Source organism: Rutilus rutilus (assembly GCF_951802725.1).
Source record: "Rutilus rutilus genome assembly, chromosome: 17".
NCBI classification, from domain to species: Eukaryota; Metazoa; Chordata; class Actinopteri; order Cypriniformes; family Leuciscidae; genus Rutilus; species Rutilus rutilus.
Genome location: NC_140230.1, coordinates 8,218,960 through 8,363,138, shown reverse-complemented (window position 1 = coordinate 8,363,138; position 144,179 = coordinate 8,218,960). Strand labels below are relative to the sequence as shown.

The window sequence follows — 144,179 nt, the reverse complement described above, 5'->3', positions numbered from 1 at the left end:
CATTGTCCTTGTCAGACCAAAAATAGAATAGCTTTTTTGTTTTTTATCTCCAGCAATTTGTCTGAAATGATCGCTCTTTTGACATTATAGACCCAGACAAGGATACAGTGACCTCACTCACACTGGTCCACCCTTTACTGGTCCAGTTCAAGCACATGAGAAAGGGCAGCCAGTTAGCATCAGTCAAACCCATGCTGCCGGACATGCGGTCATGGAGGAGCTTCATTTGTTTAGCACAGGTCACTCGCAGCAGGTGCTTTTTGCCTTGACCTGCTCTAAAAGACACATCTGAGTGTCTAAGAAAGACAAAGCATGAGAGTGACTTCTATTTTTATTTCTTTACCCTGAAGTATTTTTCATTGCTCAGAGGTTGCTCTTTTATAGCTCAGGAGACTTAATGGGTTAGTAGTTCACCCAAAAATGAGCATTCAGTCATCATTTACTCACGTCGCTCCAAACCCGGTTGACTTTGTCCTGTGGAACACAACAGAAGATGTTTAGCAGAATGTTCACACTGCTCTTTTCCACACAATGAAAGTGTAGGGGGACAGATGATGTTGAACTTCAAAAATGACAAAAAAAAGCATCATAGAGTCATAAAAAGCATGACCACATACAGAGAAGTTATGCAATAAAATTAAGCTGATAGCATAACTCAGATCATCTTACACTGTCTATTAACCAGATGTGAAGCAAAGCTTCAAAGATACGACACACAATAAAAAACAAAAAAATGTTAATCAGAGTGCAACAGTTATTCGCGACTATATGAAATTCTATTTTAGAAATTTCTGCGCAGTTGGAACAACATACTGTACAAAGTATGAAATTGATAATCTCAATTATTGTTTGATCTCAAACTTATTTTTGAGGCCACTCTGAAACTAAATAAATAATAATTACGTTTTTGTTGTGCCATAAAAATGGGAATCGAGAATTGCGAAATTTCACTGCTATATAAAATGTTGATGATAACATTATTTATTAAAATACAAGGTTACACAGGCTAAAATAATGAAAACAATAAAAAAGGGCCAGATTTAGTGACAGCTTGCGCCAGCGCAAACCCTCTTTTGGTGTTAAAACTACCATCAGGATTTACTAAAGACAGTGAAAAAATTGCACTGAAAAGGCGTAGACCGGGTTATTATTATTATTTTTGTTGCTGCTGACCTTATTGCATATGCATTTGTAGGAGTTTCCCTTTCATAAGCAACATTTATGGGAGAAGAGTATTTAAATGAATCATGCAAGGTGATTTACTAAGGTTTGTGCTAGTCAGTTTACTGGTATTTGCACCATTATTTTCCGCCCCCAAAAATTTCGTTGCTCTTGGTAGATGGCATTGGTCATTATGGAAATGATCTGGCTGTGTTTGTGTTCTTTCATTGACTTGTCGTCAGTCACGCCTAGAACTTTCCACTCTCATTGGCGCTTTTTCGGAATTGCCCTCTCACGCTAATTTTCCCTGTTTAGTAAATCTGATCATAGGATTGTGTGAATTAATTAAATTAATTAAAGGGATAGTTCGGCCAAAAATGATATTTAACCCATGATTTACTCACCCTCAAGCCGTTCGAGATGAATATGTCAATCTTTTGAAAATGTCTTAGATCTTTCAGTGGTTATAGTGTGAAGCTATGGGGTCCACCTCCTCCAAGTCCCAAAATGTGCATGCATCCTTCACAAAAGTAATCCATCCGGCTCCAGGGGGATAAACGAAGGCCTTCTGAGGGTAATCCGTGCGGTTTTGTCGTAAAAATATACATATTTAAAACTTTATAAATGAAAATAACTGGCTTCCGGTAGCGGTCGACGCGCGTTCACGGAGATGGATGCTGGCGTATGACGTAGGACGTAGCATAGGAAGCGTCGTGACGTAGAACGTAGAACGCGCGTTGCGCGTCGACCGCTACCGGATGGATTACTTTTGTGAAGGATGCATGCACATTTTGGGACTTGGAGGAGGTGGACCCCATAGCTTCACACTATAACCACTGAAAGATCTAAGACATTTTCTAAAATAACTGAAAATGTGTTCGTCTGAAAAAAGATTGACATATGTATCTCGAACGGCTTGAGGGTGAGTAAATCATGGGTTAAATATAATTTTTGGCCGAACTATCCCTTTAAAGTTATTATATTTGTAAAGCCTATTAAATGTTCAAAATTATGGCTTTCAATATAGTGCTGAATGGGTATAATCAGAATTTAAGAAACAAATTTGATTAATTGGTTTTATTTTAATCAATTGACAGCACTTCAGTAAAGTTCAAATTTACAAAGATATGGCATTAATATGGCACTCTGTGCTTGTTGTTGTTATAAGTAGGCTAAGACTTAAAATGCAACACTCCAATTTATAGGCTATGATATCTAACAGCGCTCCACAGTATCTGTTCCATCTCTATCTGCCAACGATCCTTGGCCTGAAAAATGTTGAAGACTTCAAGTCTACAGCACTCAGCAATGGCTGTATATAACTCTTAATTTAGCACACTGTGTTTGTCTGGACTGTGCGATCATAAATCTGTGTTTGGTTTGAGTCTCAATAAGGGCTTTATGGCTTAATCAGCATCTGATCTAGACGGAAATAATGTATGTAAATACAAACTCTTCCCCGGGTGAAATGTTACAGCAAATCAGCTCAAAGAGATTTGTTTAATCTCACTAATTTCTTTCTCTGGGCAATCAGATAAGCTGCAGGGCTCTCACCACAGCTTTATTTCTGTTCATGTGAATCTGAGCTCGTCTCCTCGCTGCTCAAAGAAAAACATCTCAGCATGGGGGAAAGGAGAGATGGAGGGTAATTTACAGAACTGGACAGGACCTAAAGATGCAGAGCTACAGTAAAACACCTCCCACGTATGTGAGATGGCATGTTTCTTAAAGGAGAATTCAACCTGGATTATATAGATTGACTCTTCTTCATAGATCTTATTGTGCCGACTTTATTGTACTATGAAACTTGCAGAGTTTAAAACTTCCTCTCTAGTCCAGATTTATTGCAACTACTCTGCAAAAACTTTTTACTACATTTACTAATCAATACTTCTTGTTCAGTGTTCAGAAACTGGGCCCGTCCAGTCACAGTGAGGTGATAGATGCTATTAATAATATTATGTGCAAACAGCGGAAGAACAAAACCATAAATGTAAAATGTGATATATGTGCACAAGTCTGTCTCCTTACATTGCACTTCAGCACTCTACAATTTTTCCTGATCTACCTCCATTTTCAAGTGCTACTCAAGTTAAGATGCTTTTGGGAAACATAGGAAAAAATAATTCATGTTTAAAAAAAAATAAAAAAATAAAAAAAATCTACTTAGGTGTTTTGGGGAAACGCAGCAGTGTATATTTAAACAAATTCAACATTATATTGCAATGTTTTTTTGTTTTTCTGTCTTGATCCTGCCTTTGATCACTCTAAATTCCTCCCACCATGAATAGATGCAAACAAATGGGCACGAGGACAGTTGCCAAAGTGCTGTCCCTCAAGAAAACACACATATACTGGTTAATTAAGCAAAGCAGGACAGTCCTCATTTTGTGCTTATATAATGCTGATCTAAGCTGTTCATCAAATCCACTTTAATTTCAGCTCGGCAGTGGCGTAACAACAGCACCATCCATCTGTGCAATATGAGAATTTTCTTGGTTCTCTCGATACTCAGGATGAGTCTGTTACAGAGGAACTGAACCACAGAGCCACATAATGAACTGAGTTTGTTACTACTAACCTTCCCACAAACAGATAAGGCACATTGCATTCTTACTACTAAAATTGTGAAGAAAATCTTGATTTGTCTGAAACAAAAATAATTTTGATAGGGATAATGGTCAGAAGATGTCTATTGTATAGAGTAAAAGTAAGTCAAACACAAAGGCTGAAACTCATCGTCCTTTCATGTTTTAAAGGTGCAGTCACATTTAGCATTCTTCTGTGAATCGTTGTGTTTTAAATTTTAATACGAATCTGCTCAATCAGGAATTTCATGTTAAAGCAAAAAATTCCCTACAAATATTTAGCAATACGTTTAATTTGTCAATGCAGATTTGCAGCGTTGACCAACAAAAAGCAGCTTAGATGAGAAGAGCTGTGCTTCACACATTGCTACACTGTTGACAATAGACTTTTGTCTAAATTTCTCTGTGACTGCGCATCAAGCCTGCGACAAGAAATCCCAGATCTCACAGTGGATGTCAATCAGCATGCGACTATAGTCACAGGCACTATTTCAAATGTGTGCAGGACAACGACCTTCTGTCTTGCAGTGTGCATTTGGCACATTAGTGATACATGCAAAACATAGAGCTTTATCTGTCCATGTGCTTTATGTAGATTAGAAACACCACTACTTCATTCAACAGTTTAATTTCCTCAACAGTTCCTAACAACAGCAGCTTTCCAACCACTCCATAACACTTATTCCCCAGACAATGGTCCAATTGTCGCATATGGACTCGTTGGACACGGCAACAGTTTCAAGTTGCAGATCACATTGCTACATGTCTCATTATTTTTGCAGGTGGATGAATGCTAGAGAAAATTTAAACGCTGCTTGGCATTAACAAGTTCCTCTCCAAAAGCATTACGCCGACAGAGGCCAGTGGCTTCAGATGGCGTCTGTGTTGTCGATAACACAGGAAGGACCGATTGTTTATCTGAATGAGCAATTGGAAGCTGCTTTTGAAATACTTCAGTCTGACGGCTCCACGTTTTCATTACGGCTCTCAGATCCTGGCAGCGGTCCGACAGCTCCAAAGGACAATGACCTTCTTCATTAACTTGCACATCCAATACTTTACCCTATCCTCTCACTGTCTCTCTGCTCAGCCTGGAGAGGATTGTATTTTCTCGTTCCTCTTCTGTATAATAGATGATTGGAAACTTTATGTCGAATTCTGTCTCACTTCATCATGGTGGAATCCTGCCCAATTTGCTCTCAGTGTGGGTCTGTGGTGTTGCCCACACATGCGACTGCAGCGCTCACTTCATCTGGCAGCTGAGAGGATGGCCTGCAACAACAACCAGAGAACCACGAGGAGCCCAAAAAAAAAGACAGAGGAAGAGTGGAAACCAAAGCAAAAGAGGTGAACCCATCATGCTTGATTAAGCCTGTCACCATTAGACAGCGACTGCAATTACCTCTAGCTAGTTTTATCCCATAGAGGGATGGAGTAATGGAGAGAGGAGGGAAAAGATGGACGGGAGGAGGTATCATGTGGCTGGAGCCCCGGGACTTGAACAAATGCATCATCTGCTGTGTGCGGCAGGGAGACGAAAGCCTGGAAGAGAACGGAGGATGAATGGATGAATGAATTAAGAGAGAAAGAGTGGGAAAAGTGGGAAATTTTAAATTTCCACTTGACTATGCCATTCTCCATTTAAGACTCTTTCAATATTTTTTTAGGAAGCATTCCTCTCCCTCGGTTTAAAAAGATGAAAAACTTCAGTAAGAAATTTACTCTTGCTATTGTTAAATGTTTAGTGGTATCTCTAAGATTTTAGAATTTTGGCACTTTTTTCTTTTTATAGTTTTGATACGACAACTAGTCAATTCACCTTTATTTATATAGCACTTTATGCAATACAGATTGTTTCACAGCAGCTTCACAGTAATAAACAGGAAAATAACAGAATCAATGATGCAAACTTAATTAAATATGAGACTAATTTAAATTATGCTGTAAACCAGCTCTAAAAAATTATATAGTTATATAGTTATACTTATTATATAGTTTCAGCTCAGTTCATTGCAATGTTGATTCAGTTCAGTTCAATAGCTGTGTAAAGTTCCTGAATTATGAAATAAGTTCAATTCAGCAATAAGCAGTTCTACAGAAGACAATAGTGACATTATTTAATATATACAAGTTTTGTTCTTTAATAGTGTCAGTGCAGAACTGAATATTACTGAATATTAAATGTTTTTTTTAACCCCAACTAAGCAAGCCATATATATATAGGGTACAACAGGGCTAAAGCTGCACCAGGGTAAAAGGCACCTTTAAATTTGATTTTCCTCTAACCATTAAAAGGCACAAAAACTTTTCAAGATGCACGTGGAAATTTGCCGATCGCGGGCAGCAGCACAAATTTTATTCTGTGCAAATTTGATGTGTTTTTTTTTTTTTTTTTATGTTGTAGATATAAGTAAAATGAGAATCACTAAAATTGCTGAATATATTTTGAGACAAATATCTTTCAAGGTAATTAAAGCAACAGGTTTTCAATAATGGAAGAATATGTAAAAGTATGGTATTTTGGGTAAAAGGCGTCCCTGCTGTTGAGGATTAAGGCACAATAATTAACATGATAATAAATAGCTGGCTGACTTTTCCATTTGTTGACATGACATGGTTAGATTCAGATGGTAAATATAATATATTAAACATCTTTGTTTTTGATCGTATAAAACTGATTACACAGCTTACATCATCCACTTTATGTTACTCTTAAATTAATGAAATTAAAGGGATACTTCACCGATTAGCATTAAGCTTTGTATCAGTAGAAACCCGGTAGTATTTTCGAATGACCAAATCTGCTTCCCTCCCTCATGTCCCCCAGAGACGAAAGATTTCTGTATTTTCTGATGACACAAAAATCGTCATTTTGCGTCATCTGAGACTTTTTTTGGCCAGAGGCTAGAGACTACAGCCAGTTGTAGGAGCTAGTTCCGCATGTTTTCAACCCACCCACAGAGGGTAGGAACTGACGATAAAACGGCGTCTTTTCAGTTTCGAGTCAACTAGTAGCCTAGTTATATCATTTCTTCCAATACTGCCCTCTGTAACCGGTAGGCGTGGCTTGGGAGTGGCCTCGTAGGGCAGCGAAGCAAGTGCATTCTGGGAGTTGTTGTCTTTTATCCACATGAGAAAAATACATTTTCTGGCTTTTCTCAGTCTAGAAGGCACCAACTTCTAAAATAATTTCACATTTCTTCTACATAAATGACCCAATTTAAATACACATTCATCTTTCCAGCGGTGAAATATCCCTTTAATGGAAATAACATCTGGTATTTTTAGTAAATTTTTGTAGTAAACCATGAATTAATTGCTTTATAAAACACAGTTCGTACCCAATATTTCTTAACACAGAAAATACAACTAATTTAACAGAGTCAATTCTTAAACAGTGTTATTGACATAAAAATGTCTTAAAGACATTTCTTGTGATCGTATATGTTACAGAAGTATATGTGAAGGGCCCATTGCTGGGACGAGGCGGATTCGGCTCTGTGTATGCTGGGATCCGCAGGTCTGACAGACTGCCATTAAAGGTCCTGTTCTTCGTGATCCCATTTTTCAAACTTTAGTTAGTGTGTAATGTTGCTGTTAGAGCATAAATAATACCTGTAAAATTATAAAGCTCAAAGTTCAATGCCAAGCGAGATATTTTATTTGACAGAAGTCCCCTTTCAAACCCCACAGCGAATGGCTGGTTTGGACTACATCCCTCTACTTCCTGCTTTAATGACGTCACTAGAACAGTTTTTTGACTAACCTCCGCCCACAGGAATACACAAAAAAAGGGGGCGTGGTCTTGTTGCGCTCCCACGGAGAAGAGGAAGAGTTGCGTTATGGTAAGAGGCGTGACCTTTCCGGGCAATGTGTGCTAAGCTGCTGTCGAAATCACAACACAGGAACCGCTGGCACAATCAGAACTCGTTACGTATTTCTGAAGGAGGGACTTCATAGAACAAGGAAGTCATCAGCCCGTTTTTAGGACAGTGAAAACAGCGGTATACAGATAAGTAAATTGTGTGAAAAATACTGTGTTTTTTTACACGCAAAACATGAACACATGTTATATTGCACACTGTAAACACAATCAAAGCTTCAAAAACACAGGAAAAACGGGACCTTTAAGACATTTTCTTACCTCCTCTGTTCAGACAGCCTTTAGAAATGTTGATATCAGTAAATGTCATCTGTCACAATTAGGCAGGTGTGATTTACTGTGGTTTATCCGTCTACCCATCTACAGGTTGCCATCAAGGACGTCTCTAAAGACAGGACCCAAGAGAGGCTGAAAGTTGTAGGTTCCAGTGTGAATCTGTTGTTCTGTTTCATCTGTTTCGTTCAGCCCTGGATATAATGGAGCATTTGTCCCTGCAGGAAGGTCAGGGTCTGCTGCCCCTGGAGGTGGCATTGATGACCCGGGTCAATTCAGCTCCTGCCTGCCCCAACGTCCTGCAGCTTGTGAAGTGGATTGAACGTCGCAGTCGCTACAGCATGATCCTGGAACGGCCAGTTCCCTGCCAAGATCTGCAGAGTTTCTGCGAGGAGAATGGCTGTGTGGATGAAAGTTTGGCCAAGAAAGTGCTGGTGCAGCTGATCACTGCGCTGAAACACTGCGAGAGCCGCGGAGTCCTGCACCGGGACGTCAAGCCAGAGAACCTGCTGATTTCCACAGCGTCCCATGACATCAAGCTGCTGGACTTTGGTTGTGGAGACCTGCTAAAGGACCCGGCCTACATATACTATGCAGGTTAGTTTTGCGTTACAGCAGGAAACGCTCTGTGGATGTTTGTGAACTTTTGATGATCAAACAAAGAGAATTTGTTTGGACTGGAACCTTTTCAGTGGATGTTTCGTTCTTCTTGGGTCTCTCAGGTACTCTTGAATACGCTCCTCCTGAGTGGTTTGATCACCACTGCTATCATGCAGGACCGGCTACTGTTTGGTCAGTGGGGGTGACGCTCTACAACATCTTGTGCTTTCCCTTCAGAGCCGCACGGAGGGTCTCCTTCAAAAGCCGACTGCTCTTCCCTAGAGAACTGTCCATAGGCAAAAGATAGCAAACATTCAGAAGTAGAAACCCATGATAATTTTGTTATTTTGTGTTCCTGAAGACTGTGTTGTGTCTAACAGAGTGCCATCAGTTGATTAGCTGGTGTCTCAGTGACGCGGCAGGAGATCGTCCCAGTTTAGACGACATTGAGCACCATCCTTGGTTACACTGAACAGGTGGCCAGTGACATTACACTGAGCAGGAAAGACACAGGAACTGCAGAGATCTTCCTGATCACCTACAGAAAGAGAAGTGGACCATGAACTACAGTTTACATCCTCTGCTCCGTTCTGTGTGGATGCTGGAGGAGCTGAACACACAGCGGCAGCTGAAACCGGAGCCCGGATGGGCCTGTGATCAGCAAGTCGAAAGTAATAAACATGTAGTTTTTACCCCAATTAGAAAAGAGCTAAGGGTGAAAAAAATTGGGACAGAGTGTAAAAAAGCATAACAGTCTGAGGCAAGGTGTAAACTAGCATAATGCATTTTTCTGTATTTTTTTTATTTATTAGGACCATTAAAATAAAAGTAAAAAAAAGTCCAGTAGATGGAGAGATATGCTCAGACCAATAACTTTATTATTTTATTTATCTTTATTTATTTATTTAACATATTTTACGGTGAGATAGAGATCGACGCGTGAAAGTCATTGCGCTGCAGAGTGTAAACTAGCATAATGAGGTTTATTTATTACAACAGGGAAAAGAAACAAGTAACAGAAACAGAATAAAGAAATAGAAAATCAAATGAAATTAAACCCAGAGCTTAATTTAAATTAAACCCATCTTGCAAACCAAGAGACCCAGGATCAGTGAGTCGTAACTAGGGCTAATGATTATTTTGATAATCGATTAATCTGTTGATTATGTCTTATTAAAGGGTAACTCTCGCCAAAATTGAACCTAGGCTATTTTTTGTTAATCTACCCGAGTCAAACTTTCGTGTAAAAGCATAATTAGAATGGAAACCCCACTTTTAAGATTGACCGTATTTTCGTTTTAGGTCAAAATGCCTTTTGAATGGGAGTGCACGGGCACTTCTATTATAGCATCAAAATCGCTATTTTTAAAACACTAAGAAGGCTCGACACAATATAAAACTGTGCTCGAAGTATCACCAGGGGCTCTACACATGAACTTGAGCATTGACTACATTATTTGTGTACTCAAAGTTTACTAAAAAGAAAGGTTTTGTGCGACTCACTTTATCAGTTAGTGTTTCAGGTGGCTGGAATTTTGTCAGTCAAAAGTAGTCGATCTCCGAATGCAACGTAACATTATATTTATGATTTATAACATAAATATAACATTTATATTTTCCATATAAATTCACGGATAATTTTTTATCTAAGTTATCATGCTTTTCATTGAAATTACAAGTTCATGACATTTCCTCATATGGAGCCAGTTCATTACGTTGCATTCGGAGATCGACTACTTTTGACTGACAAAATTTCAGCCACCGGAAACACTAACTGATGAAGTGAGTTTATCAGTTACCAAATGTCATGAAAATCATTTGGCTCCACTATTTAAAAACAGAAAATGGACCCCAGAGTGGAAGTTGATGAAGTGTGGCATTTGTAAACAGTTGTGGCACTTTTGCATGATATTTTACATGATAGTTCAGTTTTATCCAAAACAGTGAATCTGGCAATCTTTTCAATCTTATTTCGTTAGTTGTTGTACAGATCGTGACACTTCAGAAATGAAATGTCCGGTGAGTGGTACTAAAAAGTTAATGCTTATGTTGAAGCAACCATGCCTTTTTAGTTTTATAGTATTCAAGTCTTTATCATGGGACTTGTACCCGAGCGCTCGAGCATCACGAGGTACCGAGCAAGTTTTCTGCATCAAAAAATGACATACATATTGCAGCTGGTTATGAGATGCAAACATCAAAATGTATTAGGTTTACAAATCATGCACTATGGTAAAAGTGTTATGAGTTCATAACATAGTATTGTGCAAAGAACTGCATAACCATAAGTCTGTGTAAAGCAATAGGGGTGTGGGGCTTAAGCACAGCCGGTTTCTGTAGCATATATTTTCTGTATTCATTTCAACAACAATTCATTGAATTATTCATTGAATTAAATTACACATGTTAGAGAAGACCATCTGTAGGCGTTTTGTACATTCAAACGCACTTTCCGCAACCAATTCAGGTGTCTGTATCGCACAGACCTTGTAAAGCCATCAGAATGTGTGCTGCGCCTCCTGTAAGAAAAAGAATCATGCCAAGTAAATTGCATTCAGCTCGAAATTTTTCACAATTATTTTTGTTAATCGGGGGCTAAAACCACATGAACAAAATGTGCAAATAAACAGCTCTTAGTGAATTCCCCACAGTCAAGGTGGTCTTGCAGTTCAGACAAAACTGCCTCTGTGACCCACATGGCTGAATGAGTGTGTTTATGTTTCACACCTATCCACCGCTCTCTAATATACAGGCCTACACATACACACACACACACACATTCATGCCATACTTTCCCACTTCTCCTACTTTGGCAACATTCCCAGATGGAGGATATAAATGGATTGTGCAGAAAGACCCATAATTTACAAAGCAGCTGCTTCCCTTTAGAATAAAACCCTTCCCATACTTTATAGGCAAGACACACCAATGAGGGTCTTTGTGAGGAGAATATTTATGTGTTCCATAAGATGATATCCAGAAACTATTCATCACAAGATAGATAAGAGGGGCAGTTAAGGACATGGCTGAAATGAAATAGAGTTATTTGTTTTGTACCTCCATGTTCTTCTAAAATGTGGACTGATCCTGAATGGATTAGTGGAAAGTTAGTAACTTGCCATGTACGGTTTATTAGGGCTCAACATTCAACTGTAGTGAGCGCCAAGTGAATTTAAAGCACTAGTGTAATAGATTTTCATTTCTGGAATTAGCCTCTTAATTCATATGTGAGGTGATAAAATATGACACATTACACTAATATCAAGTTTCATTTCTCAGAGAGTCACACAGTAACCTTTACAGAAAGCCTGTTCAGCAAAACTTCAGTCCAGACCATTTCAGATGAGTGAGCACAGCAGGTCATATTTCACAGGGCAAGAGATCCATGTGTGTTATGTAGCAGTGCCCGACATTACCGTGAAAGCACACTTAAGTATAATTAGTATAATAGTGGTTAGTGAAAATTAACTTTTATTTTCTAAGGTTGTTTTTGTCCCACATCCTTAATACAAAAAAAAATTGGATTTACACAATATTTCAAAAGCAATATGACATAGTTTGAATTTTTCCTTGTTATGCACCTTTCTTTGCATCACCAAGAAACATGCATCTTCAAAAATAGTCTAAGGCTGTGTCCTGTAAGCCTGCGCTCAATCGGCCCAATGTAGGCATCCGACCAGCGCGAAAGGTCTCTGCGTGTTACTGTCTTTTCTCATAGCAAAGTATTTTTTATTAAATGAAATACATTTTCTCATATGTATTTTCTCGTTATTTCATCTGACTCCATAAATGAAAAGGTTTTAAAGGGATAGTTCACCCAAAAATGAAAATGCTGTCCTCATTTACTCACCCTCATGTTGTTCCAAACCTGTATGACTTTCTTTCTTCTGCTGAACACAAAAGAAGATATTTTGAAGAAAGTCGGTAACCAAACGACTGATGGACCCCATTGACTTCCATGGTAGGGGAAAAAAAATACTACGGAAGTCAATGGGGACCAGCAACTGTTTAATTACCAACCTTCTTTAAAATATCTTCTTTTGTGTTCAGCAGAAGAAAGGAAATCATACAGGTTTGGAACAACATGAGGGTGAGTAAATGATGACAGCATTTTCATTTTTGGGTGACCTATCCCTTTAATTATATCTGTGCATCATTCACAATGTGAATGATTGTTTGACTATTCCTTTTAACTCTTTACTGCAAATAATGAGTCAGTCAGAATAAAATAAAATAAAATGTTTACAATTTATTATGTCAGGTAAATATATCATGGCAATTACATAATCAATTCAAAGATAATCAATACAAAACATCAAATGCTCTGGAATGAAGAGAAGAGATGCGAACCCGACATTCGGAAATACATAATGCTGAAGTCTTTGACGTCCATCAACATCATGGGTTGATCTGAGGTACAGAATCGCCCTGATCCTCTGCATTTCATTATATAGCCAGAAACTTCTTTCACATGGAAACATCTGCTAACAATGGGAATTTACATTCAGAGTTGACACCTTTTGGGAGTAGGAGACCATTTGTCTAGAGACACAGCCTCCTCTGTGTGCCAGTAATCTATAAACTCTTAAAAACCTTATTACCTTTTGTTTTACTTATTTGGGAATGAGACCTTTGTACCAGTCGCACTGAGACATTTCAAATGATATCAAACATGTGTAATACTGTATGATATTATTCACATTAAACCATATATATTTTTGGGTGAATTCAAGTAGGGATGGGTGAAGGGAAGAAATGTAGATTAGGATTGCTTAGGTGAGAGGTGCTAGTTTCACAAGAGAGAGTTCAAATATTAATTTCCAGAAAGGTCCTTTGTCTTCTTGAGGAGTGGTCGTTCCTCAACCAGTTCTTCCAGTTTCTCCAGCTTACAGTCCCAAATGATGCACTATATACTATACACTTTTACTATGTACTCAGTATGCAGTTTATAAGGATATCTTGACATTTAGCATCAGAGTCTAGCCATGCCCATTCAGCTATGTCAATTACCAAAATTACCACATTTTCCAACATTCCCCCATTGTTTTTTAAGTGCATCATCTGGACTTTCAATTTTTTTAATTGGAATATTCAGTGCAAAAACTCTACTTAAAAATGGCATAGAGTAGTGTGTAAGTACGTGAATTGGAACAAATCTTAAGTTGTTGACTAATAAGAATTAAGAACTCTTACAGAGAGTGATGAGATCACATACTGAATGACATCCCATTGTCGTGTTTTTATGTGCCTTATCTTAAAATATCATCTGCTGTCCTGAATTCGCTGTATTCCAACTGCATTCTAACTTAACTCTATATGTAACCTTCACCTTAATGACATCATCACTCCTATACATTTTTATATTGTATTCTTTTATGTAATTTGTCATAAAGTAAAAGTGTTTGAACTCCAAATACCTGAAACCGGTCCTCCAACAAGTCACTAAGTGAGCAATATATACGTTTTTGTTAAATCACTCTGGCATAATTGGCTCTGTTTACTTTTCCTAGGAGGGCAAATATGGGATCCTCTGAGGCCCAATAAATGTAGCCAAGCATTTTTCTGATTAGGGAATACTCATTTTTCACCAGCAATATTTTCATTTTTTCTGGGCCGTAGACAGTTGGCATTAGATTAAACGCTAACCAGGGGTAAGCCTGCAGCAAATAGCAGAGACTTGAAGGGCAAATGCCCTCCTGAATCAATCAAATTTCCCTGGAGTTGTACCCGTGGACGCTAACGATTTCAAGCTAACGTTCTAAAGACGGCCCTGCACAGCCCATCGCTGTACACCTTGTGTTTCGCTTCTGTCTGCGGTAAATCTCAAGAGCTCTATTTAAGAGCCACATTTCATTAAACGATAGTCTGCAAATGTTAACGTGATAAATGCCGATCTGTTGGAAGCTCCAAGGGAGACTTTTCTCAGTTTAAGACAAACCTTTGTGTGAGAAGGTGTTGTTTATTTAAAACACTGGCCAAAAACGGCTCATGCTGTGGTCGTTCGAAGTGATTTTGCTTGGGAATATCTTTGGAAAAATCTCTCTCAGCAACTCAGTTCCTCAAATCTGTGTTGATATTAGTGCAAAAAACTCAGGGCTTCATCTCAGTAGAGAAAAACAATGCAATAAAAGCAATGAAATAATTCAATCTCTGTTTATTTGAGTTCGATTGGCTCTGGGCTCTCTGGAGACCCTAACAGGCCTGATTCTGATTCGTCATCCTGCAAGGAGAGCGAAATGAGCGTCACATGGGATTCTGTCAGAGAGCTGACACATACAGTACAGCGCTCCATTTCATTTCTGGCAGCAACTTTCCAGGCTGCTTGAATCTCATCGTCTTTCTGTCATCTCTTGCACTGAATTGTAACAACGTTAAAACAGTGAACTGGAATTGAATTATGTGTGAGGAAATCAGTAACGATTAAGACAAATGAACATGAAATGTGATATTGCAGAACATGCTGATCAAATTGCATTGGTCGTCCTGTGCGTGACTAATCACTATTAAATGTAATTATACTGTATATTACAGTTGGTATGATCAATTTGCAAACGGCCGTCAAAAAACGAAGCACGTGTGGTTCTGATAAAGCACACCTCGCTCTCCAGAAGAAACTGCCCACAAACCACACATTGATCTTATCAAATGACATCCACAAAAGCTGCCCTTATTTCCCTCCCATTTAAAATATGCAAGCACCAAACCCAGGAGGGATAATTAAAATAATGTATGCATTAACTCACAAATATCGTAATGGTTTGATTTATTGAGCGTTCCCACGTCTATTTTTCTTCCCTGTTCTCTTAATGATGCCCAGAGTCACAATAACCACACACCCTTTGGAGAGGCTCCAGTGAAGGTCACCCCATTCCATGCAACCATATGAGCAATGAGTCCTGTGGTGGGAGACACTGCCATTGGCATCAGCCATCCACAACCTGAGCGCGCAGGCCTGTATCGCCACTGCAGGTGGGACCGGCAGATGCCGAGTCTGCCGATAATGGCTTCAGGGCTGACTATGAGAGAAAGACACCCAGCATGGAAGAGAGGCAGATGGCCTTGAGACTTGCAGCTAATGTTTGGGAGAGGGTTTGGACTGTGCCGTCTAGTGATATTCCCTTGGATTCAACGGTTGCTTATTTGTAATGATTTTTATTCAGTAAGCATGCATTTAATTCATTTTAAATTTACATTTAACTAAGATGAAATGATTTTCATCATTGTAAAGTGTTACTGATAAAATAAATACAACCGCAGTTCTGCTGGCCTGGGATAACATGAGAAATTATTACCTATAGATATGTAGACAGCAATGCACTGACATTCAGCACGTTTCAGCATCTTCACATAATTGAAGTTACCATCACCGAATAATCTGCGATTGAATAAATTAAATCTGCGATTGCAACAATTAATCGCGATTAGTCACATCCCAAATAAAAGTTTGTGTTTACATAATATATGTGTGTGTACTGTGTATAATTATTTTGTATATATAAATACACATATATGCATATATATAAGAAAAATGAAAAATATTTATATTTATATATAATATAAATTATATATAAATATATATACAGTATATACAAGCAAATATTTATTAAATATATACATGTATGTGTGTGTATTTATATAGACAATGTAATTATACAGTACACACACATTATATGTAAACACAAACTTTGGAACAGTACTGTATAAGCTTATGAGGTTCAGGTCACCTTTATTTCTATAACGCTATACAGACTGTTTCAATGCAGCTTCACAGTAATGAAGGAAACATCCAGTGATATAATGTTAGTGGCTGGAACAGTAACATATTGGCATCTGTATTGTGAAGTACTGCCATCTAATGCTTGTATGGCGCTTTGTAAAATGTTTCATCCTAAAGTTGAGTCTGTAATGTTGACAAACAAAATTGTAAAGAAGAACAATTGCTCACTTACACAAAGGTAATAGGAACAAAAATGAATGAAAAATGAATGTTCTCTCTTACAGATTTTGCAAACCCCGTGGAACAAAAAGGGGTTATTCTGTAGAATATCCAAGCAGCTCATTTCCATATAAATAAGACAGTGATCAGTAGCTATCAAGCTCCAAAACAGACAATAATTACTATAAAACTATTTTTAATGATACTTTGATAGTGATTTTTTGAGCTTGACAGCTCCTGATCACTGTATGCTTTTATTGTTTTGAAAAAACCAGCATCAACATTCAGCTAAACATCTCTTTGTGTTCCACAGAACAATCACTTTATGTCTGACATTCTCACTTGTGCACATGGATTATTCCATCACTTAACACAAAGACTAAACTAACGTCCTGGATGATGACCAGCTCCATGTCCACCATTGTAAAAAAAAAAAACACTGTAGACGAGTGTTGCCGTTAATATTCCAATAAACAGAAGACTGTAAAATCGATGATTTTCAAATTTCAGCTCAACAAATGTGTCATGTAAATAAAGCTTATTGCAGTACTGCAGTACCGAGGACACATAGAGACTGTGAAAACAATTACAACACATTTATTTTTAAACTGGGCGATTATGTAGAAATGCAAATATTTGGACGATTGCTGAGAGTGGAACGCGATCCTGCCAGGTTTGGTGACAGTCGGGATTTGATCTATGGGCCAGCATGTTGGCTTTGGCAGGCTTTATTGTTTTACGCGATGATAGATGGAAGTATTTCCTGATGCTGTAAGTGCAAATGGAATCACGCACGTCATCCACACAGCATAACTCGCACAGACCGATCCAATTTCCCTCTCTGAGAACTCAGCTGTATCGATGCACCAGATTTGATCAAATTGCCATTAAAGTAAGAAATATTCCACATACTCTCATATGCTTGTGTCTGAAATGAGTGCTTACATTTAGGTTTTATTTGACAATGATTGAAGCACTAAACACAAGAAAAAAAGCTTATTCAAGCCCTCGTAACGAGTGGACAGCAATGCTTGTCCCACAGCACACTATACCATTCTTCGCTCCAGCGAATGTTTTTTTGTGTATTGCAACAAGATTTATAACCTCTTAGATGTTAATCTTAGATGCAAGAGTCAGAATGAGAACTGAATTATGAATAATTCTTGAATTATTGTCCAGTTGTCTGGACATTCTGTCTGATATTTCCTAAAAATTTCCATAGGGACCAATGCAGGCCTTGTAGGAAATATTGCCACTGAAAATGGTTCAATAAGAATCCATTAACACATCTGTTGAGATGTATATTTGAGATGTTCACAATAGTTTGCGTTAATTCCTGTCTGAAACTGAACATGCTTTCTGTCATTTACTCACCTTCATCTTGCTTCCTAATCTAGTATAGTACATTATGAATATTGTTGGCTCTGTGACCAACTGCTTTTGTTCGTCTTGTGTAAGTCACTTTGGATAAAAGTATCTGCTAAATGCATAAATGTAAATGTTAATCTTTATGACTTTCTTTCTTCCATGTGAATATAAAAGGACACGTTTATAGTAGAATGACCCAGCTGGCTTTTTTTCCTCTCTGGAAGTTAATGGGGACTATGGGTTTCATACAACATTTTCAAGGTAGTATTTGAATTACAATTAAAATTGTGATCTGTTCCTCACACAATGATATTAACTTGAGCAAATGAGTTGTAAATCATTTTTATCATGCTTTTTTAATTTTTGTCCTTTATGTCTCGATTCACTTTCATTATATGGAAGAGAGCAGCTCATACATTCTCCTGCCAGACAACATGAGCATGTGTGAATGATGACAACATTTTAGTATGTATAGTACCGTCCCCTAAAGCTGTTGAATCAGTGAAATGCATTCAAAGAAAGTGTTTGGTTTATTTCAAATGAGGGGCAGGACACAGGTCGAGGTGACAGAATCTTCTTGGAATTAGAGGGAATGTGCTCAGAAAAGGGAACAAAAAGACAATCTGTTTAAAATTCTGACACCTGCTCACTGTAAAGTTGGATTTCTGAGCCACTGGGGCACTGCAAAGACTTCAGCAGATGCTCTTCATAATGGAAGTCCTGACAAGCCTGCCGAATGGTAATCTCATCAGTGTACTCCAAATGTTTTGAGAAGGTTTGGACTGTACGTTAAGGTCATTCTTTGATATTAAAGACAATACTTCATTATGAAAGTATGCATGGTTGTACATTGCCACATGCAGTTATATATTAAAAAGCAAACCTACAAATATTAAAGCTCTGTCATATTCATGAAGTTTTATTAACTAAGTTCGGGAGGAGCACGTTCAGATAATTAACACGAGTGGATAGCACTCAGCAATCAATGATAAGAGGGTATATATAGACTCAGCAGTCTTACCTCGATCCATTGACAGTTTGCAGCATCCACCCCTTCTCCAGCACCACCCCTTCTCCACACTTCTAGTTCTAAACACTTACATGCGGGGGGAGTACTCTGGGTTCGGGCTGAATTCCGAGCTCGGAGCCCTCCCTCCGGACAGCACGCCAAATACGCATTAAATCTTGCTCCCTCAAAATTATATGTAAGTGTGAACTCGTGAAATAAAAGTACAATGCAGTTGATAAGGGGAACCAGTAGAGTGTTCAGGGCAAAGAGGCAAAAAAAAAAAAAAAAAAAAAGGGAAGAAAGGATCATTACTTGCATCCTTGAGGAAAAGCATTGGATATCATGCTAGCTCTCACTCATAAGGTCTATAAATTCGATATGAACCAACCAAGGCTAGCATATTGTCAAATCAAGTCACCTTCATTTCTATAGCGCTTTAAACAATATAGATTGTTTATATAATATTGATCATATTACTTCCCTTAGTCTCATAAAAAACAAAGTGTATTTGGTTTACAGATCAACCAACTATTACAGATCAACCAACAACTGTCTGCTGACGCAGACACAGAACTTTGCCAGCCTTGATCCATGATGCACATTTTATCAATGCAGTGATTCAGGTTGTATGGTAAAACAGCCTGATCTCATGAAATGTGTCTCTGCATGAATGTGTATTTATCGTGCAATTTATACGCGGAAATTCGTTTTTACATGCATATGATTCGCAGTTTTCGCGTGCATATGATATACGCACTTCATGGCGTGTAATACGCACGTACCCCACACCACTAATCCTACCCAAGAGGTATATGTGTTTCATATGCACGTTAAAACTCATTTTCGCGTATAAATTGCTATATAAATACAATGCGTGCTATAGAGACGCATTTCATGAGAAACAGAAATGAGGCTAAACTCGTTTAAACAAGCACATAACAAGCATTTATCAAGTTATTCAAACTTCAGCCATAAGAACATCCAGCATGGACACTGTGCTGCTATTTTCAGTTGATGTCCCAGTGGAAGTAAATGGAGACTGGAGGGCTATTTGCTGGCTGTCAGTTAAATGGATGTGGTGTCAGTCTCTCGTAAATGGTTGAAAACCTGCTTCAGAAATGAAATAGACTGACACTGTAAGCTGCAGCAGTGCACTGGACCGTTTTATCAGTACAGAGTCACCACGTGGCTACGCGGACGCGATAAATAATTCTGTATTATAAATTTTTAAGGCCAGACAAGTAGTTTGTTGAGGGTTGATTTGTAAAGAAGGACTACACGCCTGCGCACATATATATTCAAACGCGCATTCCTATGGACTGAACACGTGATGCGACGTCGGTATTTGCACAGAGGTTGCGTAGGTTTGCGCAGAGATAACTGATAATCGTTTGCACCTTGGAATCTATTTCAAGGTTTGCGTTCTCGAGCCACAGACACTGTTTTGTGCGGATGGGCAGCCGGAGTGCGTTGAGGGTTTTCTGTTAGAACGGTGTCCTGTTAGCGGCCCCTAAGTTAATAACTAATGATCTTTGCAACGGAAGTGAATCAATCAATCAAAACTATAACTTTAGCTGGACAACAACTTTATCCTAGAGCTGCTGTAAAGCCAAAACAATCTCTGTTACTGTATTTCCTATTATCACTGTAAAGCTGCTTTGAAACAATTCATATTGTTAAAAGCGCTATATAAATGAAGGTGACTTGACTTGACTTGACTTGACTTGACTTGACTTGACCGAACTGCAAAACAAGTCAAGAGAGTGAGAATTTAAAGTGTTAAGGTTTATTGAGTACAGGAGAAGTGTGACTCCTGAAACGTCTTACATTATTCAAACATAACGGCAACGGTAACACTTGTCAATAAGGTTTCATTAGTTAACACTAGTTAATGTATTACCTAAAATTAACAATGACCAATTCATTTGTTAGATTATTTATTCATCTTTATTTACATTTGTTAAAAAATGCAACTGTTCATTGCTAGTTCGTGTTATTAAAACAGATGCAACATTTCATTTTATTAATGTGAAATTTAAATTTTACTAAGATTAAATGATTTTCATTATTGTAAAAATGTTACTGATAAAACAAATACAACCGCAGTTCTGCTGGCCTGGGATAACAGGAGAAATTATTACCTATAGATATGTTGACAGCAATACACGTATTGGCATTCAGCAATAATCTTCACATAATGCATCGTTTACCATCACAGAATAATGTGCGATTGAAGGAAACATAATAGACACATGCTGTATGATATCAGTTCCTAAATGCTGTATACCAGAGGTTAAAGCGGAGTTAAAGTGAAGTAGTGGACTTCAGAAAAGCCATCTTCAAGGACGAAGAGTGCAGGACCGCAGGCGATGTGCGTCGCTCTAAAATCACTGCATCTCACACACATTTGTCATATAGCCATGGGGCTCGATTTCCCCAGGGACGCCCCGAATGCCTCATCAAATGATGCGATGTTCCCTTTCATTGGATTTCTGTTGTGTACCTAAAAGCTCTGATGCCCATTCGTCTTGAAAATAACACCATCTCTCAGCCCTTGTGGGCATCGTGACAGTCTGGCTCATTCATCCTGTCCTCCAAAACACACAGGCCACGAATAACTTCATAGCAGGGCCTGAAAAACCGTTTACACACACACACACAGGCTCTACTGTGATTTACATTCAGCTGTTTCTTTTTCCACCAATGATGAGGAATGTGACCATGTTCATTTGTTTAAAACCCATTATGGCTGTCATCATCATGATTTGTTATTTTGGAATATGATGGGTTGGTTAATGAGAATTACCTTTGTTTTATATTTTACTTATTTGATTTGCCAATGTTCTGCCAAATTTGTCATTTTTTGCCTGTCAAACCTGTGTCGTAAAATAAAAGATATTGTCAATTTAAATTCAAGCTGTAAATTCTACATTGTTTAATATGCACACATGTAAGATCCTTCATTGTTTTACAGACCCTTTGTGAAACTTTTACACTATGGGCTCCGTTCCAAAACTACATCGGCAGCATTTTAAAGCACTGACTTAAAGCTTCTTAAATGGCTGTTCCATAAGGTGCCTTCTAATAATTGTTGCATATAATGCAACAACCTTCAGTTGCAACAAAAACCAACTGATTCAAGATCCAGAGTGAGAGAAATGTTGATAATATTTCAGTTATAAGTTTATTTTTTGTTTAGTCATTTTGCTTCCACATTGCTTGAAAGATAGTATATATATATATATACTGTATATATATATATATAAGATAAATCGTATATCATATCATAACATGTCTTTTATTATAGAAATACATTATAGCCTTGAAAAAAACGTCTGAATGCAGATCAACGATGTGTGAGATGAGAATTATTTAGTTACATCTTATAATAATCAATATAACTCTATACATATTGTGTGCAATCTGTCATGCACGCCCACTGGAGCCTCATCAATAGCATGCGCTGAAAACGTCTGAAGTAAACTAACCCTGTAACAGAACCAGCTGTTTGAGGTTACGTTTACCTAGCAGGTTATGTTCAGAGAGTAAGTTGCTATGGCTAATTACATACCCTGAAAGTAACCTGCTTTCTGGAATACATGCACCATGCACAGTGTGTACACCAATAAGCCAAGCTATAGCTGTTGATGATGTTACTTCTATTCATGTGAAGTTGCATAAAGCATGAGACCTTGCTAAATCCCATCTGTCTGAAATCCATTCTAAAATGAAAAGTCGGTACGAGGCAAAAACTGTGAAACGAGACTTTTACCCATGTGATCAGGTGTTGGTTTTGTTTCCGACTGCATGCCAAATTTGCTGGTCCATACCTGACTGAAAGAAGGTTGAATGAAACGCACTATGTTGTTGCTACACCAGACAGGGAGAGTAAAAGCTGTGTGTGCCATGTGAATTGGCTTAAGGCTTATGTTAATAGAACTTCTGAAGTAAATGCTAAACAGACTAGTTCTCCCTTTGCAAGTACTGCTGCTACGGTGAATGTAGTATCGAAGTACTCTTTAGAGGAGGATGATTTGCAAGACAGAGACTTCTCTCTCTCTCTCTCTCTCTCTCTCTCTCTCTCTCTCTCTCTCTCTCTCTCTCTCTCTCTCTCTCTCTCTCGTCTCTCTCTCCTACCTGCCTTCATTGCTGAATACCTTTTCCACCCTGTCCCGTGATGTGCCAGGTAAAACTTCGGTATGTGTCTATGACATTGATGTGGGTAATGCCAGTCCAATAAAACAGCATTCGTACTGATTAAATCCCCGAAAGCGTGTAGATCTGCACAGTTTGTGTGTGTTCCAGTGCCTGTCGACTTGCCTTCGAAGCAGTGACAGATATGTGCGGAAAGCATGTGTGTAGTGGCCCCACAGAAGAGTGTGTGTAGTGTGGGGTAAAATAATGCCAAAGCAGGGCTGTTTGCTAGCAGTTGTTTTACTTCGGTCAAACTTTGTTCAGCCTCTTTTGACCAGCTGAATCCATTTGGATCTTGTCGGCATGCACGCTCTGGAGCTACAATGGTGGAAAAATGAGGAATAAACCTGTGTACCGCGAGTGTACCATAGTAAACTGTACCACGACACAAGTCCAAAGTAAGGAGTGCAAAGTAGATGCTTTATAATTTCTAATGCTTTATAAATGATGAATTAACTGTTTACTAATGCTTAACTAATGATGAATAGTGTGCAGTTATTATAAGTGTTACCGTAATTTCTGTTAATTCACGTATTTGATTGCGTGCATTCTTTATAATTTGTTCAGAGTTGCACTTGTTGCATATTTGTTTAGCAATTTTCAACCACTGAATATTTTCTTTTAACTTCCATGTTCTCTAATCAGCTGTTTTATATGGAGTCCTTTTATTTGAGATTGTGGATGATTGTCCTAACATAACAAAGTTTCTCTGAAAAAAAAGAAAGAAAAGTAAATCCTCTTTTATTTAAGATTTAGTATTATTGTTTTAATTAGATGTTTCAATACATTTTATAATTATAATAAAATATATATAATTAAATAATTAAAACGATGAAGTGAACTAAATTACATTTAAAACAGGGTTCTCATGTAATTTCATGAAAATTCTGGTTAAAGCCTTGTCCACTTCCGGATTTATCTGAATACAGATACAGATTCAAATAGCTTTGAGATTGTAACAGGCTCTGCTGCATACCTGTACTGAGAACGTTCAGAAATAACATTTTCATAACTTAATGGGAATGTTAGCAAAACATATTTATAGAACATATTTTTGTTAGCTCTGCATTTCCTGTGCAGGTTTACTCCAGCATGTATCTTCTGATCATGAGTCCAAACAAACTTCAACACAGGCCTAAAGACAGCTTACTTTTAGCGCACATTTAACACGTTGACTTTTTCTACTTTCTCATTCTGTTAGGTTGTAATATTGATCTATGAGCGTGGTGATTGGACAGCAGGATAAATGATGTCGGAGGCAGGGGCTGTTTTCTCCGGGGGGCCATTTTCCGCTACATCTGTAGATTACGTCCGTCTGCAGCTCCATCATCGGACCCAAGCTTTTTGGCCTGAAAGCCATGAGAGCCCAGAAAGAGAGGATGTAATTTTGAGAGAAACCTGATGGAAAACTCCTCAATTATTTTAGACTGCCAAGCAATAGGGGACGTTTGGGACCATTTGGACTTAGCACATTAAAGAATTCATGAAATGAAACCATACCAGCCAGACATCACAATATGACTTTCCACGCCTGAAGCTCTGCTCGTTGAGAGGGTCGGATTGCCATTCCTGGTTTGCTGACATTGATCTATCCTTGAGTCTTTCGCTGCAGGACTTTAAGGCTAAACTTTGCTCTCTGAGCATTAAAGGAACAGCTATCAATATGAATCTTGTGTAATGATTTTCTTGTCCATGTTCATGTTACTCTGTAAATTGGCTGTGTAGCCCCCCCATGCTGGAAGTAGATGGGACGTCTCCAAATGTGGGAAAAATGTGCCTCTGAAAAGTATTTGGCCCCCAGAAATCTGCTCTACCCCATTAGGAAAAGTTTTTTTTTTTATATATATTTTTTTTTATATTGCATCACTGTAGTACACAAACACTAACACTAAAAGGTTGAGGTTAGTAAGATTTTTTTTTTTTTTTTTTTAGCAGCAAGGACACTTTAAAGTGTCATCAAAAGTGACAGAAAATAAATGTTTTATGTTAAAAAAGATTTATAGATTTATACCAAATAAATGCTGCTCTTTTGAACTTTCTATTCATCAAATAATCCTGGAAAAATGTATCATGGTTTCTGGCAATGGTTTCTGTTTTTTATTTTTTATTTTTTTTTATTATTATTATTTTTTATTTATAAGTAGATACAGAATTCCAACTTAATGGATTTCATTTATATGTAGCCTACTTGTGCCCTGTCCTCTCACAAATAGACAGCAGCTAGCAGTATATTTTTTCTTTCTTATGAGAAGCTGATAGTAAAAGCCAGGAAATAAAATTATTTTTCTAATAATTTACATTCTATTATGGTGGATTACATCATTGCAGTCTGTGCTGGCTCTCTGGATCAATACTGCCATCTAGTGTCACATGTTGCAAGTGTTCTTCCATATCAACTTCTCTTTCTGCTGATGCTGATATTATATCATTAGACGTACCTGAGTCTAATATTTCTATCTGACAAGCCACCTTGCCTACCTGGTGTGTCCACTGACACCACTGTGGATGGCTTGACACGTCTTCCCCTGTGTTGCAGCATTCTTTAAAGAAAACTCTCTCTCTCTCTCTCTCTCTCTCTCTTTTTCTGAGCGCTCCTCTGAGGAATGCTGCTTCGACAGGTGATTTGTTACATGGGAGGGGGCCGGTTCACAATTAAAGGAGACCCTTCCGCTGGTTAAGGTCTGTATTGTGACTAGCGTATGATAAATTTAGAGGAGATGAAGCCCACAAGCCCACAAGCTCCTTATTATCTGGAAGAGCACAAGAATCTATCAGCGGGCTAAATGAGCGGTCAGTGGAGCCGTGCTGCAGGGTTTGTGTCAGGCTCAGCTCTCACCGCTGTATTTAATGTGGACCACCTAGTGTGATCACGCGCACCACCCCATTACTACAGTCCACTCATCAGTGCATTCACTGCAGTGAGCATCAACCTTCACCAGTCTGACGCTCTGTCTGTGTGTGTGTGGTATGCCGTCATGGGGACCAAATGTCCCCATAAGGATGGCCATACCAAACATTTTTTACTTTGCGGGGACATTTTTTGGTCCCCACGAGGAAAGCAGCTTATAAAACATACTAAATGATTATTTTATTTTTTTGAAAATATAAAAAACGTAGAATGTTTTCTGTGATTGGTAGGTTAAGGGGATAGAACGTACAGTATAAAAATAATTATGTCTATGGAATAATATGCCCATAAAACATGGAAACCCAATATGTGAGTGTGTGTGATTCAGGTATATCTGTAATGGGTACACAATATCTGAAATCCTTGTCCTTCTGGGAAAATGTTTTGGTCCCCATGAGGAAAACAGCTTATAAATCATACTAAGTGATGTTTTTTTGAAAATGTAAATATGCAGAAAGTTTTCTGTGATGGTTTAAAGTTAGGGGCTAGAATATACAGTATACAAATTTTACAGTTTAAAAATCATTATTTATTTGGAATGTCCCCGTGTGTGTGTGTGTGTGTGTGTGTGCGTGCGTGAGTGTGTGTGTGTTCATGAATGCATGCTGACTCATAGGGACTCCTCACCGTGAGGAAATACATCATGCAGAATGAGTTTTTTTGAAAATGTAAAATGCAGAAAGTTTTGTGTAATGGGTAGGTTTAGGGGGAAGGGTTAGTGTAAGGGGAGAGAATATACAGTTTGTGCAGTATAAAAACCATTACGCCTATGGAGAGTCCCGACAAATATAACGAACCGCACACGTGTGTGTGTGTGTGGTTGCTTGCTTTTTCATTGTGTCCCTGTGATATCTCTTTATGCACTGTGTGCCATATCACATAGAAACTCAGATAACTCAGAAAGAAAAGAATAACACTATTCCTGCATTCTGTCACTGAGGAATACACTCAGCCTGGAACTGGAAAAGCATTTTAAGGCATTTTAAACTCACAAAATTGACAAAACTCTCACATATGGAGCTGTAAAACGCCCCCATCCCTCTGTTGTGTCCGTCAGGTGCTCACAGGTCTAACTGTTTCTGTCAGGAGAGATTGACAGCTCTAATCTCATCATTATGTGGAGAAATTGACCCAGAACCTGCTGAAGCGTTATTGCTCTGCTACAGTAATTTTACGTTTAGCACACAAGAAAAAAAGAGAAGATTTTTCTTTGGTTACACTTTATTTTAAGGTGACTCTGCTGCAGTGTAATTACTATGAATAAACTACATTACCATAGGGTTAAGGTTAGGGTTTTGTTTAGGGTTAGTTGCATAATTATGCATAATTTACAGGGTCACACTTTATTAGGTGTGTTCATGTATTGCACTTGTGCTGCTATTGAGGTGGGATATGGGTAAGGTTAGGAACAGTTTTAGTGGTATTTAGGTTTAAAAGTGGGTTAAAGGGTAAGGGAAGGGTCAACAATGTAATTACAGATGTAATTACATGCAGGTATTTTTTTTTTAATATAAGTACAATGTAAAACATTATATTGTACAGAATTAGTGCATTGTATCAAATGATTAAATGTTAGTACATAGTTGTCGGTGGCGTGGAGTTGTGTTCTGAAATAACGAAGCTTTTCCAGTTTTTGGGTTTGTTTGTTTATTTTATAAATCAAATGTAAATTCATGTCCTAGTTACACTTAAAGTTGTCGCATTTCCTGGTAAGATAAACATTGCATTACATAAAAAAGGAACTAAATACAATTCTAATTTGTATTTTTACATGAACATGTAATTAATGTTCTATTTTTTTTAAACCAAGTATAATGGTTAATGTTAATGTTAATGTTTTTACGCATTTTTACATTTATTCCAAAATAATAACTACAGGAAGTAAAAATTAAAACAATATATTTCATTTGTTAACTGATGTTCAGCTGTTCTTTTTAATAGTCAATTTGTTAATGGATCACTGGTAACAGACACAAACACTGATCACAGACACGATCCCTTTAATGTCACCAAGCTGGTTGCTCACTAAACCCCCAGTATTGTATAGTATAAAAATCATTATTTCTATGGAATGTCCCTGTGTGTGTGTGTGTGTGCGTGCGTGCGTATGTGTGTGCGTGTGTGTGTGTGTGTGTGTGTGTGCATAATTGCAAAAAATAGCGGTGCCCTGTATGGCAGCGGCTACTCCGGCTCTTGATAGCAACGTGCAAATCTTGGGATTGTCTAAAGCCTGGTTCACACGGCAGGATAATTAGGCCGATTTTAGCCCCGATTCACCCCTTCCGACAATCTTAAGGATGCTCCGATTATCGTAAAATAATCTGATCAGATATTCCTGCCGTGTGTGGTGTGTTAAGACTGCTCTCGTCTGCTCGGAAGGACGTCGGGACCGCTCCGATCTCAAATCGGGGATATCCAACATGTTGGATTTATTTGGCCCGATTTCTCCTCGTGTGTGGTGTCCCCCGGAGACAAACGAGCACGCAGCCTGTGGACTGTGGCGTGTAGCCAACCAGAAAGCGAGGTGACGAGGCGGCGAGGAAGCACTGGGAAACAAAATCAAAATAGCCGGCGGCATGGCGCACCAGAAAGTCCAGTGGACGTCGGAGATCATCGCCTTTTCTTTTGATAACATTTTTTTTCGGTTAAAAACAAACTACAAACTATCGCCACTGCATCCTCTTCGTCCGCCATGATTACTCTGAAGTCACGTTTGATCTCGAGGGATTTTGCGAGATTTCCCGTCTGACCTGGGAATGCTCGGGAGTCAAATCGGTTCGTGTGTGATGTGTTGATTTTGCCGTGTGGCTGCGCACCACACACTGTACGACCAAAACCGTTAGACCCGTGATTTTTTATCGCCATCTCTCAGGTTTGGAAAATCGGCCGACAATTTTAAAATCGTCCCGTGTGAACCAGGCTTTATATGTGGATTTATTATTTTGTCTATTTTTGGTGTACGTTACGTCCACCTGCTGTTGTCCAGCTCGTACTACCCTCATGTTGTTGTCTTATTTATGCTTGTACTTGTGCAATTTCGTTCTGATGTACACTGTTGAATGGTTGGAATGAAAATAAAGCACGTTGAACTTTGACCTTAAACTTGAACTTGACCTGGACTGTGAGTGTGAGAGTGTGGCCTGGTAAATCCTACATTATGGACTCCATAGCTGTGTCTTATTTCGAAGGCTGCGTCCTCAAGAGGTCGGATTTGTCAGCTGCATACGTCATAAAGGATGTCTTATTTCAGAACAGTAACCATTATAAAATTGACCGTTATTCCAAGTGAAGCATAAATTGTTGTAATTTCTTAATGCCAATGGAATGTAGTGGTCAGTTTATTGAAATGAAAAAGCCTCAATGACGTATGTAGCCTACAAATACGACATCCGGAGGGCGCAGCCTTTGAAATGAGACGCAGCTTGGCCAAGGACCGTCTTTAAGCTAGCCTACATGACTGAAACGTAAAGCAACCAATCACAGATCGTTTTGTTCATCATCATGTTTAGATGTGCAAAAATGTAAAGTCGATGTCCCAGACTGCCATGTAAAAATCGAAGACGTATTTTAAAGCTTCCCCGTTCCAATTTTTTTTGTTTTCACTGTTTTACGGTGAGGGGCGCTATTACGCATCTTCTGAAAGAGTCCTGAATCACATGATCAAAACAAAGGCGAAAAAGAAGCAGAAACAAGCGATAGCATATGTAAGTATATGCATGTAAAATAACGTGATGATCAACATTAAACAGCATAAATTAAAATTGCCTAATGTTACTGAATGAAATAATAATAATAATTTGTTACATTTATATAGCGCTTTTCAGGGTCCTCAAAGCGCTCCACATATGGAAGGGGCGAATCTCCTCAACCACCACAAATGTGCAGCATCCACCTGGATGATGCGACGGCAGAACGCCCACCACACACCAGCTTACTGGTGGAGAGGAGACAGTGATGAAGCCAATCAGTATATGGGGATGATTAGGAGGCCATGATGGACAGGGGCCAATGGGCAAATTTGGGATTTTTAATGACCACAGAGAGTCAGGACCTCGGTTTAACGTCTCATCCAAAGGACGGTGCTCTTTGACAGTATAGTGTCCCCATCACTACACTGGGGCGTTAGGACCCACACAGACCACAGGGTGAGCACCCCCTACTGGCCTCACTAACAGCTCTTCCAGCAGCAACCTGTTTTTTCTCAGGAGGTCTCCCATCCAGGTACTAACCAGACTCAGCCCTGCTTAGCTTCAGTGGGCAACCAGTCTTGGGCTACAGGGTGATATGGTTGCTGGTGAAATGTTGACCCAGGAAGGGGTAATGACTGTGAAGCTTTGGGGGTGTTGATGGACTCGATCTAGCCTACTCCAATCTATGTTTTGATCATCATTCTGAATTTTACAATCTTTTACAAAAACACTATTTTCTCAGCTTTTTGTTCAAAATGATATAAAACGTACCCACATTCAAGTAGATGTGGGATGCATTCAAAAATAATGCATTATGCTAGAATCAAACTTAAAGCGGAGGCTATATTCTTTCTTTTGATATATTGCATGCTAAGGTATTCATACAACAAAATATTCTAGGGACCATGAACTTTTTGTAAAAAGGACCAAAAATGCAGGCGGGGAAAGAGTTAAAGAGCTTCACATATCCTCCTCATACTTTTGAAAATCCAGCGTTTTGTTGATCCTGATAAGTGTTCATCGTTACAGCTGTAAACACAACAGCTTTTTTCTTCCATGGGGATTTGGCGCCACAACGGTGTTTCCAGTTGGACGGTTGAAGAACATGACACTCACGTTTCCCAGAAATCCTGTAGAATTCAACCAATCATTTGACAACTTTGAAACTTGCTAAGTGTTCCCAGTTTTGTATGCCTTATGCATCAGACATTCAGCCATCGGTCTGTGGGTGTGAAGTCTGAGACTGAGACTATACTAAACCAGCATCTATAGCCTGGATGGAAACTCATGCTCATCTAGCCCAGCTCCGATCGCCTTGATGATCTACATCAGTAATCTTCCCATGTAACATATCACAGCGTATCTAATTAGATGAATAATTGTGTGGTTAAACTAGCAGTAACCTGCTGCTTCCAAGCCTCGTACTATCAACCCAATCACTCTGACACACAGGATCATTTGTTATCAGTGATCTCAGTTCACATGCTTTAAACACGAGCGGCACCCTTTGAAGTTCAGCAGCAGCGCTAAAGTTTTCTTTACACTTAGAAGGCTTCAAAATTGGCCTTTAAAAGGCTATTTCAAGCTTTGCTGCTCTGGATTAATAAAGATCTATTAGCAGTCTCCAGCCTAAAGCTGTGTGGCTCGATAGCGCTCTGCACTCGGATACACACACTCTACAGTTTCCTCCACTTACAATCTGACAGAAGGCCTGCAGCTCAAACACATCTTCAAAAGATTAGAGCAATGCTCTTCAATTCAGTTACACCAATACCTCATTCCAGTCGCTGGTCGAGAGGCAGTTAAAGGAGAGAGAAAGAGGAAATAAAGAGCGAGATCAAATGAGAATTGCACCAAAAAGATCATAATTTAAACGATTCATCAACCAACTGATAAAACTTAGGTGGGAAGCCAATCAGAAAGTAAGCTCTGTTGGGACTTCCTCAGCAGATTTGCATTTGGACTCGCGACCCACCATGACGTGATGCTCATTCTTTTTTTCCAGAACTATTATTTTAATAAAAATGCAATACAATACTATTTTATTTATACATACAGAGGTTGGCCAATGAAACTGAGACTCTGGCCAATATAGTGTTGGAGGTTTCGCGTCTATATGCGCGGCCTGGTGGCCAATCTTCACTGATTTTACATTCCATCAGTAAGGGCAGAGTGTGAAGATTGAATTAGCAGAGCAATTAGCACAGCAGTAAGTAAACTGTGTGTTGGAACCTTAATCTTCTGTATCTTTGTCTGTGTCACGTTTTGGGTGTTTGTTTCTTGTTCCTTGTTCTGGTCTGTCATGTGATCCCCTGTTTTAGTCATGTGATCCTGCCTTGCGTTCCCTTGTCTGTTGTGTCATGTTGTCATTGGTTGATTGTTTAAATGTTCACTGGTGTCCCTTGTCTCGTCGTTAGTCCTGGACCTGTATGTATTTAAGCCCTCATGTTTGCCCTGTGTCTTTGCTGAGTATTGTTTGTTGTATGCCCTGGCTCTAGTATCTTGTTTTCTAGTATTGGTTTGTGTTCCTGTTTTAGTTTAGAGTTCTCCATGCATTGTCATGCTTTTGTTTTGTGTTTATCTTGTTTTGTAAATAAATTGCGTTTGGGTTCTCACCTCAACTTGCCTCCAGTGGACTTAATCATCATAGTCTGTCTGCATACACTTGTAACGCACAGGAAGTTAAATTTATTCAGTTTTAGTTATTTTAGTACTTGGATTTAGTACTTTAGAAAATTAGAAATGGTGTATTGGCAACTAGCTGAAATGTTATAAAATATAAACATAAAATAACAACAAAACATTATTCAAATAGACAAAAAAAAAATATTTTATGTAATTATCTTAGAGATAGAAATATTTTATAATAATAATTTGAAATATCTTGTGAAACACTGAGATATCATGCAATATCATCCAAACTATATATCATGAAAACATATTCAGGCCCTGAAATCAAAAGGAGCAAAAAAAAGCATTGTGCATAAAGAAAATATGATATATGAATGTGTCTGTTACATTGCATTATACATGTAATTGCTATTAATTAAATGCATGTTACTATAGGGTAAGGTTTGGTTTATGGTTAGTTGCATGCAATTATGCATACTATACTGTTATTACTATAATAAATACATGTAACGTGTAACAAAGGCACTGTAATATAAAGTGTCATCAAAGAGATATACTGTATGCATACTGAAATTATTGTAATGCACATTTTCCCCCAATTATTGTAATGTTACTGCTACTGTATTGTAATAATTTACTGTATTTTTGTATACAGGAAAAATAAGAAAAATGTGAAATGTGTTAAAATGATATGAAAATAAAAATTCAAATTACAGTCCTAAAGTAATACTGCATTCACCTCTTACAGCTGTAGTACCTATAGTACAGCAGCAAAAAATAATAATATCAATTGTACCCATTCTAATGAAACATCTGAGGTTTAGGCATTAGGCAGGCAGTTGGAGCGGAAATATAAAAAAATCAGGTCTAACAGTTCATAGATTAATGTTCAATTGATTAAGTATCAAAATGCTCTCAAAGCTGCAAAAGTTATAAACAATATTATTCTACTATTATTAGTAGCAACATCTCTAATCCCCGTGTTCTGTTTAGAACAGTCAATAATCTAATTAAACCTCCTAGTGACTTTAACTGTTCCACCATTGAGCAGTGTAATGCATTTCTCAATTATTTTTCAGCTAAAATTGAGAATATCTATAACGCTATTACCTGTGAGGTTGCTCCTGAGCTTGTTGAGCTGCATCCTCCTAATCTCTCTGGTCTTGTTTTTTCAACTTTCAGTGCTGTTGACTTTGATTTTATTTCTAAACTTGTCTTGTCAATGAACTCTACTACTTGCATACTTGATCCACTCCCTACGATTGTTTAAAAAAATTGTCTGCCTGTCATTTTACCCCACATCACTACTATTGTAAATGCCTCACTCATTACAGGGAATGTCTCTTCTGTTCTAAAAATGGCTGCAGTTACGCCAGTTCTTAAAAAAGCTGTTAGCGATATCACTGACATGTCAAATTATCGACCCATTTCTAATTTACCTTTCCTAGCAAAAGTGCTTGAGCGTGTGGTTGTTGGGGAACTCCATACTCATCTCCGTACGAATATTGGAAAGATTTCAATCCGGGTTTAGATCTGGACACAGTACAGAGATTGCTCTGGTCAGGGTTCTGAATGACCTCCTCGTTATAGCTGACTCTGGGGCTTGTGGCATTTTGGTCATGTTAGACCTTACTGCTGCATTCGATACCATATGTCACAGTATATTATTGGACAGATTGCATAAGTGGACCGGTCTGTCTGGACCGGTGTTAAACTGGTTTGAATCTTACCTCTCAGGTCGTTCACAATTTGTCTACCTGGGTTCAAACAGATCTCAGACTGTTTCTCTGTGTCAGGGTGTCCCTCAGGGCTCAGTCTTGGGTCCTACTTTATTTAGTGTTTATATGTTGCCTCTCGGGCAGATCATTCAGAAATATGGCCTGAGCTATCACTGCTATGCAGACGACACCCAGATTTATATCAGCGCTCAGCCTGATCTTAATTTTTCCTCTTCAAACCTGTCTGACTGTTTGCTGGAAATTAAAGGGTGGATGAAACTCAACTTTCTTAAACTAAACTGCTCCAAAACTGAAGTCTTATTAATTGGCACTCCTTTGAATGTCAATAAATGTAAGGATTTTAGAATCTCAGTAGACAACACCCAATTGTCCCCTTCTAGCCAGGTTCGTAACTTGGCCGTTATTTTTGATGCCCAGCTAACTTTTAATTCTCATTTTAAAAACATAAGGAAGGTTGCTTTTTTCCATCTGAGGAACATTGCGCGCATTAGACCGTTTCTTTCTAGGTCTGATGCAGAGAAGCTTATCCATGCCTTCATCACGTCAAGGCTTGATTATTGTAACTCTCTCTTTGCGGGTTTACCAGCAAACTCTATTAAGAGGTTGCAATATATACAGAACTCTGCCGCACGTGTTTTGACTCACACATCATCACGCCATCACATTACACCTGTGCTTCAGCAACTGCATTGGCTTTCAGTTCAGTCACGTATTGATTTTAAAGTTCTGATTTTAACTTATAAAGCAGTACATGGGCTGGTTCCAGATTACATTTGTGATTTGGATACTCCATCCATTCCTGCTCGCTCTCTCTTATAGATTGCTATAAAAAATCATATACTAAGACATTTATATTTTGACTGGCTTTGTCCATGAACACAAACCCTTTCCCCTGTCACCTTCCTGGAGAAGCTCCTGGTCTTCTTCAGACCCGCAGAGATTACACGTGTAAGAAAAGAGCCTCAGATCGCTGAGAGAGGCAGGTGCACAAGCACTCGTTCATGGACGCAGACTTTGGCTTTGTGAAAACAGTGGCACGCAGCAGCAAATAGCTGCTTCTATTCATTGGGCTGCAGCATCAGCTGCAGGCATAATTAGAGCTCAGCCAAAGCCACGAGTGTCTGTTGCCGAGCACCCGCTGTCTAGGTAACGCTGTGGTGACTCGTGCCAGGGTCCTTTTGTTAGGTGAATGAGCCGTGTGCCGCTGCCTGTCCCTTTCTCTTATCACGATGCTGTCTGGCCTCCGTAATCCCCAAACTGAGGCCTTTTCAAACAAATGAGCAATTATAAAAGGTCTAATAAAAAAAGATGGAGAGAGGGGGTGAGGGGAAGATACAGGAGGTACAATGAAAGGGGGACAAAGAAATAAAGAAAGAGAGAACACAAAAATAAGATTTATCCAGAACACAAATAAAGAGACTTAACAAGAAAAAACCCAACCGCCCAGCCATGCAACGGGCCCAACGCATTATTAGCCATCTTTTGATGGAGCAGCGTGAACTGTTTTGCATGATAAATGATGTGTGGCTATACATGCAGAAGCCCAATCAGAAGCAGGTGCATGGCCTCTGGATCTGCATCACTCACAATGTATTTCCCACCAAAACACCGCTGCTTCCCACATCAATACATTTATTTTTAATATTAACAATGCCAGGGGAAATGAACATAGCATGATCGTACAGAGTCACCGGGTAAATTATGTACCGTCTGAAACTCTGAGCAGGTTATTGCAGCTCTGGAATAAGGTTAGCATAGAAAGAAATGAATACAGACATAGACTGACTGACTGAGCTGATTTTTCCCTGAAAAGGCAATATTATGTTTTAATGGAAATATTGCACTGACTAAACTCCGTATAGACAGAATTATGATATGGGTCCAATCAAATTCCCTGTATAAGTGGAGTGAAGAGATGTATTCAAACTAGATAACATAAGTTCTCAAAGTCAGTCTGCATTGATTTTTTTTTTCTATATCTTTCATCTGGAAACAGAAAACAGCACTAAAGAATACTGTAGCCTGCTGAGAACAGAGTGATGTATCCATGACTACTGTGACTCTAAATTACCATAAACAACATGTAAGATTCCATTGTGGGGTCAAAGACGTAACACTATTATTTATTTATTTAGTCTTGAACTATTAGGTTATTAAAAAACACATTACAAATGTAGTTCATATAGAAAATGACACCTCTTTTTGATTAAATCTTTTTGGGACTACAGTTAAAAATGTCTATGTGAGTGTCCAGAGATTGCACTAAAGAGAAAGTCTCATTAAAAGGCTATTGGTAACTTAAGCATATTATTTTATTATTACTTCTTACAAACATGTAAGCTATTACGGAGCCACTAAAGGGACATGGTGGTGCAAAATAAAAATAAAAATGGGATGGGAGTAAAAAATATTTTTCAAAGCGTTCTCTCGCAAAACTTTTGCGTTCTCTTGCAAAACTTGTTGTGAGTTCGGACAAACACTTCCTGTTTAATGTCACGTTGTCCTTGTTTTTAGACAGCTCCATATGTTAACAATGTCACGGTTCATGGAGTTTTATTTTAAACTTGGATTTAAGTACAAAGAAATACGGTCAGTGCTTCATGTTCAAGGAGTTCAGTTAAGTTGCCAATATAATCACAAATTCGAAATCCACGGATCAATAACTTGTGAGCTAAATGTTGTCAAAACACAAATGAAACCTCTTTCCAATCATAGTAACGTAGACGACCTAATTTTCCTCAACACAAGCTTTATATTGGACATCATCTATTAATCTAACGTAAACGAGCGCAGAAAGCATCTTGGGCCCTATCTTGCACCCAGCGCAATTGACTTTGTACACTGACGCATGTATCATTCCTATTTTGCACCCGTGCAAAGCGGACTTGTCCCTCCACAGACGCACGTCGGTTAACTAGCAAATACACTTGCGCTCCCCGGGGCGGTTCAGCGCAAAGAGGAGGCGTGTTCCGGCGCAAACGTTCCCTCATGCTATTTTGCAGGTTTAGAAAACAATTCCGCCAGTGACCAGGAAAAACCTAGTCTAAAGTCAGTGGCGCGTTGCGCATGTTATTCATGCTATTTTAAGGGCGCATGCTTGGCCATAATCAATGTAGCGTGTGCACAACGCGCATTACAATTTGATGCTCTCATCTACACAGAAGCAGCCGTTTTCATTTTTGCAAATCATACATTATTACTAGGAAAAATATTAGGTCTTGTAGGTCTTGATAAGCCTAGGGCTTCTACGTATCCCTTTTCGAACAGTGTGATTATTATGCAAAAAAAAGAGAAGGTTTTGTTTTTCTTGATTTTGTTTTATTTTTCTTGATGGATATTAATGTGTTGCTGTCTTTGGTTTAATTTATTTTTTAATTGTTCGAAATAAAGATTTCATTCATTTATTCATATTAATACACGAGGGAAATCATTGTTGTGTCCATGAAGATGTGAAAATAAAATAGGCATAAATCTAGCTTACACATTTAATCATATGCCCAAATTATCATACGCCTGTTTAACCGAAGCTAATTTGGGTGTGTTTGTTTCTCCATCCCCAATGTCACTTCTCTGTGTTTTACGGCCGTGACGAGGACGTCGGTCTCCTCGGCTGTGAACCGCTCCTGGTGCGCGCCTGGCAAATCCGCCGTTATAATAGGAATCCGCTTAGAAAAAGCGCGCCTGCTCTTAAAGGGAATGTGAGATGTCGCTCTGATTGGTTTATTTCACGTTACGCCCAAACCACACCTATGAATAATGAAGCTACTTCAGACCAACCCCTTTTAGATTTGCGTCGGGCGCAAGAGTCATTTATCCCGCCGGGAAAATAGCAACAGCGCCGAGACCCGCCCACAAAGTTACTTGCGCTTTGCGCTTTGACACTTGCGTTTCAGATCGTTAAAATAGGGCCCCTTATGTTTGCTGCATCCTTCGCAAATATGTGTTTGGATGGGCGCTGGGCACTCTGATTGCACAACGGAACATTTAAATTGAGCGGTGTAACTTTTATGTTTGGTTGACTGCATTTTAGTTTAATGATAAATGTCTGAAATGTCAAGTTATCAACGCTAGAATATATGATACATTGTGTGTGCACGCGTAAGGCGCCTGTGTGATCAGCTGGATTTGATAATTTTAGAAAACCAATGCATTAGTGTCACAAAAACAAGCATAGCCTATAGGCTAATTGTGGCACAGTTTTTTTTTATTATTTTGTTAATCTGCTAATTATTTAAGTGACACATTACCCTGGTAATCCAGAGTTCTCGCGAGAGCACAGGTTGAATTTGCTCAGCGAGTTACTCTGGTGTCGAACAATGATGCTCATTAAATATGCCCCTCGATCTGAGCTGCACCAATCACATCGGGTTATCTGATATAGGCGGGCCAGAGGCGAGCTAAACAGATGACTACAGCGCTGTGATATCGAACGAAGTTATTTGTAAACATTGCAAGATGGCTATGGATGAATACCAGTTGTTTGAAACGGCTTTGGCCGCTAGTATGAACGAGTTAGACTTGGCTTTTTATCTAAATGAAATTGAATGAGTCACAGACACTCATCTATTCTAATTTAATTTTAATTTGGCATTCTAATCTTAATGGTTAATAATCGATTGAGCTTCGGTTGTCGGTCAGGAAAATAATCTAAATGAACAAAATGCTCTCATTACAATCGTAGCAAATTAGCTCTAAAGAAATATTAATAATCAATCATAACTTGTTATAACTGATTATGAATATTTGGATCAGTTAATAGAATTAACTAAATTAAGTGAAATTAATATTAAAATCAATCCACCTGTTCGTCCCATGAACACTCAGTGTTAATTGTTTATTAATTCTAAGAAATGTTCATTTGCGGGGGAGGGAAATGTCTTTCTTACTGTACAGTACTACTAAGAGTCAAAATCTAAATCGTGAAATAAACTTTGTTGCAAGCAGAGAATCAGAACCAAATACGGATTGTACACCAGTTTTATTAACTGAACCACAAACATAACTAAACTACTAAACACATATACATACATGCACAGGTAAAATGGTGAGCGACAGAATGAAACCGGAAACAGGAAATGGAACTATGGAAAAGATCCATTTAACTATGAAAAGAGCCATCAGCTTATCATTTTCAGAGCACCTCATTAAATGTATACTTGCATGGCCTTTGCAGTGAAACATTTTGTGAAGTTCCTGAAGAAGTATTTTTATGGTCCCATGAGTCTCAATCGATTTCTTTGGTGTTGACTGAAGAATTGGTGATGAACTTGTGTGGTTGGTTTGACTCTGTTCCCATGGCTGGAATGCCGATTGTCGCCTGTCGGCCCTGGGCCGGAGAGGATTCGCAGAGCAAACAGGAGAAGGGAGGAAGAGTTGATGGTTGGAGTTGCGATGGACTTCTTCTGCATTGAATGAAGACATTGTGCCACACTCCTGATGTTGTCCTTTGATTCTGTTTTGAATCAATACTCAGATAGATACACCAAACACACACTGCATTCTGTGAGAAGGTGATGTAGTCATTAAATGAGGATTAAATAGGAGACACGATACAGGTGGGGTTACATTGACCGTTCATAAAATACATAGTATCAAAGACATAATAGTATCAAAAGACACTACACAAGACAGTAAATCATTCACACAGTGTCCTGGGGTGCATGTTCATTTACAGATCAGTTCGTCCATAAATTAATGCAGGAAAGTCTGTTTTAAGGACTGTGGGTCTTTCCTATGGCCTCTGCTTTTTCCACGTGACCACATTTTTAACAGCAATAAAACCAACTTATCTAATCGTAGTCATGGTAACCAAGACCCTTCTTGCCCTTGTTGGGAGGATGGGACTATAGATCCCAGAGGGAGTTAAAAAAATTATTTGTTAAATATAACAAATAATTGTGTCTGATTTGTATCAGTAGTTACACAATCAGTTGCATCGATTGCTCTGGTCTGCCTCACTGTCTTGCTGCCGTGTGGTTTGCGTCTGTAAGCTCCGTATAGCTTTCCGTTTTGAATCTCTATTTAGGCCTACTGTCATTCCTTGTTGTTTATATTGCTAAATGTATCATACATATCAACCAGATATCTGATATTATCTCATTTTGTCTGTCACATTGATCTAAATCACTATCGCTCGCAAAACGCAATAGCCTTCCACTAGCCTGTTAATCTGCCATTCACACCTTTTCGAGTCCATTAAACAACTGTGGTGAGTAGGATCAGTCAACAAACACGGTGAGTCATGTCTTCTCCTATTATTGTCACTTGCACTTCATGTCACATATATAGTATAGCCTTCTCTGTCAGCACAGAGGGCTTTTCATGTGATAAATGCAGGGAGATAGTCAGGCTGACGGAGAAGATTTCAGAACTAGAGACACGCATCCAAACGTCTCGGTTACGTATGTAACCTTTGTTCCCTGAAGGAGGGAACGGAGACGTTGTCGACGTGTCGACTGATTGGGATCACGCTTAGGGAGCCTGTCATCTTCGAGTATTGTTAAAAGGAACCAATGCACATTAGCATCCGTGAATTGCATCTCGCACTCCGCCCCGCAGTGCAGGTATAAACACAGAAGTGGTTGCACGCACCACTTGTTTTTTGCTGAGGAGCCGAGCGGAGCCCGGAGTCAGCGGTGGTCCAACAATAGTGGTGAAGGACTACGTCTCCATTCCCTCCTTCAGGGAACAAGGGTTACATACGTAACCGAGACGTTCCCTTTCAGTCGCTCACGTTCGACGTAGTCAACGTGTCGACTGATTGGGATCCCTATTAAAACGCCACTAGTGCTGCCACCTTCCAGTGCCTAGACAAAAGCCTCCTGATCCTCCCGCATATTGAGGCGGAGATAGGACAGGGGTATAGGACTGGGCAATAGGACTGGCTGCAGATAAAGTCCTAATTGTTGGTGATTTTAATATACATGTAGATAACGAAAAAGATGCATTGGGATTGGCATTTAAAGACATTTTGGACTCTATTGGAGTTAGACAACATGTGTCAGGACATACTCATTGTCGTAATCATACTCTAGATCTAATATTATCACACGGAATCAATGTTGATGCTGTTGAACAGGTGGGTAGAGTAGCCAAAAATTGTACTCAAGTAAAAGTACTGTTACTTCAGAATAATATGACTCAAGTAAAAGTAAAAAGTAGTCATCCAAATAATTACTTGAGTAAGAGTAAAAAAGTGCTTGGTGAAAAAACTTCTCAAGTACTGAGTAACTGTTGAGTAACGTCTGATTTATTTTTTAACACAAGCATTCAATCAGACAGACAAAAATACAAAATAATCATCTTTAGGCAAATTATAGTTCATCCAATCAATAAAATTAATTAAAATTAATTAATTACAAAATAGCTAAAATTAAAATAATCCAGGTAAATTCAAGTACTTAAAAAGTAAAATAAATAAAATAATAAAAAATAAAAAATAAAAAATAAATAAGCACAAGTAACACAAATTTCCAAACCTTTATACTTTTTTACCAGGCTCTGCAGACAGAACTAGAACAAGGCAGCCCATAAACTCAGAAACTGTGTGCGTGTGTGTGTGTGTGTGTGTGTGTGTGTGTGTGTGTGTGTGTGTGTGTGTGTGTGTGTGACAAAACATGCAGAAACAACTTCACCATAGAATCACTCAGTGATGTCACTATTAAGCTTCAACAGTAATTGTCTCTCAAGGTTCTTGCTGTGAAGCTGTGATCGTTTAGCAGTGAACAGGAGTCCTGCATGACTGAAAAGTCTCTCACAGGCTGCAGATGCAGGAAGACCTGTGTTGACTTTGAGTGACAGCTTCTTGATGTGAGGAAAGGTGTGGAGTAGATCCATACCTGCAGGGGACAGACATGAAAGGTACCTCTCCAGCTCTCCTACTTGTGATTTTCCCAACTCCATGGATGCAAAGAAGTCGTCTTCATCAGAGAGGCTGCTGTTTGTGCTGGTGACATCATCCAAGTCGGTGTCGAGGTGATTTCTGATGTAGTCAAGGCCTGTGGCAAGATAAATCGTTTTTCAAAATAATTAGGTCTGCACATTATTCTTACCCTTCTACTGTATAGGCTGTCAAGCTGCTGATGTTTGACATTAAAAGCTACCTGAGCTTCTAACTATATTGCCACCCTGTGGTTTGTCACTGACACACTATAATCCTAAATGACAGTAACATTATACAGATTTATATAGGTCAATGTCTACTGGTTCACATTTGAATTGATAAACAAGTATATTTACCAGCATTTAAGATGTTCTCCTCTGTGGTCCAGGATGTTCTGAATCTTGGTAGGAGTATTGCTGCTGCAATCAGCTCAGGCTCTTTCATGACGTCTCCAAAACGTTTCTGGATCCCTTGTTGCAGGGCTTGAACAAGAGATGTACACATTTTGCAAGATGACTCCAACCTCTTCAGCTTGTCCCGCAACTGGTAAAGTGTTGGCAGCAGGAGGCCCATATGCACAGATGATTCCCCTTGGAGGATATTAAGGGCCATGGCAACAGGCTTCATCACAGCAGCATACTCGACCAAAAACCCCATTTCAGCTGGATTGAACCTATAAAAGATGTAACGATAAAAACATGACTTATAGCTATTTCTGGTACAATGTCCTTATTATGCACTGTACATGTTAAATACACAAATAAATACAAATAAAATAAATTAGTTAAATTATTTCATTCAAGTCATCCACAATATTGTCACACCACCATGCAAAGAAAACTTAGTTACTTGAGACAAGTGGATTCACCCATTAATCAGCAAGGCTTATTTATTTTTATTATTCTTTAAAAACAAAATATAAATTTTGTCAACTTACATCTTTATCTTTAATGCTGTGCAGACATTGCGAATTGCTTGTTCTCCTTGCTCTCGGTGAATGCGCACAATCCTTTCTACAGCGAGGAACAGGGAGCTCCAGCGTGTCTGATTGGGTCGGAGAAACTGCAGCTTGCATTCACGTTCCACTGTTTCATGAGCCATGGTTGACCTGCTGGTTTTATTCCAAAGAGCATGACATTTTGCAAAAGCAGACCGAGACAGCCTCTTGTAGGTTTCGTTTGCAGCTCCTCCTGCAGCATCAACTGTGGATATAAGATTGAGGAGATGGCATGCACACTTTTGGTGCCTTGGAAGTTGGTACTCAAGGCCTGTGTTGTCATCCAGACTAGCAGACACATCTTGATACTCCACCTCTGACTCACTCTGATCTTCTGTTGCATCATCAAGGTTGGAGTCACTTTCCTCTTGTACATTGGTGGCTTCCTCCTCTATCTTCTCACCATATAATCGAAAGGCCTTCAGGAAGTTTGAACCACTGTCTGTTGTCGTCCTGGTCACTTTTTCCCTGATGTGGTACTCAGAATGTACTTCCTCTAATGCAGCAGCAAGCATGTGCGAGCCTTTGACAGGTCTACAAGCCAATTCAGCAGAGTGCCTCTCCAGTGAGGTGTTGTCTATCCAGTGACAGGTGACACCTAAGTTGCTACGTTGTCTGGCAGACCAGCAGTCTGTTGTGGTAGCAACATAGTTCACAGCACTCAGCTTTTTGATGATTATGCTCTTCTTGTGTTTTTCAGCTTCTTGTATTCTTGTGCATAACGTTTTCCTTGTCATTACTGTATGAGGTTGCAAGGTTTCTATCAAAGTCTTGAAGGATGGCGTCTCAACCACAGAAAATGGTTGGTTGGCCTCACATTACATCACATAAACAAATTTAGCACCAGCTTGTCAAGCGTTGCTTGTGTTACCCGCCCTGGGGCAGTGAAGGCTGTGATTTTTGCATTTTTCACAGGAGTATCACTGGAAGAGGAGGACTTGCGCTTTCTGTGGTTCTCTATAAAGTCTGTGTACTTAGACAGTTTGTTGGGGTGAACCCTCTGTGGATAAAAAAAAAAAGAAATCTGTGAGGCTACAGGGAGATCAAGACATTAAAAGAGACTTATCGCATCAAATTTGGATGGATATATATATATATATATATATATATATATATATATAGGAAATGTTTAAAACATATGTAACCTAAAAGACAAATATTCACCTATCCACAGCAAAAAAACAAAAAACAAAAAAAACAATTTAGAAAACTTACCGCTACATGTTTCCTCAAGTTAGATGTTGAGTTTTTGAATGCTGAAATGTCAGTTTGTTTTGGTAGACACAGAAGACACCGCATAATGTAGCTGCTGTTTCGCACTTTTACTAAGGTAAACATGCTTTCAATATGAGGCCAGGGGTGTTCCTCCTCATCTGTGTCTGCATTGCCGATGGTTGATTGTGACATTTTTGTTTTGCTACGACTGTAAAGCTAACCCGTCCCGCCGGCTGCCGCTGAGATTGAGTATGGTCACGTGACGAGACTGCACAACTACGTTTGATTGATGAAACACAGTCACATGGTAGAGCCTTTAGCGGAAGTCTCACTCTCTGTCAAAATAAAACATTCAAATGAGGCGTACGCGGGGGGGATAAAAACAATGAAGCGTAGAATACCAAAGAGGTAAAAAGAAAAGTAACGAGCTCACTGTAGCCTAATGTAGCGGAGTAAGAGTACAGTGTCTTCTTCACAAATCTACTCTAGTAAAAGTAAAAAGTATAGTGATTTAAAACTAGTCCTAGAAGTATAATTTTTTCAAAAACTTACTCAAGTAAATGTAACGGAGTAAATGTAACTCGTTACTACCCACCTCTGCTGTTGAAATTCTGCAGCAGAGCGAAGACATCTAAGATAATTATCTAGTCTCGTGTAAACTTAATTTAGCCAAGGCTGCAAAGCCGACTCCGTGTTACAAATATGTTAGACCTATCACTTCTGCCACTAAAGATTGCTTTATTAATAATCTTCCTGATCAGTTTCATCATCTCAGCATCCCAGATAGCTTAGAAGAACTCGATATTGCGACAGAAACTATTAACTCTCTCTTTTCAAGCACTTTAGACACAGTTGCTCCGACGTGCTTAAAGAAGATTAAAGAAAATAGTCCAACGCCGTGGTACAACGAGCACAGTCAGGCCCTTAAGAGAGCAGCCAGAAAAATGGAGCGCAACTGTAAGAAAACAAAACTAGAAGTATTTCGCATTTCATGGAAAGAGAGCTCGATTGCATACAGAGAGGCCTTAAAAGCTGCTAGATCTGCTTATTTTTCAACCCTATTAGAAGAAAATAAACAAAACCCTAGGTATTTATTTGAAACAGTGGCTAAACTAATGAAAAATAAAGCTTCAAGCCCAGAAGTTTCCAAGCAGCACAGCAGTAATGACTTTATGAACTTCTTCACTTATAAGACTGATAATATCAGGGAGAAAATGATAACCATGCAACTGTGTACTACAGTATCGCATCAGGCAGTGCATTGTAGTCTCCTTAAGGAAAAATTTGATTCATTCATTGCTATAGAAGAGGAATTCGTTAAACTCAGTAAATCATCTAAATCGACAACATGTATGTTAGACCCTATACCGACTAAGCTACTGAAAGAGATGCTTCCAGAGGTTATAGATCCTCTTCTTAATATCATTAATTCATCTTTGTCATTAGGATATGTACCAAAAACTTTTAAGCTTGCTATGATTAAACCGCTTGTTAAAAAAATGCAACTTGATCGTACAGAATTAGTCAATTACAGGCCTATCTCGAATCTACCTTTTCTGTCAAAGATACTAGAAAAGGCGGTATCTTCACAACTATGTTCCTTTTTAGAAAGAAATGATATCTGCGAGGATTTCCAGTCAGGATTTAGACCGTACCATAGTACTGAGACAGCTCTCATCAGAGTCACAAATGATTTGCTCTTATCTTCCGATCGTGGTTGTATCTCTCTATTAGTGCTACTCAATCTTAGTGCTGCATTTGATACTATTGACCACAACATTCTTTTAAATAGACTCGAAAATAATGTTTGGAATTGCATTAGCATGGTTTAAATCATACTTATCTGACCGTTATCAGTTTGTAGCAGTAAATTAAGAGATGTCTCATCGGTCACAAGTTCAGTATGGCGTACCACAAGGCCCAGTACTAGGACCATTGCTTTTCACTCTGTACATGCTACCCTTGGGAGATACCATTAGGAAGCATGGTATTAGTTTTCACTGTTATGCTGTTATGCTGTTATATTTCTTCACGCCCTGACGAAACTTACCAATTCACAAAATTAACGGAATGCATAACTGATATAAAAAACTGGATGACAAGTAATTTCCTACAACTTAATTCTGAAAAAAACAGAGATTCTAATTACTGGACAAAAAACGTCCTCACATAATAACCTAAAATACTGTCTAACACTTGATGGCTGCTCTGTCAAGTCTTCGTCGTCGGTTAGGAACCTGGGTGTGCTGTTGTGCAGAACCCAGTTCTGTCAACACTGCATTGGCTCCCTATTAAACATTGTATACATTTTAAAATATTGCTGATTACTTACAAAGCACTAAATGGTTTAGCACCGCAGTGCGTGAGCGAGCTCTTAACGCATTATAGTCCTTCACGTCTATTGCGATCTCAAAATTCCGGCCAGTTGATAATACCTAGAATATCAAAATCGACTGCTGGCGGTAGATCCTTTTCCTATTTAGCACCACAACTTTGGAACAGTCTTCCTAACATTGTCCGGGAAGCAGACACACCCTGTCAGTTCAAAGCTAGACTAAAAACACATCTCTTTGACCTAGCATACACATAACACATTATAGACTTCTATAATTCAATATTAGGCTGCATAGTTTAGGTCAGCCAGAACCGGGAACACGTCCCATAAATCCTGATGTACTCGTTACATCATAAGAAGAATGGCGTCTATGCTAATATTAGTCTCTCTGTTTATCCAAGGTTTACCGCAGTCCGCCGAATACAGGCCGTATCCAGATCTGATGAAGGACCTGTGCCTGGACATGATGACACCGCAGTCCTGAAGTGTCAACCAGTCTCTCCCTGTTTACTGAAGTCAGATGGACCCCGGCCGTATCCAGATCAGATGGTGGACCTGCACCTGGACCCATCCATGACGCATCCCTGAAGTGCCAGCCTCATCAGCCCTGTGGAGGCCTCATTGACAAGACCAATCTGACTTCTGACCTGTAATGCTGCCTGAATCATAATCATACACTGTTCAGTGTTCGTTGGCCAGAGGAGAACTGGCCCCCCAACTGAGCCTGGTTTCTCCCAAGGTTTTTTTCTCCATTCTGTCACTAATGGAGTTTTGGTTCCTTGCCACTGTTTGCCTTGGCTTTTGGCTTGCTTAGTTGGGGACATGTAATATTCAACAATATTATTGATCTGCCTTACTTAAGGTGGATGATTACGCAATTTTCTTTAGAAACAAACTTTGTTGTATTATTTTCATGTTATCACTGTGAAGCTGCTTTGATACAATCTGTATTGTAAAAAGCGCTATATAAAAAAAGGTGACTTGACTTGACAATCCTCCACCAGATTTAGGCCTATGCTGCCAAACGATTTTGCCTAATTTTTTAGTTAACGGTCGATAACTCAAAAACTTGCGTACATGAGCTGAGACCTGACGTGAGATTTGATTGTTGCCACCGTTCACGTCCATATTGATAAATGCCAAGTTTTACTTGGAAATGGCCGTACGCCCAGTTCTCTGTCATACGTTCGTTTCATAAATGAGGCGCATTATCACCAAAACTTCCCAGCATTCTTCAAAATATCTTCTTTTTCAGAGAGAACGTACATACAGTAATTATGTCAGGGTCCTGCCCTGACAGTCTTGTCTGTTTTGTCTTTGTTTAATGTTTCCTTGTTTGTTTTTGTTTGAGCACATGGCTCTGTCTTTGTTTGTTTTGGCCATGTGCTCCTCTCATCGCGCCTCCTTGTTCCAGTTACCTTGTTTGTTTGTTTAGTCCTTTGCTGAATCCGAATTTGCCCTCTAAACCCTCAATCATAACCCTATTCCCTACGTTAGTCCAATAATACTGTTCACTTGAAGGAGTGAATGAAAACGAGAGTGCTAATTCGGACAACCGTTGAGTGTACATCGGCTGTACACTCGTTATTGCGGTGCACTCAATTATGTCCACTGTGGTTTCGGACACCACTGGCTGTCCCCTCAAATAATGACCTATTTGAGGGTATAGGGAGCGATTTCGGATTCAGCCCTTGTCTGGTCCTCATTGCCCTAATTGTGTTCACCTGTTCCTCGTGAGCTCTGCTCCCTTTATATTGTGCTCCTTTCCCTCATGTGTTTGCTGGTTTATTGTGTGTGAGCTTTTCTTGCTTGTGCATGTGGTCTTGTCAGTCTTTAGTTTGTTTTCTGGTGTTAGTTTGGCCAGTTTTTATTTTACTCTCTTGTTTATTTTTTGTTAATAAACAATCTCTCTGCATATCTCTCTGTTATTTTATAATTTGTTGTCTTGTGTGTTGTCTCATGTTGGTTTCTGCCTGCTCCCTGAGATTCCCTGCCTGCTGGTTCCTTTTGCCTGGCAGCTAGACTGGTTTAGAGTCTGTGAGCAGCAAGTACCAGATCTCTGCTTCATTGTGCCTTGCCCTGTCTTCACCACAACCATCTGCCTGGCCACAGACAACACTGACTCAACCTGTTGTCCTCTGGAGTTGGTTCCAGCAGTCACCCTCAGCTGTCCTGTCACTGTTTGCCGTCGGCCCTTCTGTTTGGACTGTTCATCACCCATTCTTGTGCTGTGCTCTATTAATAAACAATTATTTATTTGTTCCCACTCATTCTGCGCCTGGGTCCATGCTTTCAGAAACCTTGACAAATTATGAAATTACATATAAAAATGTGCTTAAGTCCTATTTAAGTGGTTAAAAAAAGTAAGGAAAATGTATTTATAAAGCACATTTAAATACAACAAAGTTTTATTTAACTTGTTAAATTGCTGAAGTGCTGACCAAAGTGCTGAACACAAGTAAGATTGCAACAATAAACAGATGTCCAGTGGCAGCTGATTTCATAAAGCAGGGGGCAGCAACTGAGAAAGCTCTTTCACCCTTTAATTACAGATGAGATTGAGGGATGTGCAAGAGTGCCCTATCAGATCTTAAACGGTCGAGATGTATAAAAGGCATAATAAGGTATTTAACATACTGGGCATAAAAAACCTTAAAACAATTTTTTTTTTTTTTTTTTTTTTATGAATCATAAAACAGACTGGAAGCCAATGAATAGAGGCTTATATTGGGGTAACATGATTGTATTTTATTTTATTTTTTTTGCCAAAGTCAACAGCCTTGCAGCTGCATTCTGGATCATCTAGAGGCGTGAAATAGAAGTCTGAGGAGGATCTGAGAATTGCAATAGTTTAATCACGAAGAAATTAAGGTGTGAATCACTTTCTCCAAATCATGAAAAGACAAAAATTATTTGAATTAGAGAGAATTTATAACTGATATTATTAGTTATTCCTAACAACAGATTTTATTTGCTTAGTTAAGCAAAGTTCAGAGTAAAGAATGACACCCATATTTCTTACCTGGGGCGAAAGCGAAGGAAAATGCTTACCAAGCTCATTGATAAGACCACCTCCAAATCAAGGAGATGTCATCAAGACAGTCCAGCACCAGTTTTCAAAGGTAGGTAGAGCTGAGTGTCGTCTGCATAAATATGAAAATAAACATTATGCTTCTTAATAATACTCCCTAAGGGAAGCACATAAATTAAAAAAGAAACGGGCCCAGTACGGAACCCTGAGGTACCCCACTAATAATAGAAGTTGAGGAAGAAGAAAACTTGCCCAGTGTTACAGAGAAAGTTCTGTCTTTAAGATAAGAACTAAAACACTGTAAGGCCCTTTATGCCGACCTAGTGTTCTAAATGACGAAGAAGGATCCATTGTATCAAAGGCCACGGTAAGATCCAGTAATATCCAAAACAGCACTGTAAAGTCCAAGTAATTGCATTTAATATAAATTTAAACTATATATATATATTTTATTTATTATAATTGCAATTAACATACACTTAAGAGTTCAAAACCATTACATTCAGTTTGCAGTATAAAGTATATTAAGTATGCTAAAAGTATACTAAAATGTAATTTTGTTTCACAAGGGATTAGTTTAGATTCATCAAATACCATTTGTTTATAATAATTTAAACTCTTTTTAAATGCATACAAATTTCTCATTGACATAGTGTAAGATGTAATGTAAGACCTTGGTATATAGTAACTCGATTTCTCCTTTGCCTATCAACACATATTGTCTATACTTGCACATGACAAACACTGTCCTCTATCTCTTTCTACTCAAAAACTATTTCCATTTGCACGCTCAGCTTGGTAAGAGACGTGTTTGGTGATGAATTGAACAGTCGGGACATCAGTAACACTCTCTCTGTGAGGCAAAGGCTAATGAAGGCAAACTCCATACATCAGCATGGAGAGCTGACAGATGACCAATCAAAACTATCATTAGATATTTTGAAATTAAGATGAGGTTGTCTAGGGTTGTAACCTGATTACTGAGCATCCAGGGATTGGTTATTAAATGATTACCCAACCATTACAGCGACTCAGGTGAAGGAGCAACATCATTTGTTGAATGAAGTGTGGGAGGAAAAGCCTTTGGCTACAAAGAGATCTGTTTGTTTTTTGGTTACATTTACATAAGAGATCATTTTGAGTCCTTGACTGATGAAATGGTCAGGAATCTTGAAGTATCACTTTATATGGATTTATTAATGCGTATAAATAAAAATATGCTGATCTATAGATGTGTGGGAGCTCCACTTTTGTTGTTGCTCCTTCGCTCATGAAGTGTGATGAAATCTGAAATGTCAAAATAAACCACTAGGAGGCAGATAGTGTCTCCAGTAATGCAATGACAAACTATTAGAGCATTTTGCAAAAATCTGTTTATCCAGCAGGTTAATATGGAGGACACAATTACATTATGATCCTCAGAGATGTTCTCTGTTCTTTTCTTCCTGAGCTGTATTGCATTCATAACATGATCAACAGATTACTATGTATTTTTAAATCATTATGTAGTGCTGATATATAACTGCTGTGAGAGTAAAAGTGCTTTTATAATGAAGTGCAGTGGCTCTTGTAACACATCTGAGTGATTCACACATACTCACACTAATGAAGTCTGGTTTTATCAGCTGTTATTGCAAGTGTGATTATGGAACTGTCATCATGCGGCGCATGCGGCTTGCGAGCAACTTCCAGAAGGTGACCTTTGTGTGATTGTAACCATAGAAACAGTATGAGAGAGGCACAGCTTGTCCACACACAGATAGAGCAGGAGAGAGAGATGGCTTCTGTGCAGACAAAAAAAAAAAAACACACCAGTGAATATAATTTATTTCAGACCTGTTTTATACGCATGTATGTTTAAACATTTCATTATTTACAGATGCAGGAAAGATACACTTTGACTAATCGTGCATGCTGGGAAGGGTGTGCATTCACTGTAATCAGACTCTTTGCCAGGTGCTCATTCACTGTTAAACACTATAATCTATTGAGATTGAAAGCAGAACATGTTAACAAGCATGTTAGAATAGAAAGAAAATAAAATTTGCCATGAAATACAAATCAGGTACTATAGTTCACAGCAAAACCTTTTATTACAAGCAGAAGAATTAGCATGTTCATAAAATAATAATAACAATAATAAAAAAAAAAAAATTCTGCTCAAATGAAGCTCATGAGCATTTTGTACCCAACTAAAAATATAAGCTGCTGTATAAAAGTCAGAACGGCTGTAAAATGCTGTGAAAAGGTGATGCAGGACTCTTATTCCAGGAATCCATTGTGTAGTTTACGATGGAGCAGCTTCACTGGAGCAACAGATTGTTAAGTGGTTGCTATAGAAGCTCCCATGATAAAAACATTACAGGCAGTCTCCAAGTCTCTGTATGAGTCAATGGCTTGTGCACGATGCGAGGACCCCGTGGGGGACGAGGAAACATGCTATGACCGTACAGATGCCATGGAATTGGAAATATTTGATGCATAAACACATTTCAGACCGCAAAATCAACTGGATGTCAAAATTAAAAAAAAAAAATATATATATATATATTATTATGTATATATTTTTGATGATGAATTGCTCATCTGTAAATCACTTCAAATAAAATCATCTGCTAAACACTCAGAAAAATAAAATAAAAATGCTAACGATAAATATTAAAAAAATCGTTCTAAATATAAAAGAATAGCAGAGTCCACACCACAACTATAACAATAACCGCACTGAGAAACTATATTGTCGGAATCACTTTCAAAATGATTTATTTTTTCCAGCTGATGAACGATAAAAACATTGACAGCCAATCAGAATCCATCCAGGCATTTAAAGCGGTGGATGAGAAACTGCAGCACATATTTATAATAAACAGAACAATATCGTACATTGGTGTGGACACTGCACAAATATAGTAATCCCTAGTTATCGCTCTTGTTATGAACAGGCCTTTATCCTAAAACACCAACATAAAGCATGATAACTCCCTATGGTAATCAGTGTTTACTAGAGAGTTATCATGCTTTTCACTTTAGAATACTCCTCCAAATAATTAGTCATTCTTTTAGAAGGATGTAGAAAACACTTGAGTCATTACTGTAGTTACCACGATCTTCACTTTAGAATTATATATGCATTGTGCATTGCTCTCATTAATTATGAACCTACATAGTCCTCTGGGAGGTATGAAAAAACAATAGTTACTGATTAAATAGTGAACTACCCCATTCAACTGAGCACAATTACTTACTAATTCGTTAATCAGAGTTTCTTGTTAGGTCATAGCAATTACTATAATGTTAATATTGCATTGCTCATTTGTTCCTGTGCAGTTATTTATTAATGACGAGACAGTATTCTAAAGTGTTACCCATTCTGGGCACTATTGAACTAAGAAAACTGCCCAGAAAAGAAGATTGAAAAGAGGTAAGTGCACAGACAAGCAACTTGACACATTAATTACAGCCAGGATCAATCTGAGACTGAGAACAGTGTGAAACATGGAATTGTACAATGTGATTGAAAGGAGGACTATTGATTAGTCATTAGATGGTGTTTGGCCAAAAGCCCACAATAAACAATCAGTGTTCAGAATGCAAATAATTCACTAGTGTTACAGAAAAGAAACCAGTCTGTGGGAATACTGCAGTTGTTAAGTAGCCTAAAAGAAAATGAATCAGCCAGTTCTCGTTTACATTGTTAATAACAGAATATTGATTAACAGCCTGTGCCATTATCAGTGTAGATTCCAAAGTTCTGAAATAAAACATCATTCATCTAGTCTAATTTTCTATGTCAAATGAAATGACACAAAAGGAGATTTTTTTTTAATACTTTGACCTGATGAGTTACACAGATCTCTTTCTCGACATGTACAGAGCAAAGCTGTATATTTCTCAAAGGTTTCTCTTTATAGCTCAGCAGACTAAATGGAGTCCTCAGTCATATATTACTTCAGTATCAACTTGGTCTCAGCTGTTTCTCCCCGAAAATGCCTTCAATAAAAATACACACACAATGAGAAAACAAATGAGTTCCGTGCTACTTTCATCACCACTTTCAATTTGTTCATAAAAATTTCATAAAACCATTTCATTAATCTAATTCTGTCAGGTCCTTTAAGTCAAGAACATACATGACAATAAAAATGATTTAGGAATTTTTTATTGAATAAATTGCAATTCAAGTTGATAATTCTGAATAAAATTTGGCGGTATGGCTCTGTTCAGGGAGTCCTCTGACCTTTCATGAGCACCATGAAATAGCAGAGAGTCAGAGGACAGCAGCAGCATTAGGGAACGCTCACACAGTTTAGGACTGGGAGAGCTGACTATTCCCCCATATGAACAGAGCAGCAACGATGACAGAAAAGCAAATGCCACGTTATACACAACAAGGAGGAGCTGGGGAGGTGGCGGGCTGCAGAGAAGCTAGCATCAAGCAGTTAGGAGCGAACTGAATCTGCTTAAAAAGGGCGCCCTGTTTTTAGCGTAGCCATTAGCAGCGAGGGGAGTTGAACAGCTGATGCGCTGATGCATCTCAGACTGTGTTATTGGCCAATAGCGTTAGCAGCGTCTTGACTACCTGGCCTGCCAGAACTGACGCTTACGCTCAATTTGGTGTTGTCACGATTATTCTTAATTTCACCCTCATGGCCTCTTAGTTTGTTTACCTTCAGACACATCTCCTTTGTTCTCAGTTTCTCGCCACTTGTTTGTCTCCAAGGTTACTCATTGCGTTCTAGTTTGCTTCTATGGTTACTCATCAGTTCCCTCGTTTGTATCACCTGTTAGTCTAACCATCTTTGTTTTCACTTAGTATAGTATATATGCCTGTGTTTTAGTTCTCATTTGTTGGTTCTCATTAAGGCTTCAGTTCAGTGTGGTGTAGTTATCTTTCTGTCAATAAACCTGTTCACTTTTACCTTCGTTTTCGCGCCCTGCCTACACCACGCTCTGCCAAAATCTGACAGAAGAACTGACCATACCAGAAAGGATTATGGATATTTCAGCATCGTTTATTCGTCTTGCCCAGCAAAACCTACCTCGTTTCAGTTTTGTCAGCTTGCCCAGCGGACTGTTTTTGATGATGAGACTTTAAAATCTCTCTATTGGATCGGGGAAAATTACCATCCCCAAGTAGACCTCCCAGACATCAAAGGGGACACATGGAAGGAGGCTCTCTGGAGAGCGTCTACCCCCAGAGAGCTTCACCCATCAAGCAAGCCCAGCCAACAACCACCCCACACCACGGAGCCCCCCTCAGATGGAGAGCTTTCGCCCGCCGCGACGAAGGAGCCTTTTGACTACTGTGCCAATAAACATCCTGACTGTGAGTCTGACAAGGGGTGTGAGCCGGCAACTGGAGTTACTGCTTCCCACCCTATCCCACTTTAAAATCATTTGTCTGTTCTTCATAATCGCTGTTCTAAGATAGCATTGAGACTGTTTCGTTAACCTGTTGGGAATTGGAATTACCGCTATTGATCTCGTCGAGCTTACCTCTGTCACCACCACCGCAAAGCTCAACCAGTCCTCCAGTCCCACCTCTGCTGGATGCCTGCAAATGCCTCAAAGTCAGCAAAAACAAAGAGATAGGGCTGGCAAAAAGTAGCAGACAAATTAAATGCTGTAGTGGTGATCATGTTAAATGTTTCTATCACTTATTACAGTATATATATATTTTTTATTTTAATTTCATAATTACTTTGCTCATTTTAATGTCAGAGCCACCACCCACTAGTACATTGGAACAAGTAAAAGTGAAGTCCAATAATATTCTACAAAATGGTAATCTTTACTAGGCTACTTATATGTTCTTCTTAGTCTCTTTTAAAAAGGCACTGGTAAATGATGTGCATGTTTGTTTATAACAGCAAGCAACCAAGAAAAAGTCTATAATAAAATAAAATACAAAACAGGTGGTGGTCCTGCACCCCCACGTTACACCCTGGCAGAAGAGCTGGCCCTTGGGTTGAATGTAAACCGACCCATTGTGGAAGGCATCCCTGGGGTCAGCTCTTCCTTAGACCCAAAGCCAGGGACCAGTAGCAGCAACACCTTCATTACTGGTAAATGAGCTTTAAATTCTCTTAGTACACTGGAAAATAATTTGATGCAGCAGCATTAAATTAAGTAGGCCTACAGTATAATCCAAATGGCTGGTCCAGTCATATCAAATCTTAAATCTTGAGTAGTTGCTTTGACTTGTAGGCTAGTTAAAGGGATAGTTCACCCAATTATTAATAGTTAATATTAATAGTTCAGCCAGTAATTACTCACCCTCATGTTGTTCCAACTCCGTAAGACCTTCATTCATCTTCGGAACACAAATTAAGATATTTTTGATTAAATCTGAGAGCTGGATCACTCCTCCATAGGCTTCTAAGGGACTGAAACTTGCTGGCCCAGAAAAGTTATTAAAGACATCGTTAATATAGTCCAAGTGACTACTGTGGCTCAATCTTAAGTTTATCAAGCGACGAGAATACTTTTTGTGCGCAAAAAAAACAAAAACAAAACGACTTTATTCCACTATTCATTTCCTTCTCTCTGGGCCTCGAGTGAGTTCACGTAGTGTAACAGCGCAGCGCTTCTGTGTTGTAAGTCACACGTAGGCTCACTATTGGCCGACGCTGGTCATGTTTGTGATGAAGATACATATTTAATCAGTTATGATTTTATAAGCTGATGATGATAAGCTGTTAATGTGCTTACTAATAACCCTCACTGGGTTCTCAGCTAACACAGTTACATTGTGAAGACGTAACCGGACCGGGCCATACTCGTCGTAGCGACGTACCACATAACGTTCCAGCGACGTAACTTTGTATTGTTTTCAGTTACATTTAGGGATCAATTGTAATGGAAACCAGTACAAACCCCTATTGAATTCTAAATAGAAAATGGCCCAAAACCACACTGCTTTCATTTATTAATCAGCATTTATTCAGTGTTACTTTGCACAATTACTAAGCCAGTACATTTTGAACATTAACGATTTTTTTAACCATGTAAAGTGTTAACAAGTTATGAGTACAGCAATTTAACACGTCAATTAATAAAAAAAAAAAAAAAAAACATAATCAATGAATAATGTAACCAACTATTATTATTTTTTTCTTATTTTTTTTTCTTATCATTAGGGATAGGTGTAGTTAAATAATGATTTTATCACTGATACTTATCAATACTCTTATTGACACTCTTCTCTATAATTTGGAGCAAAAATAAATAAATAAAGACAAAAAAAAAAGATTCAGCAGTTTCTTTATTATTCATTTTATTTGCAGAAAATGCCATGTTTAATAAAAGTAAAGAAGCTACAGAAGAAGGTGAAATGCAGAAAAGAGAAAGAAGAATATACAGAAAATAATTTCATAGAATAACAGAATTTATGTTTTAGGTTTACATAATTCATTGAATATTGCTCATATAGCGTCACTTACATTTGAATGTCAAAGCCTTCTTAAAATAAATTAGCCTAAATGAATACATTTTTTAAATTTGAAAAATTTAAATAAGGAAAAAACAGATGCATGGTGATATAGGTAAAACATATTGTGGGGAAAAATGGATATGAAGTTTATTAATATTTAGTCATACGTTCAGTCATACGTTTATTTAATAAGCTTCCTCACTTCACCTGTGTTTCTTCTGGCAGCAGCTTTCTTCAGAAATGTTGAAATCGTGGAGCTTTCCCTCTGTTGTTAAGGGGTTATTGTGTCGCTGCTAAAATAACAGAACATTTATCAATATTTGTTTACCATGAAAGATTAAAACGCATTTGAACTAGTTTCAGACATTTTTTTTGAGCTCCGTGTAAGTGACGTCATTGATTAACAGCACATACATTTATGTTAAATATCAGTTTGTTAAAGGTACAATATGCAACATTTTCTACCGCTAGAGGGCGCTACATTCCAAACAACAACAACGGCGTAGCTTGATGACGATGTGAAGGAGGGTGGAATGATGGGAACTGTTGTTTTCAACTCCACCGTGGATGTAAATCAGTCAGACGGGAATCGAAAAATCATGTTCATGGATGAGGTTAAATTCTATTTTTATAAATGTTGCGTTTAATGACATGCTTTTTGTGGCAAGGGGGCGTGGTTCAGCGCGGTCTGTAACGGGAGAGAGAGAAACGAGACGAGTTTCTGTTTCAACCTACAACGTAAGTAGGTCAAGTGCAAATGACGAACACCTGTGTCTTATTGCAGTATTATTGGCGTGGAGAGACCGTGCTGGAACGAGAGGAGAGAGAGAGAATGAGGACTCGTACGAGAGACTGGAGAGAAAATTGGACGCAGAGAAAGAAAACCGGTGGATCCGAGCTCTCATTTTTTAACTGTTTTGTGCCGTCGCGGTTGCCACGGTGAATGCGCGTTGTGCGCGACTTTTATTTGTTTTGTTTTATTTTAATAAAGTACAAGTCCCAGTCACGCCGACCCCTGTCTACTTCCTTCCTGACTCGTGAACCTTATCACACTTTTATTTCATTAAAATGAATTAACAGCAAGAAAAGTAAGGTTTAATACTAAATTGGTTATCATAGATGTTACTGTAGGCTATTTGTCGAATTTATTGTTGTGATAACGCTGCGCAGTTTTACGTGTTCTAAACAATTGTTGTAAAAGTACATTCGAACATACTCACATCATTTGCCAAAATACTGATTAATCTTTATGTATAACACATAGGCTATTTATTTGCATGGCCATAAACACCAGACGTGATAAACAATGTCAATAAACTAAACACAAACCTAAAGCAATAATACTTTCCTTGCATAAACATAACTATAACTAATAAAATTAAGCATGCTTTGTCGACAGAACCAGCTGCAATCGGTAAAGAATAATTGTGTTCCATAACGACAGCACGAAACAAGCTAACGTTTGTTGCTTGATAGACGCTACAACTACAACTTCCGCATTTGTCCAGGACTCCACGCAGTACCAGCGGAAACTGAGGGTAACGCGGATATGACGCAATTGACTGGCGACTCCCAGCTCACCCCTGCTCTAACGCCCCGTTTCCTTGGTTAAAATCGCAATTTTCTCACGATTTAAAAATAGTTGGAAACATTTGGGATAGTGTAAGTAATCAACTTAACAAAATATATAACACTGACCTTGAGATTTTAATGCAAAAATCTTACATATTGTACCTTTAAATAAATTAGCCAACTTCCAATCACCCATTCAACTGACAGCAAAACCTTTACAAAACTACCAAAAAATCTCGTCTACACATAAAGACTTGATTAAATAAAAGCCCAAACTTGTATAAACAAGAGTTTAGGTTAACTTAGCCAAAAAGTTAACAGTTGCCTCTTCTGAAAACGGGTGAGATGCTAAGGGACTTTTTCGAAGACACTAAACTATTTCTATTAAGTAAATATTCAACAGATGTCAATAACACGTAAGAAAAGTGTCAGGAACAGTTGTGTGAATTATTTGTGTGATTTTAGAGAGTAAACTCACCTGAAAGCAATGAAAACAACAGGGAGAGAGGGAGTTTGTTGCTTGTCAGTTGTGTTTGCTGCGCCGTTTCCATGGCAACTCTGCGCCGCTCCAAGGTTTGAAAGCTAACTCGAATGTTCAACGTGCACGCCCATATAGTCAGTCAAGCTCATTTACATAAATAAACATCTAGAACAGGGGTGTCCAAACTCGGTCCTGGAGGGCCACTGTCCTGCAGAGTTTAGCTCCAACCCCAATTAAAAACACCTGAACCAGATAATCAAGATCTTACTAGGACTTGATTATCTGGTTCAGGTGTGTTTAATTGGGGTTGGAGCTAAACTCTGCAGGACAGTGGCCCTCCAGGACCGAGTTTGGACACCCCTGATCTAGAATGAACACATAGAGTGCCGAAGTTATGACGTCACTTTGTAGGCCAAGTTAGCGGTGCATGGGTTCCCTCGATCGAAAAGCCATGCATTTTCCCCATAGACTTTTGGAAAATCGCAAAAAATAAGATCTGTGTTCAACAAAGAGTTGTGAGCCTTACACGTTTTGTCTATCAAGATAATCTTTACAAGTTAATCCAAAATCTATACATTTTGAAGCCTAAATAAAGCCGTCAGATATAAAATGCTAACGGTAGGCTATATACGGACTACAGCACACCATGGTCGCGGATCAACGTCATCATCAAGCTTCAGCTTTAACTAATGCTGTTTACAAATACAATCATATTATTATAAGTGGGTAAAAGCCAAGTTCACAAATATCAGGGTGCAGGACCCACCCTTTCTATAATTATATCCAAACAAGTTACAATAAAAGTCAATAAACCAGGTATTATTTTGAATATTTTAATTAAACACATTTCTCGACGTAACGTTAGCCTTTAATAAAACTGCAGCGGATCTAATCTATTAAACAGTGGCAAAGTAAACAAGCTTTTAGATATTTTAAGAGAAAGACAAAAGGCATTTTAGCTGTTGATTTGGTTATGAAAAAACGTTTATTCTTGCTAGCCTTTATAACTCCATCTGACCGTCAAAGTAACATTAGCGTGTTAAGCATTAGGGGAGAGTGGGGTGATTTGTGCCAGGGGGGAAGTAGTTCCACCCCTTGTTTCTGGAAAACCATAGAAGAAATTGGTCATGTGACCACATCATTTTGAAAAGCAATCACTTTTACTCGTCCTCCAAAGAAGAGAGACACATGGCATGAGAGTTAAGCACATTTTAGTGCAAAAAAAACTGTTTTTTTCCCTTTCAAAGTAAAATTTCTATGATTAAGGTTTTTTGATTGTAGTGTCTGAACAATTCTAGACAAATTTGAAAACATTTCACACAAGTTTTAGTGCTTTAGTAGGCTACACAATGAGTCTATACAGTTAGCATGATGTTAGCTCTTAACTGCTGGATCATGCTAGTTTTTCCAGCTTGTGGGTCTGGGGTGATTTGTGCCAAAGGGCCTGGGTTAAGTTGTGCCAGATCCAGACCACCTAGACCTACATACTCACAGGGGATAATCTTGAGAAGTGATGAGATGGGCATGCCTCATCATTGTTTGACTTAGGCCTGCCTGCTATTTGTTTAATTTAGCTAACACTGATTTCAGTTTTGAGTTTGCACTATGTTATTAAAGAGAAGTTTTATTCCGTTTTTAAGTGGCCTATGTCACAATAGGATGTTTAGAAATTAGCCTAGTCACTTAATTCTTATATGTTACATAATTGACAGACAGCGCTATGTCAACAGTAGTGATGGGGACGAGACCGCCAATGCCGAGTCCGAGTCAAGACCGAGTCTTTGAAGGGTCGAGTCCGAGTCGAGACCGAGTCCGTTGGTTTTCAAATTCAGTCGAGTCCGAGTCAAGACCGAGTCTTTGAAGGGTCGAGTCCGAGTCGAGACCGAGTCCGTTGGTTAACATGGGAGGATTTGAACTTGAAACACGGAGTGTACTGACGCCTTTCCGTGGTTAAAACAACATTGCTTCTTATGTTTGTTCATGTTTATTTGAGGCTATAAATTAACTAGAAGGAAGAGATGATCGGTTCACGAGCAGCTTTAACTGATGCTCTACAGCGATCTGTCACTACACATTTAAGAGCCACAAAACGGTATTTATTGTTTAAATTTCTTTTAAAAAATGACCAAGTTTGAAAGGCGAGACTTTGTTTAATATGTTTAATATCAAAAGTAACCGAAAAGTAACCTGGTCTGTCCTGTCTGTCAGCGTGTTGTCAGTCTCCTCTCTGCTCCGCGATGTATTTTTCACTGCGTGAGAACATGGTGTGGCGTGAGAACGGTGTAGCTTGTCGGACATAGCGACAGTAACTAAGGGGGGCGGGTCTTTGCGAACAGTCAATTAAAATTTTCTAGTGGTATGTATTCTAGTGGACTAGTGATGGGACGAGACCGCCTATGCCGAGTCCGAGTCAAGACCGAGTCTTTGAAGGGTCGAGTCCGAGTCAAGACCGAGTCTTTGTAAGAACAAGTCCGAGTCGAGTCCGAGAAAGCAGAAATCGGTCTCGAGACCGGACTCGAGTACTACATCACTAGTCAACAGGCATCTATTGCCAAAGCCTTTTTGCCTGAAATTATTCACAAATATCATATATTGTGTTGCTATGGTGCTCTAAATGGTTGCTAGGGCGTAGCTTGATAGCTTCACAATGATCCTGAGAGACTGATTGGTCGTCTGAGTAAAATGAGCCCGCCCCCTTGTCTCTATGACACTGTGATCCAGAGTTATGTTCAATACAAAATCCCTATGCAGTTGACCATAGTAGGAAAAACGCATGCTATGGTATTCCAGGGTGACAATATCTAGATAAACCTTAAAAGAGTAATTTTGTATTGAATTTATCTTGCTTTCATATAGCATTACGGTTCATAACATTAAAATGTTCTGTTTTACTTCAGAAATCACTGGCACAATTTACCCCCAATGTATACCCCCAAAGGCACAACTTCCCCCGCACCAGGGGCAAGTTGTGCCATGAGACCACTTTTTTCCCAAGAGCTATATTTCTGAAACAATTTATTTCAGATCCAAAGTTATTGTTCTCAGGGATGCAACACATCCTGAAATATATGTACATCCTTAAGTTGAAGGCATTACTGCCATGGCCTCACTTTAAAGTCACTTTGAGTAAAAACTGGCACAACTCAACCCACTTTCCCCTATGCACCATTAAAGTTTCGTCGTGGCCACATTAAGGCAGTAACGTTAAATACGGTGTTCACATGGAAATCTCTGCTGCTGGGTAACATCGGACGGAAAACGGTAAAACGAGCATCTTTCATTCGACGACTTGTGGTTGCATCTCGGGACAAAACACCATTGTCAAACTACAGTCTCTCCAGAGAAATAAAGAACTGGTAATCGGTTACCTAATATCACATAATTCTGTGTACAACAATATTTGGAAAAACTACAATTTGAAAAGACTAAATATATAACGTTATGTATAACTGAAAGGTAAACTTCTAAGAACGTGAGGCTGAAACGAACTTTATTATGAAAGTTTATGTTCTCGAGAACACTACAAATACTGTGCAACCTGCACAACAAAAAATGACATGTACAGACCAGAGGATAATAACATATGAATTAATATATAGAAGGGGGAAATTAAAAATTACACAGTTCCTTCAGGGGATGAAATGTTCTTGTAGCCTTCATATTTTTGGAAACGCGGGCTAGTGAGAGATTTCCTGTTTGTCATGATGACGTCTAAAGTCTCCGCCAAAGGATGTAGTCCCTTTTAGCAACTTGTTAGCAACCACCGTTTTTAAGACACAATAAAGTTAAAAAAAATCACAAGCATAACTGGTGTGTTTTATGTCATAGATCAAAACGTGAAAATATTTAGAGGCTTTGTTAACCACAGACCTTATTTCAGCCGATTTAGCAAAAACCCATTCAAAAAACCCATAGACTTTAGGGCGAGGGAACCGGAAGTGCTAAAATGCTAACTCACTTCCGCGTTTTAGCCTACAAAGTGACGTCATAACTTCGGCACTCTATTAGGCTAAATGAATAAAAATCTCATGAATTTAAAACTCATTTTGAAGTTCTTCGACCCGCTCATATATGTGCAAAATTCCACATGAAGTGATTTTTTACGAACACTCAACCTCTGTGTGTGTTTTTATATATATATATATATATATATATATATATATATATATATATATATATATATATATATACATATATATATATATATTTAAACGTTATATGTCTATATAATGTTTATATTTATGACAACGTTGTGAGGACGTGGTAAAGTTCCATTTTTTATGTCATTTGTAATGTCACGCTGACCAAATGACGACTAATGACGTCGTCACAACGTACTGTTAGCTGGGTTTTACACTTATCTTTGTCTTCGCATTCTGCTAATTCGCATTCTGTTCTATGATTTAATAATATTATTAGTTATGTGTGAGATATTGCAAGCATGTACTATTACATGCTTTTGTTGGATGATAAACTTAATGTTCACTATACACTGATTAAGAGAAGGAACTGCAGGTTAGACATTTTGAAAATGTTTGACTTTTTGCAATATTTCAGCAACCAAGAAAATGTAGTTTTATGATTTGTGACTTTGCTAATATAGCAAATGTATTATCTCATTATTCATATAGGTAGAGCTTTTTAAATATAATGCTGGAAAATAAAAGCATAACATGCAAATGTTTTATTAAACTATTTAATTTTTTTATTGCATGACAAAAATAAAATGTGGCATTTTTCTAGCCTACCTATATGGGCTACCTTTTGATATAGGCCTACATATGAAAAAATCTGATATTTATTATGCAATTATGGTGCAATTACAAATTTGTACAAGCTTAAATGGGTTTAATCACAATGCAAAAAATAGTCAACCTAGTTCTTCTGGATATTTAATAGGATTGAAGGGAATCACCTCCCCTTTAGTATTAAATAGTGATATGATTTAGTATTCCGAGGAGTAACATATGAGTAAGGACAGAGCAGCTTCTTTCACTTGATAAGGGATTTAAACCTCATTAAAAATGCATCACATACTTTTCCAGGTGACTCAGAGAAGCATCTGATCAGAATAGACTCCCACCTCTGTGGATTTAACGCATGCGCATTGCGTCACAGAGTCGTCGGCTGTGGAGAGTGAAGAGCAGCGATCGCGCTCCAGCCCGGTAATGACAGGTATATTTACTTTTATATTTTATGCGCAAAACACTGATCTATCAAAGCCTCTCGAGGTCACTTATACAGCTCTTATAGCAGATATCATCGTTGTTATGTCTGTCACGAAGGACACATTTGATGGGTAAGAGTCGTAAGACTGTGACTGCTGGATGAATCTACAAATATAGTGATCATCAAATGTGTAAAATGATGCTGTTTTGTGCTGTATTGTTTGATAAGGACGACACGTTTTTAAAAACATTCGTTGGTGCATCGGACATGCCAGCAGCTATTAATATATTTTCAGATTTCTAATGAGGGGATTGTCGCCTGTCGGGTACAGAGTGTCTCAGTTGTTCAGGAACATCAGATGACATGAAGAGCTTGGGATGACGTCGTCTTTGACGTTTTACTGCTCTTTCATCACAGGAAAACCTACAGCTTGCTTGACACAGATGCTCTCAAAACAAATTCAAAGACATTGACAAATTCGGGTCAATTATTATTTGTTACTGATAATAATATAATTTATAATGAATCAGATGTATGATATTTAGAAAGAATCCAGAATGTATGCATTTTCATTTGAAGTATAGGCTATCATCCAGAGACGGTGGTTACAGTTGTTGTATCAAGAAGACTTGATCATGACATTTATGGAGCCCAAATAGATAGCAAATGTCTGTTTCTGGAAATACATATCCCATTTATTTTCTCCATTGGGGAATAGATTTTTTAAAAACAATATTATAAACTGTCAAAGGCAGAACTACTGTGAGCTACGAGGTTGTTCAGTGGTATTTGCTTTTGTTGAAGGCATCCGCCCACATTATTTCCTTTTTGTTATATATATATATATATATATTCATGCTCAACAGCAGAATTCCTTGTGAGAAACTACATTACTCATGATTCTGCAAAGAAATCTCCACCAATCAGATAATCAGGACAAGGAAATCAAAATAACACTTCACCTCCCTGACTTCAATTGAAGCCCTGCGAATGACATAATTGAGTTGGTCTCCCTACGCTCTCGAAGTTCTTAAATATTTGTATGAATTTTTACAATAAATGTCAAATATATTGTTTCTATATACATAATCAACATCTTTAAATCAATAGTTCTATATTTCCTCATCGTTTTAACCTCAATTGTCGGTCACAATGCTTCATGGGATTGTAGGTCTTTCTTGTATTTGTCTTTTTGTCTGATTTTCAAATATTTTTGTCTTTGCTACAAGTCAAAGTTTGTAATGTTGTGATTTATCTCGTAGCTAGTTAGTTTGGTTCATGGATTATAATGTTTAAACCAATATTTATTTATTTTTCTATGGAACAAAAATGTATATAAAAAAATTCAGAACCAACACCACTGAAAAAAGTGGACAGGCACTGATGCTCTCTATAACCAAACGTTTTAGCTTATGTTGTTATAAAGTAATGGTATTGAAATTTTACTGACGATGGGTAAATTTGGCTTCATTTTCTGTATCTTTGCATGACACGACTTTAATTACAAAATGGGCTGAAATATTAAAATGAAACAACTGATATTGTCAAAAGAGAGCTATGCTGAAGGGCAGCTGAGTCATTTCCTCATGGGTTTCAGCAGGTACACACTGAGTCGTGATTTAATTACAGCGCTCTGCTGGAAGCTAACAGCCTTATTTACCCCTGTGCTCCCATCACGCAAACCATCCTTTAAAAATGCTAATATCTGAACCTCAACAGAAATAACTCACCCTGAAAACCATATGGTGTTTGAACACATCTAGCATATGACAGAAGATCAGAGCTGTTTTTCCTGCACACCAGTGTGACTGTTGGCATGAAACAGAAGTTGTGATAGTCTTTTATTCCCTACTGTAACATATATCCAAGTGAAACAACAACAACAACAAAAAGTAGGACAGGACTTGATTTTGTCCAAGAGGAATTGATTGGACGTTTGTGGTTTGCTATTGGTCGATCTCATGTGAGTGACAGGTTGCCCCACCCATTATTAGTCAGTTATTTATGTATTCATTAATTTACTTAAACTACATGGTCTTGTAATTAGAGATGCACCAATCTACTGGCCAGGGTCCGGAATTTGACTATTTTCCGCATGATCGGCCCGGACTGGTAACTGGCCGGTCAGTCTCACATCTTTCCGATTCCAAGCCGGTCCGTTTTGTTGCCAGCGGCACAGGCAATAACGCCAGCTGTGCGTTCTTTATTGATAGAAAAATATCCATATTTAAATCTTTATAAACTAAAACAAAATGACTAGTTTCCGGCAGACGGCCTACGCAAATCCACTTATGGCAAAAGAGGAACTTCTGAACATGAACGCGGAAGTGTAGAGGAAAGAGCAAAACAAACACCGGTCACGAATTCGAAGTCTAAAACAAGAATTTTTTAAAGAAAAATATCGGAGGATTTCGTTATAAGATAAGAGGAGCTTGAGTTTGTTGCTCAGCCCTATTTGTTTGACCCACTAGATGCATCTAAGATGTTGTTGTAGGCTTACGCTACTACATCCTATACGTCATACATCGCGTCAGGGGTTACTCTTTTGTCTCAGGTTGACTTGCGTCTACCGGAAGCTAGTTATTTAGTTTATAAAGTTTTAAATATTGAATTTTTTTATTACAAAAACCCATCGCTGCTCTTCAGAAGGCCTTTTATTAACCCCCCTGGAGCCGTATGGATATATTTTATGATGGATGGATGCACGGTTTTGGACTTCAAAATGAGGAGCGCCATTCACTACCATTATAAAGCTTGGAAGAGCCAGGATATTTTTTAATATAACTCCGATTGTGTGTTTGAAAGAAGAAAGTCACATACACCTAGGATGGCTTTAGGGGGAATAAATCATGAAATAATTTTCATTTTTGGGTGAACTATCCCTTTAAAGTGACAGCAGTCTAATATTCCTGCTGCTGTCTGTCATGTTAATAAAAGAACAAAAGACAAAGAAAATCAAAGAAAACTTTTGTAACTAATTGTAAGCATTACTCTGTATTTAGTTTTACAATGAATACTATACAGTATTATTTTACATTTGATTACTTTAAATTCTGTAGTATTTCTTACCTGAATGTACTGTACACCCACCTGAAAAACTTAAAGCCAGGTTTATTTCATATCTCTTTATTCTATTGCATTTATTTATGCTGTTGTTCGATTAGTTTTTTTGTTAATTAGTACTGTCTTTTTTTTTTATTTTATTTTATGAAAATAACATTTAGCATGAAGAAAAGTAGATGTTTGTATATGCTATCAATAGGGAATGTGAAGGTGACGTCACGCCGTGTTGCATTATGCGTCCGCCGCCATATTTAGAGGATCGCGCCCTATCCCGCTCTACCCGCTGTATTTGAATTCGTGTGTAGGAGGCTGTTTTTGGATTTTCTGTCGAGTTTTTAATAACAGCGTTATTGTTGGTCAGTGTTGCTCGATCAAGAACTGCCATAGCAGGTCACACGATCGTTCAGGGAGGAAAAAACGTTACACATAATCTGGGATGGGCAAAGATACATCAGTCTATTTTGAAGGGATGTATAGCTTAAACTCCTGCAAAGTGTACGCACTCAATTCAAAAACAAGGTTAACGATGTCCAGATTTGTGAGCGGAGGTTAGTGCGTCTGGATCTGTAACGTTAATCCAGTCTTGGGCTGCTAAATAATATGGATCAACTTTGTTTATCGCGGACAGTTTGTCCAAATAACGTTTTTGGCAGTGGCATTTAGTTTCTCCCGATAGGGTCCCTTCTCTTTTTCTTTAAATTGCTTCTGTTCTTCAATTTTACCTCGTTTTAGCCAAACACAGCCACTATTACATGTCATAGCAATGGGCGGCGAAAAGGTAAACATCGTGCCTGCAAACATGGCGCCCACGTCCCATAATGCAACACTGCGTGAAGTACCTTCACATTCCCTAATAGTTCTTTGAAAGAAAATCGGAATCGGCAAAAATTGGTATTGGTACTGTAGAGCCCCTTTCACACAGCGCGATGATCCCGGCAAATTGCCGGGAAATCGCCAGAACGCCTTCTGTGTGAACGCAAACACGACCCGGGAATGATGCCGGCATCGATGCCGGGTTGAGGACCTAGTAACATTACCGTGTTCAGTCCCGGAACGCGCGCTGTGTGAACAAATGCCGTAATAATGCCGTGTCGTAGTGATGACGCTGAAGCCGGGATCGTTCGCCAGCTGTGAAACGGTGCGTAAATGCGCAAGTTTATGATCGAATCAGAGCAAAAAATGCACAATTGTGGTTTCTCATGAGAGAAATCGCAGCTCATAAGCAAACTTAAGACACTGCTGAGACATTACATGTCACGTATGTCACGTGTCTTTACGGGATTTGTACGTGTGTGTGAAAGCACTCTCTGATTCCGGAAAATCACTGGCAGTGTGAATGAACCAAAATCAAACGAACCCGGGTCAAATCTCGTGTCACTTTATCCGTGTATTTTCCGGAATCTCTGTGTGAAAGGGGCTTAGGTCACACTTAAAAAACTAAAAAAAAACTAAAATCAGAATCGGCCAAGAAAATCGCATTCGGTGCATCTGTACTTGTAATCTGACCACTGTTTGTTGAGATTGGTTATTTCCCGACTGTTAATTTGAGCACAAAATGCATTTTATAAATGTCCATGTTGCATAACTAAATGACTGTGTTTCGTTTGTGTGTGTGTGTGCAGATGTGAAGGATGACTTCTTGCTCAGAGATCTGTGGGTCGGATTACGCTGAGCAGAGCCACGGTGCACTCAGCAGCGGTCACCAGGGTTACGGGGTGCGTTCCTACTTGCACCAGTTTTACGAGGAGTGCACCGCTTCCATCTGGGAGCGCGATGAAGATTTTCAGACACAGAGATCGCCTAATCGCTGGAGCTCTGTGCTCTGGAAGGTGAGTTTTTGTGAAGGCTGGCCATGTGCTATTTCTATGCAAAAAAGTTGCAGCTGTAAGCCCGTTTTTATGTTTGCATGAATGCAGCCAGACTGTCAGTGTAAAATATTATTTACTTATACACTTATTGTGACCATGAACTGACACTTCGAGTCTATCTGACTGAAATGTAAAGCAACCAAACAGTTTGTTACAGGGAAAAAAAAAACATTCAAACATTTAGACAGAAATGTCAGTTAATGCAACACAGAAGACATTAGCAGAATGTTTTGCCAATCACAAACCTGGTTCTTCCTCCAAAGCTCTCGCTGTATTAACCCAGTCAGACAGATGTCATGTGAAGACAGGCGATCAGATAAGGCTGGGCGAAATCAGTTTTAGCTTTCAACATTTATGAAAACAAGATCATTGAGATTAAACGATTATTGTGCCGCATTGAGTTTTGCAATGATGCTCTCATTTTGTGTTGTGTTCTAAATCCAGCACAGTGAGCAGTGAGTACACCCACTCCCTCTACAGCAATGCGCTTTCACCCCTTAATAAAAGCCTAAACACACTCTCTGCCAAGCTTTGGCATGTTCAGTTTAGCTCAAACCAAGATTATTTACTTTTATTTATTCTTATATTATTCAAGTTATTCAAGTTGAATAAATCCATGATGATGTTTTCAGTGTCAGTGAGTAGTTGTGTTTAATAATGGCGATCTCAATATTGACCAAAATAATCATGATTATCATACCTGCATACCTGAAATTTACCTTTCTTACATTAAAATGGGCCATTGATGTGTGCAAATCTGAGCTTTTATTTGGGGGGAACATTAATGTTTATTTCGACTTTATTTAGAAATGTTAAGATGTCTTTTTCTTTTCTTCTTACCTCCATATGATGACTAATAAAGTCATCATATGGAGTAACCAGGGGTAACCAGGGTAGCTGCTGAATTTCAGTGAATTTGCAAATCTGCTGTTTTTATTCAAACCAATTATATATAACAGACTTATAACATGTTCTTTTATTAGGCTAAAATGTGAGGATTATAATTTTTGTAAAGTTGTTTAAATTGTACTGTAGTTCTTACAGTCATTTTGCAGTTAAGGATGTCATGTTACCACAAACTACTGTACATGTAGGTCTATTCCAATATAAGAATTTCCAGAAACAATTTCAACTGCTGATTACTAGATTTGGTAACACTTAATTTTGAACATTCTGTTGACTATAAGTAACTTTGCAACTACATGTCTACTAACTCTCATTAGAGTATTAGTACAGTAGACTGTCTGCTTAATATCTGCTAACTCTTTATTGTGATGCTCCCCCAACAGAGATTCTACAGACTAGGGGTGTGAATCTTCACTGGTCTCACGATTCAATTAGATTATTACGATTATCACGTCAACGATTCGATTTGATTCGATATCACGATAATGTTGCATCCTCAATTTTACTGCACGTGGCTACATTTTCGTCAATGAATACAAGCAGTCAGATATATGAACTCCCTTTTTATTTGATCTGCTCTAAGAAAGTACACTTCTTGAATGTAGCAATCATCAAACAAAACTTAAGTCTGAACATAGCAGACAACAGGAGCATTTAGAACTAATAAACACTAGTAAATACTAAAAGCGCTTGAAACTGTCCAGTAGTGTACTTAAGTTACAGTCGCATACACACGCTCGTACACATGCTCATGCTGTAAATGTTAAAATAGTGGGCGCATTTTTTATTACTTGCTTTTGTGTTTTGCCTCCCTCTGCCATTTTACGCTAGTAGCGCAAGAAGTGCGTATGTGACGAATGACGTCAGAGAAATGTCTGTAGACTATTATCGACTATGGTCTATTACTGCATCAATGCAAAATCGTCCACGTACGCATTGCGATGCTTCGTAGAAACAATTAATTTCAACACCCCTACTACAGACAATAAGTAACTTTGAAAGTACGTCAACTTATTCTAACCCTAACCCTACCAGTCTACTAATACTCTACTAACACTCTAATGAGAGTTAGTAGACATGTAGGTGCAACACTACTTATAGTCAACAGAATGTGTTAAAGGGACCTTTAAAATAAAGTGAAACCCAATATTTTTGTTTGAAAACAAATCCCCCTCCATCACCTTTTCAGCCGGTCCAAAGCAGCCTCATGATCAGATTAGAACTGCATTTATTGGTCACACTTTATATTAGGTGGCCTTAACTACTATGTACTAACATTAAATACCCACAATAATATGTATTTACTGTGAAACTACAATTACATTATTTATTGCTAATGAGTTTGAGTTATGGTTAAGTTTTGGTTAGGATTAATGGGGTTAGAGTTAGGTTTTGAGGTAATGGTTGGGTCATTGTTAGGGGTAAAGTTAACAGTGTAACTACAAATGTTAATTAAATGCAATTACTTTTTACGCACATGTTGGTGCATTGCAGTGGTGGCTGGTGAATTTTCTAGGTGGGGCTGTGGCATATCAAACAGTTTCAGCAAGCGTTGCAGGTTGCAGTATGATTTATTGCAAAACAGGCAAAGTTCAAGAGAATCTCCTTGACACCTGGTTATTCATAAAATCAGCTATGATGAGTTAATTTACCAGTTTCAATTACATTTTGGATACCTCTATGACCGATTTAAACAAATGAAACAGAGGACAACTATGTACAAGAAAAATCAGTAACACTTTACAATGTTTCATTAGTTAACATTAGTAAACTACTTTAGTTAACATGAACTAAGAATGAACAATACTCCTACAGCATGTATTAATGTTAATGTTAATTTCAACATTAACGCACTATGAAGTAACATGAACAAACAATGAACAACTGCATTTGTATTAACTAACATTAAATACAAATGTATTGCTCATTGTTAGTTCATGTTAGTTAATACATTATCAGATGTTAACAAATGAGGCCTTGTTCTATAAAGTGTTACCAAAAAAAATCAATGTGGTGAAAAAACCTGCATGTTGGTCTGGGCCCAGCTCTTTTACCTTTAGTTTTTCTGCCAAAGTTCTCTTCTCAAACGGACATTGGATTATAGATTTTACAGAGTTAGGTTTGATGACTGTGTCCGCCTTTGTCATGTAGTTAAAATTGCGCCAACAGAGCAGTCCTGATTTTAGCAGTTAAGGGCGATTGAATAAGTGCCCTTGTCGAATTAGATTTGAGGAAGCTGATTGGCAAAATTTTATGTCTTGAATACGTTTATATCTTGAATCAGCAATTGGCTAAACTTCTACAAAGTCCCACCTCCTGGGGGCTCGCTCCACAGCTGCAATTGAGATGTGCAGACGGGGCTTATGGAGAAAGTTTATATTTTGATGATTAGATGATTTTCTACCATATCACATCATATAAATATCAATTTAAATAATTTATAATAATAAAAATAATTTTGTGTGTGTGGTTCAGGGAAGGCGCCCTATATAGGCAAGCCACCACTGGTGCATTTGTAATTACATTTAAAGTAAATTGTATCAAATTTTAAGTACATAGTAGTTAAAGGGATAGTTCACCCAAAAATGAAAATTAGCCCACGATTTACTCATGCTGAAGCCATCTTAAGTGTATATGACGTTCTTCTTTCAGACAAATTCAATCGGAGTTATATTAAAAAATGTCCTGGCTCTTCCAAGCTTTATAATGGGAGTCAATGGGTATATTTTTTTGGAAGTCACTTGATGATGTATGTGTATGACGTAGGATGTAGGAGTAGCACAAGCTTTGACGCCTCTCGTGGTTCAAACAAACAGGGCTGGGCAACCGCATTCGTCATTACGTTGTGCGTCAAGTTCAAGGGTTACTCTTTAGTCGACTTGCGTACAGCCGTCTGCCGGAAGCTAGTTATTTTAGTCGATAAAGTTTTAAATATGGATATTTTTCTTACACGAACGCATCGCTTCACTTCAGAAGACCTTTATTAATCCGCCAGAGCTGTTTCAAGCACTTTTATCATGGATGGATGCGCTTTGATGGGCTTCCCAAAAAATATACCCATTGACTCCCATTATAAAGCTTGGAAGAGCCAGGAAATTTTTTAATAAAACTCTTGATTGTATTCGTCTGAAAGAAGAATGTCATATACACCTAGGATGGCTTCAGGGTGATTAAATCATGGGCTAATTTTCATTTTTGGGTGAACTATCCCTGTGAGGCCACCTAATATGAAGTGTGACCCCAGTTTTCTGCTAGTTCTGTGCAGTCATCAGACGGTCAGTTTGAAGTTGATTCATAAATGAACTTATCCAGCAGATGCCAGTACTGTCATCCTGTTAAAGCCACTGCTGTTGAATAGAGTAATTTGGTTGTTCTTTTACTCTTTGTCAGGTCTCTCTCGCGCTAGGAGCTCTGATTCTGGTAGCGGGGTTATCTGTGCTGCTGGTGGGCTACGCCACGCCGCCTCGACTCGAGGCATTCGGAGAAGATGAGCTGCTCTTCGTGGACGGACGCGCCGTGCGCTTTAACCGGGCACTGGATGCCTGTAAGCTGGCCGGAGCCGTGCTGTTCTGCGTGGGTGGTAGCGGGATGGCGGTGGGGCTACTTCTGGCTGCCTGCTCTCAGGGCAGTTCGAAGGAAGAGCTCCATCTGCAGCAGCGCTTCAAAGAGCGGCTTGCCGAGATCCAGGCCTCCGTTCAGCCCGTCACCCGCGCACCCACCCCGGGGGAGGGCAAGGTGCCCGTGACGCTCTCCAAGGTTCAGAGCGTCCAACCCGGGGCAGAAACCTGACCTCAGCTCTCACCACAGTTAAACGTCAGCAAAACGAGATTACAATGGTTTCGTTCAAAACAACAGTTCCAGGAACAGTAGAGATAGATAACACTGCACTTTCTCCGGCGCAAATCATTCGTCTATATCGACCAAGAGTACAGAGAGTATTTGGTGTTTAACGTAAGCGTACCCCTGTAAATCATCATGCCACAAACGTGGTGCTCCTGAATAGACAAACAGCACAAATATACTTGCGTGCTATGCTGATAACAACGGCTAGGAATCAGAACACCTTTAGGCAGCTGTTCCAAAGAGCAACATATTCTTCAGAGGCGTCTAAGCATGTGCATATTAATACCGAATACGTAAGAATGGTTTCTCTATTACACTCAAATCTTGCAGTGATCCTCGCAGTTTTCGCTACTTCACAGCCTCTCGCTTTAATCACAATTTCCATTGTGATATATGAGATGGAGCTAGTCAGAGTCACTCATAAACAAGCAGAAAGAAGGCTGTGCGTGTTACTGGCTAATTTATCATCGCTGCCTTACTAACACTGTCAACGGAAACTACAATGATTTGTTATTGCTCATTCAAAAACCTTCACGTTGGTTCATTGCCAACACCCAAGGTGCAATTTTTCTCCAAATCTCTCCAAGCGAACGCTTCATGCTCTATTGCTACAGTCAATCAATAGTTAGTTGACATAACACAATGCGTTCCAGACAGCTGAAGCCACAATTTCACATCATGCGATAGCATCTCAATACCACGCATCCCTTCTACTCAAATACATCATTGCTTGCGATATCAAGGGGCGAAAATAGATTAACGTCAAGATACGCCTGTGGGATTATGTAATATCCTCTCATTGTGTAGCACATCATTCTTGCTTCAGCCTCTGTTTTCTCAAGAGGACATTAAGCGCCGTCTTTGTCTGTTGGTAATTACACTCATTGGAGCGGAGCCCATTAGGACTTTCCATGCGCTTCTGCTAATGTTCTGGAGAAAACGCCACTTTTTCTTTCTGTCTGTTTTTTTTTTGTGTGTGTGTGTTTGGATTCTTGGTAGCGTCACTGCTGTTGCACAGTTTCATTTAATTGTTTGTGACACTCATTCCTAAAAACACGATTACTTTGTGCAGGTATTTCTTTTTTTTTATTGTCATATTATTCACTTTGATTAAACATTGTAAACTACTTTCAAGAAGGTTGAGAAGAATGAAAAACAGTAGCCGCTTCTGTGAGTGTAATCTTTTATTTACTGATTATTATGAATTATCGTTGAGCATATTGCATATGCATTCAGATATTTGAAAATGACAAGGCTTGCTAATGAACACATTAATCACAGGATATTTAACAATCTAATCTCTCAGACAGGCCTAAATCAAGTTGAAATATAACATTTATAATATAAGCTGCTTCAAGAATTGATACTTCTTGTTTAAAATTACACTGTATGTGAAATTGTGACTTTGCAGAGGTGTGTAGATTACAATGCTGGTTATTATCTCAAACTATCAAAGCTTATTGTTTGGTTTGTGCCGTCTTCTATTTGGAAGGAGAAGGTATTGGAGCTGTTCTTACTCTTGGAACATGTCTTTTGCAGCAAACAGAATAAAAATAACTGTTTGTTACCGTCAAAGTCTGTTTTTCTTGTTTGCTCTGAATTTGCACATTGCAATGATCATTGAAGAGATACCAATTAATCACAGTACATAAAAAGTCCCTATCATTCATGTAATGCATTCATTAATTGCATAATACTGACTATCACTTATTGTCATAATGGTATAACAAGTGTGGTCATGTTAGGTAAGTTTCAACGTAGTTCTGCGGGCAAAAATGTCCATCAATTACAGATTACATGGTTTCCTATTAAAATTACTATTCTAACATTTTCCTGTACGAAATATATATATATATATATATTTTTTTTTTTTTTTTTTTTTTTGTGGGTTTCAAACCTCAGATACAACTTATTAAACTTGTGTGCAAGCTGGTTGTCACATCTATAACCTTCAAGTGTCACCTTAGAGTTCCTATCATTCTTTATGCCAGCAATAGTTTCCATACCTTTCCAAGTGATATATTGCTTTCCACCAGCTCTCTCTCAATCTTCCCCTTACAATGCTGCTTTGCTTTCATTATTTAAATTTTCCCTTCCTTTTTTTTTATCCTGTAGAAATCTGGGAGGTTACCCTCCTTGGAATGCATACCTTTTCTTTGTTAACAACACCTTAAAGGGTTAGTTCACCCAAATATTAAAATTCTGTCATCATTTACTCACCCTCAAGTCGTTTGAAACCTGTAAGACTTCCGTTCATCTTCAGAACACAAATGAGGATTTTTTTTATAAAATCTGAGCCAGTTTTGTACTCTTCACTATACGCAACTACCAGCCTGACGCTTCAAAAAGTTCATAAAGAGATCGTAAAACTAATATCAATTGAGCTTTTTAGTCCATATTTTCTGAAGAGACTCGATTGCTTTATGAACAGTTAAATTCAGTCAAATTAAATTGAGGCTTTTATCCACATATAAACATTGATCAGCGAACATAAACAGAAGCTCAACCAAACCTGCTTGACACACGAAAACAAATCTCATTGGTTATGAGAAAAACCTGTCATCATTTACTCACCCTCAGGATGTTCCAAACCTGTATGAATTTCTCCTGCTGAACACAAAAGAAGATATTTTCAAGAATGTCGGTAACCAAACCAGTCTATGAAAAAACAGTATGGAAGTCAATAGGGTCCATCAACTGTTTGGTTACCCATATTGTTCAAAATATCTTATTTTCTGTTCAGCAGAAGAAATAAATTCATGCATGTTTGGAACAGCTTAAGGGTGAGTAAACTATGACAGAATTTTCATTTTTGGGTGAACTATCCCTTTAATAAATGACTTGTGTTGCTAAACGGTATGCAATTCATTTTTAAAGTATATTGTATGATGGAGAAAATGTTGTATTACTGTAACTTTAAAGCTCTTTCTGGTTATGCTATGTTAGCCATTTGACAGAATAGTGTTGTCTCCTATGCATGGTACAAAAATGTTACTCGCATTAAATCAAGAAAACAAGAGATTCAAACAGTAAGACAAACCTTGTTGAGCTATATAATATAACAATGATTATTTTTCTGTTGATGAGGTATCCAAACAGTTGCTCACCTTTCTAATAAAACAACATATTAAAGTGTCTGTGGTGTTTTCATGGTTTCTACAAAAGTAAAACCAGAAATCGAGGGAAACACGGATATGATGTCACTGACAGGCGGTGCAATGAGGAGGGACGTTACAGTGGTTAAAACAGCTTATTTCTCTGGATTTAAACATTGTTAGAAACATTTGGGATAACGCAAGTACACAAGTCAACAAACTATATAACACTGTGCTAGTGGGTTTTGGATATTTTAACGAAACCTTACATATTGTGCCTTTAAACTGTGTTCTCAGCCAATTTGTTTCCTGTTGTGCTTTTGATCAGTTCAGTCGAGGGAGAGCAACTGCGCAATCCGACACGGCTGCCTCGCTGGCGGGAGTTATTTGATATATGTCAGCATGACATTAGAGCAAGTCAGAAAACTGCTGCATCCGAAAACCTGACTTGTTGCCTCGCTGCCCTGTCAGGCAATGACTTAGCAAGCAGTATTTGTGCATGAAGATACCTCACAAAACTGATTTCAGACAGACTTCTGAGGCAGCGTAACAATGCAAAACAGAGAGAGCTTTGGTGACAACAAATTGAATATTTAATTACTACAATTCTAACTTCTCGCTAGAAATGTCATCAAAAGTGGGAAAAGTTGATACAAATGTACATTTTACACAAAGTGACCACAAACTTCAAATTTCAGACGCCATCTTTATTTTTTAGCTCAACAGTCAGGGAAAGGAAAGCACAAGATTGTGGGATATCAAAGGCAGCAAAGGATTTATCTATGCTGCCTTCAAATCAATCAGATGAAGGTATCTCAGGAGACAGGATGTGGCATGATCATTGGATTCGGACTTGTCTCGTCTTGTCTTTTTCAGTGTCCGAACGTAGCCCACTTTTAGAACCTGTATGCGTCTTTCGGTGATCACATGTGATTGGTTCTGTGCAGATTTTGCTCATCACAAACAAACCTATTGAATCATTGGCTGCATCCGAAAACTGATAAATGCTGCCTTCGGAGGATGCATTCCAAGGTGGGAATGCATCAAGGCACGTCCGAATGCAATGTTAGTTTCACTTCCTGTCTCCTGAAATTCCTTCATCTGATCGATTTTTTAAGGCAGCATAGATGTATCCATCGCTGCCTCTGATATCCCACAATCCTCGGCTTTCCATTCTGTGAAAGCTGAGCTAGAAAAACTGAGCCAGGTGTGGGCCGGATCTGGACCGACACGTTGTTGCTGTCTGGGGCCTGATAAGGCAGCGAGGCAACACGTCAGCTGCCTAAGTTTTCGGACGCAGCCATTGACTCTATTCAATCAAAAATGGCGAGTCATTGAAAAAGGAAACATCACTTTGTGTTGCTGAGAGATGCAACTTTTTTGCTTTGTTTGAAACTATTTTTGTTTGTCAGTTTAATAATGAAGGCAGTTCCGGGAGGCTTGAATGCTGCTGGCCTGCTCTTCAGAGCGCTGTGATGGCTGTGACAAGGGAAGTAAAAGAGTTGAAGGTGCTGTCTCGCAGAATTATTATGAACAAGTTGTCGGACACACGCTGATAATTGATTGAGAAATGAGAAATTATGCCAGGGGCCAATTTTAAACAACTAAAATATTGCAAAAGGGCACTTATCAGACTCAGAGGCCAAAAGGGCAGGTGCTTGAGCACCACTCCCTCGAGATTTCAACGATTTAAGTAAACAAAACAAACAGGTATCGTATCAATTTCAGTATCAGCAGCGAGTAATCCTCACAATATGGCGCAACTATCCCAGCAAGTGGCATGACATATCTTTACATCTCTTGTTCTGAGGAACAAAGTCATGGATTGTGAGATATAAAGTCACAGTTATGAGTTTATACTCTGCAATTGTGAGATAAAAAGTCACAATTATTATTAATATGTTTATTACGTGGTGGAAACCATAGCTTCCATAGTATGAAATATGTTATAGTGAGTGATGTCTCGCTGTTTTCCAGTGTGTGAGTGAGTCAGTGGGCTAGAAATAGATGTTCATTTCAGTGAGTCATGCTAAATATCTCCTGCTGCTGTCTCTCAGATGAAGAGATGACTCACTCACACTGTTCACCTAAGCAGCATAAATGCAGCACCATCTACAAGAATTCTTGTCAGCTGTATGTGTGTGTCTGTGGAAGGTATCGCATATGTTGAGATGGTTGTTATGATTTAGCCTTGGTCAACAAACAAGTCAATATAATCCACCAAAGCAGTTAGTTTAACACTGATGGAAATGTCTATTATAGGGTGACCTGTTATTCATCTTTTTTTAGACTGCAGAAACCTCTCTAATTACTCTGGTTTATATTCCCAATTAAAAATAATAATAATAAAAATAAAATAAAATACATAGCATATATAACATCATTTGAATATTCATAAGGGGTCTATTTAGGTAAAATTAGAGGAAAAGTAAAAAAAAAAAAAAAAAAAAATTTTTTTCTATTGTGAAACAAATTTTGGAGATTGTTCTTGCTGTTAGTCGATATGACTGCTGAAATCATACGAGGCTTTGTGTGAGGAACAGACTCAAATTAAAATAAATTTCAGTCAGTTCATTATAAACCATTAATTGACTTCAGTTCAGAAGACTTGGAATATGTGCAAGATGAATGAACGACTTTCACTTTCCGTTCTTGTATGTAGCAGCCTGGATATTACCCCCAAAATAATAATAATGTGGGTTTGGAATTTTTCTCATAATTTTAAATCAAAATACTTCAAAAACTTCCCCTCCCTCTTGCAGCAACATCTCTTCTCTTCTCTGATGATGTGTTTACTGGTGTGAGGGCGGGGCAACCTGTCAATCACATGAGATCGACCAATAGCAAACCACAACCATCCAATCAATTCCCCATGACTGACAAAATCAAGTGACCTGTATGGCGTTATTTTTTAGTCAAAAGTTATGAGCGTGTAAGACATGCTCACGAGCACATTATGTTATTTCACACGCGCAAAAATGAACCTTCAGCTGGCATGATAAAAGTACTCGCGCACAAATTCAACAACCGAGAGGTGTACAGGTAGCTGCGAGCGAGCGCCTGGCATACGCTCATAGGTTAACTCTGCTTGTACAGAGGGCTTCTGCTGCCGGAATGCTGTTTTGCTCGCGCAGTGGATTTCTGCTCGCTCAGCTGATTTCTGCTCCCTCGAGTCTACATGACTTTTGACAATTTGGGGGCGGAAACCAAGGAGGGCACTGACCCTCTTATGATTGGTAATGAGAGCTGTCAATCAAGGTACCGCTGAACCATAGGTCATAGCAGTGTGAGGACGACAGCGCCAGCCTGACAGTCTGATGCCGGAAGTGGGCGGGGTCAAAGTCTGATGCCGGAAGTGGACGGAGTTCATGTTTAACACGGTAGAACAAGGAAAAGAAGAAGAGAAGAAGCTAAAAATAAGTTATATCTTTGTTGGATACAACATACTTAACGTTACGCTTATACAAAACGGCTCTAAGTATTTTGTAAGTTAATATTCAACAATACTATTGATCTGTCATTGACACCATTATATGAGAACTGAACTGAGCTGGATGATAACATCACAGTTTTCTCCAGAATGGCTAACGTAACGTTATATAGATTAATTAACTGAATGAATAACTTTTTTACAACAGAAATGAATCAACACTGAACCTACTTAAGCTGGATTATGACACTATTTTGTTCTAGATCTGCCGAGACAAACTTTGTTGCATTATTTCCCTATCTGTGTAAAGCTGCTTTGAAACAATCTGTATTGTAAAAAGTGCTATATAAATAAAGGTGACTTGACTTAATAAATGTGACTAAGTGAGAATTGTGACGATGGCACTTGATTATGTATTGTTATTTTACAGCTGGATTGTATCACTTTGTTAGGTTACATATTTATGGTTTGTGGTTTAATTTGTTGTTAAGCGTTGTATTTTATAGAATTTGTTAAATTTTCTGTCCATGAGAATTGCATTAATTGTATTTTATTTCACCTACAGAACCACATAATTCAGAGAGGTTCAGCGCTAAAAGCTTTGGAGCAACGCACAACATGCTGCAGAAATGTTCACTGCCCTTTTTGTGATAGCAGTATTTTTAAACAGACAAAAAGGGACAAATTGAATAATCACATTAAAATCCACTTTAAAAAGGCTGTTGTTCATGGAGGTATGAACATCTGGAGTTATTTTTTAATATACAGTGGCAATAGATATTATTTTACATTTATCCATTTGGCAGACGCTTTTATCCAAAACGACTTGCTTTGCATTTCAAGGTACACATATTTAATAGTAGTCCCTTTGGAATTAGATGGTTTTCTGCATGATTTAGACAAAATATTAAATTATCTTCATTAACGTCTAAAGGTTACACAAACAATCCACACTGAAACTTAAGCAAACAAAACACAAACAATGATATATTTCTGTGTTTATATTTTGTTATAATATTTTATATCTGTGAATGCATCCCATTAAACATGCAAACACATAGGATAAGTTTGAGTAGGGTTGGAATTAAAAGAGATGAAAGGCGCCTCAGGATTAACTCCATTTGTATGGAGTTTTGATTTATTTGATTTATTTTTCACTTGAGAATTATTGTTAAATGTGTGCCTGCATAACTTTTATAAGATTTATTTTCTTTGGTTTGATTTGATTTTTTATAACTTATTTATTATTTAGTTTGATTTTGTATTTTTATTTAATTACTATTATTTATTTGGAGCAATTAAATCAAATGTTCAAACGCTCAACCTTTGTTTTCATATCATTATTTTGTTTTAAACTTTGTTCAATTTATATTGTTAATCATTTGACTCAACAAATGGATAAAGTATAATTTTAACTTTTAAAAAACTATTAACATTTGTTAATAGTAGTATATTGTATTTTGTTAATAGGACAAAACATAATTCTTATATTTTATCATTTTTGAGATATTACATTTTCAATTAAATCGTTTAAATGCCTTGCTGCGCCCACTTCTGGCATCGGACTTTGACCCCGCCCACTTCCGGCATCAGACTGTCAGGCTGGCGCTGTCGTCCTCACACTGCAATGACATATGGTTCAGCGGTACCTTGATTGACAGCTCTCATTACCAATCATAAGAGGGTCAGTGCCTTCCTTGGTTTCCGCCCCCAAATTGTCAAAAGTCATGTAGACTCGAGGGAGCAGAAATCAGCTGAGTGAGCAGAAATCCACTGCGTGAGCAAAACAGCACTCCGCGAGCAGAAGCCCGCTGCACGCGAGCAGGATTCCTCTGTACAAGCAGAGTTAACCTATGAGCGTATGCCAGGCGCTCGCTCGCAGCTACCTGTACACCTCTCAGTTGTTGAATTTGTGCGCAAGTACTTTTATCATGCCAGCTGAAGGTTCATTTTTGCGCGTGTGAAATAACATAATGTGCTCGTGAGCATGTCTTACACGCTCATAACTTTTGACTAAAAAATAACGCCATAGACCTGTTTCAGCCATTAATCATCAGTGTAATAAACTGACCGTACACAAACACACCCACACACCAACACTGTACAAACTCTCTAATGACAGAAGCCACACTGAATGAATGGGATATCCAGACAGATTTGTAAAAGTAGTCAACTGTATTTAGATGTGTATTTTAGTTTGCATATAGCTTATTGTTCAGGACTGATGTTAATCAACTCAGTTAAACTCAGTTAGAATGATAGTATAATAATCATAATGACGACAATTAACTTGACATCATACGTCATAAACAATGGAAGAGATGCTGAAACATGAGACATGAAACATAAATCTAGCAAACATTTATGCAAACATTACACCTAGCTTAGCAGATACTGTATTAGCAGAGGAATGATGTTATATGGAGAATATATTAAATCAGTTCACAATATTGTAATCTCAATACAATATTAATAATATAATATTAATAAATTAGTAGTAATCAAAGCATTAATCATTACTCGAAAAGGAATAGGTCACAATTATCATTCTGTCATCATTTACTCACGAGCCAATTCAAACCTGTATGACTTTCTGGTTTTTTTTTTTAGAACACAAAAATTAAGATATTTTGAAGAATGTGCTGATCTCACTTTTCCAACAATGTGAATGAGGAGATATTTAAGCAATTATTATCTGATTATCTTCATTTTGATAATCTTACTCTCATTATATATATAATTAATATATATATATATATATATATATATAATAAAAATATTATGTTTTTTTATTTATTTATTTTGTACAAAAAAATCTCCTTTTATATTCTGCATAAAAGTCAGGTTTGGAACGGCATGAGGGTGAGTAGATGATAACAGAATGATAATTTCTCTGTGAACTACTACTTTAAGTTTCCTCGCCTTCTTGTTCAGTGTTTGCCAACCCTTCTTCACTGGGATCTGGATTCTCTTCAGTCTTTTCTTCTGGATCTCCCTCATTCTCTGTTTTCTCCTGGTTTTCTTCTTCTGCTCCTTCCACTTGTTTCTCTTCTTCATCCTCTCTATCAGCCTCTCCGTCCTTCTCTTCACTGGTTTCATTTGCCTCTGGTTCTGATGTCAGTCCCTTATCCTTTATCTCTCCATCCTCTTCTTCCTCTTCATTTTCTTTTTTTTCATCCTCTTCTTCCTCTTCATTTTCTTTTTTTTCATCCTCTTCTTTCTCTTCCTCTTCCTTTTCTTTTATTTCATCCTCTTCTTTCTCTTCCTCTTCCTTTTCATCCCATTCTTTCATCTCTTCTTCCTCTTCCTTTTCTTTTTTTTCATCCTCTTCTTTCATCTCTTCTTCTCCGTCACATGGTGATTCTTCTGTGTTTTGGGCTGGTTCACTCTCTGTTTTGGATGAGTCGTCTATTTCTGGACTGGCCTCTGCTGCCTCCTTAATTAAACAACATTGTAAATGAGTGTGTGTGTGTGTGTGTGTGTGTGTGTGTGTGTGGCCTGGTAATCCCCTACATTATGGGGACAAAATGTCCTCACAAAAATGGCAATATCCAAAATCCTTTTCCTTGTGGGGACATTTTTTGGTCCTTATGAGGAAAACAGCTTATAAATCATACTAAGTGATGTTTTTTGAAAATGTAAAATACAGAAAGTTTTGTGTGATGGCTAGGTTTAGGGGTAGGGTTAGTGTAAGGGGAAAGAATACAGTATACATTTTGTACAGTATTGAAGTCATTATGTCTGGAATGTCCCCATAAAACATGAAAACACAACGTGTGTGTGTGTGTGTGTGTGTGTGTGTGTGTGTGTGTGTGTGTGTGTGTGTGTGTGTGTGTGTGTGTGTGTGTGTGTGTGTTCGTATTCGCTACAGTATGGGGACATTTGTCCCCCCAAGGATTGCAATATAAGTACATTTTGACCTTATGGGAAAACATTTTTGGTCCCCGTGAGGAAAACAGCTTATAAATCATACTAAATACTAAATGTACCAAAGTGTTTTAAAAATCTAAAAAGGAAGAACATTTTTCTGTAATGGGTAGGTTTAGGGGTGGGTTATCTCTCTCTCTCTCTCTCTCTCTCTCTATATAAATAAATAATGAACCTGTTATGAAATGGGTTTATGCCAGTCTAGTAAGAGTGTTAGAGATCATGATGAGGTTAGAGCATCTCACCTGCTTGACTGGTGAAGACTTATCATTCTCTGCACTTCTGTCCTCTCCATCATCTGCACAAACATAACAGATAAAACAGCAGCGCCATCCATTGGTCAGGATTAAAACTACATTTAGTACAACAAAGTAATTGCTGCAAGTCAATAGTTACTACTTCTTAGCATTAACACACATCTGATCATGTATAAATCCTAACTGGTAACACTTAATTAACCAATAAGGTTTCATTTATTAACATTACTTAACTGCATTAGTTAACTTGAATTAACTAAGAAAGAACAATTCTTCTACAGCATTTATTAAACTAATGTTAAAAATTGTAAAGTGTTACCTCCTAATTTGATGCTTCTATAAAAACTTTAAAAAAAAGGATGGAAAATGGCTTTCATGCCTTAAAGTTGTAATATTTTTAACTGTATCAATAAAGTTAGCAAATGGCCAAAAATGAAATAAAGAAATTCATATATAGGCCTAGTTATATAACATACTGTAATATTCAATAATGAACATTTGTGATTTTATTGGTGAAATCAACGGTGACCAATATGATCAACATTACAGATGGTTAAAATGGTATACTCAGATATGGTAGATTTAGCCTCAGAACTCCAACAAGCATGTACAGAAATAGGCCTATGTCCCACTCTTATTAAAATTTCTCATTAATTAATTATAGAGTCAATTTTAAAATGACCATTAGCTTTCAATGGTTCGATGTAATTATTTTTGCAAGATGTGCAGTCATACCATTGTACTCTCTAGTAAACAAGAAAATTACATGCATGTTTTAAATACTTAATGAGCAATAAATCCAAACGTGTGTGAAATCAATATACTCTAAATAATTAAACAGCAGAATTAATGCACCTCATATAAGTTCACGCTTTCCCCAATAGCGGCTATAAAAATATTGCTGTGCAGATGATAGCATTTCACCCAGGCATTTAATGCGTTTCAAATGCAAAACTGATTGAAGTTTAGCAGCAGAGATGAGCCGCTGTAGCAATAATGGGCTTCTTTGAATATTTTATGGAAATCGCTCACATTTATTAACTGTAGTCCAAAACCCAGACTGTAAGCAGGACCGCTAATGTAACAATAAACAGTTAAATGTGATTGAGAGAAGGGCTCGTCTCATAAAAATGCTAAATCAAATTAAATAACATTTTAAAACCTGCCTTCATTAAAGGCTGTTGGATGGGGGATAGGGGGAGGGGGTATAAAGCCTGACTCAAATGACTCAAGTTTTGCCGCCTGTTTTTAAGCCTTCATTTCCAACACAGCTAGTGTTAGTTAGTAGGTTTTATTTCTCTGCATTTAAAATTAGTCTTCAGTCTTGCTTTCTGCCGTCTGTGCATGGGAATCACTGTATGTCACTGTGTAGTGTAAAGACAGCTATAAACTGTCCAAGAAATGCAAAGACTAATCACAATTATGGAAACATAAATACTATAAATACTCCAGTAGGGTAACAACATACATTCGCCGTTGATTGGTTACATTAAAGGGTTAGTTCACCCAAAAATAAAAATCACTTACTCTCAAGTTGTCTTCTGCTGAACACAAAATAATCAAACAATTAAAGAATGTTGGTAATCAAACAATTGACGGTAGCCATTGACTTCCATAGTAGAAAAAAAAGTAATTGGCTACCATCAACTGTCTGGTTACCAACATCTTCTTTTGTGTTTGGTCAAGCTGTCTTTTATTCAGGTTTGGAACAAAATGAGGGTGAGTAAATGATGACAACATTTTTATTTTGGGGTGAACTATCCATTTTTTGGAAATGTATCTGCAAAATGTTGTTGTATTACAAGTTTTCTGGAATGTTATGTTTAAATATGCAAATGAGGCATTATTTAATTAATTTCCAAAAGAGAAATCTCAACACTGGAGGAAGCTATAGGTTCAGAATTCTTGTTTTATTTTCTTGACATGTTAGGGTTAGGCCAAAATCTCAAAATTGACCAGTGAAAAAAAAAGAAAGAAAGGTTTTTGCCTGAGGTGTTAAATTTACTAAAAGGAATAAGGTTTACAAAAAGCAGTAATCTAAAGCATACATAACCATAACTGAAACATAACCATAACAAAACAAAGTCTCAGCGGTTCAGGCAGAATCAACCACAGAATTTGAACACTTAGTGTTAGAGGTTTAGAACAAACTCTGAGAAATTGAAAATGATTGAAGAACATTATGTTCTCCATTCATAGTTAGAACTGAAGACTTTCACTAGAGACGGTGACAAGTAAACAAAGCAGCACTACAAGTGAGATGTGTGTTTGAAAGACCCGTGTCAGATGTTCAGCACTTCTCGGACGATTTTACACAAAGGACCGGCTCCGGCGGTGATGTGAAGAACTCACACATGTGAAGCTGTTAAAGCAGTCATTGGTTGCTAGGCACTGGGCCAATCTTTTTAACTCCCGTGGGCCGGAGAAGAACAAGTCCTGCTGTTTACACGCTATAGAGGAGGTATTTATGGATTGTTTTAATAAAGACCTCCTAAAGCTCGCTATATAGCTTTCTCTCACATACATGTTACCAAGCAAACTACACGACCCACGAGACGGAGCATCAGAGTCGCGCCGCTGTCATGAATTCTGCTTTACATCACTGTTTGTGACAAGCTTTACTTTCGTTCTTAGACCACGTGATGCATATTGAATCTGATGCAAATCAATTACAGCAGAAGCAATTGAGCCAAGCATAAGAATATGGTAATAAAATGTGCAAATGCGATTGGTATGCATGCACCTGGCATCAAAAGCGTTGAATGATTTTGCTCTTATGCAAACGAGGACAAAAACATGTGCTGCTCCAGAGGCAACCAATCGCATTCTTAACCTCATCAAAACTGATAGTGTGTGAAATATGTATGACAGAAACAGATGCTAAAATTTCACTTTTACAATTTGAGGTTGCTATGCACTTGAGATTCTTTGGGTGTGTATAAAATATTAAACATGGATTTCAACTATTTATTGTATTAAGAATTTACAGGTCATATATGTACATCCACCATGCAGTACCTGCAAAATGATAATAATTTTAGCAAAATAAATGGGATGGTAAAAATTGCATGTTGTTTTTTGATTTAGCCTTGCCCTGAAATACTCCTATGAGGACAACAGATAACGCAAACTCTGAATCAACATGCGCCAGTGCAAAATTTTCTGTAAAGCTGCTTTGAAACGATTTGTATTGTGAAAAGCGCTATACAAATTAATGTGTATTTAACTGAATTGAAAAGGCTGTTTCACATAACAAATGTTTACAGACAAAACAGTGGGCTGAATTTATTAAAGAAAACCCATTCAAAAGTTTTCATACCCTTAATTCTTAATACCGATGAAACTTCACCTGATGATGGTATGTGTGATCCATTTCGCTGTTTTGTGACAGTGTTCAAGAGTCTCTCTTTGTAGTGAAGCTGCCCACTGTTCTCCATTCTTTGGTTTTCTAAGCTACACTGAGTTACAGTGCTTATAGAACAAATATTAGCCTATTAGCAACAAGAGCATTGGTCACATTATGCTTTTCTGTGATATTGATTTTAATAGTCGTTTCATTCTACTGCAGATAATGTAAAGTGTGTGTTCTTTAATTCAAGAAGAGATCTAAGCCATATCTAAAAACAAAACGATCACAGAGACTCTTTTTACACCAGACTGGAAGAAAACACCTAGTATCACCCTAGAAACCACCCAGAGCACCTTAGCAACGGCACAGCATTACCTTGGAAACCATCCACAACACACCAGTATTGTCTTCAGAAAAACAGTAATCTAGTTTGATTTACTTTTATTCTGATGGCATTAATGGAGTTATAATGCAGGAACAGTGGTAGAAATAAAACCAGAATAATAATGATATTGCACAGCACACATCAACCCCTCAAAGCTGTTAATCTCTCAGGTCAAGCGCAACTCTATAAATGTGCAGAAATGTTTTTTCTCAACATGCTCTACATTTAGTCTACCGACTAAAACGACAAAATATTATTTCTTTCTCCTAATCCAATAAGCCTCCTTCAAAGGATCATAAAACAGGATGGTTGGCAAGCAGGATAAGGATGTAATGTTTTTATGGCAATTCATGAAGAAGTGACACGAAAACAGCACAGGGCTCAGACACGCTCGCTTACAGACCTGTCTGCTCAGACGTGCAGTTCCAGCATTTGTTTTTCCCTCATAAGTGAAGACTGCTGTGAAGCATTAAGAAGACGTCCTGATTGGCTAATTCGCTTTGGCAGCGTCACCTTTTTCTATTAGAGCCGGGGGGAAATATTAAATCTTGTTGTTTGCTTATAAAAGCAGCTTTTAACACGCTGATTGCCAGATTAATGAGTGCGCTTTTAATCACATGCTACCACAGCGTCATAAACACATGGCTGTAACGCTGTCCTCTACAACAAATGAAGATGAGAGATCAACCAAACGGCCAACTTCAGTTGCGACTGACCTTGCGTAGATTAAATTTACCAGCTAAAGGAGCTTTTCATTTCACTGCGTGATGTTGACGGCACCAAATTGCTCTCACAAGGTTAAACTATGAAAAAAATTGTGCAAACAGAAGGAATAGAAGGCACAACTGAGAAAACCAACAGAGACACGATTTCTTGGTGGGCGGAAGCCTTGAAATGCAACAATGACCAAAATGACAGTTTTATCATTCCCAAAAATGGATCATGTCTAATCTTTAAAAGGAATTTTAAGCAAAAACCTGACAGTGTGGCAATGCATTTATACTTGATTATGTCTGGCAAACGATATACCAACACTAAAGCTTCTAAAAAGACATGTGTAACCTTCAGTCTACTGGCAGGCTTATTGAAGGAATGTGCACAATGAAAAAGACTTATTCAACGTGAGGTGTTTTGTTATGCCTCTATAAAGCACAAGGGCAAAGAAACACAATGATGATCTGTGGCTCTTACTTGTGCAAACATTTCAAGATTTGTACTATACTGTGATTAACTGCATTGTTCCAAAGAAAATGTGAGTGATAGTTGCTTAGTGCCAAAGTAAAAGTGTCAATATCTCTATTATATTGTGGTCTCAACATATATAGAGAACAAATACACAATCTTTAAAACAGACCCCTAACCTCATACATCAGCACATGTTTTCTTAACATACATCTGGATGACAGCAGAGCTCTCAAGAAGCATTTTTTTCACCTATAATAGTGATGTAAAGCTTATATAACTCACAATAGAAGTCACTACAGGGATTTTGATTATTTAATGGCATCGACACTGCATAATCAGTACGAATTACTCTGCAATGAGGCTTAATTGGGAATATTTTAAGGCACCGTTTTGGTGGAAAGCAATTTGCCACTTCTGACAAAAATAAATCACCATGCTTTTGGTGGGAGGACTGTATAAAATCGCACCGATTACCACCTCCTCCTTGTCTAAGTGCGTACAAAAACCGGGGAGGGATAATCAGTGCTGACTTTCATTCGCTGGCGTGTTTTCTTGCATTTCTGTTGATTTGTCAGAGGCAGACAGGAGAATCCTATAAGAGCGCTGTTACCAGTTAGCAGCAAACCCATGGAGGCAACTGTCCAAGCTCCGCCCAGCAACTGTTACACGGGCCATCATCTCAGCCAATCATGTACAGCAGCCTCTTTCAGAAGAATTTCAACAGACAGTTGAAAAAAAAGTTCCTCCAAAACATCATATTTCAAGGGGCCTGATTCAAAACCACACTCTAACTCAGCCTTGGCTTGATTGTAAACATGTATATTTCATGCAGGACATGAAAAAATATGTTATGATTTAGTCAGCTGACAGAGAAGAGTGAGCATTTATAGTGACCATTTCTGCAGGTGCATAGTTATACAAGTGGGTGGCAACAAATGACTTTATGAGCAGGTCATTGAATCATTGATTTAACTGATTCATTCAAGGCTGCATCCAAAATATGCATACTTCTTAACTATATTGTAGGTGAAAAACAGTATGTGAAAAGAGTAGTATGTCCGAATTCACAGTAGTCATATACGCTGGTAAAAATTATTTTTCAAAGTTGTGAATAAATTAAGAGTATTAAAGTATGTTTTACAAGAAAACACACTTTCAGTCTTCCTGCTTCAAAAATGTTTAGTGTAAAACAGTACAGATAGGCTCTAAAATGAACACTCACCAAACACCAAATGCGTGTAAAAATTAGCTTTGGCGAGTATATGAAATAGTGCCAATCTCCAGTTGGCCAGTAACATTTTTATGAATTCTAACAATGCAATGTTGTGAGAACATGAACGTGAGCAAACGTGAGCGACTCTCTGGACAGTTGACAGGCCAGTGTTTAAGCGAATGTAAATATTCAAGTGCAATTTGTGTGTGAAGAAGTGCGCACCCAGAAAGCCACCTGGCTCAGACAGTGCATGAACAGTAAATTGAACTCTCTTTCACGTCTTCTTGACCTTGATTGGACAAATTCACACAAAATGATGTAAAAAATTACCGTCTCTGCGAGTATCCTAGTAAACATAGTCGGTTGTCTTAAGTGAACATAAACAGTTGAGAAAGAACAAAGTTAGTTTTGGGCCCGAAATATAGGCGAAACGTACGAAGCCCCTAAAAAAGAACACGCACTCTAAAAAATCTTGGGTTATTTTTTCTACGCAAATCCTGGGTTGAGCCTTTTTTTGGGGTTATTTTTTCCAGTGATTTGGGTAGTTTTTGTGTTACCCAGCTCCTGGGTCAGCCATAACAACCCAGGGGTTGAGTTATTTATCATGGGCTTTTTGATCAACAAAATATACAGAATATACATACTTAGGATGTTAAAATATGTTCTCAGAAATGTACACTGATTGTTTATGGACAGGTTCTGGAGTGAGTCAGCATATTTCGGCTACGAGTGAAACGCAGGGTGGCGGTCCTTTAGGGGACATGATGATCAACTACTTCTGCAGAGATTCTGAAGTGCGCATACGATGAACACTTTACTATCCGATGAAGTCTAGGGAGAGGAGTTGTGAATGCAGTGATGCAACAACTGATTATGGTACAATAGGTCACATGACAATGACAAGAAGATGAATGCAGTACATCCGGATTACATTCATACCACACAAATTCATCCCATATACTGTAAAACATACTTTTTAATGGTCTGAATTACATAATCAAAAGTACCTACTCTGAGATGGATGGAGTCACTGATTCATACAGGAACAAAAACAAGTGCCTGTCTTTATAAGAGGGTCATTGAATGATTCACTCAACTGATTCATTCAAAAATTCTGATTCATTCAAGAATGAAACAAGTGCTTTGATTGTTTAAACATTTTTGCTTCAAGTAATAACATGAACTATTTGTATGACAGAATTTAAATTATTTTTACAGCTGAAATGTGTAATGTATGTAATTTCTAAAAACAGGTTTTCCTGAACACTTTCCTTGTCATCAACATGGTCAAACAATTTGCCATGTCGGGTTGGTTGGGATGCTCAATCAAACAGAGTTTTAATTTCTTGCTAATAGATTTCTCTGAATATTAAGGTAGGATAGGATCAAGTTTTTTACAATTAAAAAACACCACAGACTTCACCCTCAGTTGTGCATCTCAGTAGCTGCACATTCATACTGTTATGTTTTAGAAGCGGTGATGTGATATTCTTATTGATTAATAGTATATTTTTTGCATTAAAAATAGGTACTACACTACTACAGTTTACGTTCTGGTACATCTAATACTAATGAGATCACACTGGCAAGGACACGGGAGGAAAAGACAATGTGACAAGAAAAATACATTTCTGACTCCCTCTTCCAAATCCTCTTTTATTCTCTTGTCTCTCACCTCTGGTCCAGATATTGCATTACTGCCATCACTGCAGGCCACGATCTAATTAGAAGCGAGCAAGACTTTAGCACTTGTCACATCTCAGTCGGTTTGGAGGTGCTGAAAGACCTCAGACACACACACACACACACACACACGTTCTGATCAGTGAAGTGAGGCACAGAGAGGCACCTTAATGGCCTATTTCAGCATTATTACAGTATTGTGGATGGATTGTCACCAGGAGCTCTGAGATACTGAACTGTGAAAGCCATCAGCGGCTCTTGTACGTCTCTACACTCCTCTGATCCCTCCCTGTCATTACTGGAGTGGGACGAAGCCACAGCAATTTCCCCCGATTCCACCTTCCCTCTCTCAAACACAGCCACACATCCTCACTCTCCTCTCTGACTTCATTACACCATGTGATTAGAGAATTTGCCCTACATTCACTTAACACTTATGCCATCTGTTAGACTCCCTCGTTAATGGTGTCAGATCCTCACAAATCATTGATATTCAAATGTATGCATGTAGTGTTATATTCCAGCACATAGTTTCCTGCCTTTTAATGCACGGTTTATATATCAAAGAGGGATATTCATCAGTGCAAGACTTATTTTACAAAAATATTTTGCATGCATTGAGAGCTGCGCTTTAAGACTGAGCTTTATTCTGAGCAAAACAGTCTTTATGATTCATTGACTTTTTAAAATGGATGTGTCATTTAATTAAGGCACATTTGTAATGTGTTCCTCATTTAAAAGTTTTATACCTAAATATAAATATATATATATATATAATTTTTTTTTAAGTCCCACTTTATATAAGTGTCTTTAACTATTATGGACTTACAAAAATACATAAAAAATTGGTATGTACTTATTGTGTTCATGTTGTTTGCAAAACGTGCTGCTATAGGTGGGATACAGGTAAGGTTAGGGACAGGTTTGGTGGCATGGGTGGGTTAAAGGGTAAGAGAAGGGATAACAATGTAGATGTAATTAGAGAAATGAATTACATGCTGGTATTTGATTTTTAAATACAAGTACATAAAAAAAACATGTATGCATACAATCATTGCATTGTATCAACTGAATAATTTTCTGAATAATGTTTCAAAATGCAAAATGGCAGACGTTTTTATTTTTATAAAATTGCTATTCCCATTACTTTTTGAGCTACAGTACAAGTCTGCCATATTGACATATTTTAAATTATAAAACAATTTTTTTTGTGTGTGTGGAACATGTATTAAGAAAGTAAATACTAAAAGGGTTCATTTTGATTTCATGTCCAAATGCAGTATGTGATGTTTCTGATCTCTTGCCTTTTATTTCAAATGATCTTATACAGATTTGTAACAATGCTGACGCTATGTGTAAATTATTTTGCTATTCTAAAATAACCCATGTCAAGACAATTCTTACAGCAATGGATTTTTGCTGGTCGCTTCAACCACACTTTTACCTTATTAGTAGATTCAACATTAAATTGAAGCACAGATCTGTTTTTTCACTGCCTGATGACAAATAACAGACTATAATAAAATCCTGATTCCTGAACCTCAATTATTAGCAGCCAAAATGAGCAGAATGCTGCCCTACACGACTGAATACAACCAGCTCTATTGAAATACAAGACTAGTCAGTGCAGAAAATTACATCAGGCAACTAAACTCCCTGGTTCTATAATCATATATGCTGCATGAAGGAATCAAATGGAGACATTTATCCTGTGACAATGGAAACTTCATTAATTTACAATTTGATACGGTCAAACTGACTCACTACTACCACTTGTTTAATGGCTTGATTCTGTCATCACACTCAAATCACCAACCAAAATGACCTTGGTGAATATGTTCCTGGAAATAATTAAAGTCGTGGCTAAAGTCTTCATTCATGAAATAAACCGAACAAATGTCCAACAAACAGATTACAAAAGAACAGTTTTCACATAGAAATACATTCTGCTCGGCCCAAGAAAAGAAGAGAAGAGATGAGCTTTTGTTGATGTCATCGCCATGGAGATGTACTGTAATAGGCTTGTTTCAGACACCTGGGTACCAGCAAGACCTCGAGTGCTAATGAGGGAGAGACGCTTCTACACTAACACTAACTACAAACACTACTCAATATGTGACCTCCTCACTACCAAACCTCTTATTCCTGAGCTTTATTTTCACCACATCAATTTAAGTATGAATCAATTTCGTTCATAATCTGGAGCGTGACTAATAGCATTTGCAGGCGATCTCTGCAAGGGCTCTTTTTGCACTGAAATGTCATCATTCGGTGAGATGTTCTGAAAAGAGACATGTGCAGTCAAGCATGGCGCTGATCGCACACCGCCGGCTGCAATCTGAAGACACACGATGATGATGATGATGTAATCCCTCTCATGCCACAGCAAGAGCATGAGCAACACACTCACAGAGCACCAGTGCCATCTCTCGAACACACAGGGAAGCGCATTACATAAGCATCACTGAATTACATCATCATTGTCCAGACAATAGTGGCTGCAGAGAAACTTGGGTTTCTCTGCACAAAAGACAACAAAAACTAGATAGTGATAGTGATAGTTCCGATCCAGTCTGACTTCTGACCTGTAATGCTGCCTGAATCATAATCATACACTGTTCGCTCGTTGGCCAGAGGAGAACCGGCCCCCGACTGAGCCTGGGTTCTCCCAAGGTTTTTTTCTCCATTCTGTCACCTTGATGGAGTTTTGGTTCCTTGCCACTGTTGCCTTTGTTGCCTTTGGCTTTTGGCTTGCTTAGTTGGGGACATTTAATATTCAACAATTGATCATTGATCTGCCTGCATTGACACCATTTTATGAAAACTGAACTGAGCTGGACTATGACACTGTTTTCTTCAAGATCTGCTGTACAGCCGAAACAAACTTTGTTGCATTATTTTCCTGTTATCTCTGTAAAGCTGCTTTGAAACAATCTGTGTTGTAAAAAGCACTATATAAATAAAGGTGACTTGACTTGATAGTGATAGATTATGCATATTACAATTAAATCAATCAAATATTCTGCAGTTAAACCTATTCATTTCATCACACTTGTCATGAGACAGTGACAAGCTAAATGTACATTTGTACTTACAGTGTACATAAACTACTGTTCAAAAGTTTAGAGTCAGTAAGATTTTTATTTTTATTTGTTTTATTACTTTTATTCAGCAAAGATGCATTAAATTGTTCACAAATTACGCAAAAAAACTTTAAAATACTACAAAAGATTTCTGTTTCTAATAAATGCTGTTCTTTTGAACAGAAGAATCTTGGAGAAAAAAATTAGCAGAACAACTGTTTTCAACATTGATAATAATAAGAAATGTTTATTAAGCAGAAAATCTGCATATTAGAATGAATTCTAAAGGACCATGTGACTGAAGACTGGAGTAATGATGCTGAGCATTCAGCTTTAATCACAGGAATAAATCATATATATATATATTTACAGAGAAAATAGCTATTTTAAATTGTAATAATATTCCACAGTATTACTGTTTTTACAGTTTTTTTTTTGTTTTTTTTATGCAGCATTAGTGAGCATAAGTGACTTCTTTCAAAAACATTTAAAAATGTCTTACCGACCCCAAACTTTAGAACGCTAGTGTATGTAGTTGTAGTCCTGTTTTGGACAGACAAATGTATGTGTATGAATTTCTTGATTGTTTGTGCTTTCATTGATTTCAGATTTTCTGCTGATGGTTAAACGTGTGTCTCTTACCATCGTCCTGAGCCTCGGTAGATGCTGCGAGTTCGCTCCTCTTCTTGCGTATACTCATGAGTCTGGCCTGAGAGATCTCTCTGACCATAGACGACAGCTGTTCTTTGGAGGTCTGGTCCGAAGGACTGCTCTTCTCTTGTCCACAATCAGACTTACTGATATGATGGTTCCCCACCTGACAACAGAAATATTCAACGATTTAACAAATGAATGCCCAAAATCTTTTATTTTTTTGTTTTTGTACTCACATCTCCATTTTGTCGTCTGTAGTTGTATATAGGTGGTAATGACGCTGCTTTTGACCTAAAATCACATTCAATTACATTCTGTTTGAAACCATGGTAACACTATACAAAAAGGTTTCATTAGATAACATTGGTTTACTACTTTAGTTAACATGACCTAAGAATTAACAATAATTCTAATAGCTGCAATTCTTAACATTAGTTAATGCACTTTGAACTAATATGAACAAACAATGAACAACTGTATAACTTTTATTAACTAACATTAACAAAGACTAATAAATATTGGGTTCCACTTTATATTAGGTGTCTTTATGTACTAACATTTAATCATTTGATACAATGCACTTATTGTGTACATACTTATATAAAAAATAATTTAAAAAATTGCTGCATGTAATTACAGCTGTAATTCATTTCTAATTAATTACACATATAATTACACTGTTGAGCCTTCCCTTACACCTTAACCCACCCTTAAACCTATCCACCAAACCTGTCCCTAATCTGTCCCTACCCGTTTCTCACCTCAACAGCAGCAAAAGTGTTTTGCAATACAATATGAACACAATAAGTACATTTTACCTCTTTTTTGATGTAAGTACACAGAAGTTAAGGACAACTAAAGTGTGACCAAATATTGTAACAAATGTACTGTATTGCTCATTGTTAGTTCATGTTGGTTAATGCATTAATTAATATCAACAAATTAAACCTTATTGTAAAGTGTTACCAAAAACATACTTCATCTGCTGGGAAAATGCAACATCTTTCTCTTACCCGTTCACTCGCTTTATGCCTATGGGTTTATTGAACAGGAGGTCACTGTATGGAAGCTTTTTAAATTTGTCTCTGCCAACAGCAACATAAAACTGTCCATTTTCTAATTTCTTTCCATCCATAACGAGAGTCCCTTCAAAGGTGTACAGGCTGCAAAAGAAGATGTTAAAGGCTAAAATAAGTAAATATTGCTAAGATGATATAGAAATGCTTTCTTTTCCCAGTGAGGAAAGGGCACTTATCATCTAAAGTACTTTTGATTAAATGTTGTACAGCTTATCTAACAAAAATATGTAACAATAACATTCCCATTAAGTTATGAAAATATAATTTCTGAGTGTCCTGGATAATTTGGACAATTATGAAAGTAAATTATGGTGTGAATTCCCAAATATCTGAAATTATATATATATATATATATATATATATATATATATATATATATATTCTTTTATTTTTTATATATATATATTTTTAATTGCTGTTCTATTTGCATCTCTTAAAAATAATTCATATACTGATAATAACTCTTACAAGTGCAAAAATTTGCCTGAAAGAGTTAACCTCTGATTTTAGTAAAAAAAGAAAGAAGCATGGTATGTTTTTTAATCTGGATTTAAAAAAAAAATTATAATAATCCTTTAGAAGCCAATTCAATTCATGATATGAATTCTGACTAATATAAACTAAATTCACTTTAATGTACCTCCGCACTCCACCCACAATTCGCAGGCCCATTTTCTCTGTGATCATCTCCAGAATCCGCTCAAACTGGTCAATCACACGGCTGGGAATCAGAAGCCTCGCTGCTGGATTCTGGACATCTCCATTTGCCACAACACTGAAGACACGGAAAAAATTTACATTTATATTACAAATGTATATTTGTAATACTGCATTATACAAACAAACAGAATGTATGAATTCAGAATCCGTTCATCCATAAATACATACTTGCTGGTTCATTAGTTGCTTAAAGTAATAGTTAATCAAAATGAAAGTTCTTCCCAAACATCCAACCTCCTTACAGTTTGACTACTAGTGCTTTTGGTGTTTTTTCCCTTTCTGAGCTTGACCGCTGTGGTTACTATGAGCTATCACTGTGAGCAAAGAGCTGCAAAAATTCCTCCAAAACATTTACTGAAAAAAAAAAAAAAATGGTGTGGAACAACAGGAGGGAGTGTAATGGAAGAATTTTCATTTTTGAGTGAACTGGTCAGGCTTTTAAGTACCCCACAGAGATATTTGATTAAATGTGGTAAAAAAAAAGACACTAAGGTTTCACTTTTAGACACTAAGGTTTCAAGGGTTTGCAGTGATGCTGACTAAAACATATTGATTGAAGTGTGCCTAAAGTTAAGGACTATGAAATAAAGAAATAAACTGTACTTACAATATTGCACAGGGTTCTTTGATAGGTTTGAGGAATCTGGCAGACACTATCACACGACTCTGAGGAACAGGTTTCATCTATACATAGGGAAAAGACTTAAATGTGTGGCACACAATAACAGTTTTAATCTTCTCATGCTCATGAATCTCATCTTTGGTTACCCTTTATGAAAAAGAAGTGTGCTTATTTGTATTGAATGTTCAATTGTATTTTACTTCACATCTTAAAAGTATATTTAAAACACTATATTTAAATATATGACATACAAGTTTCAATTAAAATTACCTTAAAGCATATTTTAGTTTACCATAAATGCTTGTTAGTATATTCGGCAGTACATTTCAAAGACAATAGAAGAAGTATGAAATAACATATAAAGATGTACTTAAGTTCTATAAGTGAGTCAAGAAGTATTCTAAAGTTCAACTAACTGCATTTCAGATTAATTTAAACTTGACTACATTTCCATTTAATTGTAAATAACGTGCAATTATGTGTTTCTGAAATCCTTACATTCGGTTCACACTTTTTTTTACCAGTTACTCTTTATAACCCCTTCCTCATCACCCCCAATTTTGGAAAGTGCTGCATACATGACATACACAAATTAAAATGGTTGCTGCTCATAAGTCATTCTGAATAGACACATAACCAACATATATTTAGAAAGCCAACCCTTGAGAGTTTACAGTTCAAGACTCAAAATTAACCAGACTGTTATTAACATTGAGATATACAAGCTCAAACATAAAAACAAAAACAAAAAAATATTAAGAATCCGGGATCACCAGTGATCCCAGACGGGTAAGGGGTGGGGAACTATGCCCTTTTTCAAAGTCTTGATTTTGTTTTAAGGGTTCTGCAAGAATAGGTTTTCATGCTTGAATGTTCAAACACATTATTCTTTAAATATTTGAAATTATTGAAGCACCTCTCTTCTCGGTCTTTCTGTAACGCTCTGTTTAGTTCCTGTCTTTAGTTCCCTGCTTCTGAACGGCGCAATGTGCTCTGATTGGTCGGCTGGACCAATGTGCAGTGATTGGTCAACCGCTTCAACTATTTTGGAAACATGACACCCCTTACCATAACCGCGAGTTTCAACACACTACTAACGCAACTCAAAAGTTGAAGCATTTCAAGGAGCTCAGAAACAGTGCTCATTGATATAGAGAATAACTCTTTGGAGTGACTGTCAGATGGTGGACCTGCGTGTAGACACGACCACAACGCATATGTAGTCAGCCTGATCCAGGCCGTATCCAGCTCAGATGGAGGACCTGCGCCTAGACACGACCACAACGCATCCCTGAAGTGTCAGCAGAGATTGTGTAAACCAGACTCTCCCCTGTGAAGGCCTCATTGACACAACAGTAATTGGCACTAATCCTCAACAAACCATACCGGTCTCCATACCGGCATGATGAATCCGATCTTCAACCACATGGAACTGGATAATATTCTGAATGTTCCAATCCAATCTGATTTCTTATCATACACTGTTCGTTCATTGGCCAGAGGAGAACTGGCCCCCGACTGAGCCTGGTTTCCCCCATGGTTTCCTCCCTGTTTTTTTTTCTCCATTCTGTCACCTGATGGAGTTTTAGTTCCTTGCCACTGTCACCTGTTTCGCCTTTGTCGCCTTTTTTCACCTTTGGCTTTTGGCTTGCTTAGTTGGGGACATTTAATTTAATATTCAACAATATTATTGATCTGCCTGCACTGACAACATCATGAGAACTGAACTGAGCTGGACGATGACATCACGGTTTTCTCCAGAGCGGCTATATATCTAAAATAACATATAGTTTGTTTTGTTTTTTTTCACAAAAATGAACTATCACTGAACTTACTTCAGCTGGACTGTGACACTATTTTCTTCTAGAAACAAACTTCATTGCATTATTTTCCTGTTATCTCTGTAAAGCTGCTTTGAAACAATCTGTATTGTAAAAAGCGCTATATAAATAAAGGTGACTTGACTTTACTTGACTGTGCTTTGTAACTTTGCAGACCTTTTTCACACTCAAACAGCAACATTACACAGTTGAGAAAAGTTGAGTCTTGGTTACTATTGTGATGGAGGGAATAAGACGTAGTGTCAATGTACTGACATTAGGGATCACACTTGGGAGCCCCAAACACCTCTGATACTTCAGAAAAGGCCAATGAGAATTGGTGACATGCAGGTATATAGAGGCTGGTGTGCTCCACTCATTCAGGTTTGTGCTGAGGAGCCAAGATAGCGTCCCGGCCATTTCAGCAGGCAGTTCAGAGTTGTGGCAGGAAGGACACAACCTCTTATTCCCTTTATCAGGGAATGGAGATTAAAATAGTAACAGAGAGGTTCCCTATCTGTCAGTCCCTTTGACGTTGTGTTGATGTACTGACACTAGGGGTCCCTATACTAAATGCCACAATCAGCTGATCTGTGTTATGAGTTTCGGCAGTGCAGATGTAACAAGTGCACTTCCTTGATCTTTTCTGTTATTTTTTTTTTTAAAGGAAAAATCTACAGCTGATGCAGTTCAGAGCGTTGAGGAAGCGGTCTACTTCCCAGATGGGAGAAGAAACACTACAGAGTCCACATCCCACCTGAAGGGGAGGTTAGTGTGTGGAGATTACATCACATGGACTTCTGGGAACACCTGAGAAAAAACACACATGGAAAGAAGTCCCTATGGTAGGTCCAATCTGAAAAGGAAGGAACTACTACAAACGCAGCGACTGGCAGCAGAGATGGAGTTTTCAAATCTCTGTGGGTCTTCCCCTCAGGCTCTAGCCTGAGTGATAGTGTCTATCACCGCTGGTGAAAGCCCACTGAAGTCTTCCACATCCTGTACAGGGGCCAGACATGGAGGTGCCAGAGGTCTGAGCACAGGTGCCAAATTGTGCCTGGTCCCTGAAAAAGGAGATCCTTCCTCAGGGGGATTCACCAGGAAGGGGCCAACGCCTTCAGTGTGAGCTCCGAGAACCAAGGCCTATACTGGCCCAACCATTAAGACTTGCTCTTCTTTCTCCCTGATCTTGCACAGTGTCTGCGTGATGAGGCTCACTCCAGAGGAAAAGCAGACTCTGGGGCCACCTGGGTTGAAGTGACTGACAGATTGGAAACGATAATTTGAAAAGTATGCTAAATTGTATTTCTTCAGGCACACTTACTAACATGTTTCAAATGGTGGTTAAAATAAAAATGATAAGTCTACTACCCAGATCTCTGGTTACATTATTAAAACGCCTGAATAAATTACAGAAAAAAACACAACTGTATTAGTTCATCAGCGCTTGCAACTGATAGCTCATGTTGAATGTTTCTAAATCTGTTTTTCTGTTTACACTTAACTTAAACGTAAAAATGAATCCAATAAAATAAATAGGAAACTGTATTTCAGACAGTAGAAAACACTGCCTCAAGATGTGAAATGTAAGAGCTGCTCACTTGCTGTCAGGGTCAGACATGAGTTAAATTAACTAGTGTGTTTAAGCGAGGGCCTTGCTCAGTTCAACCCAAACACAGACAGACAACTGCTCTAGTGTTTCAGTGTCTCTCAGGCCCCTGCCGTATCCCCTGGTAACCCCGCAGGCGCTTGTGTAAAGAGCAGAGGGACGGTGAGTCTTTGGGACGCTGCCAGGCCAAAGCAGCCGCTCTAATTGAGACAATCAGAAGCTAGTAAGAACAAAGTGTGGCCCACATCATAAATAAATTGGCCTGTTCAATCTTGCCTAATGATGATTAGGACATTGTATCACCAATTACCACGGCAACAGCCATTTAGTTCGGCGCAATAATAAAGTGGGCTCTGAGCACGTGTGACGATACTCACTCTCTTTGCCTTAAAGAGTTCATAAAATGTTAAGACTGTTGTAAAGTCACTGTGCTCATTTTCTTTCTTTCTTTTCATTCTTCTCTTCTTTAACTAGTACAGCGGGAGTATATGAAGTGTCATTCAGATTGTCTCCGGAAAGCTTTGTTTGCACTCTGGGTCTGAGCCATTGACTTAAATGTGCATCCAAGAAGGTGGATAATAACTCACAGGTTAATAATTCATTGCCAAATGAGCCGGCAACAAAGTGATTCTTCCCAGACGACAACGTAGACGGTGTGTGTCTAAACATTACACCTCGCTTAGGTCGGTCTTGAATGCTAAAGCAGGTGCGATATGCTAAACTAGCACATGGTCCAGACATATCTGTGACGGGATCTGCATGCAACTTTTCCTTTAAACATATACCTTGGAAAAAAAAATTTGTTTTGAAAAACATGTTCTTAAATCGTTTGCTTTGTTTGCCAATGTCTAAATCAGGGGTGCCCAATCCTGCTCCTGCCGATCGACTGTCCTGCACAGTTCATCTCCAACCCTAATCAAACACACTTGAAGCAACCAATTAAGGTCTTCGGGATCATTTGAAAATGAAAGGCAGGTGTGTTTAATTAGGGCTGGAGATGAACTGCGCAGGACAGTCGATCGGCAGGAGCAGGATTGGGCACCCCAGGGGCACGTTCAAGTTCAAAACGGTGCGCAACGTTTTGCTACGGTTTCCGGGTTGAACGTCATGTTTCCTGGAAACGGCGTGCACCGGTGTGCAACGGGGTTTGAGATACGTTTTCTCTTGTTTGGTGGGTGTGTCAGAACTGCAGTCCAATCAGCAGCAACATGTATATAAAGCACACGGTATTAAAGTGAACTCGCACAATGGGTTCAAGGAAAGTAATTTACAAATGTGTTCGATGCAGCTCGGTATACGCAACAACTGAGGATATAGAAGACATGTTTGTCGTAAGTTTTATTGTAAAAATATAGGATATCAACATAATGATGTAGTTGTTTATATTTTTAGCTTCATTGCAAGTGTATGACATTTAGTATAGAAATAAACAATGGTAATTAAGTGCTTTTCCTAAAAATGAGAAAGAAAATACAGGGTATTAAAACAGTATGAACTACAAATAAAGTCAGTATGTGAGGCTAAATAGATGTGTTTTAGTCTGAATTAGGTAACCCACTGCGCATAGACACGTCGAAACGACGTATTTTCTACGTCGTTTTTGCGCGTCCAATTTTGCTCCCCTTGAAGGTGCTGACTGTGACGCCAGATGACGTCTTTTTCCGACGTCTTCCGCACGTCTAATGTTGACGTCCGTCCACAAAAGTTCGTTTGTGGGAAGAAGGAAGGAGACGGGGTCGGCTTGCTGTGGATCGTGTGTTTTATTAGATACTATGCGTCTTTTCCAAACAATAATCGCGCTCAAACAAAACAGAGGCTTTTTCTCATGAGACCGAACACACACACACACACACACACACACACACACACACACACACACACACACACACACACACACACACACACACACACACACACACACACACACACACACACCTTATTCTTGCTTTTCCTGGGACTCGAACTCGTGATCTTAGCGTTACAAGCACCAACGCTCTACTGTTTGAGCTACAGTATCACACCTTTGTACGCGTCTCCAGTTATCACCTGATGCTGAGACGATCAAATAGAGTTTTTGGAAAATTATCTTAAATAAATATAAATAATCTGTATTCATATATATTAATCATGTTGATAATAACAACGTTGATATTTGTAAATAAAATAAAAAATATTCATGTCAATTTCCTGCACCTGTCTTAGACGTCCACATGGCGTCACAGTCTGCACCTTCAGGGAACCAAAATCTGACTTCCAAACATGACGTAGAAAAGACCTCATTTGGAGGTAACTTTGCAAACCTAGATCATGTCAATTTCCTGCACCTGTCTTAGACGTCCACATAACATCCAGAAAATTACCTATTCCGGCGTTCAAATATTGAACATTATATTGACGTCCAGGTTAGATGGTTAGATGTCCAAATAGCAGACCTAGATTGCACATTGCATAAAGGTCAAAAATTGGTCTTGGACCGACTGACGCAATATAGACATGATCTGCCTGTCCAATAGACGTCTGATGTTTAGTGGGAAGATGTGTGCTTCCATTTCAGTTTCCACAAATCCCTTCACTCGATTGGGATGTTCTCTTTTGTTCTGGGCGGCAAGTGCAGTAACTGTAACATCGGGCATATTTTGTAGTATTAAACACATATTTATACCGACTTCATCAGGCTCCGAAAATTCTTCACAAAGAACACAAAGAATGGCCTTCTCAGCTGCCATAGTTGCAACTCTTGCTTCATCAGAACAGTGTGTTCAACGCATCACCGTTTCTGTTTAAAAAACATTGTGCAACGTTTTGTCGGGGCTGAACGCAGCCCAGGTCTAAATCTACTGGGGTCTTCAGTGTTCTGGTAGTCCTCTGGAACACGTAGATGAACAGATATACCCCGCTGACTCCATTGACAAACAATCTGTGTAGCGACTGACTGCTTTACACTGCATGATTGTGTATGTTGAATATTTGTGCTGTGTTCTTAATTAATAGGATCATAGTGTTGCACATGAGTTGAGCTTGTATTCATTGTATACACACACAGATTTCAGCTGTAAATAAAGTGTAGTTATTTGTCCTTACCACTCCATTGAGCTGAAGCATTCTTTTCTTCCTGGTTCCTATCTGTAAATAACTAGAAAGTAAGCTGAATTACTTTTCCCCCTTTAACAATGCAAAGTAAAAGATTATTTGCAGATTTTGTTCCTCGTTGCCATAAAACAGATACACTACTAGTCAAATTTTTAATTATTTGTGTTTGATCTTAAATATGAAATTAGTTATCTAAATTTTTATTACAACTGTATGAAACAAACATTTTAACTTTGTTGAAATTAATGAGTTTGGTCAGAAATTGAAGGCAAAGCATAATCATGTGTCCACCATACATGGGAATTTTTTGAAAAAGCATCCGAGATGCGGATGCACCTCGTGAAGTTGGTTGATAAATGACAGAGCTGACTCTGTTTGTTTTGATCACTACATTATAGTGGTGTTTTTGTTACTTTCATTGTAAAATATATAAAATAGAGAATCAGCTGAAATTTGTGAAAATGTTTGACAGGTAGTGTAAATGTACTCATGGCATATTTAGGTTTGATCAGGCAAGGTTAAGGAATGATACATTTGCATGCACACAAATCACCCGCTCAGTCGGACTGAAAAGGCTTCATTTAATTAAACACCTCAATCGATCAGAAAGAAATTTCGATCGGATTGAAAGGGGTGGACCTTAAATAATCAGATCAAAAGTGAAAAAAAAATTAAATAATAATAATCTGAAAACATTTGTTTCATTTATGTTTTGAAACATTTTTATGCATCTTTATGGCATCCTCCCCAGCAAAAAAAAAAAAAAAAAAAAAAGTTCTAAGAACGTTTTGATAATGCTCTGTTATCAACGTAATTATCAATTATCAACGCTATTATCAACGTAATTGATAATTATTTCTGAATGTTCTCTGAACGTTCAAAACATCCTTTATTTTTTCTTGCGAACATTAAGGAAACATTCTATTTTCGCATAGACTAGGCTACATTATGGGAATGTTACTTTTGAATGTTCTCTGAAATAACTAACATTGAAGGAATGCTAGATAAACGTCCAGCTAAAATGTTTAAGCAGAAACAAAACAAAAACCCTCCTTGAACGATTTGGCACTAAAGTTTTTGAGAACATTAGACCAGAGAACATTCGAACATTCTATCAACGTTATACTGGAAGAATTTGTTCATCACATTGAGAGAACCTTTCCAGAACGTTAGCTAAGAAAGAAAGAAAGAAAGAAAGAAAGAAAGAAAGATAGATAGATAGATAGATAGATAGATAGATAGATAGATAGATAGATAGATAGATAGATAGATAGATAGATAGATAGATAGATAGATAGATAGATGTGTCTTACTCTATCTTTTTGAACTTCTCTCGTCCAGCAGCCACATACTGTTCTCCGCTCCTCAGGTGCTCCAGTGAGTCTATCCGGTGTCCCGCTTTGGGCGTGTAAATGTTTCTCACAGCTCCAAACTGAGCCCGGACGCCACCAGTCACCTCCCGCAGAAGCGTGTCGAAGGTCGAAACCCTCTTCGCGTTGATCACCAAACGTCTGGGCTCGTAATACGGATCCCCATTCCGATAGAAATAGATATTTTTTACTTCAGGTTGAGACAGAAAGTTTGGCTTCTCCGCACTCATGGCCACAAAAGGTAAAAGTTACAAAATGAAACCAGTTATAGCGCAATTCGGTTATATCTCCAGTGTAGTGCTGCAGTGCATATCATCCTCATGGTCTCGTGGAAATTCCGCAAATAAAACTTTCGAGCGTGATGTTCATATCCTGATGATATAAAGATTAAACAGAAAGATGCTGAATAGCGGTGTCGCAGCGCGCGTAAAGCGGACACGCAGGCATCTCGCGCACTAAACGCCTGTCTGCAATGGTCACGGTAACTCTTGTGTTCTTTCTAGCGGTTTCTATAGAGACATTACAATCTTAAAGCCCGCTAATACCACACTGCACTAACTCAAGAGACTTAATATTATACATGGCAAGCCGTTTTAGCATTTAGCATATACCTTAAAACAAGCTGCTATATTGTTAGTGACTACTTAGGCTACTTGTGCTAATAGTACTGTGAGTATTCCAAAAGTGACTAGTATTTTCCCCCCAAGTTCACCAGTAACTTTATTTCATACTAGTAGCCTATGTATTCAATTACTAGTCAGAGACAAGTTTCATATTGTACAAACTGCACATTTTTGCCATTGAATTCTATAGGGGATCTGTACACTTCTGACTAGTAATGTATAGAACTTATTAAAGTTACTTAGTTTCTTATAACAATTCCAATAGTCATAGGTATCCTTTCCATTTTAATAGTACTTGTTAGATTTATTAGATGCAACCCATGTGAATGAGACACTAGTATTACTCCCACTAGTTATTTGTAAATATTAGTAATATTTCTTATTTCATTAGGTACAATTGTCTAATACCATTTCACAATTCAATTAAAAATTTACTAAGATAAAAATGTGACTAACATATTGAATACAAACTAGTGCCTAAAAATAGGTTTTAACGTATTTTCATTTGTTACTAGGAAAACTATTATAGATCATGAAATTATTTGAAAAAAATATATATACTAAAGAACAGATTTTTTTTTTTTTTTTTTTTTTGCAGAATAAAGTATGAATAGTTACTGGTCAAAGTTACTAGGCCAGGATGTGCAAGCAGTAGCTTGCCATATATACTGAGTATCATGTATTACCCTTTACTGTAAAACAGACTTTACATCCAGACATTAATGTATGACCACTTTTGGATCTGGATGTAGGCCTATACCGCACTCAGAGTAAAACGCAGTCTCAAGTCTAATTGGACACCAAGGATTTCATGTGCAAGTACAACCCCTCTGTTGCTCAAACCTAGTTATATCTTGGAACAAAAACATGTTTGTTTGGTGTGTTGCATAACAACTGTGTGTTAAATGCCTTGACCATTTGCAAGATTTGTGTCAAGGGAAAGCAGCCTTGGAAATTTGGTCAATTAGTGCATCTCTCTGTACAGGTTTGGGAACAGCGTTGTCCTATGAAGATGAAGAACAATATTCATTATACACATATGCCGTTTACCAGATGCTCTTATCCAGAGCGACTTACAAAAAGTGTTTTAATAATTTGTCAATAATTTTGGTGTTCCACAGGAAAAAAAAGTCCCACAGGTTTGGAACAACATGAGGGCTGTAACGATGCTGACATGGAAGCAGATGAAAACAATGATGTAGAAGACCCAAGTGCAGTTTATTATAATGGATATAATCCAAAAAACGTGAAACATAAACCATCAGGTAATCCAAAGCATGAAACACAAAATAAACATAAACTAGAAACTTGACTAGAAAACATACCCTATATAATGAAAAAAATTGTATACTTAAGCACAATTTATTCTTATGTACCTTAGTAAAACTAAATGTATTTGTGGCACACTATAAATTGGTATGCTTAAAGTCTGTTAAACTGGATTAACAAATTTTGTACTAAATGCATTTTAGTTGTCCAAAAGCAGTGCTGAAGTTCAACTAAAGTTGTATTAAATATGCTTGTTTGTGCCAAAGTGGAACTATTCCGAGTATACTTAAGTACACTTTATACTCTTTTTAATATATACGTTTTGAAATGCATAAATCAATTAGTATAAACTACAAATTTTAACACACTTTAAAATAATTGTACTTTAGTATATTTTCTAAAAATATATTTTAGAAAAATATACTTGGAATGAAAATTCAGTTTATTTTTTAAAAGTGTATTTATTTGCACGTTATTAAAAATATATTTTAGGTGCTGGAAATGATCATTGTAACAATGCATTGAAAGTATACATTCAAAATACATTATAGTACACAATAGTATTTTGTACAAACTATAGCTAAGTATTATCTGTCTATTAATGTCCAGTTGTTATTGAAAACAAAGTGTGCAATTTGTAGTATACACTCGTGGGCAAGTGCGCCAACATGTAGCGCTGTTGCGCTTCGGGAGACCCGAGTTTGAGTCCCGGCTCCTGGGCCTCTCTCTCTCTCTCTCTCTCTCTCTCTCTCTCTCTCTCTCTCTCTCTCTCTCTCTCTCTCTCTCTCTCTCTCTCTCTCTCTCTCTCCCACCTCACTTCCTGTCTAGCTACTTTCCTATCCTAATAAACGGCAAAAAAATGTTTTATATATATATACACTTATGGTATATTGCTTGTATGTTTTGAAGACACTCCTAATGATTTTGTAATGTACTTGCAACACAAATAAAGAACACTTTAAAATCACTTATCAAGCATGTAATTAGTCCCTACACAGGCATATACTTAAAGTATACTAGGCATACTTGAAGTTGGTCCAATTTAGTACACAAAAGTACACTATACAATTTAATTACAACAAAAATATACTTAATACAAAATTTGTTGTTTCAAAATAGCACACTTCAAGGTTACTAATCTTTAATACACTTGAAGTATACTGATAATTAGTCTTGCTGCAAGTATACTTTTTTTTTCCACCAGGGTAACATTAGTTTTATTCTTGTGTATGCACTAAAACACAGACAGTTGCATTCGTTGGTGGAAGAATGTGAACATGCAGAACTGCTTGTGCGGATTGAATAAAACCACCTCTCAATATACTGCACAACTGCTCCTGATGTAGCCTTTTAAACTATGTGTGTTACAACTAGCCCACATTATAGGTTGTGCCCAACTCACCCCTATACTTATGCCAGAAAACAAATTATAGCTACTTTTACAAACTTGTCCCAATAAGCCATTACTCCAGATTGCAAATGTGGCAAACATCATCTGGAGACACTCCTATCAAAACAGTTTATTTATTTCTATATTTATGCAGGGTTTTTGATTAATCTAATCATTTTGGCAAAAACGTTTATCACAGAGACTAGTGGGTACATGCATGCTGACAAGGTCAAGGAGGACAAAAGTCTTTCAGTGAGATAAATATATACCTAGGCTCATACAATTTACAGAAGTTTCCAGATGAATTGAACACTATTGGCAGTAAAACACCAACAACTTGTACTCCTTTATTCAAACAATTTATGAATACAGGGACAGATTATAGATTAGAAAGACAGCCTATTTGCATGTGGTTCCTTGCACAATACTATTTAAAAATATGTCTTATTTTTTTCAAAACTTTTACCATAGTGTATGATTTGTAAACTAGAGCCTAATACATTTTGGTGTTTGCATCAGCAGCTTCACATATGGCTATATGGCTTTTCTGAGGTAGGAAACTTGCTCATATTACTTATTAGCAATAAAATGTAGCCAGATTAATGAAAAAAAAATGTTTTTGTTTTGTTTAGTTTTTTTCAGATAAAACTGAATGGGCTTTTAGCGCAACTCACTGGACCTTTCACTTTGAAAATTTTCACTATACAGGGCCAGGCACGTTTTCCAATGTGTCAAGAGTTAAAGAGTAAATATTGTTAACATCGGCCCACGGGTTCAGTAAGGGGCCTTACCTCCCGTTCTGATGGAGGTGGTTTGTGCACCATCAATCTGTGCTTTGAGTAAGGCAAAGCAAAGACATTGATTTATGACAGTGCAGTAGTTGAGTTCAATAAAGTTGTGCTTAAAATATATGTGGACGGTATTAAATTACACCAAAAACAACATAAACAAACCTTTTTTTCTTCTTCTTCTTTTTTTTTTACATGTTAATCAGAATACCCTGCTGTCTGGTGGATTTTAGTCAGAATCAATAACAACCCTTACAAAAAAGGACTTTAGTCAAGTGTGCTATTAGCGAAAAACGAAAGAGTACTTTCAGTTTACTTTTTTTGCACTTCTCAGAAATATAGCCTACTTAAAATTACATTTTAAGCTACACTGTGTAGGATTTTCTCCCATCTAGCGGTGAAATTGTTTATGACTACCAACTGAACATTACTTTCTAGCCCTGCATTCCGAGGGCGTTTTAACTCCTACAGTGGCCGGTATTATTTCAAATCTGCCGGCAGTCGTGAGTAATCTCCCCCTTCGCATTCGTCACGGTGCCACTGAGTGTCAAAACGCGAAAGGCGAAGCTTGAATTTCCAGGTATGTCCCTCTTTGGCTAATGTATTTTCAAGATGGATGCGCAACATGGCTGCCGCCGTTCGAGCGACTCGCTCGTATGTATTCTAAATGGCAGATTCTACGCTTACGAGAATACTTGATTAGTTGGTTGATTAGTATTACACATTAATGAACACATATCATTTTGAAAGAATGTTTTTTGCAAAGAATCAACTTAAAAAAATTACACAGTGTAGCGTTAAGTATACTTGACTTATACGAACAGAAAAGTATATTTGAGCTATACTCGTACTCAATCTATGGAAGAAAATTAATGGCAAATATTTTTGAAACAAAACAGCTTATTGAAAAAAAAAAAAGAATAAATAATATATATATATATATATATATGCATTGCACAGTGCTTGCATTTCCAAAATATTCATTCTGTTTAAAAATACAACCTAATATATTCGACAGGCAATTTGATTTAGTTTTACAAATTCGCTTACACAAATTCAGTGGTTTAAAGGTGCACTAAGTAACTTTTTTACCTTAACCGAACAGCTTCGGAGTCATTGGAATAGTTATATGACTTGTTTCGGGTTGAATGGTGGTCGTCGCGCTTCCCCCGAGCGCCTGTGAGCGGAAAAACCACCCTTGCAACTTTGGGCCAGCGGGTCGCGTCAGGAAGTATCGCGTGATATCAGGTCTCGCGATGTAACAAATTGCTTTACGGCACTGCACACAAAGCTAGGAAAGCATTGTCTGAGGACGAAAGAAAGGAAACGGCAGACTGACCGAGCAAGGAGTCAGACTCGAGTAAATATCGTTCATGTTGATGGACTAGTAGACATCTTCAGATGTTATCTGTGCCTGTTCGATGTCCGACGCTTTGTAACGCGTTCTGTCAGGAGGAGAAATAGGGATAGCTCACAGATGAAGTTATTACCGAGAGCCAGACAGACTCACGGAGGCGATTGGCATCTCACAACTTGCACTTTATTCCCCAGTCGAACTCGTGTAACTGTCTGTCACCCGTTCTACCATCCACATCTTTACTTGATAAACAAAAGTAGGATAAGAATGAGCATCAAACTGAAATAACCCGCATACGGGTGTTCGAGGTGCACATGATACAACACAGACTGCTGACGACAGTTCAACAGGGCGCGCGCAGCTCTTAAAGGGGCCACACCTTATTTCCACTCATTACAGCTTCCATCCTATTGAACAGGTACCGGTATAGAGGGCGGAAGGGATCAGGCCGTGAGTGCAGAGACGGCTCTGCGCGAGTGCTATTTACGACAGTAACGTTAAATACAAGTACTCCACAGCGACTCTAGGGGTCGTTGTTTGACAAAAACGGAAAGCTGCCTAGTGTGCCTTTAAATTCAGTGGTTTAAATTATCTCCATAGCTGTTAGTCGACCTCACCAGCAGGGGGTGCAAAGCGCATGTTGACAAAGACCAGAGCAAGCGGTAATTGTATGTGTGATGATTATCGGTGCCAGTATATATGCGGTAAAGCTGATAAAGACATTAAAGCTGCATTTATGTTTAATTCAATGTCTTCACGGTTATTTTCCCTGTGTAGCACCTTATTGGGAATGTCTGTAGGCTACTATAGGCTACAGGCAAGGAAAGGGACTCAGAATATGAACATAATTCAAATTTTTTACGCTAAGCGTTTCCCAGTGAAATACTGGCATTAAGTTGGCTTGACATTGGACGTTTGATATTCACAAATTTAGGGACCATCTCTAAATACATACGACTTTGGTATACACTAACTTCAATAGCATTTAAAGAGAATGACTTAGTCATCAAACCAACTGTAGGCTAAAGTGTCATTTTGGTGTCAGACATGATGCACAACTTTTAGATTGTTGATATTTAATAAATATGAGCTCATGCAGTAGAGAAAAAAAAGTAATATTTACACATGACTTGGCAGTTTATTTTATTAAATATCAACAATCTAAAAGGTTTGATTTTCAAAAATCTAAAACTTTTGCCATTATTTTACTTCCATATTAATCATATTAATGATTGATATACTTAAGCATAATTAAGTATTCTAAGTATACTTGGCTTGTATTATTTTTATTGAGTAGCCTATTAAATACTTTTTCACATAGTTTTACATACTGTTTTGTAAACTTATATAGAAACACTAAAAGTGGGCCAATTTAGTCCCAAGTAGTACTGAAATAGTACACTTACAAGTATACTACTGGTACATTGATATTAGTATTCTTACTGCTAGACTTCAAAATATATTTGAACTTTAAGTATACTTAAAAATAGTTTATTTTTTTATATTTTATTTATAATTTATATATAATTTATTTATTTTTCTGTTATCAGGCAACTGACTGATGTAATTCAAACTTTTATTTTATTTATTATTTCACATTGTTTTCTAGGCATTTCAGGATGTTTGCAAAATATTATGTTGATAGCCTAATGTTTTTATAAAATTATTTATTTAAAATAACAGCATGCACAAAAGCAAAATATCAATCAATCAATCAATCAATCAATCAATCAATCAATCAATCAATCAATCAATCAATCAATCAGTCAATCACTATGAAGTATGTCCATGCTTCTCAGAACTTATCCTCTAGCCGGCACCTTTTTTTCTCCTGAATGCTGCACACTCAGAAATTATGTTTAAGTCTTTTAACATTAGTATAAAACTAAATGTGACCCATTGACCTTATAATCTGTACAGCTAATCTGTACAGAGTGCTCTTGCTAACAGGTCTGTGGGAGAACAGACTAACCCCCTGTAACACCTCTCTTGTTCTTACTACACTATGCTGTCTTGACTTGAGGCTGTAACTGTATTTGCTTAGCATTCACTAATGTTTCATATTCACGTCTATATATATTGTTTTATTTTCTGCATTTATCAATAAATATTTAATGACATGTTTAGGATATTTATAATATCATCTATATGATGTCATGATGTTGATTTTAGATCATACTGTAATTTTCTGAGAAACTTAGTTAGCACTGCATTATTATCATTGACCACAAGATGGCGAGATGTATCAAACTAGAGAGATTGAATGGCGGGCTGGAGTAGCTCAGTCTAATAGAAAGACAGGTCGATTTGGTCAAGTTTAGCCATTTTCAACAGGCTACATTTTAATTTGATAAATAGTCAATTCAACCATGACATGTGGGGATGGCGCTGTATCAGCTCAACATCAGATGGCTTAAAACCTTTGCACAGGACTGAGATGGCTTAATGTAGGCTAAAGTCCCTGACATGATATTTGCATTACACTAGTTAAAACATTTTTTTTTTTTTTTTTTTCAAATACATTAATTTCATTCTAAGTATACTACAAATCCCTTACCATATTTTCTGACATATTGTTTCAAAGTAACCACAACAGCATTTTTGTTCAGTTTAGTCAATGGCCAACAAAACTGTTTGGTTTCAAACCTTTTTCAAAATATTTCCTTTTGTGTTCAGCATTTCCTATGGCATGTTTTAAACCCTTCTTCAGAAATAAACACCTGTAAGACTAAAATCTAGTTCAATCTAGTTTCAGCCTTTTTGTAAAGCTGTAAATTATGGCATATTCATACATCAGTCTGCTCTGAAATGTGCCCCTGAAACTGTTCAGATCAGCCTTAAATGATCAGGGATCATTTCTAACACTGGGATTACAAATATGATTTGACTTGACCATTATAAAAAAAAAAAAAAAAAAAAAAAAAATCAGGTTAATATGCATCAAATCAGAGTACAAAAGAAAAACAACAACATAATGTGCTCAGTTTGTTAATGCATTAAGGTAATGTAAAGCTGTATTATGTGTGTGTTCATGACTGAGAGAGGAACAGAGACTGAGGTGGGGGCTTTGCACTTGTTTTTGTCCTTTGCAAATATGCTTTTAGATTCAACTACCGCAACATGACATGAAATTTTGGGTAATTGCTGTTGTTTATTGGCTGTAGTAATGGCTGCGTTTACGCCGTGTCCTTGTGTAGCCCAAAGTGCTTCATAATTGGAGCTCTTTGACAACAGGAGTGCTGAGACGACACTATCTGAGTGGACACTGTGAGCACACACTGTTTTCCATATCATACACCTCTACAATCATGTTTACTCTTCAGAAACGGCCTATGATTCCTCTCTCTAATCTAAACATTCAGTAAATATACCTTTTTGGACATTAGAAAGATTCAGTCAACTGATTTACCAGTGAAGAAGACAATTCATTCAAATGAGGCACAAATAATTGCAGTGTGGCATGCTGAATAAAATAGTCTGAGACATGGACTAGTTCTGCTGTAAATGTTCGCCAGCGTGAGTAAGATAGTCGTTCCTGTTTTCTTGTCAAACATGTCCGAACAGGACAAGATTTTAATCTCAATTTAAAATGTAAATAAATTCTGTTAGTTTTCAATTGTCGTAATATCACAATTAATTGAACATGGAGGTGAATTTTAAATAATTTCATTCAATGTACCTGAGAAATTTGTGTCCCCTTATAATCTTTAATCAATATAACTTCCCCTCCCTCTTGCAGCGACATCTCTTCTCTGAGTCTGATGGCGTGTTTACTGGCACAAGGGAGGGACAACCTGTCACTCACATGAGATCAACCATTAGCAAACCACAACCATCCAATCAATTCCCCATGGTCAAAAATGTATTCCCACTCTATTTTTTTGTCTTCTTCCAGAAGGCGCTTCACTCGGATGTACAATGAAGACCAGGAGTCTTAAAGCTATAGTTCAATCAGATGAGAATTTACTGAAGAGAAGGTTCTCCACACTTCCAAAAGCCTTAGAAATGAGTAAATAAAATGAGTAAGCCTCAACCTAACTGATAGGTTAACAGTTCAGATCATTCTAGTATCTTCCAAACATGGAATTTTCTTCTTTACTCAAATGATGTTAGTATTGTGAACTTATTTCATTTGATTCCACTAAAAAGAACGTATATAGGGTACTAATGGAACCCCCGTTCCCTGAAGGAGGGAACAGAGACGTTACGTTGGACTGACATCATGGGGTCTAGCCTGAGTGTCCAATCAACTCCAAGTGGTAACTAAACGAGCCAATACACATTGGCCAGAGTCAAATGCCGAGTCACACCCACCCTGATATAAGGGTATAAATATGACCGGCATTATTCGCTTCATTCATGTTTTGACGAGGAGCCGAGACAGGATCCCGGCCATTCAGCTGTGGTTCAAGGCTGTGGCAGGGGGTACATAATGTCTCCATTCCCTCCTTCAGGGAATGGGGGTTACATTCGTAACCTAGACGTTCCCATTTAGTCAGTCACATTCAATGTTACATTAGGGTTAGGGTTAGGTCAGGGTTACCCCTGACGTCATGGAACGTGCCATATAGAGCCACTGAACTATGTTATGAGTGCCGGAGATGCAGATGCTGGCAAGCGTCTGACTGCCGAAGGATTCTGGAGGAACTCGATTCAGGGTTCGCCAAATGGGGAACTCACCTGAAGATCAAGTAGGTGCTCGTTATCCCCCCTTTAGAGGGTAATGGCACTGCAAGCGAGACACCTAGTCAGCCTTCCTGGACATTACCCATTTGTACCCAACACACAGGAAGAAACCGGCTCCACTCAGACATTGTAGAATCTCGCAAATGTGTTAGTTCTTGCCCACCCTGCAGCTCTGCAGATGTCTGCCAGAGATGCGAGTGGATCCCTCACTCCGAGGGGGCACAACTCGCCTTAGGACTGATACAGTACGCCAAGGCGATGACATCCACTATCCAGTGGGCCAATCTCTGTTTGGAGACAGCCTTTCCCTTCTGCTGACCTCTAAAGCAGACAAATAGCTGCTCTGAGCTTCTGAAGCTCTGCGTGCGGTCCACGTAAACACTCAATGCGAGGGCTGGGCCTGCCTCCTCTGGGGGCAGAGCGTGCAAGTTCACCACCTGGTCCCTAAAGAGTGTGGTGGGAACTTTGGGAACGTATCTAACAGAGCGGACCCGAACTCAAGACACGATTCGCTGACCAAAAATGTCTGCATGTCCCACACCCTCTTGAAGGAAGCGAGCGCAGTCAGGATCACTGTTTTTAGAGACATTTTAAGCTCAACTAACTGGAAGGGAGCACTTTGTAGACCAAAATGGACCACAGCGAGGTCCCAGGAGGGGAAGAGGCACGGTCTGGGAGGATTTAACCTCCTGGCACCTCTCAGGAACCTGATGACCAGGACGTGCTTTCCCAGTGACCTGTTATCAATAGCACCGTGATGTGCTGTGATGGCAGCCACATACACTTTCAAGGTGGAGGGGGACAGTGGGGGCTGGCCCGGTGGAGAAGCTGATTGATCCCACGATGAGCTACTTTCAAAGCAATTAAAATAGCTGTTTTTGGAGATAAACTCCTGTTTAGCAATTAAAATGACTGTTTGCTCTTTCTTCTTAGAGAAATGCTCTTTCACAGTAGGATGACTGGAATGAGGATCGCTGTCACAACCGCTCCGCTCCAAAGCAAAATATGAATGAAGTGAGTAATGCCGGTCATATTTATACCTGTATGTCCAGGTGGGTGTGACTTGGCATGCAAATTTTACTGGCCAATGTTTTATTGGCTCATTTAGTTAGCACTTGGAGGTGATTTGGTTCCCAGGCGAGACCACATGACGTCAGTTCGACGACACCTGCAATAAATTTATAGCATTAAGAACATGAATTAATTCAAAATTATTCCAACGGTAAAACACTGACACTGTAAAACCGTTTTTAGAGCGCAGAGATTTCATCTTTTTTTAACATATTGAAGTGAGAAAACAACATGAGGATCAGTGTCAGTTCTGAGTTTATGTTATTAAATATTAATGGTCATTGTTTTACAGTGTCATGGCATAATTTTTTATTCATTTCAGCTCGTTATGCTATAAGATAGCACGTGCTTAATTTTTCATTACTTTTTCATTTTGCAAAATTATGTAGTTTGGTGCCATTACTTTAGAAGTGTGTGTGTGTGTGTGTGTGTGTGTGTGTGTGTGTGTGTGTGTGTGTGTGTGTGGTTCAGGTAAACCCTACATTATGGGGATAAATGTCCCCACAAAGATTGCAGTGTCTGAAAACCTTGTCCTTGTGGGGACAAATAACCACTTCCAAAGATAACCTAAAATATTATTTTGTTCATTCATTTAACTTTTTCTATTCAGTGCAATGAACTTTTAGTAATATTTGTGTAGAATTAACTAACTTTATTAATTGAAGCCTCAGTATTATCACTAGATCTGATGATGTTTTGCAGTGTTAGATCATTTGGTAACACTTAAAAATACTAATCCGTCATTAATGAATACCTACACAGGAACAAATGAGTAATGCACTATTAACATTCTAGTAACTGGTATTAACTAACAAGAAACTCTGATTAACTAGTTAGTAGTAGTGCTTACTAGAATGTGGTAGTTCACTATTAGCTAATCAGTAGGCTAACTACTATTTTTTTAATACCTCCCAGAGGACTACTAAGAAGTACTATTTACAGGTTTCTAATTAATGTTTATAATACATAATGTATAATAAATTAATTCTAAAGTGAAGATCATGGTAACCCACTAGTAATGACTCAAGTATTACCAAATCCTTTAGAAGGATTGGATCAGTATTATAAAGTGAAAAGCATGATAACGCCCTAATATTAACTGAAATCATAAGCTTTTGATGTTGTTGTAAGGATTTGGATAATAATGACTCAAGTGTTACTACATCCTTCTAAAGGAATTACTAATTATTTGGATAAGTATTCTAAAGTGAAGATCTAACCTACTGGTAACCTACTCGTAATGACTCAAGTGTTACCAAATCCATCAGAAGGAATTACTATCCAAAAACTTAAAAAATTATACAAAAACCTCAAAAGCTTACAATGACTTCAGTAATTACTATGGAGTTATCATGCTTTTTTTACTTTAGGGTACATTTACACGACAACGATATGCTTAAAACGGAGAAGTTTTTCCTTTAATTTTCGGCGTACAGACGACACCATTGTCAAAACGATTCCCATTCACAAGGATCCGCGAAAACAACTAAAAACCCTGTATTCTGCTGCAAGGCCATTAGATGGAGATCTTGTCATTACTTGAGATATCATGTTTTTCACTTTAGAATACTGATCCAAATAATTAGTAATACTTTCTGAAGGATCTTGGGTCATTACTAGTGGGTTACCATGACCTTCACTTTAGAATTAATTATAAATTATGCATTATTCATGTTAATTATGAACCTGTAGTTCTTAGTAGTCCTCTGGGAAGTATGAAAAACATGTAGTAACTGATTAGCTAATAGTGAACTACCAAATTTGAGTAAGCACTATTACTTACTAATTATTACTAAATATTACTGCAAATATTTTTGATAATATTAAAATTTCAAAAAATGCTTGAAAATATGAAAATGATTTTCAGATTGACATCATGTCATTCCCTCATTGAGCGATGACTTCAACTTTTTTTATCAACATCCTGTTCATTTTCAAATTTTAACTTGAAGTTATAGTAACTATTTATAATTGATAAAGTTGAAGAGCTGGAATAAAACACAAAAAATGAAATGAAAAACACAACCACACTGTATTCCTTTTTAAGTACCGGAGTTCAACAGGTGTATCATAACCAGCTCTGTGCTCCAGATGGTCACATTTATGCCAATTTGTCTCATAAGTGTCAACAGCTGCTGATCAGCTTCAATCAATGACGGTTAGTGTTTCATTTGCACGTCTAAATCAGCTCATTTATTTGCCTAATACGAAGCTTTGCCTGCTTGACACCACTGAAGTGATCAGATTTTCCCATCTGTCCTCAGGTGTGTGTCTGCGTTTGTCTCCGGTTGGCTCACCAGCGCTCGTCCTCAGCCGGGAAATCTTCCTCAGATTGAGGCTGTCACACATAATCAGAAAGCAGGATTCGGGAACACGCAAGTCATCTCGATAAAGGCCAAAACAATTATTTAACCATAAGGTCACCGGGGCCTCTGCTTTTACCTTTATTAAGTGCTAGATGATTTGTTATGTAATATTCTGAACTTTCCTTCTGAGGGTTTATTGACTGCCAAAACGTCTCAGAAAATATGCCAGCCAGAAAAATGGAAACTGGCTGTGTTTATCAACAATCGGAGACTCTGAACGCAAATGATTCAAACTTTGTAAAATCACCATGAAATCAATATGCAGAATTTATGACAATTTTGCAGTAGCTAATCTAAAAGATTTATCCATGTATTATTATTATTATTTTTAAACACGTCTCAATCTTTAATCAAAATACCATATATCCTCCATCTTGCAGTGACATATCTTCTCTGATGATGTGTTTACTGGTGCAATAACGGGACAACCTGTCACTCACATGAGATAGCAATCTAATAGCAAACCAAATCCATCCAACCAGTTACTGCACAGACAAAATCAAGTCCCACCCTACAGTTGTTCTTGTTCCTGAATATGTCACAATAGGGAAGAAAAAATATCACAACTTCCATTCCAATTAATGCTGACTTTAATGTGCACAAGTTTCCCTACAGTGGAAGAGGTCTTTCCTGTTATGCAGTATCTTAACAGTTGCATCACTTTTGCATGCAGTATTTCAGCACAAAAACATGTGTCTCATCACAACCACCAGAAGCTATTCAAATGAACGTGTGTAGACCTTGTTAGGTGCTTGATCTTTAATCTTTGTAATGATTATGATTGATTTTTGCTTGGTGCAATGCCGAAAAGTTGCTGTGTGGCATTCTGCACCTAATAAGTAAAAAAAGAAAAGAAAACCGATCTGAAGTTTTATATACTGCCGAATAAACAGATGGAACCGATGTTACGGTTTAACTGTTACCGTGTTAAGTTGTGACCTTACGTCAGATGTGAAGCCTGTTCAGTGTGTCCATTACAATTAAACATTTGGGTAACTCTTTATTTTGACAGTCCACTTTAGATATTCTACTAACTATAAGTTACTTTGCAACTACATGTCAACTAACTCTCATTAGATTATTAGTCGACTGCATGCTTGCTATCTGCTAACACTTCATTTTGATGGTCCCCCAACAGATATTCTAATGACTATAAGTAACTTGGCAACTACAAGTCAACTTATTCTCCTAACCCGAACCGTAACACCTAACCATAACCTAACAGTCTACTACAGTCTACTAATACTCTATTGAGAGTTAGTTGACATGAGGTTGCAAAGTTACTTATAGTTAGTAGAGTGTCTACAGTGGACTATCGAAATAAAGTGTAACCAACATTTGCACTACATGATGCTGGAATTATTGTAAAGATTTCAATTTCATTGCTTGTAATGGCAAAAGGTTGTTTAACAAAAACACCAATATACTAGTTACGGGACTCGAACTACGTCAAGAAAAGCAGTCAGCTTAACGTTAAAGCGTATTATGTACAAATTGATGTACAACTCATTCAAAAGTCTTCTTTGTTTCATTATGTGTTTCATACCACATACTGGGAACTGTATTCTCAGAAGGCGAAGCACTGCTACTTCTGCGGAGTGATTTACTCCAACTCTGAGCGAACTCTCTGCTCCTCACCACGGGGGCTTCTCAGCTGCTCAGGGTGCAAATCTCTCCACCCAAGTAGCAGTGCTTCGCCTTCTGAGAATATAGTTCCCAGTATGTATACGGTTAGAAGATGGCTGTGTCTCATGTGACCTTGTTATTTGTGCACGCTGTGACAATACAAATCACAACATGTAAATTCGAAAATGTTGGTGTTATTTTTTGTCACTTATTAGGAGCAGTAGGCTAGATGAAGCCGTTTACCTCCAGTATTTGTGCTAAGCTAAGCTAGCGTTGGGTGTGTCAGACAGAGTTACGGCACGCACGGAGATGAGAAGGGTATGTATGGACTTATCTAACTCTGGGGGATACGGTGAATAAGCTAAAGTCCCAAAAAGTCGGCGTGTTTCTTTAATGGATTTAGAGTATGTATTACATACATTTAGCATTTTAAAACAGATTCTTGTGCTATGAAATTTATATATTTTTTTCTGAATATGCCGTGTGCAATGCAAAGGGCTTTTGTTTATATAAACTTTTTGTAGAAACATGAAATTAGTCTAATGTCAAATGTTAATTTACAGCAGTACCACATTTAACAAATATTTGTCAAAAGCCTAAAAGCCAGTTATTGATGAGCTTTTTGGCATCAATGACATAGGTTTTGATAAAGTTTATATATCCGTCTGTTTTCTGTTGTCATGCATGTAGCTTTATTTGTTTATTTATTTGTTTTTCTTGTTGTTTGTACCATGCAATCAACTTCTAGTTCATAGGTTTCCAAATTTAAAATGTAATGAACATGGTATAACAATATAGACTGTTGGATGACCCTGGAATACTGATATTAAAGTCAGATTGAATAATCTAAGATTAGCTGTCTCTTACTTGGAGACTCAATCAGGTACCAAAAATGTCGGGAAATAACACCTCTGGCCATTCCGTTGGGTCGTTTGACCAGTCACAGATACTGTACGGACAATCCGACCCAATACGGCTCAGTTTTTCTATGTATCTTGCTCTGTCGAGTGGCAGAAGTGATTCTACGTAGGCCACACTGGGTTAACACCTTGCTTTTCCTGTCAGGGGGAAGGGATTGTTTTCTGCCACGCCCCCAGCTATGACTAGACACTGACCAAGTCTAGGGCTGTGTCCAAAATCGCACCCTATACCCTTAAATAGGGCACTATTTGAGGGGACAGCTATTTGTAGTTGTGTCCAAAACCATAGTGGACAATATTGAGTTGAAATCTGCCAGCTGAGCCACCCATCTATGGCCTGTGGAGTTGAGCTTGGCTGGAGAGAGCATAAGTCAAAGGATTATTATCACACTGTAAAAGGTGGTGCATGGTACAGATAGTCTCGAAAACGTTCACATATTGTCCATATTAATGCTAAGAATTCTAACTTCCCTGAGTGAAGGTGGTAATTCTTCTCATGTGTGGTTAGAGTTCTGTTCTGCCTCTGGTACAACATAAGCCCCTCTTGCAATGCATCACAGTGCAGAATGAACACTTGGGTGAGATCTGGATATCCTAATATTGCTGGGGTGGTCAGTTTGTCAATGAGTAAGTTCAATGTCTCTTGATGGCTTAGAGTCCACTGTATCAGTGTGTTTGATGGAAGACAACCTTTGTGTCGTCTGCTGATACATTTTCCTCTTACTCTTTTCTCAACAGGAGATGCTTCCTCAGGAGGTGATGACAAAAGCTGGTACAGGGGTTTCAGGTATGTACGCACGGTAATATGAGATTAATCCAAGCAGCTTTCTATAATCATCTACACCTACAAGCACCTACGGAATTCAATCTTTTAAGACATGCATGGGAACCACATAAGCAGGATCCATGATATATCCATCTACTGACATGAGGCATCCAAGGAATCTTACCTTCCTCTTATACCCCTTTTCCACCAAGGCAGAGCTGGTGCTGGTTCGGAGCCAGAGCCTAGTTTCAAATCGGTTCTTTGTTTTTCTACCGCCAAAGCACCAGCTCCGAACCAGTAAAACTGGTTCTTAAGTAGCACCAAATCATTGCAGGGTCTAGAACGGAGCCAAGAAAGAACCGCTTGCGTCAGAGGCTGGGGGCGGGGTTACCGTGGCCAACAAGACTGAAGAGAAACTTGTGACCGCCATTTTCAAATAGCAGCTAATCGAGCTAACAGCAGCTAAACACGATGGACGCGATCTAAAATATAAATCTAAGGCTAAAGTCGGCATCTTATTGTTAAAAATAAATGTTATGTACATGCCGTTACTCTCGCTTGTAATCTCCGTCTGTACAAATAATGGCGAGCCGCACGAACACGTTGGATCCGCCGTGTTTGGATGCCGATGTAGGTCCGCAAAGCCATGAACATCAATAGCAAAGCAACGTGCGCCATTGTTGATGATGTGTTTGTGTTTGGCGCCGCCGCGCTAACGTTGCTGAGAAAGATGAGACGTAGCTGTGACGTAAGACCTGGCTCTGCGTTGGCTCTTTTAGCCTGTGGAAAAGCAAACCGGTTCTTTGGAGGCTCGTCAGTCGCACTAGCTCTAGCTCCGAACCAGCACCTGGTTCTTGTTGGTGGAAAAGGGGTAATAAAGATCTCACATTTACCAGGACTGAGCTTTACACCATGCTGCTGATATCTTTGTAACACAGCTCTGAGGTGATTGACATTGTCTTCAAAACTAGGGCTATGGACAACATTATTGTCAAGGTAAGGTTGACACACAACATCTCTAAGACCTACCAGGTGCCGAACTGAGGCCGAAGGGTATTCTCACCAAATGTTATAAACCCCACAGGGTTATGAAGGCAATCAAGGGTTTGCTTTCCTCATCCAGAAACCCCTGGTGATATGCTTTTCCCTGATCCAACACTGAAAATCAGGAACTACAGATTAAAGAGTCCAGCATGTCCTGAATTCTTGGAATTGGATGTCGATTAGGTACTGATTTTTCTGTTCAGTTCTCTGTAATCACAGTCCAGTCTCAATGTTCCATCTTTCTTTCTTACACAGACCACCGGTGATGCATAGGGTGACTTGGACTTTTCAATCTACCCACGATTCAGTAAGTCTTGTAAGTACTCTTTTACTTCCTGATGCACTGACACATGTTTTCTTCACAAGTGTGGTATTGTGAAGTGTAATATGCAGGTTCAATGAGGGAATACAGTCAATGTCGTCCTCGTCAAAGGCAAAAGCATGATACTCCTCCCTCAACAACGGTCTCACTGTCTCCCACTGTGTCCCACTCAGATGATCCAGGAAGACTGGAGTATCCCATTGACAAGGTTTTTGTCTCTTTGAATCACGTTTACTCACATTTTCATTTCTTTTACTGTTGTCAACGTTATCCTGGTCTTTGCTCTCTGTGAAATCATCCCTGTTTGTCTGTTCTGTAGCCACAGATAAAGTGGTCTTGAAGATGACCCAGGACTATTCGATGATCTAAGGTAACAGCATAGTTATTGGTGTTAGCAATCGGCATTGCTACAACTGCAAATCTGCTAGAGGGAACAGTAACTAATCCTTCAATAACGACCCCTTCTGGCAATGAAGGCTCTTTGCTTGGAACAAAGAGTAGACATGGACCTTTAAACTGAGACCCTCTATTGATTTTAACCAATGCAGTCATGACTTGGTTAGCTGCTAAATAAATGTGTCTCTTTCCCGTCTAAACAAACCTGATCACTTCCAGAATCTGTAGACTGAATTACCTTTAGCACCAACTTTGTTGTCTTAAATGGCACAGAGAAAGCTCTACTTTTTTCTCCATTCCTAATTGATAACATTTGCCTATGCACCTGTGTCCCACAAAACTTCCACAGGAACTCCCTCTAGCAAACAGTGAACCAGACATTTGCTACCAATGTGGTTTATCAGTTTTGGATTTTGGTAAAGAGGAGTGTCATTAACTACATTTTTCAAACCATTCTGTTTCACAGTCTGCTTCGAGTAATCAAGTAATCAACCCTATTTCATAGGCTACTGAGGGTCCTGATGCAGGAGCCCCCTTCCATTTCCCCGCTGTTCTCTGGGTCGCCGTCAACCTCTGGAAAGGTGTCCCTCCAGTCCACAACGGAAACAGTGTTTGCACTGCTCACTGACGCATCCTCGCTGTCTGTTGGCCTTTGCAGGTATTACTCGTTCTGTTCTGCCATGCACTGTAGCTGTCTACAGTGTTTTTTTTCTTTTGTGTTTCAATCTTTTTCATTTCTAGGACTTCTGCTCTGTTGTCTGCTCTGCTTCAATTTTTATTGTTGCTCTTGTTTGCCGCTTCATTCACTCGCTCTATCAGCTCTTCATCTTTGATTTTAGGGTTGCTCAGGTAAGGCTTAAGTTGCAGCTTCACAGCTTCACTTAAAGTAAGTAAAAAAAGAACTGTAAAAAAAGAAAATTTTGATTCCTGCTTCCAGTGAGTGTTTGAACCTAGCAGCATGACCAGGCACATTATTGATCACACCGATCTAAGCTGCACAATGTGGTCTAACAATTGTGTACTTATATATCAATATGACTAATAATAATTATGATTTTTTTATTATTATTAGTACTAAATACAAATATTTTTTTAAATAAGAATTATCACTATATTAATAATATTATTACAGTATTTAAGAATAAATATAATAATATAGTAATTAAAATAATAATACTTTTACGTGAAAGAACGTCTCGGTTACATATTCACTTCCCTGAAGGAGTGAACGGAGACGTACGTCGTGACCGACGGATAGGAATCTCGCTAGAGAGGCCAATCTACTTCGAGTGAAACTAAACGAGCCAATGCACACTGGCGTGCAATCATTTCCATCAGCTGTTCAGCCACGCAGGATATCATGAGCAGCAGGTGCGATTGCACTTAATTTATTTTTGCTGAGGAGCCAGCGCCCCGACGGGCAGCAGCAAATGTTCCCTCCTTCAGGGAACGAGGGTTACCATACATGTATGTAACCAAGACGTTCCCTTATCAGTCGGTCACTCTCGACGTACACTGTCACCGACGGATAGGAATCCCTACCAAAGTGCCACAGCTGCTGCACCCCATCCAGCACCTAGTGTAAGCCTCTACACCTTCTTGCCTGGAAGGACGAAAGGAGAGGGCTTACGCAGAGTGTATCTGTCACTGTTGTTCTGTGATAACCCAAACAGTGAGATTATTGGATAACTTTCTATGGGAAGGGGAACGCTGCAGAAGCCACATTCTTTGAAGGAGTTATGTGGAAAAATACATATGGACTAGCCCGAAGGTTGTACTACATATGAATATTGGGTGACTTAGCCCAAGGGAAAGACATGGGCTTCGATTAGGAGCAGCCGTGGAAGGATACACATACAGTATGGGATCCGCGTAGGGTCACACATATGGAACCCAGCCTAAACCCGGCCTAAATCCGGAATCTCAAGGATTCAACGGATAAAGGCCTGGCACCGGACGCTCCTCCATGTCCGGGCCGAGGGTGTTGGAGGACTCACAGATTTTTCACTCTGGAGAATAAGGAGCACAGTAGGGTGCAGCAAGCCGACAGAGCCGGGCCTCTCAGTGCTTCTGTTTAGGGTGGAACACGGGAGGAGACCGGCTCCACACGTAGGCTATAAAATCTAGCGAACTTGTTAGGTGACGCCCAGCCCACAGCTCTACAGATATCTGTTAGCGAGGAGCCACGTGCCAGCGTCCAGGAAGATGCAACGCCTCTCGTGGAGTGAGCATACAACCTGAGCGGGCATCCACTATCCAGTGGGCCATCCTCTGCTTGGAGAGAGCCTTTCCCTTCTGCTGGCCTCCATAACAGACAAAGCTGGTCTGAGATCCTGAGACTTTGAGTTCTGTCTATGTATAGACGCAAGGTGCGAATGGGACAGAGCAAAGCCAGGGCTGGGTCTGCCTCCTCCAGGGGCAGCGCTTGCAGGTTCACTACCTGGTCTCTGAAGGGAGTGGTAGGAACCTTGGGCACATATGGCCGCTTGCTCGTGGCTTTGCTGCCCTTCTTGGCGGGGGCCTGGAGCCTGCCAGCGACTGGCTCCATGGCGGCGTGTAGGTAGAGGCTGCTGCTGGGGCACGGGAGCGAGACACAGGAGGACGCCCCAGGCAACGAGCAGACTGAGGGGCCGCGGGCGGTGGGGGTTCCACACGAGCCCGATCCTGTTGGCGGCCAGGGAAAGCATGGCCATCATCACCGGGTCCGACTCGGGCACCGCTGGCACACCCGAAGGAGGCAGCGGCGCCGAGTCGTCGTCCAGAGATAGGTCTGACCCACCCTCCAATGCAGCGATTGACATCTGTTCATCGCGGGGAGCACCAAAGGAAACGACTGGTACACACTTCAAGGATGGTCCAGCGTGTTCCGTTGGCGGCTCAAATGGCTGCGGAGCGTGAGAGGGATGAGGGTTCCTAGGGGGTTGGTTCCCCGATGGAAGCGTGCTCACCATGATCCTCAGGTCTCCCGTGTCAGTGCCCGAAGCAACCCTCTGAGGAGGGTTAAATCGAGGCGCAGGGACTCTTTGTAGGAATGAGAGTCTCGACCGCAGCCCCGAGATAGTCAACTTCCCACAATGGGTACATGACTCATCCAAGAAAGCTGCCTCAGCATGTTCGAGGCCCAGACACACGAGGCAGCGATCGTGACCATCCCGCGATCCCAGGTAACGACCACATCCAGAAACACACAGATAGAATGTCATCTTTATAAAGTCGCGTTCTATCTGTGTAAGCTCTTTTAGTTCTACCAGAAAGACTCCGGAGATAGAATGATATAACAAAGCATATATTTTTTAACAGCCCAGCAAGCAAATATTTATAAAGTTCTTTGATATAGGCATCGTCTGTAGCACGCAATCCGAGGGTAGCGGAAACTGCATTTCCTGCCTGAAGATGAAGGCAGGGGCGCAGCCGACCCCCAGGAGGTATGGGAAGGGACCATCCTGGTGGTGGTGGGGAGGATGGAGGAGAAGGGACCATCTTGGTGGAGGTGGGGAGGATGGAGGTAATTGACAGCGTCAGCATCTGCGAACTCAGACATGTGTAAGTACCAATCTTTTATACTGCAAGTATTAGCACATGATTGGTTAGATGTGAAGATAATAAGTGATGTAATGATTGAGTCTTCCTAACAGAACTTACGCTAAAGCTTTCATGGACTGCTCTCGGTGGTGCTGAAGCACGCAGGGGAGCGGTCGCCGCGAACACAGACAGGAATGTGCACCTGTCTGTGCACTGTCTCTCTCTTCGCTGGTCTTACCAGCCGTGAAAATGGCCTTGAGCGTTCTCAAGCACACCTTACCAGCTGTGAGAACAGCTTTTGATTGCTCAAGTCAACACAAAAACAGAAAGCAAAGAAGAGAGAAAAAGACAGCTCGCACTGCTGTGTCAAGTCAGGTCAAGTCACCTTTATTTATATAGCGCTTTTTACAATACAGATTGTATCAAAGCATCTTCACAGTGATAATATGAAAATAATACAACAAAGTTTGTTTCTAGAAGAAAATTGCATCATCGTCTACCTTAAGTAAGGCAGATCAATAATATTGTTGAATATTAAATGTCCCCAACTAAGCAAGCCAAAAGCCAAGGCAACAGTGGCAAGGAACCAAAACTCCATCAAGGTGACAGAATGGAGAAAAAAACCTTGGGAGAACCAGGCTCAGTCGGGGGCCAGTTCTCCTCTGGCCAATGAGCGAACAGTGTATGATTATGATCCAGGCAGCATTACAGGTCAGAAGTCAGATTGGATCAGAACATTCAGAATATTATCCAGTTCCATCTGGTTGGAAGTCGGAGTCATCATGTCGGTATGGAGACAAGTTTGTTGAGGATCAGTGCCGATGGCTGTCATGTCGATGAGGCCTTCACAGGGCTGATGAGGCTGGCACCTCAGGGATGCGTCATGGATGGGTCCAGGTGCTGGTCCACCATCTGATCTGGATACAGCAGGAATCCAGTTGACTTCAGGAAACAGGGGAGGGACTGATTGACATTTTAGGACTGCGTTGTCATCGTGTCCAGGTGCAGGTCCTTCATCAGATCTGGATACGTCCTGGATCCGGCGGACTGCGGTAAACCTCGGATAAACTGAGAGACTAATATTAGCGTAGACGCCATCCTTCTTATAATGTAACAAGTACATCAGGATTTATGGGGAGTGTCCACCAGTGTGGAGAGGTCCGGAAAAAAAACTCGCTCAGTTTCACAATCTTGAAGAGAGCATCAGAATGCTTGGCTCCGAAGCAAAAGACTGAAGTGCAATCGCACCTTCTGCTCATTATATACCCGTGCTGCGTGGCTGAACAGCTGATGCAAATGATTGCACGCCAATGTACATTGGCTCGTTTAGTTTCACTCTAAGTAGATTGGCCTCTCTAGCGAGATTCATATCCGTCGGTCACGACATATGCCGAGAGTGACCGACTAATAAGGGAACTTATTTTATTTGGAAAATGTAGGTGGCCTATAACTATAAATCACTAGAAAGGAGTTCTTCAGTACACTACAAAACATAAAACATATGGATTATCATGTTTAGTACAATATAGAATACTACAACGTAAGCCTTATATACTGTCTGCCTCATTCTGTCATGAGAAGCCACTTCAGATGCCAAATGGAAGTTATTTCAAATACTCGACTGACGTTATGAAGTGAGTTTGGAATAAAAACCAAATGTTTGGCGGATTTTACTTTTCAAATGCACATTGGAAGTGATTCAAACTTTTAGATAATACTTTTTATCCGAATGTGTTTTTTAATTATAGAGCATAAAAGCATCCTTGTGTCATACAACATTTAGATTTATTTAAACATTTAGCAATGAAAGGTTGCCTACCTGTCTTTATAAGTTCAATTGTAAAATGTATAAAAGTTTATGTAACAATAACACGTTAACTAATGTAGGTATCAATCGCGTTCTTCTTCTGAGGTAAATTCAAGGCTTCACTTCAGGCTTTCTAAAGATATATCTCTCATGTCTGTGTGGAAAGTATTCGTTGAGTTTCGGTTCATTTTTGTGATGCATTTTAGAAAGAAGTTCACAGAGACTGAGACAGCAGAAAGCACACCCTGTTTGTTTTCATTATTTTACAAAAGCACAAAGTATTGTTGTTATTGTAAATGTACACAAATAAAAATACTTAAGTACAAGTACTGTAACAATGCTGAAATAATACTCGATTACTGATGTCAAAAAAGTACTTAAGTAAAAGTACAAAGTACTCTTTTCAAAAAGTACTCAGAGTACTAGTTACTAGTTACTTTTCAGCCGGAGATATTTAATGAATTACCAATATATATTCAATCAAATCATAGATCTATGTAGAAAATACCTACTTTCAACAAAACACATTTTTGCCTTATTGACAAAGTACATGAATTGGTGGTCACGATACTGGAATTGCTAACTTCAATACAATACCATGAAAACGATCAATATTAAGTATCATTTTCGATACCATGGGGAAAACTGCCACATACTGTGCTGCCATATAGATAATTTAATTTCTAAATGTATGTCCATCCATTTTGTCAAGGCAATCATTATTTTCACATTTCAAAAAGCACAAAACTCATTGTATCAGTAATCTATTTGAATGGAGCGGTTTAATTCAAGTCTTCTTAAGAGACACGTCCGCTTTATACGATGAACAGATTTTAATTTAGGCTTTTGTTTACATATTTTTTTTATATTAAATATTACATTACATTAAATACTTCAAATATTACATATTTAAACATTGATCAATTATCTATACAGTATACAATACTTATACAATAATCTCACTTAAACATTTGCTCACTCTGTGTATTTGTGTCTTTACAATAGGGTAACTTTGTTGTAACCTGTAATGTCTGTAAAAGTTAGACAGACTGGGGGAGTGGCTTGGCATGCAAATTACACTCACCAATTCCATTGTCTGTTTTTCTAAAACTCAGAGGTGATTGGGGATCACAAAGTGAGACCCCATTTGTCAGTTGACATAACATCATAATGACTGACAGATAGGAAAATGTTCTTTAGATTATTAAAATGTTCTTCACACTAAGAAAAAAAAAAAAGAAAAAGAAAAAGATATCTGCTGAAAAGATCAGCTTAGGTCAGCATTTAAGGCAGGTTTATGCTGTTCAGCTTGTGTGTTTCTGGTCTAGTTGCTGACTAAAATTGGTCTTTCTGGTAAATGCGCTGACTTACAGTACCAATAAATAAAGATTTCTGTGTTCAATACCATCACGAGCTTCAACATTTGTTGTCAAAGCACATGTAGATCAAAATGTTTGTTTTCTAAGGCTAGAAACACAACTACAGGAAAAAAGGATATGATTACAGGAACAAATATATTCCTGACTGGAAAAAAAATGGAGGTCGTCCAACAGCCAGTTCTCAGAAAATAGTGCAAAATTATGAGAATTCAAGGGAACCATGCAATGGTGAAAAAATTATCCAGAAGGGGGTCACCATGTGAGAGCAAGAAGATCACAGTCAGATGAAACACACACTGTAGAAATTACTTCTGTAAGATGAGAAGTTATACGAATATATATATAATGAATATATCTTTAAATCTGGCATGAAACGGAAGTTGTGATAGTCTTTTCCATATATTTTCTGTACATCTGAGTGAAGCGGCTTACAAGAAAAAATGAAGGCCGGGATTTGATTTTGTCCATGGGGAATTGATTGGATGGATGTGGTTTCCTATTGGTCAGTCTCATGTGAGTGACAGGTTGTTCCACCCTCGTCATAGTCATATTTAGTATATTCAATCACCAACAACGTAAGCTTATACCACAGATGTTCTACAGCCTGTGAGGGACAGCTTTAGCAAATCACATTGCTGATAATAATACATTTTAGTTTGAACCTTGCTATCATTAAGGGAACATTCCATTTTATCATTTTGCAAACATTATAGGAACGGTACTTTTGAATGTTCTGAAACAAGTAGTAACAGAAAAAAAGTTCAAAAAAGTTATCTTTTAGCTGTGTAACAGTAGAATAAAATGTCCCAAACTGAATTTGTTTCAGTAGAAACTTGACACTGGTTTTGTCCATATCATTGCCTATTTTGTGATATGTCCATGGCATGAAATCAGCACTTCTCTTCCACAAATATTGACTCCGATGAAGTGAAGTGTTTGTGTTGAGAAACAATCAAATCCCTTTTCCTTTTTTTTTTTTTTTTTTTTTTTTTTTTCTTTTTCATAAACACTCTTTATTAACATTTCAGTAGTTGACAAATTTCAGCAGGCACTGAAATCATTAAATTTAAAAACTTCAAATATTCGTAATAAACTTTCATGTAAATAAATCTCCAGTAGTATAGTTGTGGATGACAACATTCAATGAGACAGAAATCCCATAAATGCCACTGTGTTTTGTCGTTTGGAAGATTCCCACTGCATGGAGTAATTGCTAAAATGTGTATGCAAATAGCCCACAAAAGGAATCAGTGATTGACACATAGCATGTTGTTGCATGCAGATACATTTTTCAGCAGTTCTGCTAACATGGAGCAATTGTTGGCGCCCCTTAAACAGATTCAAAGTGACCAACGGTTAAACCTTATTGCAATCTAAAGTCTTCTGTGAAGAGAGCCTTCTCTGGGATGTCATATGCATCAAATATGCATCAAATATGCATCTGATTGATACTGTAAGCAAGCATGAAACTTGTGATCAACCTGAACTTGCTGCTCATTCATAAATGCATTTGCACTTCTCAGACACAAAGAGGATAGGTTTATTTTTTCAATAGCACTATTTACACTTTTCTAAATTTTAGTGTTGCTAAAGATGCATTTTGTACAGTTTTTGACACTTCAATCACATTTATCAATAAGGCTCAGTTGTATTCTGATCACAAAAAAAGAAATAAATTAACAATATAATTCAGTGGGGACAACATCTGATATCATAACAGTCATCGTATAGTGAAGAGTAAAACTTCATACTGACAGAATGTCAACCACATTGTGATCGAAGTCACGAAACAGCCACATCCGATTATGCGAGAAAGAAACAACTAGTAATACGCTTCTGTTGGCACTGACACGCATTGCTCTTGTCAAGCCGAGTCCTCCGGTGCCTTCGTAACCTCCATGTAGAGCGCCGCTCAAACCACCAGCCAGTGTTGAAGCTGTAAGAAACAAGTCATGTTCATATAGAGCTTTTCACAACATGTGTTGCTTTACAGAAAATATGCACTCTAAGGGATCTTTTACATTACACCGTTTTCAACTAAAAACTAAAAACTTTTTCTGGGTTTTGGTCATTCATCTCCTATTTTCAACAGCGTTTTGGGGGTCTGAAAATGTGTTACAACGTGAAAGTTATTGAAAACTATACAGTTGTTGTCTCTGTGTAAAATACAAAAATGTGAATTTGTGAAAACGGCATGCGTATTACGTATTCAGTCTATGGGTGCGTAATGTTTCTCTACAAAGTGACATCGCCAATTAATGGCCTGGCAGCAGAATACAGCGTTTTTAGTCATTTTCGTGGATCCGCGTGAAGGGGGATCGGTTTGGCAACATTGTCACCTGTATGCAAAAAACGTTTCCGTTTTTAGCACATCGTTATTGTGTAAATCAATGTCCCCTTAGAAAATGTTTTATATATATAATAGAACCCTAGTGTTCTTGACTCAACTTTAAAGCCAAAACTATATGCCAAAAAGGTTCTATATAAGTAGAAAGGTCTTAAATTATTGCATAATACTTTCATGTGTAACGTGTTATTTAAATTTTAGGTTACACTTTATTTTAAGGTGACATTGTTACATTGTACTTACTCAAATAAGTACTGAGTAATATTAATTAACTACATATCCTTACTATGGTGTTATGGTTAGGGTTTGTTATAAGGTTATTTACTTGTAATTATGCATAATTTACTGTTATTACTATAGTAAGTACATGTAGTAAGATGTTACTACGTCACCTTAAAATAAAGTTACTTTTCTAGTGATAAAGTGTGTTTACGAGCTGTTTAATTCATAAAATGTAATTAAAACTTAATAATGAATTAACTAAATCCATAAAATGATCTCATGACGCCAACTGAAAGAACCCTTTAATGTTCTATTTACTGTAGAATCTCTGCTTTTAAGAGACAAAAGATCAAACGTTTACAGATGCATTACTGAAGAGTTCTACTCTTATGGAGGAATATCAGTGAGGCTAGAACAATCACAGCATATCTGCACCGAGGATCGGATTGCCCTAAAAGTCATGTACTGTATCTGTGATAACGGTGCTGTAAAATGTCATGTTTAGCATAATTGAAAGTTCACCCATAAAATGTATGTAATCTTCCACGTACACATGAAACAGCTGTCTGATTTTTTTCAACCCGTGATCCTGAAAATAAGATCTTACCGTGAACTGCCGGACCTCCCCACGCTCCACCAAGTGATGTTCAGTCTCTGGAGTGATGGCATACGCCAGTTTCTGTCGAGATAATAGCGCAACACATTCTCACCGAATCATGGTAACAAGATATCCATCTTGCATGGATGTTAATATCAACAATAATGCATTATAATTTCTGCATAGTGATGAATCTTTAGAAGTGGTTCAATTAGGAGTAGAAATTAGTAGGTTTAAAAAAGACAACAAATCGATTCCGCTTCTCTGACACTATATAGGGTATGATGTCACTTTCCCTGCCGGGCCACGCCCCCCTCAGCGAGTCTGAGTGGCAAAGCATCCTGCAACATGGCTGGTTTTAGTAAGGGAAACTGCAAAAACGGGAGTAAAACAAACAATTATCTACTTAAATTGAAGACAGTTAGACTCGACAGTGACCCTTACAACTTACCAAAGAACCAGTGGTCCATTGACAGACGTGGCCAGGAATCGGGTTTCATGACATTTATCGATGCCGGGGAAATATAAAGTAAAGCCTGTGAACACCTTTTCTGCTAAACAACACTATAAATCCAGATGATCACTTATATCATTGTTATATATGAGGCATTATAGACAGAAGTTTTCTGTAAACGGTGTATTGAGAGGTCTTACTTCACTTCACACTTGGCCTTACTTCGAGACAGGGTTTAATGGCGAAATTAAAGTAACGAGGACATCACTGGATATTCTGGACATTTCAAAATAATTTGTAGAAACTTTTAAAGTTATCTGGATAGCTGTTACCATAAGGCAAACGATGAGTTGCTTTGCTTTGCAAGGAAAACTGGTTTTGTCTCATTTGCAAAACACAAGGTTCATCATAATAGATGTTATATGTAAGAATATAAGATGGTAAATATTTAATTACAATACAATATTAATATAAAATATAACCTAGGGTATGATTTTACCAGTGATTTTATGATTTTAAACACATCCGACACAAAATGGTAACTGTAATTACGCATTTCGGTGACAGGTTTCTAGTTGTTTCTGTGCTTTCGGCAGCCTGTAAAAAGATAGCTTGATGAATCTATTTGTGCAATCAATGTTGGAAAATCTGTTTAAACACTTTCAGTCTGGTTTCCATCCATTAAATAGTACAGAGACTGCCATGGTAAAAGTTACCAATGATCTGTTGACGGTGGCTGATTCTGTTCTCTTAACTATACTTATCTTGTTTGATCTAAGTGCCGCCTTCGATACCATTTCTGGTCATTTAATATCTATTGTTATTACTGGTGTACCTCTCACTTTGTTTAGATCCTATTTCTCCGGTCACACATTCGCTGCATTCAATCTAAAACACTAATGCTGCCACTCAGTCTTTTTGCCACTCAGTGGGTGTAACCACTGTGACCCCCGCCTGCTGTGACATCATGTGCATACCCTCTATTGGACGAGAACAAACTTTTAAAAATGAATTGAGCTGAATTGACACTAACTTTGTAACATCAACAATATTATTGAACTGAATTGAGCTGAATGATGACTTTGTTGTCTTCAGAAGAGCTGCTTTACAGCTGAAATTGAAGTTGTTTCATAGTTTGCATTATTGATTTAATTATTTTACTTGAAGCTGCTTTGAAACTATTTTATAACCTGCTAAAAAAAAATATCTCACTTGACGTACTCCATTTCGATAAAGTTTTTTGCATGTTCACCGTATGGAATACTTACATCACAAAAGCTTCCCGGCAGAGAACAGAACTTATAAATGGCGTAGAGAGGCACCATGATCATAGATGATATGGACAGACACCAACCCACCATCGTAGCCCATGTGGGGAAATAATAGGAACCGTACTTGGGAGGGTTGAACGTCGCAAAGCTGATAACAACCATGAACTGAATGAAGGGGAAAGAAAACAAGTACCGTTTAATGCTAAATAAAGGAGTTTTCATGATACAAATGGCATGGAATTATTTGCACTGTTGCGTTATTAACAGAGGAATCATGATTGCGAACGTACCAAGAGGAAACACGGACTAACAAACTTCCAGCACAGTCTCCAGTAGAGGCCAGGTCTCTGTCCTATCATCTCCTCGATATCATCACTGAAGCGATCCACACCTAAAAACACGCATGCTTGTAAATGTCCAGAAGGTGAAGCTCAAATTATTAAGTCAAATATTTATCTTCTGCTCTCCAAACTATTGATACCTTTGAATCCAAACTAAAATCTATTTAGGTTGTTGGTTAAATATGAACTTGAATGTCACTGATACTGCAGCTCCTACCAAACAAATCAGAGATATTGTGATGGCTGTGAGGTCAGCTGTCTCTGTCTCTTTAAAATATCAATTTAAAGACCTCTTCTTTTACATATCAGTTCCATTTATTTCAGCAAAAAAGGTTTAACCGATTTTAAATATTTAAAAGCCACTAGACTATAAACACACATACAGTCGTAATGGTTTAAGTTCACGGATGAAGAAGAAGGTACAATAACGACAGTCTTTATTAAACATAAGCCAACGACTCAAAACAGTGTGATATGCACAAACAATACCGGAAACAAGAATGAGGTGAGGTGAGGAACTTAAATCCACATGGTGATGAACTAAATGATGAACAGCTGTGATGGTTAATTTAATATCCATGGTAACTGATTATGGCGGGAAAAGGAGAACAAAGGAACAGAGGCAAACAGGTGATTGTCTCCAACCACTGTGACAATCAATTGTATCACTGGCATATTGTGAACTCTGATGTTTCCTTTCTCTGAAGGACAGATCAGTGATAAGTGATATTTTTGAAAGAAGTCTCTTCTGCTCACCAAGTCTGCATTTATTTGATCAAAAATACAGTAAAAATAGTAATACTGTGAAATATTATCACAATTTAAAATAACTGTTTGCTATTGTAATATATTTTAAAATGTTATTTATTCCTGTGATGCAAAGCTGAATTTTCAGTATCATTACTAAAGTCTTTCTTATTATCGTAAATGTTTAAAACAGCTTCATATTTTTTTTGAATCCTTTGATGAACAGAAAGTTCAAAGGAACAGCATTTATTTAACATTGAATGTCTTTACTGTCACGTTTGATCAATTGAATGCATCTTTGCTGAATAAAAATATTAATTTCTTTAAAAAAATCTTAATGACCCTAACATTTTGAATGGTAGAGTACATTTGGAACATATAAATATTTCTCATTGTACGCCAAAAATGGCATGTAGATTTCTAGAAGTCAGTGAGTTATGAAGGAAAACATAATAAGTATGAAAACTACCCCCTCTATCCCCTATACTTCATAGGCGTACTTGACTTAAAAACATATTTTAATATGCCAATATTGACACCATCAAGCCATGCTCCACATGAAACAATATCACTTCGAGTTGTGCACTTGTTTTTTATGAAAAAACAAAACAAAATGACAAACTGATCGGAAGCGAACTTCATAGTGGCTTCCATGCAGATCTCCTGCTTTGTGAGTCTGGTTGGCCGCAGGGCTTTGATCAAGGCTTGATGTCTGAATGCAGCAGACAGCGAGAGCAGAGCTGTGTCACGAGCAGAGGGCCAAACGCACAGGTGTTCGACAGCAAACGGAATTTCCAAAAAGGCCACTGAAGCCTCAGGCTGGTTGGTCTTGGCCTGACTGACAGCATCAGCTTGTGACCTGCTGCCTCAAGATCCAGAGGTTCAAGCATTGCTCTCTGATGCTGATCTCTCAGTCCGGAGCTTATGGAGTCACGCTGAAGTTCAGGTCTCCAAGAATCATTTGTTGCCTTAGGTATGTTTGCAAAGTTCACATTCCTCCAACTACATGCCAGTTTGCCTAAAGCAAAGAAATGGCTTTTCGAGGAAAAAGTCAATGCGTGAAACGTTTAGGGATTGAGTATTTGAAAAGAATTTCTAACTGTAGTTTTCAGGATACAATCATATTATGTAACCACAATAGTCTATGTCCACCCCTTAGCACAGTTAACCAAATGTCACAATATATATTTGTAAATTGTAAATCTTTGATTAAGGGATAAATAACGGTTAAATACTAATATTAAAAATTCTTGAGCAATCCAATGTGGCTCGTTTCCACTTCAGACAGATGCAAAAGCCTCTAGTCTATTTTGCACCAAAAGTGGCTAACCAATCAGATGTCATGGGAAAACATTTCTATTTTACATGGTGGCGATTTCGTATGAATTTGTACACTGTGTATTGTACAGTCGAATACATATGATTTTTTTGGGGAAAAAAACATGAAGGTCCACCCCTGAACATAACCGTCACTGGGGTCGGATCGTCTTAAAACGTACAAATGAGATTCATACAAATTCATACAGTTTAGTCATGATTCGCCAAAATGTTAAATAGTTATGCTTTGCCATGAGATTGTGTTGGACTAATTTGTGATTGTTGAAATGTACAGAATAATATTTTATTATAATTATTATTAATCCATTGGACCATCGTTCAGATTGTTAAAAAACAACAACATTGTATTCAATTTATGCCTCCACTAATAGGACCTGCCATGTGCACATGGTTATATCATAATAATAATAATACTAATAATTTCTGACTTACTTCTAATATTACTTTTGTGGTTAGGCCTACTGGTAAATAATCATAATTTCTCTTCATTTGCCCAGAAGACCATCATTCAGATTAGTATTATTATTATTTCTTGTCGCTCTTTAAAGACTTTCAGTAATTTCCAAATCACTTTAGTGCTAGTATAGTCAGTGTTATTTTTGTATCATTGAGATGCTATTTTTTTAAATTATTATTATGAATTAGTTTTTATTTGTATATTTCCCATTTTCATTTATAAAGTTTTAGCAATTTTCTGTTTTATCATTTTCAGTTTTAGTTTTGTTATTTAAGTACATCCTGTTCAACTAAATGAAAATGTTTCCTTGATTACAAGTAGATCAATATAAAGTTCAAATTGAGTGGCAAATTCATAAGTGGTTTTTCAAATACTAGCGAAGAAGAGTAAACCATTCCGCATTCCAGACAGATATGAGTCCATAAGCCACATATCAGGACCCCTGGGAGCCTAATGAGCGCGAGCGGCCCCGGAGCACAGCCGTCTGAAAGCCCATCAGAGCCCTAATGCCACATCAGCTTCACTGGACATGTAAGAAGAGGAATCAGCCTCACCGTAGAACCAGGCGATGCCGATGGCCTCAATCAACACTCCAAACAGAATCGATGTCCCGGCGGCAAAGTGGTCCAACAGGGTAAACACATAGATGCCACCCTGGAGAGAGAAGTGAGATGAGACCAAACCAAAGAGAAGAACATGATCACGACGAACAGAGAGATTCGACACATTCGCCCCATAAGTCTTTGAGAGACTCTTCGTAATCAGATGAAAAGCTCATTAGATGAGAGCGGTCTCATTAAAGGACTGTTTGCCTCTCACATACATTTGTGACACAGATGAGAGAGATGAGGAACGTGGAAACTACGATGAAGAGCGTGAAGAGCTCTCGATGTTTGTGCAGACATTTGAATTCGTCGATGAGTCCCGTGATCACCGACTCCATCCCTCCCATCTGAAAAACAGAGTTTACCAGGTTTACCAGGCTATGAGGACAGAGTATTGTGTTTATTAGCGTCCATTCATCATATAATTTATAGCATTAAGTAACATTGTACTGTACTAATACAGTAAATACATGCAACCTGGAGTTTTGTTTCAGATTGAGCGGGTAAGACTCACAGCACTGTCGATTCCTAAAGTGAGCAGCATGATGAAGAAGATTACAGCCCACACTGATGAACCTGGTAGTGTAGCAATGGCTTCTGGGTAAATAATGAACACCAGACCAGGACCTGGAGAGAAGCAAAAAGCACAGATTCAACACCTTTACATACACTGGATTCAAAACCAGCTCTGAAGTTACTGTATTAGTCTATCATTTAATAGAATATCACAATCATATCAATGACACCAACACAGTGTAAAATGATTTTACACTGAAGATGTTGCATTATATTTTTTATAAAAAACTGAATGGAATCACCCCCCCCCAAGGTTCATCTTTCAAAAACATTTTTGAGTCAGAGCATATATTTGTAAGAAAAAAACAAAAACACAAAAAACAAGTCTGTGATCAAAATGTTTTAAAGTTCATAAGAAAACATACATTAGTTTTACATTTGTTCCAGAAAATACGAATCAGACCAACAGAAATGTTGCTGAGAATCAGACAAATCGACATGTTTGGATTCCACTGACATTCTGCATCGCACACATCGATTTTGCTCTCAGAGAAATCATTCTCTGTCTCCAGACGCTGGTGTTTAGGAAGAGTATGTCACAATGAACACCGGCTCCAGTGACTCTGACACTTAAACTTTAAAAGAGATCAATCAGGAATTCAGTGCCACGTGTTTATTTCACAGAGGACATGAAGGATTGTGCATGTATCTAATATCTATGAAATATTAATAATAATAATAGTATTATTACCTAAATAGTTTAAATTCAATTTTTAATATGCTACAGTATATATTTTTTTTAAATTCTGTATGACACTAATGAGAAAGTTTTATTTTTTTTGCATTACAGTAATTTAATGTTTTGGGATTTAATGTTAATGTTATTCTGTTTAAGTATTATGCAAATTATGTAAACAAAACTTGATTTTGCAAAGAAAGGCATCATGTTGTTCAGCTAAATGTAACAGTAACACTTTACAATAAGATAAAATTTGTTAACATAAGTTATCATGAACTATAACTATACTATTGTTCATAATACATTGATTAATGTTAATTTTTGTATGTATTCATGTAATAATCTAATTTGTAAGTCGCTTTGGATAAAAGCATCTGCTAAATGAATAAATGCAAATGTAAATGTTAATTTATACAACTTGAAATGTTAAAAATGTGCTACATGTAGAAATGAACATTAATAAATGCTGTGGAAACAATGCATTAAAGTCATTGTAAGCAATCACATGACACTCTCAGAAAAAGAAAAGGTATGCCTACAAAAGCTGAGGCGATAGCCTTCCCTTTCAATAGGTACACATTTGTATATAACTTATGTAACCCTAAAGTTTAGGCTTAGTACCCTAAATGTACATATCAGTAATTAAATATAACCTACATATTAGTATTTTTGAATGGGTACCGCCCTAGTGACACCTTTTGTACCTTTTCTTCTTTTCCTGAGAGTGCGCAATACAAACACACTCACTTACCATCTGTGGCGACTTTATCTAGAGCGACGTTGTGCTTCTGTGACATGTAACCCAAGAAGGAGAATATGACAAACCCAGAGAAGAAGCTGGTCAGAGAGTTTATGGAGCTGGTTATGATGGCGTCTCTGTAACACAAACAAACATCGGCGGCTTTATTCTGTTCAGCCTGATATTGATGAAACAGTCGATGTCAAGATGAACATGCAAAAAGCCTCTGTGCTAAAAAGCTTCAAAGGGGCTTTAATTCAGCATTACAAAGTGTGAGAAAATGCGTTTGTGTGTGTGTGTGTGTGTGTGTGTCGCTCGTGAATCCCGCTGAGTCTGTTTGCGTTATTGCTCCAGTAGGCTATATGACTCGACTTTGCTCACCTATAACAGTTGTTGCTGAATTTGTTGTAGCTGGAGAAGGCGATTAGCACACCAAACCCCACTCCCAGAGAAAAACAGATCTGCGTGGCTGCCTCGATCCAGACCTGCGACACAAAACGGCCCCGGCCGGCCGCACAAAAGGGCCCGCACAACAGCTATCATTAGAGATAATTGCAGGAAACTCATTCAGCAGAAAGATGAAAGACACTTGTGAATACAGGGTAATTTTGCAAATTGCTGCTGCACACATGTGTCTAATCTAATTCTGAAATTGCCGCTTTGAGGTCTCTTTGCCAAGTGGTCCTCCGGGAAAGAATCGTGGATCGTGGAAAAACTTACTTAAGGTTAATAGTAACTTCACCTGCTGATGACGATGACATGAGCGATTCTTATGAGGCGTTCAAGAAACTGATTCGTAAACACACACACACACACATATAATCTGAGTATGTGCTATTGACTGATCAAAACTATTTTGTATAAATGCCACTGGTTTTCAAAGAGCAATAAAGAGCTGCTCTTTAATGCAGTTATATGCATACGTGCATTTAATGGAGACGTTACATAGTTCAGGTATTCCCTACGTTTTGTTGTTGTTGTTGTTGTTTTGTATAAAGCATAGTAAATGCTTAAAAATGTAAAAAATACAGAACGGTTTAGAGTTAGGGGATAGAATATACAGTTTGTACAGTATAACAATCATGATGTCTATGGAAAGTCGCCATAAACACGGAAACCCATTGTGTGTGTGTGTGTGTGTGCAAGGGAAGTTTGGTGACTGTATGTGAGTTGACTTATATACGCTCTTTGAGTACAAATTTGTCTACAGAAGTGATCTACACTCTTAAAAATAAAGGTTCCAAAAAAGGGATTTTGCCATTTTTGAAAAAAAAAAAAATATATATATATGTTGTAATTTTTTTACAATTTTTTTTTAACCATTTTTGGTTTCCCAAAGAACCTTTCAGAAAACAGTTATTAAAAAAAAAAAAAAAAAACTATTTTTTTTTAGTGTGAAGAACATTTTAAAAAATCCACAGAACCTTTTTACACTATAAAGAACCTTTTGCCTATATTGGAAAGATTCCATGGATGTTCTTCATGGAACCATTGATGCCAATAAAGAACCTTCATTGGTAACACTTTCCTTAAAGCCCTTATATATTATGCATTATAAAAGTATTTTTAAATGCATTGTAATTCACCTTATAATGCACTTTGTGGTCTTATGAACCACACTTATAATAAATTAATAAATTATATTATTATAATAAATAATTATATTTATATGTGCTCTATGATATTTATTGAGATACACAACCATTGAAAAGTTTAGGGTTGGAATTCTCTTCTGCTCACCAAGGCTGCATTTATATGATCAAAAATACAGTAAAAACTGTAATATTGGGAAATAGTATTACAATTTAAAACAACTGTTATATATTGTAATATTTAAAATGTAATTTATTCCTGTGATGCAAAGCTGAATTTTTAACATCATTTATCCAGTTTCATGATCCTTCAGAACTCTTATTTCTTGCTATTATCAATGTTGAAAACAGCTGTGCTGCTTCATATTTTTTGTGCATGGAAACCGTGGTACATTTTATTTTTCAGGATTCCTTCATGAAGCATTTATTTGAAACAGAAATTGTTTGTAACATTATAAATGTCTTTGTCACTTTTGATCAATTTACTGCATCCTTACTGAATCTTCTTCTTCGAGTCCGTTGCAATTTCAGATGTCG

General features: G+C 38.1%; 3 protein-coding genes and 1 pseudogene across 6 annotated transcripts in view; 2 read left to right on the top strand and 2 right to left on the bottom strand.

Annotated features, from left to right (window-relative positions):
* The first annotated feature begins 7,213 nt into the window (after positions 1-7,213).
* LOC311275560 (serine/threonine-protein kinase pim-3-like) lies at positions 7,214-8,977 on the top strand (annotated as a pseudogene). The gene is made up of 4 exons: positions 7,214-7,285; positions 7,999-8,049; positions 8,130-8,502; positions 8,628-8,977. The product of its transcript is annotated as a serine/threonine-protein kinase pim-3-like (transcript).
* Positions 8,978-63,871: 54,894 nt separating this feature from the next.
* On the top strand, positions 63,872-73,926 carry nrsn1 (neurensin 1). Of its 2 annotated transcripts, none has more exons than XM_084435419.1 (3): positions 63,872-64,099; positions 68,779-68,985; positions 73,321-73,926. In XM_084435419.1, the coding sequence occupies exons 2-3, from the start codon at positions 68,788-68,790 to the stop codon at positions 73,717-73,719; spliced, it is 597 nt and encodes a 198-aa protein (XP_084291545.1). In that variant the 5' UTR covers positions 63,872-64,099; positions 68,779-68,787; the 3' UTR covers positions 73,720-73,926. The 2 variants fall into 2 exon arrangements, with proteins under 2 accessions (XP_084291545.1, XP_084291546.1); XM_084435420.1 differs by having other exon boundaries at positions 63,977-64,089.
* Positions 73,927-83,119: 9,193 nt separating this feature from the next.
* LOC311276350 (doublecortin domain-containing protein 2-like) lies at positions 83,120-106,818 on the bottom strand. 2 transcript variants are annotated; one of them, XM_084385970.1, is made up of 9 exons: positions 106,288-106,818; positions 104,966-105,017; positions 98,441-98,517; positions 97,754-97,888; positions 97,048-97,197; positions 96,271-96,325; positions 96,023-96,197; positions 84,471-84,523; positions 83,120-83,734 (listed from the first exon to the last, which is right to left on the bottom strand). In XM_084385970.1, the coding sequence occupies exons 1-9, from the start codon at positions 106,572-106,574 to the stop codon at positions 83,207-83,209; spliced, it is 1,512 nt and encodes a 503-aa protein (XP_084242096.1). In that variant the 5' UTR covers positions 106,575-106,818; the 3' UTR covers positions 83,120-83,206. The 2 variants fall into 2 exon arrangements, with proteins under 2 accessions (XP_084242096.1, XP_084242097.1); XM_084385971.1 differs by having other exon boundaries at positions 83,120-83,731; positions 106,288-106,660.
* Positions 106,819-133,194: 26,376 nt separating this feature from the next.
* The window catches only part of slc6a3 (solute carrier family 6 member 3), a 20,593-nt gene continuing 9,608 nt past the window's right edge, over positions 133,195-144,179 (bottom strand). The window contains exons 7-15 of the mRNA XM_084435383.1: positions 142,432-142,535; positions 142,063-142,187; positions 140,571-140,683; positions 140,275-140,403; positions 140,006-140,105; positions 136,859-136,959; positions 136,566-136,733; positions 134,853-134,924; positions 133,195-133,612 (exon numbers count right to left, since the gene is read on the bottom strand). Coding sequence (XP_084291509.1) covers positions 133,589-133,612; positions 134,853-134,924; positions 136,566-136,733; positions 136,859-136,959; positions 140,006-140,105; positions 140,275-140,403; positions 140,571-140,683; positions 142,063-142,187; positions 142,432-142,535 — 936 coding nt within the window. The 3' untranslated portion in view covers positions 133,195-133,588. The remainder of the gene's footprint in view (positions 133,613-134,852; positions 134,925-136,565; positions 136,734-136,858; positions 136,960-140,005; positions 140,106-140,274; positions 140,404-140,570; positions 140,684-142,062; positions 142,188-142,431; positions 142,536-144,179) is intronic.

Coding starts and splice junctions, on each gene's coding strand:
- LOC311276350 (XM_084385970.1), bottom strand. CDS start 106,574: ATGAGTGCGGAGAAGCCAAACTTTCTGTCTCAACCTGAAGTAAAAAAT. Junction 97,889..98,440: donor AAAGAACCCTGTGCAATATT/GTAAGTACAGTT, acceptor CCGTGTCTTCAG/TGTTGTGGCAAATGGAGATG. Junction 96,326..97,047: donor GGCATAAAGCGAGTGAACGG/GTAAGAGAAAGA, acceptor ATGTGATTTTAG/GTCAAAAGCAGCGTCATTAC.
- nrsn1 (XM_084435419.1), top strand. CDS start 68,788: ATGACTTCTTGCTCAGAGATCTGTGGGTCGGATTACGCTGAGCAGAGC. Junction 68,986..73,320: donor GGAGCTCTGTGCTCTGGAAG/GTGAGTTTTTGT, acceptor ACTCTTTGTCAG/GTCTCTCTCGCGCTAGGAGC.